At 51.7% G+C, this 139,157-nt stretch overlaps 7 protein-coding genes and 2 long non-coding RNA genes across 12 annotated transcripts; 5 read left to right on the top strand and 4 right to left on the bottom strand.

Annotated features, from left to right (window-relative positions):
* Positions 1 to 22,223: 22,223 nt before the first annotated feature.
* Positions 22,224 to 31,255, top strand: CCDC86 (coiled-coil domain containing 86). Its single transcript, XM_003122668.5, has 4 exons — positions 22,224 to 23,017; positions 28,239 to 28,368; positions 30,148 to 30,222; positions 30,417 to 31,255. Exons 1-4 carry the CDS (start codon positions 22,248 to 22,250, stop codon positions 30,534 to 30,536), a joined length of 1,095 nt encoding a protein of 364 aa, XP_003122716.1. The 5' UTR covers positions 22,224 to 22,247; the 3' UTR covers positions 30,537 to 31,255.
* PTGDR2 (prostaglandin D2 receptor 2) lies at positions 31,115 to 36,333 on the bottom strand. 2 transcript variants are annotated; one of them, XM_003122669.5, is made up of 2 exons: positions 36,225 to 36,333; positions 31,115 to 34,073 (listed from the first exon to the last, which is right to left on the bottom strand). In XM_003122669.5, the coding sequence occupies exon 2, from the start codon at positions 34,063 to 34,065 to the stop codon at positions 32,848 to 32,850; it is 1,218 nt and encodes a 405-aa protein (XP_003122717.1). In that variant the 5' UTR covers positions 34,066 to 34,073; positions 36,225 to 36,333; the 3' UTR covers positions 31,115 to 32,847. The 2 variants fall into 2 exon arrangements, with proteins under 2 accessions (XP_003122717.1, XP_020938623.1); XM_021082964.2 differs by lacking the exon at positions 36,225 to 36,333 and adding an exon at positions 34,645 to 34,763.
* On the top strand, positions 34,991 to 53,339 carry ZP1 (zona pellucida glycoprotein 1). The gene is given in 9 exon segments (XM_085010293.1): positions 34,991 to 35,102; positions 47,986 to 48,066; positions 48,069 to 48,142; positions 49,105 to 49,172; positions 50,618 to 50,679; positions 51,353 to 51,559; positions 51,622 to 51,749; positions 53,164 to 53,242; positions 53,245 to 53,339. Coding segments are annotated over 9 exon segments (906 nt in total).
* A 14,254-nt stretch (positions 53,340 to 67,593) lies between these two features.
* Positions 67,594 to 76,130, bottom strand: PRPF19 (pre-mRNA processing factor 19). Its single transcript, NM_001128457.1, is given in 16 exon segments — positions 67,594 to 67,735; positions 68,423 to 68,528; positions 68,689 to 68,859; positions 69,162 to 69,247; positions 69,486 to 69,555; positions 69,764 to 69,919; positions 71,156 to 71,265; positions 71,424 to 71,499; positions 71,797 to 71,871; positions 71,999 to 72,040; positions 72,846 to 72,908; positions 73,014 to 73,087; positions 73,170 to 73,311; positions 74,039 to 74,115; positions 74,273 to 74,422; positions 76,096 to 76,130. Coding segments are annotated over 16 exon segments (1,515 nt in total). The 5' UTR covers positions 76,115 to 76,130; the 3' UTR covers positions 67,594 to 67,637.
* Positions 76,131 to 76,554: 424 nt separating this feature from the next.
* LOC146405091 (uncharacterized) lies at positions 76,555 to 84,219 on the top strand. Its single transcript, XR_014836583.1, has 3 exons — positions 76,555 to 77,516; positions 79,741 to 79,930; positions 83,786 to 84,219. It is a non-coding gene; the product is annotated as an uncharacterized LOC146405091 (long non-coding RNA).
* Positions 82,597 to 90,772, bottom strand: LOC110259253 (uncharacterized). Its single transcript, XR_002341475.2, has 3 exons — positions 90,696 to 90,772; positions 89,079 to 89,144; positions 82,597 to 83,818 (listed from the first exon to the last, which is right to left on the bottom strand). It is a non-coding gene; the product is annotated as an uncharacterized LOC110259253 (long non-coding RNA).
* A 106-nt stretch (positions 90,773 to 90,878) lies between these two features.
* On the top strand, positions 90,879 to 99,305 carry TMEM109 (transmembrane protein 109). Its single transcript, XM_003122670.6, has 4 exons — positions 90,879 to 90,971; positions 95,719 to 95,963; positions 97,126 to 97,228; positions 97,656 to 99,305. Exons 2-4 carry the CDS (start codon positions 95,727 to 95,729, stop codon positions 98,045 to 98,047), a joined length of 732 nt encoding a protein of 243 aa, XP_003122718.1. The 5' UTR covers positions 90,879 to 90,971; positions 95,719 to 95,726; the 3' UTR covers positions 98,048 to 99,305.
* A 979-nt stretch (positions 99,306 to 100,284) lies between these two features.
* TMEM132A (transmembrane protein 132A) lies at positions 100,285 to 113,985 on the top strand. Of its 3 annotated transcripts, none has more exons than XM_085010043.1 (11): positions 100,285 to 100,599; positions 103,412 to 103,626; positions 103,888 to 104,106; positions 105,147 to 105,478; positions 107,131 to 107,280; positions 108,555 to 108,750; positions 108,835 to 108,978; positions 110,552 to 110,754; positions 111,450 to 111,726; positions 112,094 to 112,285; positions 112,695 to 113,985. In XM_085010043.1, exons 1-11 carry the CDS (start codon positions 100,500 to 100,502, stop codon positions 113,736 to 113,738), a joined length of 3,072 nt encoding a protein of 1,023 aa, XP_084866169.1. In that variant the 5' UTR covers positions 100,285 to 100,499; the 3' UTR covers positions 113,739 to 113,985. The 3 variants fall into 3 exon arrangements, with proteins under 3 accessions (XP_084866169.1, XP_005660897.3, XP_084866170.1); XM_005660840.4 differs by having other exon boundaries at positions 108,552 to 108,750; XM_085010044.1 differs by lacking the exon at positions 100,285 to 100,599 and adding an exon at positions 102,546 to 102,975 and having other exon boundaries at positions 108,552 to 108,750.
* Positions 113,899 to 127,917, bottom strand: SLC15A3 (solute carrier family 15 member 3). Its single transcript, XM_003122678.7, has 8 exons — positions 127,113 to 127,917; positions 123,403 to 123,692; positions 120,819 to 120,966; positions 118,980 to 119,090; positions 118,093 to 118,261; positions 115,809 to 115,967; positions 114,865 to 115,020; positions 113,899 to 114,203 (listed from the first exon to the last, which is right to left on the bottom strand). The coding sequence occupies exons 1-8, from the start codon at positions 127,665 to 127,667 to the stop codon at positions 114,070 to 114,072; spliced, it is 1,722 nt and encodes a 573-aa protein (XP_003122726.3). The 5' UTR covers positions 127,668 to 127,917; the 3' UTR covers positions 113,899 to 114,069.
* Between the last annotated feature and the right edge of the window lie 11,240 nt (positions 127,918 to 139,157).

Raw genomic sequence — 139,157 nt, 5'->3', positions numbered from 1 at the left:
GTGTGGAGGGAAGTTTCAGCTGCCTTCTGGGTCCCCTTGATGTTCCTTTTCTGATGTCCCACGCCTGTGCGTGGCTTGCCCCACGGAGTCTGAGTGGGTCTTGGTCGTGGTAAGTTCAACAAATGTGAGCAGGGCTACCTTTCAGGCATCAGTGTCAGCCTCGCAGCTGAGCCAGACATATGATCCCAGATCCTCTGCTCTGAACCCGTTTCCAAAGTGGGGGTCACTTAACCTTGGCCAGCGAGCTGTAAAGGAAGAGCGGGGAGAGCCTGGGAGAAGCTGTCCCCACTGAGTGACACTCAGAGAGGCAGCGTGTCAAGGGCAAGGCCACAGTGCTGTTCCCGGGATCAGAGACACCTAGGAGGATGCTGGTCCCACCTGGGGGTGAATGAGCACAAACTCTGGGCAGTCAGCCTAAGTGGAGTCAACTGATGTTTGAGAAAGAGGGGTTGAAACAAGCAGAAAGCTTGGAGATGTGGTGCTGAGAGGGTGAGGACCACAGGTGTGGGCACAGATGAGCCCAGGTGCCAGCTCGGCGACCTGGGGTAAATGATGCTGCTGTGCCTCACTCCTGTCTGAATCCCAGTGTTGAGGGCATCTGCCTGTCAGCTTCTCAGCTAAATGATTCTACGCTCAGAGTGGGCTGAGCATCCTCGGAGCCTGACACCTTAGGGGTCACCAACATTACTAATTAATAATATCTCCTGGAGTTCCCATCGTGGCTCAGTGGATAGAGAACCCAACTAGCATCCATGAGGACATGGGTTCGATCCCTGGCCTTGCTCAGAAGGTTAAGGATCCGGCGTTGCCATGAGCTGTGGTGTAGGTCACAGATGTGGCTCAGATCTGGTATGGCCATGGCTCTGGGGTAGGCCAGCAGCTACAGCCCTGACTGGACCCCTAGCCTGGGAACCTCCGTAAGCCACAGGTGTGGTCCTAAAAAGACAAAAAGACCCAAAATAATAATAATAATAATATCTCGGGAGTTCCTGTTTTGGCTCAGTGGGTTACGAACTGGTCTAGTGTCCATGGGGACGCAGGTTCAATCCCTGGCCTCACTCAGTGGGTTAAGCATCTGGAGTTGCCATGAGCTGTGGTAGGTCGCAGAGTGCTCGGATCCCGCGTTGTTGTGGCTGTGGTGTAGGTCGGCAGCTACAGCTCTGATTCTACCCCTAGCCTGGGAACTTCCATATGCCTCAGGTGTGGCCCTAAAAAGCAGGAAATAAAAATCTCTTGAAGGAGGATTAGGCCAGATGTCTGAGACGGTCGTGACCCAAGGTTTCTGGGGTTGTGCAGATCCATGGTACCCCTCTGGGGGTGGTGATGTTGGTTCTGCCCCTTGTTGGCTGGGTGAGCTTGGCCAGGCCTCGTGCTCCCCGGACCTGTGTCCTTCATTGCCAAGGGAGGAGGTGAATGCAGAGTTGGTCTGAGATCCCTTTGGGCAGAGATGCCCGGATTTGCTCAGCCATTTAAGTCCTCGGGAGGCAGACCCCTTCTGGGACCACTGCAGTTTTAGCTCACCCCTACCCCCACCCCACAGGGCCTGCAGGTAATAATCGGCTTGCTGCACATCAGCTGCGGGGCTGTCCTGGCTGCTGTCCCAAACCTGGCAGAGTTTGTCACCACTTACTGGTACCCACTGACTGGTGGAGCGCTGGTGAGTACCCTGGGGGCCACGCCCAGTGGAGACCTAAAGACAGGCTTCCCATGGAGCTGGGGAGGGCTACAGGGACCTGGGGACTCTGCTCCCTTCCCGGACTCTTGGGGGAGAATTTGAAATGTCTATGAAATGGGGGTGAAGTTTCAAGATGTCAAGGCATCCTGAGTTCCAGGGGAAGATTTCAGGTGTTTCCACCTCCACTGCACACAGGCTGGGAGTGGAGGGGAGTGGTGGAAGAGAGCCCCCGCCCAATAGGTTTAGCCCAGGGAAGAAGAAAGTTTGGAGGTGGGGGCCACGCAGGTCAAGAATCACAGGCCCCAGGACTTGGCATCAGAGACTTGATTTCTAGACCCAAATCGATCACGTACAAGCCCCGTGATTTGGGCCCATTGTTTCCCTGTCTCAGCCTAAGTTTCTCCATCTTCCCACTAAGAGACTGGTCCCTTGCTCCTGAAAGCATGGTCATGGACCAGCAGCGTGGCCATCCCCTGGGAACTCTCTAGACTGGCAGAATCTCAGCCCTACCCCAGGATCAGTCAGCGTTGCAACAAGTGCCCCAGGCTCCCTGTGAGCTCCAAAAGTTTGAGAAGTACTGGATCCAGTACCTATAAGCGTCTTTAGTGAATCCTGCCCCACCTGGCTCGGCCGAGTCCCGTGGGAGGCCCTGTGCCCTTCTCTGTTGCCTCAAGTCCACATTGTGACGCGCCGTAGAGGCCCACCCTTGGGGTCCGTCCACTTTCCAGCACAGGGGTTTCCCGGGGAGGTGGAACTGTCCCAGGTTCTCAGAGTAAATGCTGCCTCTCTGTGTAGTTCTTCATTGCAGGAGCTGCCACCCTTTCCAGGGTGAGTTTCTCAGCTATCACCTCGGCCTCCAGGCACGGCTGGTCCTGGAATACCTGATAGGAAAGTGGATCCTGGTGGGAGCCTTTCTACAGGATGGTGGGAAGGGTAAGGGGTGGGCGTTTGCCCTCTAACCGGGGTCTGAATCTCTGACTACCCTCCCCCTGCCCCTCGTGGGAGCCTCCCGCAGCCATGGGGCTTGTGTGAACATTCTCGTCCTCCGTTCCTTCAGTCCAACCTAAACCTTTCCACGGCCGTCGAGTTGCCCCGTCAGGACAGGGTGACTGCAGACATCACGGTGTTCATCTTGCTGGGGGCATCCTGGGCGAGAGCTCCAGAGGAAATGCATTCTGTTCCGAGCAACACCAGCCAGAGCCCTGATTTTGAATCTAGGGACCTAGGATGCTGTGTTCATTTCTTAAGGCTGGCAGAACACATTAGCACACCCTGGGGGCGGGGGGAAGCTTAAAACAACAGAAGCTGAATCTCACAATTCTATTTAGAAGCCCCAAATCCAGGTGTTGGCAGGATCGTGTTCTCTCTGGGGCTCCGGGGAGGATCCCTCTTTGCCTCTTCCGAGAAATCTCCGTGGCTGCCAGCCATCCTTGGCTCTCCTTGGCTTATAGCCTCGTCACTTCCACTTCTACATCTACGGCCACAGGCATTCCTCCTGTGTTTCCTCCTGTCTAATAAAGGACACTAGTCCTAGGGTGTGGCCCTAAAAAGAAATTTTTTTTTTTTTTGCTATTTCTTTGGGCCGCTCCCGCGGCATGTGGAGGTACCCAGGCTAGGGGTTGAATCGGAGCTGTAGCCACTGGCCTACGCCAGAGCCACAGCAACGCAGGATCCGAGCCACGTCTGCAAACTACACCACAGCTCACGGCAACGCCGGATCGTTAACCCACTGAGCAAGGGCAGGGACCGAACCCGCAACCTCATGGTTCCTAGTCGGATTCGTTAACCACTGCGCCACGACGGGAACTCCTTTTTTTTTTTTTTTTTTTTTTTTTTTTTTTTTTGTCTTTTTGCTATTTCTTTGGGCCGCTCCCGCGGCAAGAAATTTTTTAGAAAGACACACGAGTCCTATTGGATTAAGGTCCCATACTTAATCCAATCTGCTGTGACCTCATCTTAAGCTGATTACATCTGCAAAGACCTTATTTGCAAATAGGTCTTATTTACAGGTGCCAGGGGTTAGGACGTCAACATGTATTTTGAGAAAACACAATTCAACCCCCAACGGAGGGCAATCAGCTTTTATACAGATGCCAAGTCTAGTGTGTTGCAAGGATTGATTCGTGTTGTCCGCATGGACACAGGAGGAAAAGGTGGTCACAGGCGTCCTGCCTGTGCCCCTGGCTACAGGGCCGTGGTCTGGCTGTTCAGGCTGACTTGGCTTCCATGGGCAGCAGCAGCAGCTCTGGGCAGCCGTGGTCCACAGGATACAGAGGTCAGAGCAGAGACAGCTTCCTCACCTCCACTCATTGGTTCCAAGTCCCCCAGAGCAGGTCTACGCTTCTTCCTGGATCCAGAGCCTGTGAAGAAGCCTGTGAGTCCTGGCACATGGGGCCAGCCCCCTCCCCTGCTGGCTGGGTAGTAACGTGTGCTCTAGTCTCGTTGGCAGATGAGGGTCAGTGCAGGGCTGAACCTGGCCAGCTGGCTGTGTGCTGGCCTTGGGATGTGCACCCTTTTCATGGAGCTGGCTGCCAGCAGCAGGTATGCCCAGGTGAGTGTCTGTGGCCCAAAAGGTAGAGAAGGTAAAGGGGCCAGAGAACCAGCACCTGCCCCTCTGGGAGGGCACCATTTAATCCTGGGAGCAACTCCAAGAAAGTGTCTTATCCCCCATTTATGGAGGTGGATGCTGGGAAATAGGACTGAATTGCTTTGTCATTTACTCAAGGTCACATACCTGCAGAGTCCCTCAGACTGGACCCACCCCCAGGTCTGTCTGCTCAGGCTCTTTCTTAACCCCTCCACTGGATTTCCTGCCTTGATGGACACAAAGAACATTTGCCTGGAGGGGGTGGGATGACATCCTGAGCCTATCTTCTCCTGATTGGGGTCCAGGTAGATCTATGGGGTCACTCCCACGGCCCCCCGGATGTGGAAAGAATGGGGGTGGGATCGCTGGGTGGAGGCGTTCGGTCTGCTTGGTCCCAGGAAACACCAGGAAGGGACCCATCCTGACTACCACTGTCGGTCTGACACCCCACACAGCTGCAGGAGGGGGAAACGCACCATCCACAGCTGCCCTGTCCTGACCCCCTCAGCAGCCTCACTGCCCGTGATTCCAGATGGTCCCCCACAGCCTGGGTCCCTGGACAGAGCCAGGACTCGCCTTCCTGCCCAGGACGTGAAACATCCCTGAATCTTCTCCCAGCCCCACCCGCGGTCTCCTGACCAATAGAGGACAAGCCGCCCTCGTGGCATCTCTGGGGCCTCATTGTTTCCACCCTCCCCGTCTCTCTCCTCGTCCCTTCCTTCTCCTTCCCCTCTAGCTCCACAGGTTCAAGTCCCTGACACCCTCCATCTCTCTGACTCTGGTCCCCTTTCTTTCTCCCCTTTCACATCCAGGACTCTCTTGCTGTCTCAGCCTCCTCACCCCCACCCACAGCTCAACTTTCCCTTGAATGTCACCACAACCCACTGCTAAGTACACTTGACCCTCTTCTGTATTTCTTTTTTTGTCTTTTTTTTTTTTTTTTTTTTTTTTTTTTTTTTTTTTTTTTTAGGACCACACCGGCAGCACACGAAAGTTCCTGGGCTAGGATCAAATTGGAGCCGCAGCTCCTGGCCTACACCACAACCACAGCAACGCCAGATCCAAGCCACATCTGTGACCTATGCCGAAGCTTGTGGCATGCCGGATCATTAACCCACTAACCCACTGAACCTGCATCCTCACAGACACTAGTCAGGTTCTTAACCCACTGAACCACCACGGGACCTCCCTGTGTATTTTCTTACTTGATCTTTCTGTACTTGCTGTGAGAAGTCAGGCTAGTTGAGGGGCTGGTGGCATGGGATTTGAAACTGGACAGCCGTGTCTGAATTCAGCTTTCACTTACCAACTGTGGGGCTTTAGACAACTGCCTTAATTTTTCTGAACCATGGTTTCATCCTCTGCGAAGTGAGGCTCGAAGCAGTAGCTCCCTAATAGAGCGATGGGGATATAAATGAGCCCATCACAGGTGCTCAATGGATGACGGATGGCACGCCCCTCCTTGAAAACCTCTCTGCCTTTATCCTTTCGGGTACCAGTTTTCTGCCCAGCATGTGGTGTGTGGCACATGCTTTCCTGGTTAGATTCGCCCCCCAGGACTGGGGTGGCCTTTCCCACGCTGAGTGGGGGTACAGTAGGCTTCCTGCTGCTGGCTTTCCAGGTGCTCTGGAAGAGTCTTTCGGTGCTGCTGCTGCTCTTCTCCATCCTGGAGCTGGGCATCGCTTCCACGTGCACCTTCCAAGGCTTCCAGGCCACCTTCTGCTACACCTGGCTGGTGAGTGGGTTAGCAGATCCCTATAGAACAGGACAGGTGCACCCTTGCACTGTCCCCAGGTCCCAGAGGGGGAAGGTGAAGGGAGCAGGGACAGTAGAGCTGGGGGGCTATGGTGGGGGATGGAAGTCCTGCCCTCAGTGTGCAGTGGCTGTGGCAAGCCCCACAGGATCTATGCTGGGGGGCTTGTGTGCAGTGGCCGTTGGTGAGCCCCACTGCCCATAAGGTGGGAGTTGCTGCTCTGAGGACTCCATGAGAACAGGGCAGGGGGCTGGGGAAGAAGACGTTGACAAAAGTTTAAAGCTTAAAGCTTAGTGCCCAGGTAAAACCCTGTGAGGCAAGACTTGGGTTGCGGCTGTGGAAGCCCCAAGGTCAAGAGCAGAGGGCAGATGCTTGCAGCTTAGTGTGTGCTGTGGGGGCTGGTCCCAGCAGCTCCTCTTGGCCAGGGGCTTCTACCAGCCCATCCCCCTGACCCTGGTGACAGGCCTGGGGTGGGCAAGGAAGGCACTGTGAACCCCACATCACAGGTGAGAGAGGTCACAGAGAATCAAGGTGACCCAGCTGAGGTGACAGCTAGCCCAGAATCCAGGCGTGACTCCTGGACACTCGTCTTCCCAGGGAGTCCTCTAGTGATAGGAAGGAGTCAGCACGAAGCACACAGTCGGGGGGCTCAGGCCGCCACTGCCCGGACTGGCAAAGGGAGACAAGAAAGTAGGGTGATGATGTGAAAGGATCATGGGTGGCATGGGTTTCTGGGCAAATTAAAGAGGGATAGCCTGGCTCTTTCTTCCTCTCTGACTCCAGTACTTGAACCCAGCTGAGGATGTGCCCATGGCTACAGCGGCCCCTCGTGAAAGCCCATCACAGCAGGTGCAGCAGCCCCCAGCCACCGTCTGAGCCCCGAGGACCCAAGGTTCCTGGGAATTAAGCTCAACCTGGCCTCCAAGGCCTCTTCTCCAGCGCCTGCCTCTCCAAGGCTCTGCTGTCTCCCCAACCTGACTCTGTAGGGTCGGCCCTCCCTTCATCATGTCCAGCTTCCTAGATCACTACTGCACACTCTTTACACACACACACACCCCACACTCACTATCATGGGGACAGAGACCCACTCTTGGTATCTTGGAAATATCCCCCAACATTTCTGCATTGTTACCAATAAAAGGTTGAGGTTAAACTTGCATCACATCTGTCTGGATGTTGCAACTAGAGCTGCATGTCTTTTCTGTGTGTCTGGGGACCCTGAGCCTGTCATGTCCACATGTGTAGACAGAAAAGCAGGCAGGAATATCCACCTGTTTCTCATTTAATGATGCAAATTTGTTCCTGAAGACCCCACTGCTCAGTGAAAAGCCATTAAATAAAAACATTTTCCTGAACACAAGCAGGATCATTAGGATACATTCCACTCCCAACCAAGGAACCCAGGCAACTCTTAGAAACACATCCAATGAAGTCAAGTCATTGGAAAAATATCCAATGAAGTCAAGTCAAGGTAGTGAGCAATCTGAAGGTAAACACACTTAGAAAAGCGCTTCGTGGAGTTCCCGTCACGGCTCAGTGGTTAACAAACCCGACTAGTATCCATGAGGATGAGGGTTCGATCCCTGGCCTTGCTTAGTGGGTTGAGGATCTGGTATTGCCGTGAGCTGTGGTGTAGGTCGCAGACACAGCTCGGATCCCATGTGGCTGTGGCTGTCGCTGTGGTGCAGGCCAGCAGCTGTAGCTCTGATTCAACCCCTAGGCTGGGAATTACCATATGCCAAGGGTGTGGCCCTAAAAAGACAAAAGACAAAAAAAAAAAAAAAAGAAAGAAAGAAAAGAAAGAAAGAAAAAAGAAAAGTGCTTCCATATGCCCACCTAAGGAAGGAAAGAGTCACAGGTGAATGGTGCATGCAGAGGGGGTGGCAGGAGGTTCTCTCCATCATCTTTACTCATTTTCCAGATTTGGAGTGCTCAGGGAGAGGCTTCAAGCTACCCTAAAGGTTATATAGCACAGAGAGAAGCCTTTAAAGCAGAACCAAGTCTCAACTGTCAAGCTGTTGGAAACATCTGAAGCTGTACATGTGTAAGGGAAGCCTTAGAATTCTAAGGTAAGGTAAGGAAAGCCTTGGAATTCTTCTTGGAAGAGCATTTCTCTCTTGACTGACATGCCTCAATCTCCTCTGAAATAAGAGGGAGCTGAGCTAGGTGGCCTCAAAGCGTTCTTCCAACATGGGCACTACATTCGTTCATTCATTCGTTCAGTCAGTCAACAAACATAACCCAAGTGAGCACCAGGACCCCAAAAGTCTGGCTCAGGAAGCACGGAGGAACAGGCAAGGACTTTACTGTAGATTTTAAGGGGATGCCCCAGGATTTCACCCAGCCTGCCATACAGAAAGCATCCCAGGGTCCTTCTGGGGATGTTGTCCCCCTCTCCCCAATGTGACACACTCACAGCAGCCACCAAAATTCCCATATCTCATCCACTCAGCTCTTATCTCCATGAGGCTGTCTTTGTTCCCTTCCTCATCTTCACCTGTATTAAGGTTCTCCAGAGAAACAGCCAACAGACTGTGTGTGTGTGCATATAGATAGATTGAGGTTATTTTCAGGAGTTGGTTCCTGTGATGCAGGGAGCCTAAAATCTGATGGGTTTGACCAGTAGGCTGGAGACACTGGGAAGAGCTGCAGTTCTGGCCCAACAGCAGTCAGCTGGCAAGATGCCTTCTTATTCCACGGAAGTCTGTCTTTGCTCTATTTGGGCCTTCAACTGATTGGGCGAGGCTCACCCATGTCAAGGAGGGCAATCTGCTTTACTCAAAGTCACAGATTTAAATGTTAATCTCTCTACCAAAACAACTTCAAAGAAGCAACCAGAACAATGTTTGACCAACTATCTGAGCACTGTAGTCCAGCAAGTTGACATGCAAAATTAGAGCACCCACTTATCCCAGGCTAAGCCATCCTACCTCCCATGATGCTACACACCACTTTCCACAGAAGCTGGTGTGGAGAGAACTCCCAGGCGGTAAAATCCGTGTTCTCAGACAGATTTTCTTGGGAGGAATCTTTGTGGAGCAAGTGATTATCTTCTCTGTGCCCAAAACTATGACAATCTGAAAGGCAGACTTTTCTTTTTCTTTTTCTTTTTCTTTTTTTTTTAAAGCCACACACACAGCATATAGAAGTTTCCAGGCTAGGAGTCAAATTGGAGCTGCAGCTGCCAGCCTACACCACAGCCACAGCAATGTGAAATGCAGGCTGCATCTGGAATTTACACCACAGCTCATAGCAACGCCAGATCCTGAACCCACTGAGCAAGGTCCAGGAATCAAAACTACATCCTCATGGATACTAGATGGATCTATTTCTGCGGCACCACAACAAGAACTCCTCAGACATTTCTTTAAATCTGTGGCTTTCAAACTTGAACATGCCTCAGAATCATCTGGAGGGATTGTTAAAACGGTTTAATTTAGCAGGACAGAGGTAGGACCTGATAATTTACATGTCTAAAAAGTTCCCAGGTAATGCAGATGCTACTGGTCCAGGGACCAAACTTAAAGAACCATTGATTTAAATCAGCAAATTGTCTATTAGATTCTAAGGACTGGGTTTTACATATGTTACATCTTTTGATACAATAACCCTGTACAAATGTGTCTGTGCAAACCAGCTGCTGGACCATTGGTACCAAACCTCACAGAGGCTCCCAGAATAGCCTTGAATACAAGAGAACATTCTCCCATCATTCTAGAGATCTTTTTACACCTCCTCTGCAGAACGAAATCCCTAAGAAGAAGCATTCCATGGCAGTCCTCCATCCCACCAGGGCTGTCATGTGGGGCAGCAGTGGTTATGCCCTGCGCAACTCCAGGTGGCATCATGTCCATAAACAAATAACATAAACAGCATCCCCTGGAGTTGAACCATTCCACCCCAACCCCTGAGAGCCCTGTGAGCAAATCTGAACCACTAGCAATTGCTGCAGGAAACTCCCTGGAAAGCACAAGTGGCTTAGTGGAAGGGGAGGGTTAAAACTTGGGGAGGAGGTAGAAGCAGTGATTTGGTGACTGGGAGGGGATAACAAAGCCTCACTCCTCAGGGGGTAATCCTCACGTTACCTCTGAGGCTCAAGAGGCTGCGGGGGTAAGGATGAACCCCTTTTCCTACAAAGCCAAGCAACTCCCTGAGAAGGATAATAACAACAACAGATCCTGCCTCCCTGAACATTCACTGTGCCTGGCACGGTGCTGAGTACATTTCAACATTTAACATCATAGACATCCAAGGACGTTAAGTACTGCTTTTCCCATTTCACCCTTTTGGAAATGAAGGCGACACGATTTGCCCAAGTACTCCCAGTTTACTAATTCAGTTCACACCTGGCTGCCCCAGAGGCTGTTGGGGCTCTTTCCCAGCCTTGTGTCCTCCTGGGTCACCATCTCTTTTCCAGCCTACATCTGTGAACATAGGGCTGCCCAGGGCACTCACGTGTCATTTTCGGTGGTGATGCTCGCGATGCTCTAAACTGCCATTGATCAGACCCTTCTGGTGAGCCGGACAGTCTGCAGGGCCCACTGCGAACATTACCTCCAATCCTGACTTTGTCCCCACAAGTTTGTTTATTGCATCAAACTACACAGATGAAGAAACTGATCCACAGAAGATAATGCAACATGGTGGCTCAGAGCCCAAGCCCAGGGACCAGTCTTTCCAAGTGTGACTCCTGCCCTTCTCTCCCCTAGCTCTGTGACCTTGAGCAAGTTGCTTAACCTCTCTGGTCCTCCATTTCCTCATCTATAATATGGGATAAGGATAGTTCCCCCTCATAGGGTGTGAGAAGGGCTATATGAGTTGATATATGTACTATAGTGCTACCTTAGAATAATGACTGCTTCTCGAAAGCCCAAGTCCTCCCATTGGTAAATAGTATAAAAGTGATTCCAAAGGATTTAAGACTGACTGTGAAATGGCAAGAGCCAGACATCTTACCCTGGAGGAGAAACGTACTACTGATCTGCTGACAGACATTCAGAAGAGCGTCACTTCTTGGTACCCACCTCTGTCACCTGATAGCATATTGCAGAATGCACACTCAGTACCTGGGAGGCACCAAAATAGAGTGACCCTATGTCACTGGCACAGATCTAGCTTGCACCTGTTGTCCTGGTGTCCTCGCTAGACAAAAGCTCTCACCTAGATGACAAATTATCAGGTCACTGCAGACCCTAGGAAAGTCACTCTCTGCAGATAGCCCTAGAGACACATGACAAGAGGCCACCAGGTGGTGGTGTGGCTTTGAGTACTGAACTTGGGCACAACTGCTGAACTTGCCAGTCCTAATGGGGTCCATCCCACAAAGGTATTTATTTACAGCATGGAATAGAATTGGTGGAGGAGGGAGCATTCAGGAAAGTCACAGGAGGAAGACACCAAGCTATTGTCTTCCTGGGCTCTTCCACAGACACCCACCCCTCCAGTTGGGTCCTCTGGGCGGTTCTAAAATTATTCCCCATGTATTATTAGTCTTATCTCACCAACAGGACTACGCAGCCTGGCAGAAATCATCCTCCCTCCAGGGCAAAGCACAAACACTTGGGTTCCCCAGGCTAGGTTAAAACTTTGGCACCCTTTGAATTAGTAATCTTTCAATATTTATTTAATGTTAACTTAGGATGGGAAGAAATCACTTTTCCATTAGCAAAAGTTGTAACCCTCTTTCTTTGTGTTGAAAATGGAGCTATACCACACTCACCAACTAGAACTCTAGTTATTTGGAATGGTCTTTCTTTTTCTGATTCTTTTCCCATTCAAACCGGAGAGGTGACATGCTGGAGGATCTTAACACATTTCTCTCCACAGTTTTTGTTTGTAATTAATTAGATTTTTTTTAATGGCCACACCCAGAGCATATAGAAGTTCCCAGGCCAGGGACTGAATCTGAGCCGCAGCTGCAGAAATGCCAGATCCTTTAAGCTACTGCCCTGGGCCAAGGATCGAACCCATGCCTCTCCAGCAGCCCAAGCCACTGAAGGTGGATTCTTAACCCACTGCACTACAGCAGGAACTCCCCAAACAGCTTTTGAAGAGAGATTTTAAAGGCTTGCATGTGCTTTCTTGGTAAACGGCCCTTTGCTGTGCATTATTTGGTTTCAGAATCTGGGCTGTCCAGGAATGCTCACTCCAGAGGCTGTCAGCTGGCTGGTCTCAGGGTCCGAAAGTCCAACACACGCAGCATCTTGAGAAGTTTTTCTTCCTCCTGAAGATACTTAGGTAATTATCTACTCAAGGGTATTTGGGCAAAAAAGACACTACCTTCCTTTCCACCAGATTTACAGGAAACCCAAGTGAATGGAAGCAGATCTTTGATGAATCCCTGTGGTATTTCACTGCTCCTCTGAGTCAGCTGGGAAAGCTACCCACCTGGCCAGTCTCTCAATCCTCCTGGACCTGCCTCCTCCAGGAAGCCCTCCTAGGCATTCCCTCACTCCCTGGAGCTTCAGCAGGTGAAACCCTGTTGGTTTTACCACTGGGCCTGACTCGCCTTGCTGGGCTGGCAGTCTCACCTCTCTAGCTGGACTCAACATAGCTGGAGGACAGCATCATCATCACACACCTATTTGTGGTCCCCGTGACACTCAGCACACACCAGGCCACAAAGAAAGATTGCCTGAATCTATTCCTATTTGAAGAATCATCCTAAATCCCTTTAGAGAATATCCAGGAACAAATTCCTTGAAAAAATTACTTCGCATAGACCTGAAATCCCCCAACTGTTCATCACCCATTTAATAATTTTTTTTCTCTTTCTTTCAAGAAAAGGTTGGGACTCTTGACTATGAGCTATCAATGCCTAATTGTTTTAACTACTCCCTATTATACTCGTCTCTTCTCTATTCTAATCTCTACTGTGACTCTCCAGAAATTCCCACCACAATGTGAGGTGGCCGTTTCCAAAAAAATAATTTTATAGTATCATAATAACTACAACCTGGTAATGTGAACAAAATTTTCTTGAGAAATCATCCAAAAGTGTACCCACCTGATGTTTCATCTTCATTCACTCATCCATACAATATTTATTTATTTATTTATTTATTTATTTATTTATTTTGCTTTTTAGGGCTGCATCTACAGCATATGGAAGTTCCCAGGCTAGGGATCTAATCAGAGCTGCAGCCCCCAGCCTACATCACAGCTACAGCAATGCAGGATCCAAGCCTCATCTGTGACCTACACCACAGCTCATGGCAACACCGGATCCTTAACCCACTAAGCGAGGCCAGGGACTGGACCCGAATCTTCATGGATACTAGCTGGGTTGATTACCACTGAGCAATGAAGGAAACTCCCAATAATTATTTCTTGAGCAACTTGCTAAATACCAAGTACAAGTCTGGGCTCTAAGAATATAGTAACATACAAAACAGGGGAAAAAAAAGTCCTGTCCATAGGGAACTGACAGTCTAGTCAGTGGGGAATCAACAGTAAACAAGTCAGCAAGTAAAATATATTCATATATTGTGACTAAAGAACAAGGAAAGGCTTGCCATCCAAGATACCTCTAATGGAGTCATGGGCTAAGATTGGGCATCATCCTTGCCAACCATATCTGCCCCAGGAGAAGGTGCAAATAAGCCCACAGGACTTTGTCCCTTGAGATAGACTCCTGCTAATGAGAAAATACCTTCTGTTCCAGTTAGTACTGCTGTGTAACAAACATCCCCAAAATGTAGTGATGTAAAACAACCATTGCATTATGTTCCTAGATCCTGTGGCAGAGAACTTAGACATGACCTAGTGGGGAGAGTTGTTCCTGCCCTGTGATATCTGGGACCTCTGCTGGGAAGACTCTAAGTTGGCAGTGACCTGACTGGTGGAGACTAGAATCACCTGGTAGTTTCTTTTCTCATGCCTGTCAGATGATGTAGGTTGTCAGCTGGGACCTCAGCAAGGCTATCAGCGGGAACACCTTCACCAGACTCTCCACATGGAATGATTTGGGCTTCCTCACAGCATGGCGACCAAGTTCCAAGACTGAGCATCCCATAAAAGCCAGGCAGAAGCACATGGCATTCTCATGATCTAGCCTCAGAAGTCACACAGCAACAGTTCTGCCATACTGTCTGGACCAGACAATCACCAAAGATCTATCCAGGTTCAGAAAGTAGGTGGTAGTACAGATACCATTACTCAAGGGAAAGTGTATCAGGGTCACATTGGACGAAGAGCATATGGATGGCAGATACTGTTGCAGCCAACTTTAGAAAAGGCAATCTCTTACACCCTCTGTGTCTAATTTCAAAAGAAATGAAGAAAAGAAAAGAAAAGAAAAGAAAAGAAAAGAAAAGAAGAGAAGAGAAGAGAAGAGAAGAGAAGAGAAGAGAAGAGAAAAGAAAAGAAAAGAAAAGAAAAGAAAAAAGAAAAGAAAAGAAAAGTGGGGTATCTAGATCTAGCCAGTCATCTCACAAGGAGACAGCTAAAACCACTGAAGCAGAGAGTGATAATATCTGAGTGTGGCATAATATTTTATGATGATTAGAAAATGAAAGAGCAGCAGAAAAACTCTTCAATTGATCAGCCCTGCTCTGTATAGAAGTCTTACAATTTCTTTTTCTTTTTTCTTTTGTTTGTCTTTTTAGGGCTACACTCAAAGCAAATGGAAGTTCCCAGGCTAGGGGTCGAATCTGAGCTGCAGCTGCCAGTCTATACCACAGCCACAGCTACACGGGGTCTGAGCTGCATCTGCAACCAACAGCAGAGCTCATGGCAACACTGGGTCCTTAACCACTGCGCGAGGAGGCCAGAGATTGAACACGTGTCCTCATGGATACTAGCTGGGTTCATTTTTACCACTGAGACACGACGGGAACTCCACAGTTTCTTAATGACCTGAAATTTCTGCTTTGGGGTTGATTTTTGAAGAATAAAAAATTAGGCCTAAGCTAAAGAAAGGATTTTCTCTCTTTTTTAAATTTTTTTATTTAGGTCAAGGGCCTAAAATACAGAGGCAGAGAGGTGGAAGGGAGGCACACACCTTTGAAGGCAGAGCGGATTCTGGATTCAAACCCTCCCTCTCCCTCTTCCAGCTACCTGTCCCTGGACACGTTTCTTCACCACTAACAACCAGGGCAGGAGGATTAACTGCCTCGTGAGTTTGCCTGAGATAAAGTAATACCTGCAAACACCCTCCATGCTTGGCTGCCAACCTGGATAGAATCTCGATCACTTAAACTGCCAGTGGATGGAGTTCCCACTGTGGCTCAGTGCGTCATGAACCTGACTAGTATTCATGAGGATACAGTGTGTCATGAACCTGACTAGTATTCATGAGGATACAGGTTCGATCTCTCAGTGGGTTAAGGATCCGGAGTTGCCATGAGCTGTGGTGTAGGTCTCAGACACGCCTCGGATCCCACATTGCTGTGGCTATGGCTGTGGCTGTAGCGTAGGCCGGCAGCAGCAGCTTCAATTCGACCCCTAGCCTCGGAACTTCCATATGCCGCAGGTGCAGCCCTAAAAAGAAAAAAAAAATTAAAAATAAACTGCCAGTGGAATTGGTATATTTTGTGGCTTTTCTAATCCACAGCCATAAAATGTCTTCTCATCAATATTGCTATAGTTTTGTCCTTAAAATTCACCCTAACTGATATGCTTTTAAATCTGTAAGCATATGAAGGAGACTCTGGGGAGGGGGTTATCTGTTTATTTCTTTAACAGTCCTTCGGGAGAGTAAGCCTGGGGGTGAGGTCCAGAAGGATGAGCATAGCTGATCCACTGGGGTCTGGCAGCATGAGGTTCTGGATGCACTGTCAGAATAGAGAAGCAAGACTATTGACTAAGGGGAAACCTCAACTCACCAGCTCAGTTGGATATGGTTTTTGTCCACCGCTAGGGTGTGTAGAAGTGGAGAGAGAGAGAAGAGTTTGCCCTGCCACGGGGCCAGCAGCTCCACATCCTCAAACCAGGGACCTAGTTGGTTTGTGCTTCAGAAAAGGGCCTCACAATCTGCTCCTTGGTCACCAAGGCAAAGTATCCAGAGGTTGCCATGGAGACGAGGCTGCCATATTGGATGGGGGCAATAACCCCCGCTGGAGCAGATATGGCAACTGAGAAGGGGGCAGAGCTGCTGAGAAACCAGATATTGGAGGAAATAAGAGGAGAGGGATAAACGAGCAGAGAGGAAGGGAGGGGAAGTGACTCACTGTGAAACTGTGCACTTATTCTGGTCTTAGGAATGGAGTGACGTGTAGGGGGGTGGGGGTGCCTCTCTGTCAAGCTCACCCTCCATCCATAAGGATGAAGCCCTCTGCTGTCACCTGTGGACATGTGTCCAGGGTCTGTAGCTCTGTCCTCTAAATCCAGCCCCATGAATCTGAGATGGGCTCACAGCCAGGAGCCAGCGGCCAGATTTTGAGTTGAGAAGTTGTGAGTTCAGGTCCTGCCATTCAACCGTCATGTGACTTTCAGCAAGGCACGGGACCTCTCTGTGATGCTGTTTCCTCACCTGTAAATAGAGAACATGATTCCTGCTCCACCCTCCCCAAAGAGGAGTTATGAGATTCCAGTGTTTAATGTCTGTGCCCCAAGACAACATTAAGTACCATTGCGGCGAGGACCACAACTGCCCTGTTCCCTGCCATACTCCTAGTGCCTCTCAGAGTAAACATTCGATCACTACTTGGTGAAATAGCAAAAAGTAGGATGATGGGGGACTTGGCCCCCGCCCAGTCCAGGAAGGTGAGGCAGGAAATCTCTCCCTCCCTCCTGCAGGACTCAGCTCCTCCACGTGTGATCCATGCACCTGCAGCAGCATCATGTCTGGGGTTGGGGCCCAGATATCTGGGTTTTAACACATCTTCCATGTGAATCTGATGCTCACACAAGTTTGAGAAACGATGCTATTGGACACATTGGGGTGAGAGTGAGATGGGGTATGAGCTGCCAGGCCCCCCTTCTCAGGGTATCTTCCCCCCACTTGGCACAGGTCCTCATTCCCCCACCCATCCCACCCTTCCTGGGCCTTTTCAGGGCAGAGGAACAGGCTGTGGAAGCTGGCAGGGGTGGGGGGTGGAGGATAGGGGAGGGGAGGTCTTGTCACCCTGGCACGTCCACCCCTTCCTGTTTCAGCAAAACCTGTAGATGCTGCGAGGGGAGCAGGAGATAAGCTTTGCAAAGAGGTCCGGTCCCAATCCAGTCAGCATCTCTGCACCCTGGCAACACCCTGTTGGGGGCTGGCGGGGGCAGTTGGGTGGCCACTCCTGCCCATCCTTGCCCCTGGGCCCTCTACTGAGGCCTCTGCCCCCTCCTCTTGAAGCTCTGAAACTCCCTGTGAGCTGTCAGGAACACACAGGAAAGACAAACCTCTGAGATAAGAGCCCACAGTAAGAACCGATATGATAAGCCCACTCTCGCTGCAGGTTCTCAGCAGGGCCAGATCTGAGGTACCCACAGCAGCTGTTCACACACGCAAAGGAGGAGGGGACATCGCAGGGGACTGAAAGAAGGGCACTGGGTCTCCAGAGAGGTCAAGGCAAGTTGCAGCAAGGCCAAGTAACAAATCCCAGACTTGTCCAAAAGACCCATCAGCTTGAGCCCAGGATCTGCGGATCAGCAGTGGGAACCAGACAGAGGGTTTCAATTGGCGGCTCACCTGGCCATACTGATAGGAGCCATGGAGGAAGGAGGTGACAAATTCACATGGCTCTCTGTTGGGTAGTCAACCCTGGGTGCCTGAGGGAGCTCTGGACACCACATTCTGGAAGGTTGTAGACTACTCATGTCTTTCCCAAATGTTTAGTGTGTTGTCATGGGAGAGAGAGCTGGGGGAGCAGGAGGCTGCCAATTCAGGGGAAGCTGTAAGAGCGTTGTGTTCAAATACTTGAGACCTCTGAGTGGAAAAGAATGCTGCCTGGAACCACGTAACCCATGAAAGGGCAGGCACGGGCAGGCCAAGCCCAAAGGCACCTCTGCCTCATCTGGGTCCTGCCCTCGCTCCAGCCACACTCAGTGATGTCCCAGCCACCAGATCCACCCTCCCAGATGGAAGATGTCCTTACGCATCCTCAGCCTGGTCTCTGGATCCTGAGCGGGTAGATGTGAGTGAGCCTTGGGTTTAGAGTCCAGAAGCCCCAAGGTCCAGCCCTGCTCTTGCACCTGCACCCTCTCCATGGGTCGTCCTCCATGGGTCGTCCTGTCCCAAATCACAGCTTCTCCCACTCTTGGATTTCCTTATGGGTAAAACAAGGGGCGGGGGGAGGCATTCCGCCCTATAATCACCCTCCTGCACCTACGCCCCAGGGGACTAAATGGGCATCCAGGGGAGGCCCGGCACGTAGCAAGTGCTTCGTGAATGCGGCTGGTGACTGCCAGGTCCCACTCCCCTGCCATCTTTTGGTGCAGAGCAGAGGAACCTAAGAGATAGAGGCCCCTGACATCTCCAACCTGGCGTGTCAAACCCTCTCGGCCACAGCACCTGCGGCTGGGCAGAGGATCAGTGGCTCAGAGAAGAACACCTGATGCATATCTTCTGTCATCTAGGTGCACAGTTTCCTTCAGTCAGCAGATCTCAGTTACAAAATGAGCCGGGTTCTGCGGTTTCAGCACATTCTCGGCCGCGCATGCGCACACAGAGCCTCAGCTCGTGGGGCGCCCCAGACCAGGATCAGTGTGAGCGAGGGCCACGGAAGGGGCACTTGCAAGACAACGAAGCTTGCCAGCTCTGGAACTGTAGCCTCACTCCTCGATGGATAGCTGGGTGACATTAAGCCTGCACCTATGCCTCTCTGTGCGTCGGCTCCCTTACCTGGATAACAGCGAAATTTACTCTTAAGAGATGTGGTTGGAGTTGCCGTCGTGGCGCAGTTGTTAACGAATCCGACTAGGAACCATGAGGTTGCGGGTTCGATCCCTGGCCTTGCTCAGTGGGTTAACGATCCAGCGTTGCCATGAGCTGTGGTGTAGGTTGCAGACGCAGCTCGGATCCTGCGTTGCTCTGGCTCTGGTGTAGGCTGGCAGCTACAGCTCCGATTAGACCGCTAGCCTGGGAACCTCCATATGCCTCAGGAGCAGCCCAAGAAATGGCAAAAAGACAAAAAAAAAAAAAAAAAGAGAGAGATAGAGAGATGTGGCTCTGCCGTCAGATGTCTACACGTGGATCCCACCGCCATTGTTTATCTGCTGTGTGACCTTTACAAGTGTCTCAGTCGCTTTACCAGGGGAAATGGGAGTAATAATGACAGCACCTGCCTTCCAGGATGGCTGTGAGGATAACACGGGTTTGTACACACAGAGCACTTGAAAGAACGCCTGGCTACTGCTCCTCTCCGTGTTTTTGGCTGGGTTCTTCCACAGCCAACTCTGAGACAAGGATTGAAGTGCCAATGGTCTATTCAGAAAATGACCCCAGCAAGCACCTACAAGGGAGTGGGAACCTGAGAGGAGGACAGAGAAGAAGCCAACAGAGAATGAATGAATGACCAGGTTGCCTTCCTAGACAAAGGGGGCTCGATCCTGCTGGGGGTGCCTCTGGGGGAGGGGGAAGACTGTACAAGCCCACCACCCACCCCCTCCCCGCCTCCAGCAGCAGCACCCCCGCCCCCACGGGAGGCTGGGATGTTTGCAGTAGACAGCCAAGGGGCAACAAGGAACAAAGTCCCAACAGCGCCAAGCTTTTCTGAAAAATTCAGGAGTCTCCCCTGAACCCTTGCCCACTATTAATAATGACAATGACACACTGAGCCTGGGTGGAAGTGAGGGTTCTGGACCAGAGTTCCTGGCATCCATGGATTAGGGCTCTCCTCACCTGATCTGGAGGATGTTGGTAGAGCAGCCCCTGCTCTCACACCACGTGGCAGGGACCCGAGATCACTCTCTGGAGGTTTTTTGGTTGGTTTTTTTTTTTTTTTTTTTTCCTTCATGGCTGCACCTTGGCACATGGAAGTTCCTGGGCCAAGGTTCAAAACCGAGCGATGGCTGCATCCTGCCCCACAGCCACGGCAACACCAGATCTGAGCTACATCTGTAAGCTGTGCCACAGCTTGCTGGATCCTTAACGCACTGAGTGAGGCCAGGGATGGAACCCACGTCCTCACAAAGACAATGTTAGGTCCTTAACCCACTGAGCCACAACAGGAACTCCACCCTCTGAAGTATTTTATTTTTATTTCATTTTATTTTTTGCTTTTTCAGGGCCATACCTGAGGCATATGGAAGTTCCCAGGCTAGGGGTCCAATTGGAGCTACAGCTGCCAAGCCTATACGACAGCCACAGCAATGCCAGATCCAAGCCTCATCTGCATCCTACACCACAGCTCACAGCACTGGCAGATCCTTAACCCACTGAGCTGAGGCCAGGGGTCAAACCCGCATCCTCATGGATACTAGTCAGATTCATTTCTGCTACACCACAATGGGAACTCCCTTTGAAGTATTTTAAGCAGAACCAAGATACAATCCAATTGGCATCTGAGAGTGGTCCCTCCAGCTGAGGCTGGGAGCTCAGGAAGTGAGGACAGCTGAGGGGACCTGGGGCAGGGTGGGGCAGTGCAGTGGCATGTAATCTCCTCCACAGCCCTGGTAACGCCTGCCCGGTGTGGTTTGGCATAGCCTCCAGGCTGGGGCAGGGAATTAGGGAACTGAGAATTGAGGGTTGGAAGACATGGGTGAGGAAGCGTTTGAGCTGCTTCTGCAGTGGGGACCTGCACCGCTGTGCTGGGGCACCGAGACATAGCCTCCTTGCAGAGGCTTCTTTGGTCCAGGAGCAAGGGGCATGAGGGCACTGAGCCTGTGGGTGGAGCCCCTGAAAGTGGCCCGGAAGGGAGGGACTGACACGGGATTACAGCACAGGGATGCAACTTTCTGACAACAGGGAAGGGTAGTGGAGTAGCAGAGCCAGCGCCTAACCCTTAAGTACCCTTGGGATTTCAAAACGCTAGATTCATCAAGATATGTTGTGGATGCCGTGTGGCACCAGCCAAGGGGTGAGAGGTCTTAAAGGATCCTCAATCCACTTTTCCATCCTCCAGGAACCTTGCCTATGTTTTCCTCCTCCTCATCTCCTCTTGATCAGCAGTCAAGTCACCTTGCACCCCATCTGACAGTTGGAAGAGTGACTCGGCAGGTGGGAGCTGAGCTCAGTGCTGAGGGCCCTGGCTGTCTGCCTGGCCTTCCTCCTCTGCCCCCTGAGCACCTCTGGACAACTTCCCAGGCCCACGCATAACCCCTCAGCTGAAGAAACAATAGTGTCTAAAAGAAGCTGCTGGGACAGCGGAACCAGGACCCTGGGATGCCTAAGCGCCATCCCCAGGAAGTTCCAAAAATACACTAGGGAAGAGCTGGGGTACATTTGGGCAACTGCCAAGATGTTCTTCCTAAGAAAGGCGTCTGCTCTGAGTGACTCAAAGCCCCCAACTGGGTGTCACGCAAAGGAGGGAGGAGACAAGTTCACATACTAGGGCAAGGACCGCTGTCTTGGCTGAAATAAAACCCAGAGACAATCCGACCTCTGTTTCTAGAACTAGGGCAGAAGGGGTACCAGAAAAGGTGTGCAGAGGGGCTGAGGGCCTGGGCATGCCGCAGATGGTGCATTTTACCCATACTCCAACTTCATGCAGAAAGCTGAAAATGTTGCAAAGGAGAGCCATCGATTTTACATTTAGGCATAGGATGGGAGAAGAGAAAGCAAGGATTACTTTTAACACTGGGCTTAAGAAATTTCCCACCTTCAGGATCTGCCAAGTAGCATTCACCCTGGCAGTCAGGATGCTTTGGCAGGATCATTTTATATACACTAAACTAGTGTAAAAGCACCCGTGTTACAAATGAGAGAACTGAGGCACAAACTGGGTAGGACCCCTAACTGCAGAGGAGTTACTGGCAGTTTTCACCCAGCCTTGCCTACGAGCTCCCTGGATCTTTTCCCAATCCTCTTCTCTCCCGAAAACAGGACCCCTTTTCCTTCCTCCACCGGCACACTCTTTTTCCCCGGAGACTGGGTTCGCAGGAATGACAAACCCCGATCTGAAGCTGACATTCCTTCATCAATCGCGTGTAAACGTGCCAAAACGCTTTGCGCATGCGCCTAGTAAACCCAGGCCCCGCCCGCCCCGGACTCCTCTGTACCCGCCTATCTGCCCATCACCAACATGGCCTCCGCAGCAACAGCCCCTCCTGCCCTACACAGACGTGGCGTCTCCTGACGTCATAGGACGGCGCCGGGAGTCCCAGAAGCTGCACGTGGGCTTGGATTTAGAAACTCTGGCGGTGCCATGGATACACCTCTCAGGCGCAGTCGGCGGCTGGAAGGACTAAAGCCTGAATCCCCCGAGAACCCCACCCCAGTTTTGCAGGCGAGACGGGCCCTTGTGGAGCTCGAGTCGCACCCAGAAGAAGCGAGGGAGCCCGGGTCTCCTCGGAATGTGCAGCCACCAGGTTTGGGGTCCCCCAGACGTCAGTCAGAGACAGCTCCAGTTTCACCCAGTCTACAGGAAGGGGCAGGCTTGGGGTCCTCCCAGAGACAGCCAGAGCCGGGCCCAGGGTCCCCCCAGCGTCAGCGAGATCCGGGTCTGGAGTCTTCCCAAAGGCAGCCGGAATCGAGTCCTGAAACCCCAGGACTTCAGTCAAAGCCAAATGGGGAGTCACCAAAGTTCTCCCAGGACCAAGAAGCGGATTCGGAGTTGGCCGGGAGTAAGGCGGAGCAGACTCCGGAGTCTCCCCAACATCAGCTGCAGTTGGGCCCAGGGTCACTAGAGCCTTACCCCGGTCAGCAAGCGCCGGATCTGGAGCCCTCGCAGCCACTACAGGAGCTGCCACTGCAGGAGCTGCCACTCCAGTCACCCGGTTCCCCACAGGATCAGAACGAGCCAAGCAAGCCAGCTCCATCCAGGGAAAGGGGGAGAGACGTCCTCGGGCCAAAGAAGCGAGAAAGTTCTTCAGTCCAGGCCCCAGCGTCCAAAAAGCAGAAGAAAGAGGAGGTTCCTGTTATCCCGAAGGGGAAGCCCAAGTCTGGGCGAGTGTGGAAGGACCGCTCAAAGAAGAGGTGAAGTAGGCGACACGTGGGCGGGCATGGGGTTCTGTGTGGTGCTTGGGCCTGGGCACAACCTGGGGATAGCCCCCTGGGTTGGAGAGCGCTCACAAAAGTGGGGGTGTCACACAAACAGGTAATTATAATCAGAATGTGGTAAGATGCACCGGGATGTTGGGGAGGAATGCCCTCAGTGGACCTCTTCTCATCTGTGTGTTCATTCAACACACATTTACCCTCGACTCTGCCCTCTCTAATAAGGAGGCAGAAGCAAGTAAAACAGTATTTACCATTATGTTACATTTTTTTGCCTTTTTAATAAAAGGCATTACCAAGTACTGACAATATAGAAAGCTGCTAAGCCCTCTAGTAAGGATTGGTTAGGGGAAGGGCCTTTCAAATGGTAGAAGCATGCATCTTGGCTTTTTTTTCTTTTTTCTTTTTTTTTGGCTTCACTTGCCTGCAGCTTTCGGCAGCTCCCAGGCCAGGGATCAAACCCGGGCCACAGCAGCAACTTAAGCCGCTGTGGTGACAATGCCAAATCCCTAACCCACTGCCCCACAAGGAAAACTCCTGCATCTTGACATTTAATCTGCACATCAGCCCCATGAAGCTGTTAGGATTATCCTCGTTGTACATACGAGGGCACCAAGGCTCAAGGAGGCTGCATGAGTGGTAGAGGCAGAAGCCGAGCACAGATTGGATTCCAGAGTCCGTGCATGGAAGCCCTTTACCTGTGCTCTGTAGATCTGCTGTGCATTGGATTACAACCTTCTAAAGGGTAGGCATGACATTTTGTCTTGTCTTGCTTGTCTTTCTCTGTGGCAGACAGCAGGTGCCTGATTAAATGCTTGTTGAGTGAAGGAATGAAGAGGCTCAGCTGAAGAGGGAAGTGAGGAGAGGAGAGGTGGGATCCAGTTCACATTTTTAGGTAGTGGGAACCACTGGGCAGTCAGGAATTCATGGCCAGAAGGGACCATCAGGGAAGGCAGTGATTTTAAGGAAGAAGCAGACATTTCCCAAGAGTTGACTGTGTGTCAAGCTTTGGGCTAGGCCTTTTGCAGATGCTATGTTGTTGAACCCCTGAAACCCAAGGCAGGTATAATCCCTCCCCCACCTCCTCCCCCATTAAACGGAGAAGAAACTGAAATTGAGGGAATAATTTGCTACAAGACCCCAATCAGAGACTTCGAAGCTAGACTCTAGACTGTTGGACTTAGAAACGTGGATGGTGGCATGGCCCCTCCGCCTTGGTCCCAGCAGGTCCCAGAGAACAGTGAGGCCACTGATGGCCATGCAGATCCAGATGAAGGGGTTGGCTCAGTGGAAAGAGGGTGATGAGCAAGTTGAGTGTGGGACCCTGGGCCTTGGTACTCGGAGGGGGCGGGGAAGTTGAGCTCTCTGAGCAAAAGGGGGCTGCACCCATGCACAGGCCAGAAGAGAGGGTCGGCAGAAGACCCCAAGCAGCGAGAGAAAGAGGCTATTTTGTCCCAGATCCCACCGTGAGCTGAAACCCTTCCCGACTTCCTTCTTCCCTTGGAATTGCGCTGCCATCCTCTGCCATCACTGAGAACCTCCCCCACCGCCCTTCCCGCCATGTCCCCCGCTGTAGGTGATGCTCCCTCCCAGCTCAGGGCCTTTGCACATGCTGTTCCTTCTGTTGCAAGGCTTTTCCCCTGACTAGTCCCTGCCCATCTTTCAGGGATCAGCTTAAATAGCAAATTTAAATATTAAATATCCCCCTGGGAAAAGCCCTCTTACCCTGGGAAAAGCCCTCTTCGTCCAGCCCAAGCAGGGTTCAGTCCTCAAGCTGTGTTATCATGGGGTGGAACTTCTCTTTTGTGACACCCCCCCATTTGCAGAAATGCCTGTTTACGTGTGTGGTTCTTATTGGCTGCCAGCTTCCCTGTAGACCAGAGAGTGGGGTTTCTCTGCTATGGTGAGATTTCCCTGGCCCAGCACACGGCAGGCACTGAGCTGAACAAGTTGATAAGTAAGAACAGAAAGTAGTTCGTTCTTGGAGTTCCTATTGTGGCTCAGTGGTTGACGAATCCGACTAGCATCCATGAAGGCGTGGGTTGGATCCCTGGCCTCACTCATTGGGTTAAGGATCTGGCGTTGCCCTGAGCTGTGGTGTAGGTTGCAGATGCAGGTCAGACCCCGCGTTGCTGTGGCTGTGGCATAGGCCGGCGGCTACACCTCTGATTCCACCCCTAGCCTGGGAACCTCCATGTGCCACCAGCACAGCCCCAAAAGACAAAAAAAGACCAAAAAAAGAAAGAAAGAAAGTAGTTTATTCATTCAACCAACTTATATGGCCTTTGAGCAAGGATCTGGGGGTCAACATGGCTGTAAACAAAACACTCCAGTTGTGAGAAACAGGTAACCAACATGTCATAAGAATGTCCATCGTAAGGACCGTACAAGAAAATGAACCACGGTGGGGACTGGACAAGAGCAGGGGGTGCAGGGCGTTGTCACAGTGACCAGAGATGGCCTCGCAGCCACAGGGACATGCGTAAAGGCCTGGGTGAAGACCTTGGGAGACAGCATCCAGGCAGAGGGACAGAAGGTCCGGAGGCCTTGTCACTGGGCACGGGGAGAGCAGTGGGAGGTGCAGGAGGTCAGCGGGGTCTCGGCGCCAGGTCCCGTGGGCCCTTGCAGGGACCTGCATGCGCAGCGAAGCTGCGGGAGGTGTTGAACCGCAGAATCATGATCTTACATCGAAAGGACTGGCCTGGCCCGTTGAGAACAGACCATAGGAGGGCTGAGGGGAGAGCAGGGAGACCAGTAAGGAAGCTGCTGCAGTAGAATTAAATTCTAAAGACGCTGTGCCAGGCCTGTGGGTATGGGCCCGAGGGGCCGTCAAGTGGACGTTTGGGATCCTTGAGGAAGCAGCGGGTGGGCGTGTGAGCCCTCGAGGCAGCCCCTGCTGTGGGAGGTGTCCCAGCAAAGGCCCATATGGAGGGAGGGAGGCAGTGCGGCTGGGAAGGCCCACCTCCTGTGCCCAGGCTTCCCTGGGTGCAACGCCTCCCATCTCTGAAGGGTGGATTTACTGGGCCCCTTCTGTATGCAGAGCCCTGTGCTAGTGCATCTCCAACTCTGAGCCAGTCCTCCCAGTACCCTTTGCAGTGAGACCGGTTCTTGTCTCCATGTGACACAGGAAGGTGCTGAGACAGGCTGCACTGCCCAAGGTCACATGGGCACAAAGTGGTGGTGGCTTCAGGCCTGGGAGGGAGCCCGCCTGCCTTCAGTCTCTAGGCGAAAGCAGTGCTCTGATGCCGCACTGCCCCAATACCTTAGCCACCAGCCACTTGTGGCTAACTACATTTAAACTGATTAAAATTAGGAGTTCCCGCTGTGGCACAGTGGGTTAAGAACTTGACTGCGGCAGCTCAGGTTGTTGCAGAGGTGCAGGTTGGATCCCGGGCCCAGCACAGTGGGTTGAGGATGCAGCGTTCCACAGCCGTGGCTTAGGTTGCAACTGAGGCTCAGATTCAGTCCCTGGCCTGGGAACTTCCATATGCCGAGGGTGCAGCCATCAAATTTAAAAGAAGGAAAATATGAAATAAATCAATTAAAGTTAAAAATTCCCTTCCTTGGTCACCAGCCACATTTCAAATGCCCAGCACCAGTGTGACTTGAGGCTGCCTTATTGGACAGTAGATAAAGGGCATTTCCACATTCCAGAAAATTTTGCCTGGCAACACTGCTCGGGAAGATACAGCATTGTGTCCTGCCTGTGGCTCTGTGTGTGTCCTGGTCCCCGCTGCCTCGTCCCTTTGGGGTTCTTGAGCCCCAGTCTGGGATGCCCAGCTGTAAAGCCAGGGAGAAAGGCAGCCCCGCCCTTCTGTGCTTAGGAGGCCAGGTCTTCAGCAGCGGGCCCTTGGGGGAGGGGGGAAGAGCCGTGGGGGGTGTGCTGGGGTCAGGCAGGCAGAACTGGGGGTTGGGGGTGAGGAGCCTTCCCCAGGGGCAGGAGCGGGCTCTGCCCGGTACCCACCGCAGCCCTCAGGGGCTGACCTGCTGTGGCAGTTTGGGGCACCATATATTGGATGTGCATAAACAGGAGCCCTTTTGAAAGTCAAGAAATTGATGAGGGCGGCAGAAAGGCCACCACGAGAGGATCTGCTGAGGAGGAAGGAAGGCCTGTAGGACCCCCAAGCAGGCTTCAGATTGTTCGAGGAGAAGGTGCTTACAGGGAGGGGGAGCATGGTTTCATGACCCCCAGACCCTCATCGCCAGCCTCAGCAGCGCTCAGCATTTTCCTGGTCCAGCTTGCTCTGGCTCCTCGACATTTTTTCCTTCTCCCTGGAGTATTTCACAGCACGTCCTGGATAACGACATAGGTGCTGGCAGTGTGCATTCGGACAGAGGCAGTCTCGCCTCTCCTGTGACCATGTCACCATCACTCTTTTAAAAATCAAATCAAGACTATCCCTAGTGCTGGCTCCATTGTCACACTCCCCCACTGGAGAGAGAGGTTCTGAGTCACTCCTGGGAACAGGGACCTTTCACGCTGTTCTGAAATAGACCAGGAGCCCAGGTAGGGAGTGAGCCCCTTCCGGAGGCGATCACGCCCAGGCCCGCTGTGCTTGACCAGAGCAGCAGAGCTTGGTGGCAGACCTGTGTGGCCTGGACTCTGGTCAGAGCCCTGGCTGCTGCTCAGGAACTAAGTGGCCTTGGGTAACCACTTAACCTCTCTGAGCCCTGGTTTGTTCCTCTGTAAAATGGAGAGACTAGGAGTTCTCATTGTGGCTCAGGTTAAGGACCCAATGTTGTCTCTGAGGTTGTGGGTTTGATCCCTGGCCTCACTAGTGGGTTAAGGATCCGCATTGCTGCAAGCTGCCAGGCGTAGGTCACACATGTGGCTTGATCCAGTGTTGTCATGGCTTTGGCACAGGCCTCAGCTGCCGCTCTGATTCAACCCCTAGCCTGGGAATTTACATATGCAGTGCATCCATTAAAAAAAAATAATAAGTAAAATAAAATGAAGAGAATGAGAGTGCCCACCTCAGATGTATAACCAGGGCTTAAGAAATGGCAGCAAGCATGATCGGGGCCCTTTCCTGTCCCAAGTTTCTGCAGATCCTGAGGGTCGACTGCCCAGCGAGCAGGCAGGTAGGGAGGTGACTCTGACTGGGGTTTCTGGTGAAGCAGATCCAGAGCCTTGAGCTGGGAGGAGGGAGGGCACAGGTGCGCCCCAGGGACTCCACGAGTGGCCCGCTCCCCTATCCAGGTTCTCCCAAATGGTCCAGGACAAGCCCCTGCGCACATCTTGGCAGAGAAAGATGAAGGAGCGGCAGGAGAGGAAGCTGACCAAGGACTTCGCCCGGCACCTGGAGGAGGAGAAGGAGCGTCGCCGGCAGGTAAGGGGCCAGCCAGGTGGGGCTGGAGCGGGGGGTGGGGGGGGAGTGGGGTTGCTGAGCAGGGAGCCTGGCCGGAAGCAAAAGTATGATCTAGTACTGCAGGGTAGGGAAGCCAGGGGAACAGCCCGCTGAGCCCAGGATTTATAAGAGGCCCAGGATGAAGCCCCCAGGGGCCCTCGCTGGTGATGGGAATGTTCAGTGAGATGGGGGTGGGGGCCCTGCCCCCGGGACCTGCTCGGGTGGGCAAGGTTTACGGACTGGAGGTTTGTGGCTGCCATTCCCCAAGCCACAGCTGCCACCCTCAGCAAAGGAGGCAGCCTGCCCTGCCCTCTGGTTCTCCCCGTGACGCTCATCCCAGGGCCTCAGATGCCCCATTAGGGGCTCACACGCATCCTCTCTAGGCTGCGGGAAGCCCCAGCAGACAGCGCATAGGGAGAGCCAGGTGGTGGCGAGGGTCACCGGAAGCAGAGTTATCAGTGTCACTTGCCTCGTGGTCCCGGGGGTACAGGAGGGGTCAAACCCCTCACCCCCCAGCCAGTGCTCACCTGTCTGCTGTTTTAAGTCACCCCAGCATAGCCTGTGGCCAAGGCTCTGCAGATGATATGGCTGCCACCATGTGCTGCAGCCTTATCTCACTTCCCGTGTGGCCCTAGCTCCCTCTTGGGCAAGACAGAGCCCTGTCACCATCCCCTTCAGAGGTGCCCCTACCCAGCCCCCAGCCCAGACCTTCCCCTGCCTCTGGGAGCTGAAGCGTCACTTCTCCTTTCTCCCCACGGCCCCAAGCCACCCCTTCTACCCTGAGTTGCCGAAGCCAAGAGAGGCCCCTGACCACGCAGCAGCCTTGGGTCCAGCGTCCGTGCCCTGGCCTCACCAGGGACGGCAGGCAGCGTAGCCAGTGGGCACGGGGCTTCCCATTCCCGAGTAAGACTCCAGGCCTCTGTCATCTAGAATCAAGTATTTCTAGCAGACGGGGTCCTATGCCAAGTCCCGTACAGATAATCCATTTGTTTATTCCTAAAATGGTCTTATGCAATCATCTTCCCTTTAAATGGGGGTTGAGGAGTTCCAGTCGTGGCTCGGATCCCGTGTTGCTGTGGCTCTGGCATAGGCCGGTGGCTACAGCTCCGATTCAACCCCTAGCCTGGGAACCGCCATATGCCGCGGGAGTGGCCCAAGAAATGGCAAAAAGACAAAAATAAATAAATAAATAAATAGGGGTTGAGGCAGCGCTTAAACAACATGGCCACGGTCACCCATTTGGGAAGCAGCAGAGTCAGGATTCAGACCGGGGCCCGGTAGTCCCAGAGCCTCTTCTGGGCCACCTCACCCTTCCCAGCCCTGCACAGGATAAACCTCAGGAGCCGGGCCTTCGCCCTTGCCCTTGCATTCTAGGGGCATGTGGGAGGGGGCCAGGGGGAGACTCGGAGGGTGGGAACGAGGGGAAGGGCCGGCCATCCCTTCTCCCCTGGCAGTTGATGAGGGGGTGGCACAGGGACCCCTATCTCCACAGACCTGGGTTTCCAGCCAGGGCACCACTCACGTCTTACCCCCACCCCCACCCGAGTCCCAACTAAGCCCCTGTCCCCAGCTGCCGGACCAGGTGCCCACCTTCTCAGGGGGAGTCAGGAAGTGCCCATCACAGTGGGCCTCTGGGCTGGTCCCAGGGGTACAGGGATCGGTCCTTGCTGGCCCTCCACCCCACAGCACCAGGAACAGCTCTGTCAATGATGCTGTCAGCTCTCACTCCCAGACCCAAACCCCCTTCCTCTGTGTGTCCAGGAGAAGAAGCAGCGCCGTGCCGAGAACCTGAAACGCCGCCTGGAGAACGAGCGGAAGGCAGAGGTCGTCCAAGTGGTGAGTGTGGCCCTGCCTTGGGGGCGAGGCAGGCACAGCCTGGCTGGATCTCCTGCTCCAGACCCACCAGCATCCTCGCCTCATGGCCCCCCATTCGTGCTGCAGTCCGACCCTGTGGGTGGCCTCTCTTCCCTAGGGAACAGGGCAGGCAGAGACCCCGGCCACACTAATCCCCTCCCCTCAACCTCCCCCAGATCCGAAACCCCGCCAAGCTCAAGCGGGCGAAGAAGAAGCAGCTGCGCTCCATTGAGAAGCGGGACACGCTGGCCCAGCTGCAGAAGCAGCCACCACAGCGGCCGGCAGCCAAGATCTGAGCTCAGGCCTTCTGTGGCCGACCCCGGAGTCACACACATCACCCCTCGGGCCACTACCACATGCCTCTGCTGGCCCTGCACTCCAACTCTGTGTAGAGGCCCCACCCGAGACGGGGCTCTGAGCCTTCAAAGGCTCCCAGGCAGATCTTTGTGGGACAGTTGCCCAGAGGGAGGCTGGGACCTGGCAGAGACTGGGGGAGGGAAGAGTCAGCTCCTCCTCCCCTCCCCAAGTGCCTTCAAACCGAGAAGAGTAATTCTGGTTCCTCAGCTCAGGATGCTGGTGACTGGAGCGTGACTCCCCAAAATGTGTATGTTCTATCTCAAGGTCCTGGGTCCAACCCAGGCCTGGAGGCCGCAAGTCCAGAATCCAGCTCCCTCCACACCTTCCCAAAGGCTGCTTTGGTCCTGCTGTACGCTACTCACCCCGTCACCCAGCAGACCAAATCCAGCCCTGCCCCACTCTTCAACACGTGAGGTTAAGATGGGGCGGTTCCATGGGGCAGGGTCTCTCTGTAGCTCCCCCTTTCCTGTACCAGACTGCAGAAGTCCCAAAGATCTGATTAACTCACCATCCAGCCTACAGCAGAAATATTTATTGAACGTCTGCTGTATAGACACGATTCTGGGTACCGAGGGATACAGACAGAAGTCCCTGCCCTCATGGAGCTTTTATTCTGACAGAGAAAACCTAGTAAACAAATAAAATATATTGTGTGTTAGATGGTGTCAGGCACTGAGTGAAGCCGGGTAGGGGGTCATGGGCATGGTCAAGGGGGGGCTGTCCATTTAGTCAGCTGGCCATCAGCTGCTCCGCTTGCCAGGCACTTGCTATGGGCAGCGCCTGCCTGGCACTGGGAGTAAGCACTGGGAGCCCTGGACCGAGATCCCAAGGGAATTTCTCCACCCAGCTCTCCCACTAACATTTCATCCACCAAATGTGTACCGGCGCCAACTCTGCATCAGGCCCTGGGAAGCAGAGCTAAACAGACGTGGGACTGTGGACATGGGGGCAGCAGGTTACCCTCACTCTTACAGATTGAGGGTTAGAGCTGCCCAGCTCCTGTGTGCTCAGGAGGTGGGTGCTGCACAGATCCAGGGATGACGGAAGTGGTGGGAGGGGGGCCCATCCTATGGAACTCCAGGCTGGCACGTGCGTCAGATTAGCCAGGAGACATCACGGGCTTTGGTCTCAGAGGCTGCCAGGCACATAGAAGCACTGAAGACCTTCAGTAAAAAAGCCCTTTGGACTTTGTTTAGCCCAGGTTTCCCAAGCATCTGACCACAGCACCGCTTGCTTTTTCCCTGTCTTAACAGTGCTGGGTCAGATGGGTGGTGGTGAGTTCCCAGACAGCTGCTGTCTTAAAGACCTTGGGTAATAGTATTTGAACAGGGAACGCTTCGTGGTTAGTACCTTGGGCAGGTTCCCTAACCTCCCTGCACCTCAGTTTGCACCTTTTGTAAAAAAGCGAGGCTAATGAACCTGCCTTCCAGATTATTGTGGGATAAAGTCTAGCGCAGTAAAGGCCAAGCGAAGAGGTCAGAACAGAACAGTGCTGCCCAAATCTTTCCTCTCACTTCATACTCCAAAAATCCACCACTGGTTTACTTTAAAAATCCACCCCAAGGAGGAGTTCCCATTGTGGCACAGCGGAAACAAATCTGGTTAGTATCCAGGAGGATGGGGTTTCAATTCCTGGCCTTGCTCAGTGGGTTAAGGATCCAGTGTTGCCCTGAGCTGTGGTGTAGGTCACAGACACAGCTTGGATCCTGTGCGGCTGTGGCTGTGGTGTAGGCCCGCAGCTACAGCTCTGATTCCACCCCTAGCCTGGGAACTTGCATATGCAGTAGGAGTGTCCTTAAAAAGCGAGAAAAAAAAAAAAAAATCCACCCTACCCATCATCTGCTAAAACTGAGCCCCAGGGAGATACATCCTGTGCACCCCAGTTTGAGAAGTCTTAGGACTTTAACCCCTTGTTCCTACCAGTAGTCCAGGCACGGGAGTCCTGACATAGTCTCCTATTGTAAGAAATGCAGAATCAGCACCCACGGCCCCGCCCAATCAGACAGGGTCCCTGGGTGACCCCCTCACAATAAAGTTTGAGAAGTACTGCCCTAACTCATTTTGTTTCTGGAAAAAAAAAAAATGTACTGAGTCACTTGGGACACTTTAAAATACAGATTCCTGGGCCCTGGTCTTCAGCTACATTTTCCTGGGGCCCTCGGGAAGCTGCTTCGGGCAAGGTCGCTCTCTGCTGCTGCCTCCCCCGAGACTGGCTCGAGCGGAGCCGGGCGATTCCGGGCCCCGCGCCCCCTACCCCGAGGTGGTGCTCAGCGCCCGGTTCAGGGGGCCCCGCTCCTCCTGGGATCGGGCCCGGTCCCTCCGCGGGGGCGCTGCACGGCTGCCTCCCAGCCAGCGGAACAAGCGCGCGGGCACGTGCTGGGGCAGGAGGCGGCTGCCCAGCGAGGAGGAGGCGGAGGAGGCGTCGGTGGAGGAGGCGCGACGGCGGCGGCGGCTGCTGCCCCCGCCACCCAGCTCGCTGTCGTCCACCAGCACGCTCTCCAGCACGCTGCGCAGCGAGCGCCGCAGCTTGCGCAGCACGTCAGGGCAGGTGAGCACGTAGAGCAGCGGGTTGACCACGCTGTTGATGAAGGCCAGGCTGGTGACAAAGGGCAGCCCGCGCCACACGAGCGGCCGCAGCTCGGGGTTCGAGTGCGAGCGCGCCTCCAGCACGCTGAACACGTGGTAGGGCCCCCAGCAGAGCGCAAAGGCAGCCACCACGGCCGCCACCAGGCGCACGAAGCGGCCGGACCGTCGGCGGCCGCGTTGGCGCAGCTGCGCGCTCACGGCCACGTGGCTCGAGGCGATGATGGCCAGCGGCACGGCGAAGGCCAGCAGGAACTTGCTGACGGCCAGGGCCATCTGGCGCGAGTTGCACGTGGCGTCGAGGTCGGGCCCGGGGTTCAGGAGCAGCACGTTGTAGTAGCACATGATGCGCCCGTCCAGGCGCTTGATGGTGTCCCGGAACACGAAGTAGGGCACGGTGTTGAGCACCGCCAGCGCCCAGAGCACCAGGCAGACCTTGTGGGCCGCGGCCACCGTGCGGTGGTTCTGCGCCCACACGGGCCGCACCACCTGCAGGCAGCGGTCCAGGCTGATGGCACTGAGCAGGAAGCCGCTGGCGAACATGTTGAGGAAGAAGATGGAGGAGTGCAGCTTGCAGAAGGTGGTGCCCAGCTCCCACGAGTGGCCCACGGCCAGGAAGTAGGTGAAGAAGGGCAGGGAGGCCGTGGCCAGCAGGTCAGACAGCGCCAGGTGCAGCACCCAGGTGGTGACCACGGTCTGGCGCATGCGGCAGCCCACCACGAAGAGGATAAGTCCGTTCTCCACCAGGCCCAGCAGCGAGGCCAGCCCGTGCAGCACCACCGACGCGTGGTCGATGTAGCGGATGCTGGAGTTGCTGTGGCTTTGCAGGCGGCTCATCTGCTCGAGGATGGGACAGAGCGGCTTCATCGTGACATTGGCCAACATGGTGGGCTCTGCGGAGGAGGGAAAAAGGCCTGAGGTGGGCGGTGCAGGACAACAGGGGACCCTGGCTGGGAGATGGGACTCTGACCCATGAGTGTTAGAGGTGAGGCCCCTGGGGAGCAGTGAAGTTGAGGGAGGGCAGCAAGGTGGGCTAAGAGCCCAGCTCCCCCAGGGGCTCAGCTGTGCAGCCTTGGGCCAGCCACTTAACCTTCCAGAGCCTGTTTCCTCCTGCAACACAGGAACTAAGTCATTGAGTTGTGGGGAGAATTAAATGAGTTATGTATAAGCATTTCAGACAGAGCCGGCCATGCAATAAGCATTAAGTAAGCAAACACTACATCCGTGGCATTGTGATTATTTTAAGCAGATGGCCTAAGACCACTTGGAGAAGTAGGAACCAAGGTCAGGCTCTCCAGGACTTCTTTTCCCAGTCCCCAGAGCACTGGAGCCTTGAGTGGGGCTCCAGTCAAGGGCAGGAGGGTCCAGCTGGGGTGGGGGGTGGGACTGGAAGGCAGGGTCTGTGCCTTTAAGGGATGCACCCCCCCACCACCCCAACCCACCCATAGCACCCCCAAGTCTTGCCTCTCTGCAGATCCTCTGTGTGGCCCTTCACTTCCACAGTGGTGGCTGGTTGGGTGTGTTGACTGCAAACAGTGGAACCAGCCCCCCTTCACTAGTTCAAGAGGAAATAAGATAAGAGCACAGAAAGAGCTGGAGGGAGGAACTACCAGATTTGGGCTCTGGAGGCCCAGTAAGGCCAAAAGACCTCTTCCCTGCCCGGGGCAGCCACAACCGCTCTGCCAGCCCCAGGAAACCCAGCCCTGTTCATTCATTTGTTCACTCACTCTCACAATCATTCAACAGCCATTTATTGAGCAACTACTCAGCTGAGTACTGGGGAAGCCAGCCTCCAGCCAGACGTGCAGCCATGCCAGACGTGTGCACCCACAGCCTCATCAGGAACCCTCGACCATCCGACGTGGAGCCCGTGGAGATCAGTGAGGGCAGAGGAGGTCGGGGTGGGAGGATGTCTGCAGGAGGTAGGGGACTGACGAGTGGCAGGGGTTGGGAACTCAGATTGTCCTGGGTCCCTCCTGCCACACCAGGGCTGGTGTTCTCTAGCCCGTGGCCCTAGAAGAAAGGTGTTCCTCCATCCCATTTTGCAGATGATGAAACTGAGACTCAAGTGTTTGAATCACTTGCTTAAAGCCACCCCCAAAGTACGGGCATGTGGAGGAGTGGTCCTCTCTCTTCTACCTCTGCTTTTAGCAAGAAATGATAGAGAAAGAAGCGAAGGAAAGTGGAGGAGGAGGGGGAGATGGTTTTCAGTATTCACTTTTCCAGGGGAGGCACGTGGCCAGGGTGAGAAAAGCCGTAACCTTCTCCAGGGACCAAAGTCCTTTGTAGGGTGAGCTATTGTCCCTGTGGCTGCCTGAGAACACTCGTATTTTCTAAGCTTTGGAACTTGCAGGGCAATTACACTCACAATGACCCCGTGAGACCTCAGTTTCCAAAAGATACAACAGAGGTTCAGAGAAGCACAGCAACTTGCCCAGGGTCCCTCAGCTGCCGTGGGGGAGTGGGAACTCTATACCCAGAAGATGGACCCATGCCGGTCCCTCTTGTGCTGAAACGTTCCCTTTAGCCCAGCCTAAGTCCCGTGGGGGTGCTCACAGAGCACACTCTGCTGTATCCTGGGGATACACCCAGACTGACCGGATGGAGTCTGGCCCCCAGCCTCCCAAGATTCCCAGGGAGGCCAGGAGTGAGCGTCCTGTTTGGGCAGGGGGCTGGGGGCTGGGGGCAGAGAACGCAAGCTTCTGGTATCAGAGACCTGGATTTGAATCCCAGCTTCTGGACTTCCCGGCTGGAGGAATTTGGGTCAGTTACCTTAAGACGCGTGTGCCCCTCAGACCCAGATTGCTCATGAGCCTGGAGAGAGAAGCTTGAATGGTTTGCCGCTGTGCTTGGCATCTGGTTATTACCTAAGAAAATCTAATCCTCTCTTCCTCGCAGCAGTAAGTCTCCTCCAGTCTTTGGTCAACCCGACTCTGTGCCATCCTAGCTGATTACAGCCCTCCCCCCTCATAAAATGGTGCTTCCTCTCGTGGGTCCAGAGAGGGCACTGAGGCTGCCCAGCCCCTGGGCCACCGCCTCCTTACCTGGGCACAGAGGGAGCGCAGGATTCCAGCCCCGGAGGTAGTCAGCTCCTGGCAGCAGAGGCAGGCAGAGGCAGGGGAGTGAGGCTTAGGGAGGAAATAACTGTCAGCCCCAGAGTGAGTGTGTGTGTGTATTTAGGGGCGGGGACAGCTGGAGAGTGAGTTGTCACACTGGTATTCAAGTAACATCCATCCCCACTGATGGGGACTGGACATAATTGCTGGCAGCCCGCCTCACTCTCTCCCTTCACAAAGGAGATTTTGCAAAAGCCCGAGGTCAAGTGTAAGTGCGCATGGGGAAATAGGTGAGGGCCAGAAAGTGTGAACCCGAGCGTGCACGGGAGGTGCTCTTGAGAGTGAGGAGGGCGCCTATCCACTGTCTGTCCCCTGTCCTGGGCTGCCCTCCCCTGATTCCACCATCCTCAGGAAAGAAACTCCTGCAGCTCCTCTAAGCTTCCCTGGGCAGCTCAGCAGCTGCCTGTGAGGGGCCCCGAGACTCTATGGTCGGAAAGGCAGGGTGAGGCCGTGGTGAGAGCACAGGCCTGGCTGTCTTTGCTGCCCACAGCCCTAGCCAGGACACCTCCCCCTGCCAGCCCCTGTTTGACCATCTGCGACCAGAGCATCTCCTGTCATCTCCCAGGCTGATTCAGGCATCCTCATTCACAGAGTACCCAGCATGCAGGATGTGCTCAGAAAAATCAGGTTTCTTCCCTCCCGGGGCAAAACAGATATAGGCTGTGGGGCAAGGGAAATACAACTTTTATTTTAAAAGACCTGAGGAGTTCCCATTGTAGCTCTGTGGGTTAAGAACCTGATTAGTATCCATGAGGATGCGGGTTTGATCCCTGGCCTCGCTCAGTGGGTTAAGGATCCAGCGTTGCCACAAGCTGCAGCGTAGGTTGAAGATGTGGCTTGGATCCAGCATTGCTGTGGCTGTGGTGCGGGCCGGCAGCTGCAGCTCCTCTGGTTCGACCCCCTAGCCTGGGAACCTCTGTAAGCTGCAGGTGCAGTCCTAAAAAGAAAAAAAATTAAAAAGGGCCGGTTTCTGGGCCCATGCATGAGATGACTGAACTGTGTTCACTTACACTGAACTGTTACCTAACTCTTCAAGCCTCTTTGTTGACCAAGCTTCCTGCGGTCAAGGACCTATTCTTCAACCTCAGGGTTGGAGAGATACTCAAACATGATAAGAGCTCAGTACCCCCAAATCAGGGCAAGGACACCCCATAGGATTGATATGACAAAACTCTCCCAATTTTGGTATAGGCTTAATACAGGACCTTGGCGCGTGATAAATTTGCTGAGAGCCTGTGATGCTGCATGAAGAATGTGTTGGGGAAACTTTCTCACTGTTGTCCAGGATGGCAGGTGAGTAGGAGCCTTGAGCACTAGGAAAACGTCCCCTTTCCTCTTAGTGACATGGGGCTCCGTCTTCTAGAGCCAAGTGCCTGCAGCCCTCCCTAGCTGGGTGTTTCTACTCCACTTTGGGGAAATTACCTTCATCCCCACCCACACCCCACCTGCTGAGCCAGGGACATCCTCTGAGGCCACACAGGCAGTGGAGTGTGGCAGGTGACCTTGGGCAAGTCAGTTTACAGCAGTAAAATAGGAATTTATTTTATTTTATTTTGCTTTTTAGGGCCACTCCTGCGGCATATTGAGGTTCCCAGGCTAGGGGTCTAATTGGAGCTATAGCTGCCAGCCAACACCACAACTATGGCAAAGCAGGATCCGAGCTGCGTCTGAGAACTGCACCACAGCTCACGGCAACACCAGATCCTTAACCTGCTGAGCAAGGCCAGGGATCAAACCTTCAACCTCATGGTTCCTAGTCGGATTTATTTCCACTGCGCCACAATGGGAACTCCAAAATAGGAATTTTTTTAAAGGTACTCTCCCTGCACAGCCCCAAAGCAGTGTGAAACTGCTCTTTGGGCTTAGAGACTCCCCCCTTCCCGCCTATAGACACATCTGAACTCTAGGGCATCAGGCTTGGGGCGAATCCCAGCCCTCTGCCTGGATCTCTATCCTCCCTCACCCCCTCCACTGGGTACCCTTGTGCAGTGAACAACCCACACAACCTCTCATGGCAGCCCTGCTAAAACTCTTACTCCTCTGACCCTTGCCCCAACTCTGGTTTCCAATCCTGTAGTCACTGTGGTGACCTGTCATCTTCCAGTCCTCCCTAAGGACAATTTATGAAAAGTTAAAACCAACAAAGGAAGTCCTTCAGATGAGCAGGGCCCTAGGGCACTACTGGGGCGGGGGGAGGGGGGAAGGGGGCAGTGCACCGCGTGGGGTATGGAGTTCCCCAGCCAGGGATCAGATCAACCTAAGCTGCAGCTGCTGCAATGCTGGATCCTTAACCCATTGATGGTGCCAGGCCAGAGATGGAACTTGCATCCTATTGCTCCCAAGATGCGGCTGGTCCCATTTCACCGCAGTGGGAACCTCCCTGGGGCATCTTCTAAGCAAGGAGGCAAGGCTGTTTGTTCCTGCGGGGACCTCGGCTGCCCTCCCATAGTGGACACTGGCCTCCGCGTGTCTGAGGAACTCGGTGTCCGAGTGGAGGGTGCCAGGCCGGGAACCAGCGGTGGGGGTGGAGGAGGATGTGCTTCCTGGATTTCAGGAACCGAGAGCACCAGATGTCAGCATTGGGCAGGGGACCCCTAGCTGACAGCAGAGGACGGGCGCCTGAGATGGAGAAGATGCAGCTAGAGAACCTTGTGGAGGCCTCTTTCTGCACTTGAATGTGCAGCCGAACCTTCTGGAGGGAGGGTTCCCCCCCTAAAGTGTCTGATCCAGCAGGTACACGCCTGGGCATTTGCATTCCTGTCAGGTTCCCTGAGGGATTGTAGCTGAAACCTGACCTCTGTCCACTGGCACCAATTAAGTCTCGGAGCCAGGGCTTGGGGTGACGCAGAAAGAACAGCTTTATTGCTTTGCCGGGCAAAGGGGGCTACAGCAGACTAACACCCTCCAAACTGTGTCCTCCCTTGAGAGGGGATCACAAGGGGTTTTATAGGTTTAGCTGGAAAATAAACAAAAACAAACAAAGCAGGGCTCTTGAGAAGGATTAGGGTGCCTGCATTCTTCTCCTTCCATAGATCACTGCAAAGTCATTGAGGCTAGAATCGGGTGGTCCGGTGATGGTTTCTTATGGTCTTTGGGGTTATCACACCTTGACCTTCTCTCTGCTGTGAAGATGGCTCACAAAATGAAGAGGGGTATGAGGGAGTGTTTCAGAGATAAGAAAACTCTAACTAGAAAGTGATCACTAGCTTAAAAAAAAAAAAAGCAATTCATTATAGGATAAGCAGAAAACGTTCAGGGAACTTTGATGCAAAATGGATCATTAAAAATCCAGCTACACCTGTGCTCCAGTGCCACTCAGGCCTTATCAGAAAGGAGAGGAAATCAAAAGTAAAAAACATTTGACCAACAAACAAAAAGGCATATAGCACCTCCAACAGGATTGGGACCTAGATACTCCATCCATGCCCCAATTTCTTTTTTTTTTTTTTTTTTTTTTTTTTGGCATTTCTTGGGCCGCTTCCGCGGCATATGGAAGTTCCCAGGCTAGGGGTCGAATCGGAGCTGTAGCCACGGGCCTACGCCAGAGCCACAGCAACGCAGGATCCGAGCCGTGTCTGCAACCTACACCACAGCTCATGGCAACGCCAGATCGTTAACCCACTGAGCAAGGGCAGGGACCGAACCCGCAACCTCATGGTTCCTAGTCGGATTCGTTAACCACTGCGCCACGACGGGAACTCCATGCCCCAATTTTTATAACAAAGTAGGTGAAGGAAGGTTTGAAACCAGAAATTGCTAAAGCTACAGGAAGCCTGTCCCACATGAAACCAGATCTGGACTTCACCAGGGGAAGGACATGCCCCCAGGGTTGAGGTGATTCTAGCAGGTTCTGTGGCCTGTTCTCAGCTTGAATGTAAACATGGCGTATCTAGCTGTGAGACTGAGGAAAACACAGCCAAATCCATAAGTCAGCTTTATTACTCTGGAAAAATGAAGAAGCACATGCGGAAACGTGGCATTTCCAGGGTTGGCTAAATAACCTAAGCTACCTCCCTGTCTTTCTCTTTGTTGCTGTCATTTAAAATGTTCACAATTGTCATGGGATGCCATTATCACAAATGTTGGTACAAGCACCAATCAGATGTAAGATTCACAGGTAGCAATGGGAATCCTCCACCTTCTACAATTTAGGAACTTAAAAAGATTCACTGAAGCTTCTAATTGCAGAGATCCTGAAATGATTTTGGTCTTTCAAAAATATTAACAACGACAAAAACAATGTCAGGCAACTTGAAAATGAAATGCTTATTAAATTCTGTGGTCTCTGAAAAGAAAAAAAAAAAAGCAATTCAGCAATGGAGAAAAGATTTGTGCAAAGCCATTTAGAGGAAGTTAGTGGACCAAGGCAGGGCAGGAACATCCTGGAGACTGTTTTAACTAATTTTTAGCTGCAGCAGTGTTTCGTAATCATTAACTCTGGAGTCAGCCTTTTGAGACTGAGCGGAGGCCTGCGAAAGGAAAAGCCTTTTACTTCAAAACACAGGGACACAGAGGCTTGTACATGGTTGCAGGATGCTGAGGCTGCTGGTTCTGCTGGAGAACTTGGGGTCCTTGAGTCTGGGGCAGCCAGAGCAGAGAGCAGCTGCTAGGTCCCAGTAGCACTGGTTGGGGGTCGGAGGGGCTTGTCCAGTGACACCCTTCCCCCTCCGGGACCTGGAGAAGAACACAGCCACCTCCAGGGCCCAGCCCCTAGCCCCTGAATCACAGCCTTCTGCATGGCTTGGAACGTGATGTCAGAGCCAGAAAGAGCCAAAGCCGTCCATCTCCGCATCAAGCCCACTTGCTGCCCCGAGGAGACCAATCTGAGCCTAACAGAGCTCTGTCAGGGCCCTGCCGCCCGTGGGGGCTGTCCAGACCCCCAAAGCAGCCTTCAAGTCCTCCCAGGTCCATTGCACCGTCCATCCCAGCTACCCCACCCCCTCTGCCCATCTCTGGGCCCTTGCACATGCTGTCGCTACTGCCTGGAATGCCTTTCCCCTCCCCTACTCATCCTGCAGGGCCCCTTTCTGAGCTCATCTGTGTCTCTGCATGCCCAAGAGGTTGCTCACAGCATAGAATGTATTTAACAGTCAAGGAAATGGGCCGCTATCCCCCCCCACCCCACCCAGCTGGGCTTTCTCCCTCCGGCCCTACCTTAGTAAACGGGCTTTCATGTTCTTTTCTGGTCTCTGTAAAGAAGTCAATCAAACAGGAAGTGAGATTCACGACAGGAAGCAGGTGACGCCTACCCTGGAAGCCTCCAGCCCCCCTACTCAGAAGGCCCTGGAGCTGGCCACACACAGCAGCAGGACAGGACTCCACATGGCACCTTGTCGGAGGTGTGGGTCGAGCTCCCTGATGCCACCGTCACACACAGCTAGAAGCTTAACCCATCACATGACCAGTAAGCCCCCCAGTGATCTGGCAGTTCCCCTGACTCTACCTTCTCTGCTTCTCCCTAATCACATCCTATCATCAGTCAGCATTTATCACCACCTCCCACACCCTGTGCATATACCAGACTTGATTCTGTGCCCTTGCTTATATTGTTTGCTCCCTGTGCTAGAATACCTTTTTTTTTTTTAGGGCCACATATGGATGTTCCCAGGCTAGGGGTCTAATCGGAGCTGCAGCTACCAGCCTACACCATAGCCACAGCAGTATGGGATCCAAGCCGCTTCTGCAACTTATATACCACAGCTCATGGCAACACCGGCTCCTTAACCCCCTGAGCGAGGCCAGGGATCGAACCCACATCCTAATGGATACTAGTTGGGTTTGTTAACTACTGAGCCACAATGGGAACTCCCTAGAGTACCTCTTTGTGAACTCCTATTCATCCTTCAAAACCCCAGACAGAGGTCACCTCCCCAGGAAGCCTTTGCTGATCCTCTCAGATGGGCTCTATCTCCCACATCTCTGCCTCATTTTATATACTGCACCTTTGCCCTCCTGGGCACCTTTCACTCAGCTGCTTGCCACCCTCGCTGCAAACAACTGGAGAACAGAGAAAGTTCCTACTTATCGTCTCATCACCAAAGCCAAGCAGAGTGCCTGACGTGGGAGGGGTCTCAAAGAACGTTTGCCGAACAGAATGAATCTCCAGTTTTGGAGATGAGACCGGAAAGGGGCCCCGCATTCCTCACGGTGACCCATCTGGATTCATTATTACTCATGTCCAGATGCGCAATGTGGCCTGAATCTCTTTTCACCTGCAGGGGGTACAACCTTAGGGACTAGTAACTTCCTGTTATTCTTAACTGATAACTTTCTGAGACCCATGTACCTACATACATACATAATACATACGTACATATATATATGTGTGTGTGTATTTATCATATTCACTTCCTAGGGCTGCCAAAACAAAGAACCATAAACTTGATGGCTTAAAACAATGGAATGTTATTCTTTCACAGTTCTGGAGGCCAGAAGTCTGAAACCTGAGTCTTAGCAGGACTGTACTCCCCCTGAAGGCTCCAGGGGAGGGTCCCCCCACTTCCTCTGCCAGCTCCGCATCTCTGCAGGCTCCGCCCCCTCTGCCCATGGCTCTCTCCTCCTGCAGTATTTCTCTCTCATAAGGACACTTGCCTTTGAGTTTAGGCCCCACCCAGATAACCCAGGATGCTCTCATTTTGCCATCTTAACTCAATTTCATCTGCAAAGCCCTCTTTCCCCCACAAGCTTTACATTCAGTTTCTGGGGCTTTTGATGTGGACACATCTTTGGAGGGGTCGCCCCTCGACCTGTTTCAGATAGTAACAGCTACCTTCACAGAGTGCCTCCCGTACACCAGGCACGGGGCTAAGCACTTTCTGTGTATTCGCTAGGGTAATTCTCACAACCACCCTCTGAGTCTGAGGTAGGGGCTGTTAGCGTCCTCACTCCCCGAGGAGAAAACAGACAGGGTGAGTGACTCAGTGGTGACCCCATCTCCATGGACACATAGCATCAGATCCTACAAGACTGTCTCCTCCCCCCACTTCAGACACCAATCACAAGTCCAGGTGTCACCTGTCCTTCTGACCCAGGAGCTATCAGTCTGAGGTTCCAAAGACTCCCCTCCTTGGGCTCAGTGAATCTGTTAAATCTATGCACAGAACTCAGAGGGAAGTGTTACTTCAGGAACAGCCCCATGGAAGAGATGCACAGGATAGGGTGTGTGGGAGGGGTGCAGAGCCCACGTGCGCACTCTCTCTCTCCCTCTTTTTAATGTCTTTTCTTTTTTTGCTTTTTAGGGCCGCGCCTGCTGCATATGGAAGTTCCCAGACTAGGTGTCAATTCAGAGCTGCAGCTGCGGGTCTACACCACAGCCACACCAGACATGAGCTGCATCTGTAACCTACACCATAGCTCACAGCAATGCTGGATCCTTAACCCAGTGAGCGAGGCCAGGGATCGAACCCGCATCCTCATGGAAACTAGTCAGGTTTGTAACTCACTGCGCCACAATGGGACCCCCCCCCACATGCTCCTTGCCACGACACTCTCCCCACCTCTCGACCTGTTCACTCAAGAAGCTCTGAACCCCATCCTTTTGGGTTTTTATGGAGGCTTCATTACCCAGGCACAACTGATTGATTGGGTCATTGGCCAGTGGTGATTGGACTCAATCTCCAGCCTCCCTCCCCACCCAAAATGTGGGGAAGGGGGATGTATGACTCAAAGTTCCAACTTTCTGACCTCATAATTAGCCCCCTTGGCAACCAGCCCCCCCTCCCTAGGTGTCCTCTAGAAGTAACCTCATCCGTACAACAAAAGATACTTTTTAAAATTTTTCTCTCCTTACAGGCAACTCCAAGGGTTTTAGAACTCTGCCAGGAAGGACACAAAGACCTCACATATACTTCTTTTTTGCCACCCCCACGGCATGCAGAATTTCCTGGGCCAGAGATCAAAACCTGTGCCCCAGCAGCAACACACGCCATAGCAGTGACAGTGCCAGATCCTTAACCCACTGTGCCACCAGGGTACTCTGCAAGGATGTATTTCTTATCATCAATCACAGGGGTATAGTTCCCCTCGGTCTTGTTGTTCCAGCCTAGAAGATTCTCTTCCTCCACTGAAGCCCTCCCTCTATCCCTGGCTTTTATAAGCAGAAGAGAGGGGGAAGAGAGCTAACACTGAATTCTTGGCACCCCAGCCAAGTGGACCTTATTCTTAATCCCAAGTTCCAGATTCAGAATCTGAAGTCCAATGTTTAAACATAAAAAGAACCAAGTTTAAAAAATGTAACAAAGAGGAGTTCTCGTCGTGGCAACTAGGAACCATGAGGTTGCGGGTTCGATCCCTGGCCTTGCTCAGTGGGTTAAGGATTCAGCGTTGCCGTGAGCTGGGGTGTAGGTCACAGGCGTGGCTTGGATCTGGCATTGCTGTGGCTGGTGTAGGCTGGCAGCTACAGCTCCGATTCAACCCCTAGCCTGGGAACCTCCATATGCCTCAGGAGCAGCCCTAGAAAAGGCAAAAAAAAAGACACACACACACACAAAAAAAAAAAAAAAGAAAGAAAAGAAATTCGGACCCACAGGGATGGGTTAGGGATGTGTGGGCACATGTGAGGACAGAGCAAGAAGAAGGCGGCGTCTGCAATTCAAGGGAGAGGCCTCAGAAGAAACCAGACTTGCCGACACCTGGATCTTGGACTTCCAACCTCCCAAACTTTGAAAAAATACATTCCTATTTTATTTATTTATTTATTTATTGCTTTTTAGGGCAGCATCCTCGGCATATGGAGATTCCCAGGCTAGCGGTGTGATCCGCGCTCTAGCTGCCATCCTATACCACAGCCACAGCAATGCGGAATCCCAACCACATCTGTGACCTGCACCACAGCTCACGGCAACGCTGGAACCTTAACCCACTGAGCAAGGCCAGGGATCGAACCCGCATCCTCACAGATACTTGTCAGATTCATTACTGCTGAGCCGGGATGGGAATTCCCATTCCTATTTTTTAAGTCACCCAGTCTATGGTATTTTGTGGGGGCAGGTTTAGCAAACCTGCACACACCCCAGAAAGCATGATCTGCATCTAAAGAGCAGGAAACACCCGACAAACCCAAATGAGGGCCAGTCTGCAAAATAACTGGCCTGTGTGCCTCCAAAATGTCCACAGTCTGAAAGACAAAGACAGAGGGACTTGCCCAGAAAGCTGATTCTGAACTTGGACTGGATCCTGGTCTGGGAACAAACCTTTCTCCTTTGCTGTACAAACCAGCAGGAGGACAATTGGTGACCTAAATAAAGGTTGTAGATTAGACAGTTGTGACATACCGATGTTGATTTCCTGACTTTGATCTTTTGATTGTGGTTACTTGTTTTTTAAGAAATACACATTGCAGTGTTTAGGGGCGATCGGTCACATCTGCAAAAGCTCTCTCATGGTTCATGGAAGAAAGTGCGTGCGTGCATGGGTGCACATGTGTTTGTGTGCGTGTGTGTGTGCTCCAGCATGTGTGTATGTGTGTGCACCCGTGCTTGTGTGAATGTGCATAAAAAGAGAGCACTAAAACGAATGTAAACAAAGTTAACTGTGTTCGAGGAATCTGGGGGCAAGGTCTATGGAACTTCTTTTCAGTATGTCTGGAATTATTTGAAAATAAAAAGTATGAAACCATTGTCCCGCAGGAAGAATTCACCTCACCAGCCCCTTCCCCCTCCAGCCACATCTCCTGCCCCTCCCTGCCCAGCTCTTCCCTCTCCTGCAACCCAGCCAGCTTGAGGTCCCCTTTCCCCATCTCTCTATGCCTTACCCTGCCCCCGCTAAATTCCCTCTGCCTCAACACAATGCCCACTACAGCACTCCCTCTGCCATGGGCTCCTCTGCTGCTGCTCAGGCACCCTTCCCCCTCCCACCCAGAAACACCCCCACCAACACCTCCGCCTCTGGATTTGCAGCCTCCACCTGTTGCGCTCCCCGGGCCCTGAAACCACCAAGCTTAAGTTCACCTTTGTCAGGTGTTCAATCTTTAGCACAAACGACTTATCACCCCCAGTGGTCTCCATCTGGCTTTGAGGTAAATGTTATCAACCCCAATTCACGAATGAGAAACCCAAGCCAGAAAGTGGTGGGGGTTGAATGCGAACCAGATGCTAGCGACCAAGCCACACGCCCTCCCTGCTGCTCTGAGTTAAAATGAACACAGGTGGACCCACAGTGGCCAAGCTGGACTCTGCCAGGCCCTGCACTAAGTCTCCAGCAGAGGACAGAGTCAGACCTTTCTGGGAGGATGTGGGGGGATGGATGCAAGGCCTTGGGAGCATGCAGGGCCCATGGGAAGCACTGCAAACTGTGCCCCAGACTTGTTCTCATTAATAGACTTTATTTCTTTTCTTTCTTTTTTTTTTTTTTTTTTTTGTCTTTTTGCCATTTCTTGGGCCGCTCCCACGGCGTATGGAGGGTCCCAGGCTAGGGGTCTAATCAGAGCTGTAGCCACCAGCCTACACCAGAGCCACAGCAATGCGGGATCCAAGCCGCGTCTGTGACCTACACCACAGCTCACGGCAATGCCAGATCCTTAACCCACTGAGCAAGGGCAGGGATCGAACCTGCAACCTCATGGTTCCTAGTCGGATTCGTTAACCACTGCGCCATGACAGGAACTCCAATAGACTTTATTTCTTAGAACTGCCCTAGATTTACAGAAAAGCTGAGCAGGTGCACAGAGAGTTCCAATATGCCCTACACATGGTTCCCCTGTAACTAACATGTCACATTAGGATGCTTACATGTATTAGAATTAATGAGCCAGTGGTAACACATTGTATAAGTGAAGTCCATTTTCTCAGCTCTTACCACCCGGCCCTCCTTCTGTTCCAGGATCCCAGCCACATTACTTAGTTGTCCGTTCTTGTTGTTTGTTACCATAGCTGGGGTCATGCTCATGGCCTTAGACCTCAGGGGAGCTCTAGCAGATGCTGCTGGCCCGTTGATTCCCCTGTCACTCCCACTGCAGGCTCCCAGGGCCCGGACAATGTCACTATGGGCTGGTTCTGAGGCTCTGCTTGAGGATCAGGAAGCAAACTAACCCGGCCTGCTGCTCACCCACTGTCCCCTGGCTCAACTCTGTCAGGAGGCCCTGCAGAGCCAGTGGGCAGAGACGGGGTGATGAGGGATTTGGGAGACTGGCACGGGGTGGCGGGGGGAGCCTGAGGCCCAAGGCTGTCTCCCGGCCAGGAACCAGTCCCACAGCCTACCTGCAGTCTCACATTTCCTACAAAGCTCCTTCTTCCCCTCCTTCCAGCCAGAATCAGCAGCCGAGCCAGCAGAAAGCCAGGAAGTGGAGTTCCTGTTGCGGCTCAGCAGATGAAGAACCTCATCTGTGGCAAACCTGACCACACCTGGACCTGACACTACCCACTGCATTCTCACTTCCTGCCCCGCAGCCTTGTCCCCTCCACCCCACCCACGCCAGAGCGCAGCTTAACCCTCCAGCCCCTGCCTCACTGGCCCTGGACCCATCCACCCTGCCCTGGTTCCAGCCCAGCAGGGCATCTTAGAACACGGAGGGGGCTGACAAGCCAGGTTTCATAGGTACGAAGGCCTCTGTGCACACTCTGTCAGGGACCTTCTGGAGGAACGGGTGGCCCGACAAACCTTTCCTGGGCTCTACGAGGTCCCTTCCTTTCGTTTCCCTGGAAGTCTGTGCCCACTGGGCTCCTTCTCACGTCCTTGTCCCTCTTGTCCCCAGCCCTAGGTGCCCCCTCTGACCTGGGAACTGTACCAGGAGGCCTTTGGGCACATGTCCTGCAGAGTGAGAGGGAAGCTTGTCAGCTGGTTGCTGCCGAAACACCAGAGAGGGTCCCTGCTCCTATGGCAACGCAGGTGCCACTTCCACATGCAGCGAGGTAGGGGTGCCCTGAATGCTGAAGCAATGAGGGCTTCTTCCCACACCTGCCCCACTGAGAAGACCACTCTACACCCCGATCCTCAGAGAGCCTGGCCCACATCATGGGTCCCAGACGAGACCTTTAGATGTGGTGGCCACCCGTCCCACCTTGCCTGATAGCAGTTGGTTTGGCTGACTGTGTTCCCCTACCTGTGAGTCTAGAACATCCCTGTGTAGGTGACAAAGGGTGACCCTAATTTAGGGGGTATTTCACCCGTCTGTTCCCTGCACAGGAAAGCCTGGTCTGCGAAGGCTTTGCTGGAGTGACCACCACATGAGTTGGGAGTGAGGGAACCCAGGCGCCCCTCCCAGGCTGACCCTCAAGTGCTGATGGTCACGCAGCCCCCCCCCCATGTCTATGATGGACCCCAAGGCCCTGATCCGACTTTTTTTTTTTTTTTAGGGTTGCACCTGCGGCATATGGAAGTTCCAGGGCTTAGGGGTAGAATGCGATCTGTAGCTGCCAGCGTACGCCACAGCCACAGCAACATGGGGACTGAGCCTGTCTGCGACCTACACCACAGCTCATGGCAATGCCATCATTAACCCACTGAGAGAGGCCAGGGATCGAAGCCGCATCCTCATGGGTATTAGTCAGGTTTGTTACTGCTGAGCTATGATGGGAACTCCCTGATTGGCCTCTTTGACCTGCCTTCATCCCAGTAACCATCCAGGCCTCACGAACAGTCCCTTTGTCCTGGCAGTGTCCCAAGAAATGGCCTTCGTGTGGCAGATTACGCTGGCCAGTGTCCACCTGGCCTGCACACCCAACCCCCCGAGCTGCTCCCACCCATGAGACGGGGTCCTCCGTGGTCTCCACGTCCTTCTCACCTGCTGTGACACCACGGTCCAGGTAGAATGGGGACCACAGGCCCAAGACTGGCCCCTGGGAGGGCCTCACCCAGCTGTCTTGTCCTCCAGGTGGACGGCAACCAGCCCATCCAGGAGAACCAGCTGGTGTCTGGCATTGGCACTGAGTTGGGTCACAGGTTCCATCAAGCGGGACAGCACCTCTAGGGAGGGGATGCGGGATTGGCTGTGAAGGGAACACAGATGCGCTTAGAACAGGTTCATATCCAAGCTCTGCTGTCACCCGCTGTGTGACCTCAGGTGAGCTCTCCACAGCCTTCCCAGGCCCCTCCCAGGTAAGGTGAGCATTAAGCCGGGGCTGCGCATGCCTGGCAGGCAGAAGCCACAGCAGCGCCCCGAGAGGGTTCCTCAGGAGCACTCACTATTCTTCGTCCCTCCAAGAACAAAGCTTAGAAACGGAGCATCGAGAACTAAGCTGAAAGCGTCCCTTCCAGGCCCCAGGGAGAAGCCGAGGCTGTGACTGGCCGCTACCACCTCTTGATCTCAGAGCTTCTGAAGCCACAGAAGAGGCAGAAGGTACCTGGGGCTGGGCGTTCCCATTGTGGTGCAGCGGAAACGAATTTGACTAGTATCCATGAGGATGTGGGTTCAATCCCTGCCCTCACGCAGTGGGTTGGGGATCCAGCATTGCTGTGAGTTGCAGTGTAGGTCACAGACATGGCTTAGATCCTGTGTTGCTGTGGCTGTGGTGTGGGCCAGTGACGGCAGCTCTGATTTGACCCCTAGCCTGGGAACTCCCATATGCCGTGTGTATGGCTTAAAAAGCAAAAAAGAAAAAAGATACCCAGGGCTAAGCTCTGAGAGTGTGATGGGAGACAAGCGAGAGGGAACCTCTCATTGAAAGGGGCCACCAGGACCTACTGACTGGGGTAGAAAAAACCATTCAGGGGCCCTTGGGAGGCCAGAGAGTTCCCCCCGAGAGCACCTGTACCTGTCACACCTGCCTTTGAACTCCAGGGGCTGGACACAAACCACAGCCTGTCTGCCCTGTCAGATAGAGCTGCTAGGGCAACCACGGGTTGTAGAAATTCTGCGCTGGGCACTGAGTGGGTGCCCAGGCATCTTTTTCCCCACCATTTGCCATGAGGGTTGGCATGGGCTGCTGGCATCAGGATTCAAATGTCTTTTGCTTTAAAATGCTAAGTATTCCCAGGGGCTCCATGCAGGGGTGGGGGCGGGGGGGACACATCTGTCACGTTTGGACACTGGGAGTTAAGAGCTATGGCAGCTGGCCAGAATTCATCAGAGCTGCCAGGGATTCCCAGAGGAAGGGAGATTTAAGAGAAAAGAGCTGTCACCCATCAGGAATAAGCAGAGGGCTCCTCGGAGGTCCAAGTGGAATCACTTGTACATATTGACACTTTGTTTGTGCCTGCGCTGTCTCCATCTGCAGGACGTCTTCCCCAAGGGCACCCAGCCCAGGCTCGAACCCAGGGCTCTGTCTCAAGTAGAGGTAAACCTAGAGCGCTTAGGAGCCCAGGGTAGAACTGGGTATGTGGGTGGGGGGGTCAGCTACTCCTGAAGAACACCTCTGGGTATGGGCGGGGTCTCTGGGTATGTGCAGTGCTACGTGGGCCATCCTGGGACGCTGGACCCAGTGGCCGATCAGCCCCACCTGCGAGGATGGTGATGACCCGGGGGCACGATCTTGTGACCTCACTTGATCCTTCCTCCAGCCTTTAGAGGGATGGGTCAGTGCCACTTCACAAATGAAGAAATGGAGGCTTAGGTTAAAGGGCCAGTAAATGCTAATAAGGTTCAAACCCGGGTCTGTCAGAGGACAGAGCTCCCAGAATGGGGTGACGTCTGTCAGCTCCACAGGGGCTCCGTTGCCTCCATCTAGAAGATGAGCTGGCACGGCAGCCAGGCTCCAGCTGTCCCGGGAAGACAAGCCGAAGTGGGCAGAAGATGGGGCAACGGTGTGCATTACCCAGGTGATGGCAGGTGCCGTCCATCCGCCCTGCTGGGTCATGCGTGCCCTGTTTGTTGCATCCACACAGCTGGTACTTGGTTTATCAGGATGCGCTGATTCCGTGTCTTCTGCATCCTCTCCGACTTGGACTTCAGGCTTCACATCCTCCGTGTCTTCAACGCCAGCGACGTCCTCCCTCTCCAGACACCCATCATCCTCCCTCCCCAATCCAGGGGCTGTAACCCAGTCCATTCCCCCCCTCCGCCCCGCCGGCTCCAGCTGCGGATGGACATGGGACAAGGGTACAGTGTCCCTGTGTTTTTCTCTACCCTCCCCCCCTTCCCAGACACACAGCCCTCTGAGGTCCACGAGCCCCTCTCCCTGCAGACGAGGCTATTGGCTCCTACCACAGGGAGGGGGACCACGCCATCGTGAGGCTCTTCTGAGAGTCTCAGCCCGTGGAGGTCTGACTCCTGCAGAGGACAGACCCCGGTCTGGTCCTGGTGCTGCGCTGGCGCTGGACCACTCCCCGTGCCAACCCCTTCCAGCGGCCTCAGTGGTCCATCCTACCCTGTGGGTTGCGGTGGTGAGGGAGTGCCTGCTCCCTCTGCCTCCCTCTCTTCCTGGGCGTCTCTCCTTCCCAGGGGTTCTTTCAGTGACAACTCAGGACCCGAATAGTGGCTGTAGGAGGGCAGGGCTGCCCTTCCAGTCCCCCTATTGGCACTTCACTGCTGCCACCTTCACCCCCGTGGACCCTGGCTCCCAGAGGGCCCTCAGGGGACCAGTAAGAAGCCCCTGTTCCTTGCCCTGCTCCCCATCTTCTAAATGGGGATAAGCTGGCCACTGAATTCCTCCAGCCCCCTGCAAACTAACGGATAAATGTCCCCAGACAGGGCCTGACCTTCCTGAGCCCAGAGGGGACTTGCAAACCATTCCAGAGGGAGGAAAGGACATGCCGACCCGCAAGGCAATCAACTCTGGTCTGAGCCGGGCCTGGTGGTCCCGCGTGGCCTTGACTCTGACCTCAGATATGACGTGTTCAGCATTAATTCTGCTTTGAACTTGTGTAACTTAACTTCTTCAGAAGGTAAAAGTGGATACACTTAGGGTATATTTAAGTTTTTCTACACAATCTACAAATGATACCATAGGCCACATCCTACTGTTTAACTTTTGTTCTACTGAGGAATATACATCTTTCACGTTAATATGTTCAAATCTCTCTCTCTCTCTCTCTCTCTCTCTCTCTCTCTCTCTCTCTCTCTATATATATATATATATATATATATACTGTTGTTGTTGTTGTTTGTTTTTTGGGGCCACACCTGAGGCATATGGAGGTTCCCAGGCTAGGGGTTGAATCAGAGCTGCAGCTGCTGACCTATACCACAGCCATGGCAATGCAGGATCCAAGCTGCGTCTGCCACCTACACCGCAGGTTGTGCCAACGCCTTAACCCACTAAGTGAGGCCAGGGATCGAACGCACATCCTTATGGATACTATAACCTGCTGAGCCACAATGGGAACTCCCAGATCCCTATTTTAAATGGCTGCCAGGGTTACATCAGGTGCAGACAGATGGCACGGATCAGCACCTGGCAGGTAGCTTCTCAGCTCCGCTATGTTCCTCTTCCTGAGCCAAGAGACACAAACCTGTGGGACTGAGCCAGCTGGGCGCTGGTTTGGGTCAGTTCCTCCTTCATCGCCTTCTTTGGGGAGCTGCCCATGGCCCTGTGTTTCTGGAAGCAGTGGTACCCAGCCCCCTCCCCAATCCTGCCCCCAGTCTTTGGTCATTGAGGGCCAAGAAGAGAGGGTGCCAGACACCTGCTCTCCTGCTGCTGAGCCAACACCTTGTCCTCTGAATCCCTCTCCAGGCAGCAAAGGGAGGAAGCCGGCCCTCCCAGGGGAACTCTGCAGTCAGGGGCTGGGGCTCTACTGGGTGCAGTGGTTCCCACTGGATCCTCTAAAGCAGACGTGAGCCTTCCAGAAGGAGGAAGGCACAGACTCCAAATTGGGAAGTGCCACGTATGGCTCAGTACCTCCGGGGACAGGGCTGGTCAACATGCCCAGACCTCCCCTGCCTGCCTGTGGACAACAGTGGACCTGGCCTGGGTCCTGGACCCCAGGCTCTGCCTCAGGGCTTCCTGCCTGTGACTCCAGGGTAGGGGACAGGGTAGGGGGTGTTCTTCATTTGCAGGCCTGTTCTTGGCTCCTTGTCGCAAGGGGAGCGGGATGGCAGAAATCCCCAGGTCACCACAATGACACTGCCAGGCCCAGAAGACAGGGAGTCCTCCAGGGCCAGTGGGCTTTGAGGATTCCCCCAGACAGAAGCCTACACAGTCCCCTCAGGCCTTGGCCCCCCAGGGTTGCTGACTGATGGGGAAGCTCCAGTCAGAGTGAGGGCAGGAGATGGTGTAACTGCAGTCATTGGAGAACTAAGCAAAGCCAGCCACGGCTCACCTCATCTGCTTCAACTCTGCCGGGGGTGGGAGTTTCCGCCGTGGCTCAGTGGTAATGAACCCAACTAGTATCCATAAGGACACAGGTTCGATACCCGGCTCTATCAGTGAGCTAAGAGCAGCAGCTTAGAGCAAGAGAACTACAAGGGAGAGGCCTTGGGTTGGAGCTCCTGGTGGAGGGAAGGGATGTGAAGGATGGCAGGGCTAGGCAAGGAAGCCCCAACTCTCTCCTCCACTCCATCCACCCCTCCTTTTTTTGGTCTTTTTAGTGCTGCACCTGTGGCATGTGGAAGTTCCCAGGCTAGGGTTTCAATCGGAGCTGCAGCTGCCGGCCTACGCCACAGCCACAGCAATTCAGGATCTGAGCTGCATCTGTGACCTACACCACAGCTCACAGCAATGCCAGATCCTTAACCCACTGAGCGAGACCTGTGATGGTCTGAGGGGTTGGCACCTTCATGGGCCTGGGCCAGGCTGAGCCCAGAAGCTCCAGGAAGGCAACAGAGGGTGAACAGACCCAACAGACCCTTGTTTCAAGCCTAGTGAAGGCAGGTGTGGAAAAGCTGCTTGTGATGACTGGACAGAATCATTCTTGTCTTAGACACTTGCTGCGTAGTCAGCTCTGTCCTGTCAGGATTGTGGCCTCAATTACAGCACCAGGTAGAGTCCAGGGCCTCCCAGGCCTGAATCTGAGAGACAGCCTCTCCCCAAGGAAAGGCAGCATGCCAGGCAGAGAAAACAGAACAAGAGAACAAGAGATGGAGGAGTTCCCGTCATGGCTCAGTGGTTAATGAATCCGACTAGGAACCACGAGGTTGCGGGTTCGATCCCTGGCCTTGCTCAGTGTCTAAAGGATCCGGCATTGCTGTGAGTTGTGGTGTAGGTTACAGACACGGCTCGGATCCCACGTTGCTGTGGCTGTAGCGTAGGCTGGCGGCAACAGCTCCGATTGGACCCCTAGCCTGGGAACCTCCGTATGCCACGTGAATGGTCCTAGAAATAGTAAAAAGACGGGGAAAAAAAAAAAAAAGGTAGAGGGAGTTCAGACCATGAGCTTCAGAGAGCAGCGATAGCTGGGAATTGGGAAGCCAGCAAGGCTAATGGCCTGTGAAGGCCTGAGTCACAGAGATCGGAGTTCTGACCCAAAGCTCAGCTGCCATCATGGATGAGGGAACCCAGAGTTCCTGGGGCCAAATGAACCAAATCTGAAGGAGCTCCTCCCAGCCCCTCTGAGCCTCCCGGCCTCCCACAAAGGATGCTGGCTGCTTCTCCCATCGCCAGCCCCCTTCCCCCTCCCTCAGCCCCCAGGTCCACACAGAGGTTGTCAGCACAGGCTGAAAGGCAGCTTGTTGGCCCTGATGCCACAGTAGCCATGGTTGCCAGCAGGTCAGTACCAGCGCTGGCTGTGCTGCTGACCATCAGCTCATGTATGGCGTGGACTTTCGCCTGACTCATCAGCCTGGAAAGTCTTTGCTGACATGTAGAGCTTCTAGAGTGGGAAAGGTAGGGCTGGGTACCGAACCCAGCCTGGGTGGCATGTATGGGTCAGCCTCTGGCAGACGGAGAGAAGAATCAGGTGGGGAAGTACGCTTGGCTTCAGGCACCTCTCTGGCCTTTGGTGGGCATGTAGGGCATGCGTTTAGAGAGCTGGCACAAGGGGAACTGCAGGCTAGAGTCAGACCCGTGACTTTGATGCTATGCGGGTGTTTTCTAGGCATGACCTACTCCATGGTTTCTGTCTTCAGGATCCTGGTCACATGGGAGCCAGGCTGTTATAACCTCGGCTCTGCCTCTAGCTGTGTGATGTTGATGTATTGAACTCTCCTGGAGACCACTGAAGAGCTGAACTCTGGGAGTTCCCATCATGGCGCAGTGGTTAACGAATCCGACTAGGAACCACGAGGTTGTGGGTTCGGTCCCTGCCCTTGCTCAGTGGGTTAACGGTCCAGCGTTGCCGTGAGCTGTGGTGTAGGTTGCAGACGTGGCTCAGATCCCACGTTGCTGTGGCTCTGGTGTAGGCCGGTGGCTACAGCTCCAATTCGACCCCTAGCCTGGGAACCTCCATATGCCTCGGGAGCGGCCCAAGAAATGACAAAAAGACAAAAAAAAAAAAAGAGCTGAACTCTGCAGAAGGCAAATATCTGTGGACGCAGCCTTCTAAGTACAGGGTCTCCTTCAAAGACAAGATAAGGGGCTAATGCATTAACCATGTTATTCTATAAACAGCTGCATTAAAGTCCTGTGTACGCCCCTTTGATATCACTGAGAAGATAACCTCGTCATTGCCTATGCCTGTTCTTGCCCACTAATCTTGTCACCTTCCTTAATAAAAGTCACCTAGGTGCCTTTGTTCTGTGGAACAGAGTGCCTCCTGGTCCCCCACTTTCCAGGCGTAGAAGAGTCTTGTGTGTTTCATTGTACCACGCTGTCCTTCTTCCAGGATGCCCCATTTCCCTGCAGCTCTGGATGCAGCAGAGTGGCGCCCAATGCGGGGCTGGAGGAGAAGGTCTGCCACGAGCAGGAAAAAGTGAAACTACAGACGGCAGACATGGTAGGTAGCCTTGCCCTTGACGGAGTCGCGACCGTGAATAGGCAAGTAGAAACTTTAAACCACGATAACAATGGGGCGGAATCAATCACAGGAAACGAAACGTTATATTCGATTGTTTAAATGTACGCTGAGACAGTCAGAGGCTCGGGTAATAGAATCTGAGATAAAGGAATTGTTAGAAGCCTTGATTCAATATAACCCTTGGTTTCCAGACGTGGAAAGTTGGGATCTCGTGGAACAAAGTTTAAACCACGCCCGTCAGCCTGGGGCCTCTCTTCCTGTTTCTGTTTTTTCTAAATGAGGACTGGTAAGACATGTTCTAGAACGCTTGCAGGAGCATAAAGAAAAACCTATGCCTTCTGCTCCCCCGCCCAGACTGATCCCTTTCTTGATGAGAGTTTAAATAAGCCTTTAGCTGTGGAGGCAACACTGACTCCCCTTCAATCAGCCCTAAAATCTGCTCATCTAGAAGACTGGACCTTTTTAGCATGCCCTGTAATTATGGTCCCCAATCCTCCAGTCCCAGGACAAAATATCCATACACATAACCCTTTTGATTTTAAGGCTCTTAAAGCTCTTCAGGAAATTGTACTACAGAATGAAGCTTACAGCTCCCTTTGCTATGAATGTGCTGGAAAGCAAGGGGACACTTCAGCTTCCCCCAGGGGATTGACATATGGCAGCCAGAGCCTAGATGGTGGAGACTATTCAATTTGGAAGTCTAGTCTTTCAGATTTTTGTCAGGAACAGGCTCACTTAAATCAAAGCAACAATGTTCCAATTACTTTTGAAATGTTAGTTGGGACGGGCCCTTTTCTTGACTTAGCAAAGCAACTGACTTATGATCCTCAGGCATAATGGAATACTCCTATTTTTACTATCCCCCCAAAATCAGGTAAATGGAGGCTGTTGCATTATTTCAGAAAAATTAATAAAACAACGTACACTATGAGAGCCTTATAAACCTATGACTTGCCTTCTCCTACTGCAATTCCCTTAGACTGGGCTTTAATTGTTACAGATTTAAAGGATTGTATTTCACCATACCTTATCCCCTCAAGATAAATGTAGATTTGCTTTCTCTGTTCCTGCATTAAATAATAAAGCACCTATGAAATGATATCAGTGGAAAGTGTTGCCGCAGGGCATGAAAACAGCCCTACCATGTGCCAAGAATTTGTGGATCAAGCCTTAGCGCCTGTTAGACTTAAATACCCTGAGGCATATATTATTCACTACATGGATGATATTCTCTTCTCTGATCCAAAAGACCAACACGTTTTTAACATCTTGCTAGATACCAAAGTATGTCTTAATAAAAGGGGGCTTATTACAGCCCCAGATAAAATTCAAAAAACCCCTCCATTTCAACATTTAGCAACTTCGATAAAAGTCTGTACTATTCGGCCACAGAAAAAATGCAAATTTTCAAGGACCAATTGAATACATTAAATGATTTTCAAAAATTATTGGGAGATATTAATTGGCTATGACCTTATTTAGAAATTACTACAAATCAATTAACTCATCTTTTTAAAACACTGAAGGGCGAACCTGACCTTACCTCCCCACATACCTTGTCTCCTGCAGCCCTCAAAGAATTACAGCTGGTTTATGAAAAAATAAATGAGGCACAGTTGCAACATACTGATTATGATAATCTTATTTATCCTGATATGTTGCCTTCCATCAATTCACCTAGAGCAGCCCTAGTTCAGGAAATGCCACAGTTTGGCACTGTCAAATGGATCCATCTTTCTAGTCAAGAAGTAAAAACAGCAACACTTTCTGTGGATCTTAGAGCCAAAACTATTATCCAAGGCAGACTCATCCTAAACAATTGATCAGAGCAGATCCAAATGTTATACATGCCCCTCTAGACAAATTTATGAGAGAAACTTTCTTCCAAACCTCATGGCCACGCAGACTGCTTTAGCTGGATATGGAGGGGAACTTGATAATCATGCACCCCAAAATAATCTTATAACTTTCCTACAAGAGACCTCTTTTGTATTCCCAGAAGTCACCAGATCACAGCCTATTGCCAAAGCTCTTATTTTACAGACGGATCTTCAAATGGTGAAGCTGGTTTCTGAGGTCCAAATATTATTAAAATTATACAAACCTCTTACACTTCTGCTCAAAAAGCAGAACCAGTGGCTTGTTCAACAAGTTTTAAAAATAGTCTTGTATCCTTGTAATATTGTTTCAGATTCTCAAAATGTGGTACAATTAGTACAAAAACATGGAAAGAACTAAATGATGAAGGGTTATTTCAACTGTTTTTTTTTTGCCCACAACAAATTATTAGACAGAAGACATCACTATTTTTTTTTTGTCTTTTTGCCTTTTTTCTGGCCTACAGCAGAGACACAGCAACACAGGATCTGAGACGCGTCTGCGACCTACACCACAGCTCACGGCAACACCAGAGCCTTAACCCACTGAGCAAGGCCAGGGATTGAACCCACAACCCCGTGGTTCCTAGTTGGACTGAGCCACGACGGGAACTCCGACGTCACTATTTTTTATGACTCATATACATTCTCATACTTCTATACCAGGTCCTTTACATGATGGAAATCAAAAGGTAAACTGGCTTATAACTTTTTTTTTGTCTTTTAGGACTGCACCCGGGGAGGTTCCTATGCCCAGGAACCTCCCCTGGGCATATGGAGGTTCCCAGGCTTGGAGTCTAATTGGAGCTACAGCTGCCGGCCTACACCAGAGCCACAGTAACGTGGGATCTGAGCCGCATCTGTGACCTACACCACAGCTCATGGCAACGCCGGATACTTAATCCACTGAGCGAGGCCAGGGATCGAACCCGTTTCTAGTTGGATTCGTTTCTGCTGTGCCCCAAGGGGAACTCCTATAACTTCTATTTTTGAAACTGCTCTTGCTTCACGTGTACTTCTCCACCAACCCGCGGCAATGCGGCGTAGACAGTTTAGTCTGTCTTGCATGGTTGCCCAAGATATTATTAAATCCTGTCCATCGCGTCAAAGCTTAGCCCAGGTGTCTACCAGTGACAGAGTCGATCCCGGAGGACTAAAAAGTAATCAACTATGGCAAATGAATATTACTCACGTTAATGGTTTCGGTCGCTTCAAGTCTGTTCGTGTTATGGTTGACACATATTCCTCTGTTCACTTTTGGACATGTCCAAAACCATTGTTTGGGAGTTCCCGTCGTTTCACAGCGGTTAACGAATCCGACTAGGAACCATGAGGTTGTGGGTTCGATCCCTGCCCTTGCTCAGTGGATTAACGATCCGGCGTTGCCATGAGCTGTGGTGTAGGTTGCAGACGCGGCTCAGATCCCGCGTTGCTGTGTCTCTGGCGTAGGCCGGCGGCTACAGCTCTGATTCGACCCCTAGCCTGGGAACCTTCATATGCCTCAGGAGCGGCCCAAGAAATGGCAAAAAGGCAAAAAAACAAAAAACAAAACAAAAAAAACCCCATTGTTTGGAAGCTTTTGCTGTTTGGGTCTTCCACAAGGTATTAAAACTGATAATGGTTCTGCTTATGCTAGTAAGGCTTTTGCTGAATTTTGTTAAATTGGGTATTTTACATGTCCCTGGCATCCCTTATAATCCTCAGGAATAAACTACAGTAGAACGTGCACATGACAAATTGAAACTCCAACTTAAAAAACAAAAGGGGGAACAAGAAGGCTCCTCCCCCACACGATTATTAAGACAAACTTTGCTTACTTTAGATTTTTTCCCCTATAATGAACAAGGAATAAATCCCACAGAACGTCAGCGTATTCCTGGTACCTCCCTGTTAGTATACTGGAAAACACCTGAGGAAAATATATGGCAAGGCCCTAATCTTTTAATAACTTGGGGAAGAGGGTATGCTTGTGTCTTTCCAGAAACAGTGGCTACACCTTTTTGGATTCCTGGCAGGTGTGTGAAAGAGTGGCATGAAGGAAGGCCATGTGACACGCAACTTCCAACGAGTGACACTGGGAGGCTGGGGTCAACGTAATGCTACATTAGATATTTTGGCTTTACAAAAGGACACGCCATTCTTGCAGTCCATTTTATAAGCCAGGCTTCCCCGACAGACGAAAACTACAAAAATTAGAACAGGGCCCACACATTCCACTCCTGGTCTTTCTTGACATGGCCTTTAAGGTCTCAGGGAAGAGGCGTGTTTTACAGCTGTACCTTATTCATGGCTGAAACTTCGCAATGGGAAATATGAGGTCTTTATTTTGCTTGTTTGTGTGTGTCTTTGTGTGTGCTGTGTATGTATGGCGTTGCCAAAATTAATTCATAAAAGAGCTCTCCTTAATTGGCTTAAAGGAAATTAAGCGCTTACATAAATTCTCAAAAAACATACGGTAAACTCATTTTTGGTTCATGTGAACTGGAAAATAGTATTTCATATTCATCATTAGATGTTAATATTAATGTTTGTTGATCTAATTAATACAGACATGTCTTTAGAGTGATCAATATAATACCTTTTTTTTTTGTCTTTTTACCTTTTTTGGGGCCGCTCCTGCGGCATATGGAGGTTCCCAGGCTGGGGGTCAAATCGGAGCTGTAGCCACCGGCCTATGCCAGAGCCACAGCAACTTGGGATCCGAGCCATGTCTGCAACATGCACCACAGCTCATGGCAACACCAGATCCTTAACCCACTGAGCAAGGTCAGGGATCGAACCCACAACCTCATGGTTCCTAGTCGGATTCGTTAACCAATGAGCCACGACGGGAACCCCAGTATAATACCTATTGTACCTAGGTTTGATTAAAGTCAAATGAGCTACTGAGACTTCAGTAAACCAGAGACCCTAAAGTCATTTAAGACTATTAATGGGTATTAATGGTTCAGTGCCATCCTGAGATGTTCTGTATAAGAAAACTCATGCTTTTAGAAATTACTAAAGACAGTCCATGGTTGCTTCAGAAAAGTAGGAAAAGTAAGCGAGCGCAAAACTTGAATTTGGATTTGGTCTCTCTCTGTTAAAAGAAGGTTTTCTTAAAAGGCTGCTTTTGATAACCGATTCTGTGAATTTCTTTGCCTTTAATTTGTATTTGCTTTGGAAATCCTTTGCTACTTTGGTGGTGATGCTCTGGTGAAAACGCAAGTGTTTCCTGTAAGCACGCTCATCATTTTGATGGGTAATTTTGACAAGCCATACTTCAGTTGTATATAGATTTCTGTTGACACAACTGTGTCAGAAGGGTCTGTTTATCGAAACTAATGCCCAAAATATGTAAACGATGAAGGGCCTTGAAGTGAGTGCTAAGTTCCCTGTACTTTCCCTGGAGGGAAGCCATCTAAGCAGTGACTTTCTTGGATACCAAAATCTAGTCCAAATTTGCCCAATTTCAGACTTCTGCCCTCCCCTGAAGCCACCTCCTAATATGAGAAGGCATCGGAGCCTGGAGAACAGTTGAGTCAGATCTGATGAGGATGATAACAGCTTTTTTGACCTGTGGCAGGAAGCCGAGCTGTTCGGTGGCCCATCAGGTTTGCCCTCTTCCTGCCTTTGGAGAGAGCCAGGGACTGGGGCTGGGGCTGGGGCTTTGGCGGCAGCTGGCTGGGACCCAAGGGGATCCCCTCTTTCTCCCTCTACCCCGGTCTCCTTCATCTTTACACCGAGATCGCGGCCCTTGGCCATAAATAAAAAAGGAGCCTACTTCGCAGCCTGTGTCTTCTTTGGCTTACGTAAGACTCATCTCTGTAAAGCGTGATCCCAGGCCCCGATATTTCTGTAAGGGTATTTTATGTAAAAACTGCCATTCTGTCCCAGCAGTAGGAAGACTATGTACCCAGATCCACTTTCGAAGGAAAAGAAGTAAAATGCCAGATTATTTACATGTGTATTTTTAAAATGTTTAAATCATTGCTAAACTAATATTAAAAAAGAAGAAGAAAAAGAAAGGAAAAAAAAAAAAAAAAAAAGCATGCACAGAGGCCAAAAATAAAATAAGAGCAAAGACTCTGGGAAGCGAAACCTGCTTCTATTCTGGGGATTTCTGCAGAAGCCTGGAGGTCTTGCTGTTCTGCTTTGATGAACACAGGGGACTGCACTTGGGCCCAGAGGGTGCCAGAGGTGAGGGGCCTAGACGGAGGCCTCCTATCCAAGCTGGGACTTGGAGGGCTTCATCCTCAGGCCAGAATGAAGGAGGAAGAAACCCACTGCACAGAAGGGGGAAGCAAAGGATCTTGCAGACTTTGATCTTGGTGCTGGCTGGCTGGATGGAAAAAAACAAAAAATCTCCCCTGAGAATTAAGATTACAATTCCCTCTTCTCTGGTCTGATTACTTAGTCTAGGGCAGGGGTGAGGACTCTCAAAAAGCTATATCTGGAAAAAAAGGAAAAAAAAAAAAACCATCAAGGGCTGAATTTAAAGTCATCCCAGAATGATGATTAAAGAGGTCCCTGGGCTCAGACAGACACAAATGCAAATTCAGAGAGAGAAAAAAAAAAAAAAAAGTGATTTCAGCCAAAGTCTCAAAGAATTCTCCAAGTCACAAATAAAACAAGCATTTCACAAACCAAAAATCACAGGACACCATAAAAAAGAGTGAAAAGACAAGGCTCCAACTGGGAAGATAGTTGCAACACACTGATAAGGGATTACTATCATTCATGTGTATATATACAAAAGCTGCTAGATAAAATAATAGAAAAAGACAACCCAAATAGGAAAACAGCTAAAGGCACAGACAGGCATTTTACCAAAGATAAACTCAAATGGCCTTTAAGTGGATAAAAATGGTGTTCAACCTCATTAGTAATCATGGATGTGAAAATAAACTGTAAGACGCTATTATGTAACTCTCAGCTCTGCAAAAAATCTTAGATCAGAGAATAATAAAGAAAAAAAGAAAAGAAAAAAGAAAAGGGAGTTCCTATCGTGGCTCAGAGGAAGTGAATCTGGCTAGTATCCATGAGGATGTGGGTTTGATCCCTGGCTTTCCTCAGTGGGTTAAGGATCCAGGGTTGCCACAAGCTGTAGTGTAGGTCACAGACGTAGCTTGGATCCTGTGCTGCTGTGGCTGTGACATAGGCCAGGGGCTACAGCTCTGGTTTGACCCCTAGCCTGGAAACCTCCATATGCCACAGATGTGGCCCTAAAAACAAAACACAGAATATTAATGGTTGGCGAGGGGCTGGGGACAGGCACCCCCATCCGCTGCTAATCAGAGTATAAACTGGTCCAATCAGGATGAAAAATAATGTCACTACCTATAATAATATCTACAAAATAAATCCTCTTCTAGGTTAATATTCTAGGAAAAACTCTTGCACCAGACTATTCACAGAAACATTGTTTATAATTGCAAAAAAAACAAAACAAAAAACGCCCATATGCCATTACCAACAATCGGACGCAAGCACAGTGTGGGGTATTCCTACAATGGGCTTCTACAGTGATGGAGAAGGGTTAGCCAGTCTGTCCATTGCAGGCTGGCTTCCCAGAAGAGTTGCCCTCTTACAGGGCTCTAGCCACTGCCGAATGCCTAAGGCGCTGATGGTCCTGCTGTCCGCTAGCCCCATCAAACAGCTGCAGTGGGACCGTGGACCATAGCTCCACGGTTTTATCAGGGGAAAGAGCTGTGTCAGACCTAACTTTTACAACACAGGTGTGGAGCCTCAAGGGCCACCAGGACCCCAGCAGTGTCACCAGATGCCTGGGCCAACAAAGGCAGGGGAAAAGCAGCCAGCGATGGGATGCATCCCCTGCTCTCTGCCATGCTGGGAGAGTTGAGTAGCTCACCTACTCAACAGCCCTGTGCGGGAGGCACCATTAACTCAGTTTTTCAGATGCAGAAACGGAGACACAAAGACTTAAGTCATCAAGAGCTGCCACACTGGGAGTCAAACCTGGGCTTCTGATCCCAGAGCCCACACCTAACCAACCACAGCCCTACCCTCCTGTCGGTGGAATGGGGAGAGCTGTGCTCAGCTGTGGTGCTCAGAGCGCCGTCCTGGTGCCCATGTTCCTGGGGAGACTAGTGTAACTACAGTGCCCCCAGGTGGCTGCCTTGGTCAGTGCGCTAAGGCCCAGCAACCTGCAACAGTGGAGGGAAATGAGTGGGTTTGGGGGACCCGGTCCTCAGGCACAGATAAACCTGGCCAGGCAGGAATTGTCAAAGGACTCAAGTTCACACAGGATGCAATAAGCATTAATTACAAAAATTCATGAGCCTAATGATAAGGGCCGAGAAAAGGTGAGCCCTTTAGAAGCTACCGAGACCCACTTCCAAATCTGGAGATGTGGCAGGCATGGCAGCTCCCCATTCCGTCTGGCTCCATCTGTCTGGCCCTCAGCAGCAGTGAGACCTGAGGTGAATGGGGGAATGACAACACTGGGGGCACAGCCCTGCCGCCAAGATGAAAACCTAGTTAAGAGAAACCAATGCATCAGCGCCCCCAGCTGGAGACATGAACCCCAGGCTGAGTGAGGTGACTCCCCTGGCAGGGCAGGGATCCCAGGGAGAGCAAACTGTGGCAGCAGAAGAAAAAGCAGCCGCAGCGGCAATTAAGCATGTATGTAAACTACAAACATCATTTGTTACATGCGTCGCCGTCTGAAGCATTGCTCACCAACCAGCCCTACAACATCCTCAATCTGTACACTACCCCCAGCTTATGAAGACACCGGGATAGAGAACTTACATGATCTGCTCAAGGCCCCACACTGCTAAGTGCCAGAGCTGGGATGCAAAGCCCGGAGTCCAAGAGCACCCTGGATGGCAGAGGCACAAAGCCCCATGGCAGCGCAGGGAGCTGCTGAGCTGCTGGACAGCTAAAGACAAGGCTGTTTCAAGCACAAAATGAGAACATGCTCATACAGAGTCCAGCACACAGCCCTGTCAATGAGGGCGGACGGAGGGTAGGAGAGGGAGGAAAGCATTTCCCAGCCTTAGGACTCACAACACAGGCTTCACACAATCGGGGTGACCTGGCTGCCCTTCCTAATCACATCCTTAACTATTCTGGAAATGAAGGCAGACCTTAAAAATGCATATCAGTATCTATCCAGAAACGATTAGCTGGTTTGGGGCTGTGCTAGCCGAGGTCCAGCTCAGCCGCAGGATGCCCCCCCACCCCCGCCCACCCAAGTCCTTAGCCACCTCCACCTTGAATGATGCTGCTCCACCCCCTGCAAACAGCAGCGGAGAGCTGTATGGGTCCTCCTGTCACACGTAAGCGTCCCTTCTCGTTCTGAAGCTCGTCCTACCTTGGAACCTCAGAATGGGTCTTTTCTTCTTTTCCCTTTTTTTTTTTTTTTTTTTTTTTTGCTTTTTAGCGCCACACCCAAGGCAAATGGAAGTTCCCAGGTTAGGGGTCAAATCAGAACTGTAACTGCAACCTATACCACAGGTCATGGCAACGCTGGATCCTTAACTCACTGAGTGAGGCGAGGGTTTGAACCCACATCCTCATGGATACTAGTTAGGTAAGTAGTTGAAGATACATAAATCTAACATAGTCACACATTGAGCTATACCCTCAAACTGATAATTTTTGTGGTTTGAGTGTTTTGAGTCTTCGAAACACTCTTATCACCCAACTCTTGGGAAGTTACCTGTGAGAACTAAGCTAAGCCGGCCCGAAGCTGGCTGCTTGAAGATGCTCACGGCAGCACTATTTATGCACAGCTTCCACTTTGGTATCTTTTCCAAAAGGCGAGTTCCCTGGACAACAGGGGTTACAGATACACACCCACATAAAGGCTTTACTTGGCAAATATTCATGAGAAAACTGCGTCTGAGTTAGACGATTTCTTCACTGCAAGAGTTTTCAAAGGTTTTACAAGCTGAGGCATTCTGACCCTCCTAGGGAACCGCGGACACCCAAGCTGACCACACAACACTGACCCAGCAAAACACACGTGGAGGGTTCTGTGATGTCGACAGTGGCTGCTATGCTTTGACTCCAGCCCCCACGCTACCGAGGGAATACCCCATTTCTTGGCTCCCCTCCCTGACACAATTCTTTTTTTTTTTTTTTTTTTTTTCTTTTTTGGCCACCCTGAGGCATATGGAGTTCCTAGGCGCAGGATGAGATCAAAGCTGAAGTTGTGACCTACATGGCAGCTGTGGCAATGACAGACCCTTTAACCCACCATGCTGGACCAGGGATCGAACCTTCCCCCTAGTGCTGCAAAGACGCCACTGATCCCACTGCACCACAGCAGGAACTCTTCCTGGCACAATTCTTTATGTATGACCACTGCCTCCCACTTTCTCCCCTCATATTCTCATGACACTCAACTGGGACACTCTTCTCAGGGGGGACTGAGGAGCTCCGGGGGCCACACTCAGGGGCCTCACACCCAGCCACACCTTCCCCAGCTACATACACACCTTGATCCTTCCAACCCTAGAAACTTCCCACCTTGCCTGACTCCTCCTCCGTGAGGCTTCAGCTTAATTATCATCCACGGGCCTTTCCCAACCATCCAACACGGCCACACTGAGCAGCCGACTTTAATGCCCTCACCAAATGGGGCATTTGCTGCCATCTGGTCTGCTTATTATTTGCTGGCTATCTCCCCTGGGACCAGTTCCACTTCACACCTTCAAATGCGAGGGCTCTATAGAAACCTTTCTGACTCAAGCCAGTTTGGGACAGGTTTTCCGTCACCTCTGAAGGAAGGAGCAAGGGACCTCTCCTGACGTGCTAGCAGTTCCTGAGCATCTGCCCCTCCCTTCCAGGCTCAGGGGGAAGCCAACCCCACAAGGCAAGTGACAGGACACCCTGTAAAACACCAGGTCTGGGAGTTCCCGTCGTGGCGCAGTGGTTAATGAATCCGACTAGGAACCATGAGGTTGTGGGTTCGGTCCCTGCCCTCGCTCAGTGGGTTAACGATCTGGCGTTGCGGTGAGCTGTGGTGTAGGTTGCAGACGCAGCTCGGGTCCTGCATTGCTGTGGCTCTGGTGTAGGCCGGTGGCTACAGCTCCGATTCAACCCCTAGCCTGAGAACCTCCATATGCCGCGGGAGCGGCCCAAGAAATAGCAACAACAACAACAAAAAAGACAAAAACAAAAAAACAAAAAAACACCAGGTCTAAGCCTGCATAGAGAGGGAAGAGTCATTTTGGCAGGTGGCTTGTAGATTTCTTGCTTTCCTTTTTATTTCTGTTATGCAATTTAAAACTTAGAAACGATGGGCATTCTGGTGGCCAGGTCCGACTTGGGTTCCTCTCCACTATAGACACACACAGGAAGTGGACTCTGTTTATTGTTTTCTTTTTTTAATGAAACTAGATCACTGCTTACAAAACCCTGCCTGAGCCCTCCGCCCAGCCCTTCACAGTTCCCTTGGCTCAGCCTCTCCCCGATGCGCAGGAAGGGAAATGAGGTGGCTGTGGAACGGCCACCAACTCCAACTCCATGGACGCCACGAGGGGAGAGGCCCTGGGCGCCGACCCTGAGCCCTCAGAGGTGACAGTCCTGCCTCCCACGGCCGACCCACTGGGCCCGGAGGCTGCACAGATAACGGTGGTCCACGCCGCCCTGGCTCTCAGGCCACCACCCAGACCAGAGTGAAATGATGTGAATGTCCCGTCCCAGACGCCCCCCTCCCCCCAGTAGTCTCTTCTCCCCCACCCCCCGCCCCCACCCCTAACTCTACCCCACTACTGAGACGAGGCCCAGCTCCGGTCAGGAGGAACGGGGCCTACAGGCTGTAGAACTTGAGGCTCCTGTCCATGCCTGTTGAAGCAATGAACTTGGCGTGGTGCCCGAAGGCCACCCCTGTGGTCACGCCGCTATGCTCTGCGAAAAGAGACAAGAGACAACAGTGAGGCGGCTTTTCCCAGCACCGACCCCTGACGACACGCCCCGGCCCACCCAGTGCTCTGTGTCAGCCAGTCACCGTCATCCAATTCAAGTTTTACTTTCTGGGTTCTTTTTTCCAACTTTTTTTGTTGTTGTTGTCTTTTTAGGGCTACACCCGCAGTATATGGAGGTTCCCAGGCGAGGGGTCTAATCGGAGCTATAGCTGCCAGCCTATGCCACAGCCACAGCAACACCAGATCCAAGCCAAGTCTTTGACCTACACCATAGCTCATGGCAACGCCAGATCTGAAACCCACTGAGTGAGGCCAGGGATTGAACCCGCAACCTCATGGTTCCTAGTCGGATTCGTTTCCACTGCGCCATGATGGGAACTCCATTTTCCAACTATTTCTGATCCCCAGCTGGTTGAGCCTGTGGAGGACTATTACGTACTCTTACCATCCTCCAGAGGTTAAGTAACCAGCCCAATGTCACAGCATTTAGAGCCAAGCAGTCTGACTCTGCGAGGTTTTCCTGGCCCCTAACCTCTACTGCCCAGGCAGTGATTAAGAGCTACCTTGGCAAGTTCATGCTACCCTAGACATTCCTAACCAGTGCAGCGTCCCCCGTTCTCCTCTGGGCCAGGGCACTCAGAGACCTCAGGATCCCAGGGCTGGCCTCTACCTGTAAAGTGAAGAATCTCCGTCCACTGTTTGCAGATGTAGATCTGGACATCTGTGCCCCCCAGGGCCAGGTAAGTTCCACTCTGGTCAAAGATGAGGGACTTCACCTGTCAGAATCAGGAGAGGTCACATGAGGGGGGCAGAACTATGGGTAACTGGGATAAACAGAGGCAGCTTAGAGTAATTCAGTGAATCAATGATGACAAATGAGGAGCGGCAACCAAGAGAGCTGGCGCTGGGAAGGGGAGGGAAGGGGGGCAGGAGCACCTCAAAGTTGTTATCCAGCTGCAACGTCTTGAAGTTCTTCAGTTTGCGCAGATCCCAGAGCTTGACAGAGGAGTCGTCGGCCGCCGTGGCCAGGTAGTAGCCATTCTCGGAGAAGGCAATGCTGGTGATGGGGCCCGAGTGGCCAGGGAAGTTGGCCACGTTGGTTCGCTCCTATCAGTTGGAGGGCAGGGAATAAAACGTCACCCGCTGGTCACAAGGGAGAAGATAAGCCTCACCAAACTCCACGTCTGGGATGACCTCTTCTGTCCCTCAGGGAAGGACAACCCGGAGGACGAGCAGGGGTGGACGGCCCAGCCCAGGGCCCCCAGACCACACGTACCGTGTCACACACACAGCCACTGCCTCGCCACTCTCGGGACACCCCCAGGGCCAGGTGCCATAAGCACGTCATCACAACCCACAGTCACGAGAGCTCCAACCCTGGGCCACAGACGGAGGCTGCCAGGTCCTACCTTCAAGTCCCAGATCTTGATCTGAGAGTCCATGGTGCCTGTTCCGAAAATGAGTCCATCCGGGTGGAACTGCGCACACGTGAGAGCTGTGGAGAGGGGAGGGGGACGCAGGGTCAGAGCCCACCGGGAAGGCCAGGCGCAGCAAAGGCAGCAAAGGCAGGCTCCTTGCTCCTCCCGCTGCTCACCGTGCCAGCACCACGCCCACCACTCCGCCGGCTCTGCGGTTAAGTGTATGTTTAGAACAAATGAGCAAACAACTTTATGAAACGTATAAATAAATGACACGTGGCAAAGGAAGACCCCAGTGCCTTGGGGGCAACTCACAGCAGCCAGAGGTCTCGTCGGTCACCTTGGTGAGCACGCGTCCTGTCTGGATGTCAGAGAAGGCCCAGTACTGAAAAGAGAGACAACGGAGCTGGTGAGACGTGAGGTCCCCAGGGCTGGCGGGCCCTCAGGAAGGCAGGGACCCTGGCAAGGCCGGCCCCCTCAGCAGAGAACCTTCTCCTCGGGGCTCTGGGGAACCACAGGGGCGGGTATGGTGTTCCCTCCTCCCAGGATGTTGGGGACAGGAGACCGCTTCAGGGCCCTGCCTGGGACCACACCTGGTCATCAGAGGAGCTCAGGAGATAGTCCCCAGTGGCGTGGAGGCTGAGGCCTGTCACAGCGCTCTCATGGGCCCGAACAACCTGTACACAGGAGGCGTTCGGAACCGACCAAATCCTGATAGTGGCGTCTGGGGAGGCGGAAAACACCAATTCCTAAAGGGAAAGCAAAGAGGCAGATCATCAGAGAGAGGAGATGGCCTCCAACCATCTTACGAAAGGAGGCTGGGAGTGGCCACAGCCTGGCCCCGGCACCACCCACTCACCCAGTGATGCCTAAATGCTACTAGAATGGGAAATTCAACAGCGCTTGGCCAAGCGGAGGAGGCCCCACCACCTAGCGGTAAAAAGACAACTGCCCCAGAGGCAAGAAGGACAAACCACACACCCTATTTCCAGGACGAGGGACAGAAAGGCAGCTAGGCAACTGAGAAACTGAATTTTTAATTTGTGTTTATTTAAGAGCCACATGGCCACTATCTGGAGTGGCACAGGTATGAACAGAACCAGGCCTGGAAGGGGCTGCAAGGGCATGTGCCAGTGCACCTACACTTAAGGGTTTCGGGGGCAAGTTAATCCTCAAGAAAACTGGGGACAAGAGAGAACTAGTCATTGTTACCAACCAATAATTCTGGTTAGTTAGAACGTTAAAAAACTGTAAGATTAAACCAACTACCATCTTTCAACAATGCAACCGTATCAGAGAAATAACCTATTCACACACCCACTGGTCAGGAAAGCAGTGCTTCCATTTGAACATATTTTGTTCTACGAAAAATTCAATGTTATTCTTAAAGGTACAGAGAAAAGCCCGACTCTCTGGGAAGCACTGACCCAGACATCATCTGACAGCGAGACTCAAACTGTCCGAGACTTAAAAACTCAAATCCCACAGTCATTCATCTGGTCTAACTGTGCTGCCTGTACCCTCTAAACCAGAGGCTCTCCATCTGTTTTCAAGGGTCAACATCAACTCTGCACCTCCGCCCTAAAGGACCATGGGAATATAGGCCATTTGTCCTCCTCAGACACGCAAGGCAAGATCCTGTGGAGCTCTGTTTTCTGTAGTTTGTGTTACAAACACTGTGGGGTGTTTTCCCCTTTCCCTAACATAATCCACTGCAATGAATATGCTTTCCAGGCTATATATGTTCTCCCCTGCCTTGAAGGCCACTGGCTCAGGAGGTCCAACAGAGTAAAGGGCAACCCCATGACCCCAAACCCAGCCCTAACGGCCAGTATCCGTGAGTCACCCTCTTCCTCAGGCCCACGTCTCCCCACCAAGGTCTCCCCACCAAGTAGGCGGCAAGGAGTGGGGGCCTGGTTCTGGGCCCCCAAACGGCTGAAACAGGGCTCAGGAATGGGGGCTAAGGGTGCCAGGAGACTTCTTACCTGGGAAGGGTGAAAGACCACGCTGGTGACCTTCTTGGTATGGCCTTTGAGGGTGGCCAGGATTTGCTCAGAACTCTTGTCGAAGACGACGACATTTTTATCCGCTCCACCTGGAAAGGACCAAAATGAAATCCCAGGTGGAGTCAGACCCACCCAGGTCCCTCTGCTGAAGAAGGTACTTTTGTCCCAGGGCCCACGCAGGGAACGGGAGCATGCACTTTGCCTGCTTCCCGCCCCGCTTGGGCCACGGGGCCAGGCCTGCTCTCACCAGTGAGGATCTTGTTGGTGTCGGAGGGGCAGAGGTCCAGGGCGAGGATCCCGGGAATGCTGGCACTGTGCAAGCCCTGCGCAGAGAGAGCCACATCACAGCCGGTCACGGCCCAATCAAGGCAGGCCACGAAGCCACACAACGGCCCCCAGCCCCCAGCCCCGGGAAACAAGAGGGACTTCTGTTCCCCATCCACTGCGCCTGGCTTCCTGCCTGAGAGCAGGAACTCCCTCACTGACTACTGCGGAAGCCAGAGCTGGGCAGGAAGAGAAGCCCTGACGACTCAGCCGCCAAGGCTCCCTACTGGCTCACCCCACCCCAGGAACAGCTTGGGAGGGCCCCGTCTCCAAGTCGGTGGGCACCTGGCACTTACCACGTGGGATGCCACCTGCCGGTATTTGCTGAGCTCTTCTGGCTTCACCAGCTCCTCAGGCACAGTCTTCCCTCTCTGAGAAAAAGAGAAGGCCCCCCAAGAAAAGCAGCAGTTAGCAGCAGGACTCGGCCATCCCCTTCCTCCTGAGGGACCGCCCACCTCCTCCAGGCCAACTCTGGCCCCTGGCCCTGGGGGGACTCACCTTCTTACGCTCCGTGGTTAGCACAGTGGCCTTGTCTTGAAGCTGGGGGGGAGAGGGGAGGAACAGGCTCAGTGTGTGCCCATCTCACCTATGCTTTCACCACCAAGAACTCACTATCGGCTACGTTCTGTGGTGAAGGCTTCCGTGCATTTTCTCTTTCTAATTGCACTCCAACCTTATGAGGTGGGTGCTGCCGACCTTACTTCACGGAGGAGGAAAATGAGCCTCCGAGAAGTGAAGCCATTTGCCTGAGGCCACGGAAGCGACAAACCCGCACCACTACGATGAGAGCCAAGATGCGTGCTGATAATCTGAACATCGTGGGCATGACACAAACTACCATACTAAAGAGGATCCCATGGGTGTGATGGAGCAGGGGGCTTGGCATCGGGCCAGCTCTGCCTGCTGCGAGCCATGCCTTTGACTCCTGAGTCTCAGAGCCTTTACAGATGCTTCATCTGTAAAATGAAAATGATAAACCCTGTCCTGTCTCCCTCAGAGGAAAAAACATGAAAACATGTAAAATGTTTTAATATCGGGAAAGAACCATAATAAGGACACTGCGTTGTACTTAAAAGTAATTAAAATCTTTAAAATTCCCACAGGTCGACAAAGTAGGTACCACATCCTCACTTTAGATACAAGGGAAATTAGACACAGGATTGGTGAGGTCAGCCCCGGGGTCATAAAGCTGAGCAGTGGTGACATCACATCACAAAGCCAGGCAGTCCGGCCCATGACTGAACCGCTCGACTTCATCAACTTCAATTCCAAAGGGATGGGACTTGGCACTTGCAGCAGACAGAGAGCAGGGAGGGCCTCCCCACCCAGGGAGAGCCCGACATACCTTCTGAATAATCTCGGGGGTCATTCCCACCAGCTCGCCCAAGTCCATGGGCTCGCCCGCACCCTGGCGAGAAGAAAGGTCAAGGTGAGTGGAGCTCAGGAAGACTCTGGCAGAAGGGGGAGCCACCACCCACAAACGAGCTGCTGGCAGGGCTGGGGGGACACTCACCACGACACTTGGCTGGGAGCTTGGCACAGCCTGGGGCACGATGAGGCCGGCCTGAGGTTTCAGGGTAGCCAGAGCTGAGAGAGAAGACAGCGTTAGAAACGGGCTATTATAACCCAGGCCATCCCGGACTGGGGGGCTGGTGGGGAGAGGCTCTACCTTCTCGGGCAGCAGTGACTTCCTTGGTGAGACGGGCAATGACACGGCAGGCAGCATCATGCTGGTACAGCGCGTGGGACAGCTCTTGGCGGGTGGTCTGCAGCTGCTGGCGCAGGGTGAAGCTGTGGAGCATGACTGCGTCCTGGGGACGAGACACCACAGTGAGGGGCGGGGAGCAGCATGAACGCCTGCATAAGAGTCGGCGCTGGATAAGAGGACGCTGCCTCCTACCTCACGGCCTGGGCCAGGATCAGTGACCCAAGCAGCATCCAAGCAACCTTGAGGGCACGGGCAGACACTCCTGAGCTCCCACCCATGCCCAGACTGGGCACACAGACAGGAGTGGGAGCCAGCTCTTTCCCATCCCATCTGCACTAATCACCGCAATTCTCGGACATCATGCTGTTACCTCCCCAAAGGCAGTGACAACGCCACTTCTGCGATTTAGTGACCGCCCTCGTTGTGTCAGGCATGGCGCCAGACTGCTCAAGACTTATTCATTCTTCATATTGCAAGGCACCTACTATGTGCCAGGCACTGCCCTCGATGATGGGGCTCTAGCAGGAGTCACACGAGTCCCTGACATCAGGAAGTTTATACTCTCTTATCCCAATTCTCCCAAAACCCAGAGAGACAGGCACCAATCCTGTCACATGGTCAAGAAAATCAGGGCTCAGATGTGATACGAGCAACCCCAAGGCGAGTGTGCAAGGGAGCAACATGTGGAACCCAGATCTGTGTGACGTCAACAAGCAGGCTGCTCCTCTGCTCCCTCCCTAGCTCGAAACAGAACACAAGGCTCCAGCCCTCCCACCCCGACGCCCAGTCCATCAGGCGGGGAAGATACCGACTCTCTTCCAGGGACTCACCCACTCATCCTGCAAGGCTTTCAGAATGGCTGGGATGCTGGTGGCTGAGGGAGGCTTGGGCCGGATTGGGTGAGCAACTGTCAAGAGAGGGCAAGTGGGTGTGAAAACCCGTGGCCGGCCAGCCTGCCCCTCCCCCATGCTTCCCCTTCAGCCTGCGTTCACAGACCACCACCTCCTCCCCCTCCCCAGGCTCTGAGCTAAGATGGCCCTGGACTGTGGCCAGTCAGCAGGCACCTTTGATGTCAATGAGCTGCTCCTCGGACAGAGGCTGGTTGTTGATGGGATCTGTGCCATTCTCTGCAATATACTTCTCAATGAGCCGGCGCTCGTAGACATGATTAGAGACAGGGGACACGCATGGGTGCTCTGGCACTTCATTGGAGACTGTGGAGAAAAGGCAGGCAGTGAGCCTGGGCTGTGGGAAGGGACCTTGGGCCAAAGGGATGCTTCACCTACTACCAGCCTCCAGAGGCCTACACTCAACCGATGAGAATCAACCAGAACACCAAGAGCCAGTTCTGGTCTGTACCCAGAACGCTTTCCAGCCTTCTAACTAGCTGCTCCATCAGCCTCCTGACAGTCAAATAATCAACAAATAGTTACTACACAACGACTAAATGCTAGGTACCTAGAGAGCAGTCAATAATCTCTGCCCGTCTCATTTCTGAACAAAGATGCTTAGGTACCCATTACACTGCAGAACAGGGAGACACACACAAACCTCACTTAAACCTCAGGCTAAAGCCTAGATGGATTCTCAAAGAGATGTGACAAGTGCTATAATAAGAGAAAGCATTTACGTGGTGTTTACTAGGTGCCAAGCACAGCCTGTAAACACTTCCCATTGCTTAAATCATCCCCACAACAACCCCCAACTGAGGTATCATTTACACCCTTGAGGATAGAGATTATAGCTGGCTTCCGACTTCCAGGACAAGGCAGATGCCCAGCAGGCGCTCAGTAAACATCTAAGAGATGAGCCAAAGAGAGGAAGGATGGAGCTTCCTTAAGGGCTTCCTTAAGATTGAAACAATGAATGTGAAAATACTTGGCACACTATAATTTCTTTAAGGTGTACCTTTCCTTTATCTAGTCACATTTCCCTTCCCCCTTTCTTTCCTTTTTTTTTCTTTTGGATTTATGGAAAGGTTCTGAGAGGAGTAAAGGGCCTGAGAGTTAGGAAGCAAAGAAAGAAAAGGATGAGAGACTAATAACCCAATAACAATGAGTACAAAATATCACAATAAAATACCGAAAGGAAAGACAGGTCAAGGCATTTGAAAAAAGCACAGATTCATGGTCAGGGAGAACCTGACTCCATCACCCAGCTCTACCACTTACTAGCTGTACTGTTTTACAAAAGCCACATTCTGCTTCAGCCTTACATCCTTATCTGTAAAACAGGATCTTTATTTCTGCTCTGGAGAAATGAGAACATTACAAGATCACAGTCTTGCAAACGAGCTGTAAATCAACAGAGGCTTTATAAAAGTGCGCTGTTTTCAGCAGTCCGTAAAGGGTGAGGCTGGAAGCCAGGTCCCTGGCTCCCAGCCCTGTCACAGCCTGTAACTCACTGTCCGACCTTTGCAAATTGCAGAAGCTCTGCCTACCCGAGCAGGGCCTCAGACAACATCCAGTGCCAAGGCCCTCATTTTGCAGATGGGGAAACTGAGGCCCGCATCCTTGCGCCACATCACAAAGCCAATCTGAGGCGGATCCTGCACGAGCCCTCGCATTTCCTAATTTCTACAGCAGAGCTGTTTCCCCTGCACCAGCTCCTCTCTATCCAGGCCTCTGTTCAACTGCGCAAACAAGGTGGGTGGCCTCGGCGCTGCCTGCGACAATACACTTGAGGCGTTATGTAAACTGTGAAGCGTTGCGCAAATGCACCCCACGCTTGAGGAGGAGGACCCCCGGGGCTGACAGGCCGCCGCCCTGCCCCCCCGGGAGCCGCGTTTTCACCTCCACCCCCGCCCCGGCGCCGCAGAGGCCCGCAGATCCTCCCACTCGGCTCTGTGGCCTCCTGCGCCCAGCGATCGGCCACAGGCGATACTCACTAGAGCAGATCAGGGACATGTTGCCGTAGCTGCGCTCCGAGACTCCTCACACCTGGCTTCGGAATCAGCTTCTGAGCCCGCGGGGCCCACTTCCGGTTCCCCGCTGCTTCCGGGACGCTCCGCGGCAAGCGGGGAGCGACCCCGCTGGACGATGCTCCCGCAACGTTTCACGTGGGACAGCGGCTGGTCGCGCGCCTCAGCCTCCAGCTTTTAACGGAAACTGTCCTTTCCCAGAATGCAACCGGGCAGGAAAGGGCGCGCCAGGAAGTACTCGGCTATTTCCGGGCCCGCTCGGCTCCTTTCGTAAAGCTTTCTTGGGGTTGGGGGAAAGGAGAGCCGAAACTACATTTCCCGTGATGCAGTGGGAGTTTTAATCCAATCAACTCAGTAATTTTTTAAACCAATCAGCTCAGAAACTTTAAACCAATCGACTCTTTTGAGACCGGAGCGGGAAGGGGGGGCCTTGGGATCGTAGTCTTGCAAACACTGTTGCGAGCGAGAATTACCCCGCTTCTCAAAACGCATCTTCCTGGGGTCCGCTGAAGAGAGCGTTTTCCATGGCTGCTCCCACGTGATTCTTGACAAGTGTTTCTCGGAGTACCCTTTGAAAGGTCCAAGGAAGAAGGCGCGGATGCTGATAGGTGAAAAAACTTTTCTGATGGCTGGGTTCTCCGCTAGACTGTAAATTCCGTGATGGCAGGAACCACAGTTGTTCTGGTTATTGTTGTTTCTAAGAGGCTGACACAGTACCTGAAATATAGCAGGACTGTCACAACTATTGTTGGTTGAATGCCAGGCATTTTAAGTACTCAGATGTGGTAGGAAATAAAATGGATCCATTTATACATGCACCCCAATGTTCACTGCAGCACTATTCACAATAGCCAAGACTTGGAAACAACCTAAGTGTCTATCAACAGATAAGTGGATTAAGAAGATGTGGTACATATATACAGTGGAATACTACTCAGCCATAATGAAGAACAAAATAATGCCACTTGCTGCAACAGAGATGTAACTAGAGATGATCATACTAAGAAAGAGAAAGACAAATACCACGTAATAACACATGTGGAACCTAAAATATGGCACAAGTGAACCTATATGCAAAACAGACCCACGGACAAGAACAGACTGGTAGTTGCCGAGGGAGAAGGATGGACTGGGAGCTTGGATGTAGTAGATGCAAACTACTATATTTAGAATAGTTGGACTGGAGTTCCTGTTGTGGCTCAATGGGTTAAGAACCCAACATGGTGTCCATGAGGATATGGGTCCATGGCCTCCCTCGGTGGGTTAAGGATCCAGTGCAAGCTTCAGTGTAGGTCAAAGGTGTGGCTCAGATCCTGTGTTGCTGTGGTGCAGGCTGGCAGCTGCAGCTCCAATTCAACTCCTAGCCCAGGAACTTCCATATGCCAAAGGTATGGCCATAACAAGAAAAAAAATCAGAGCTAGAATAGATTGACAAGGTCCTACTGCATAGCACAGGGAACTATATCCAATCTCCTGGGATAAACCATAACGGAATTTTTTGAGAAAAAAGTACATATATATATAACTAAATCACTTTGCACATAATAAATCAACTGTACTTTAATATTAAAATATAAAATAAAATGGATCTGTTTAGGAAGGGCGTTATACTAGAAGTGGTTAGCTTTGATTGGGTAAACAGCAGAACAGCTGATCAGCTATGGAGTGATAGCCACATTTCCAGAAGATTCCTCTGGAAGATATTTACTGTGTGGGTTAGAGAGGTGACAGACTGGAAGGAGAGAGACCCAATAATTCATTCACTGAACAAATCTTTATTGAGGACCCACTCTGTGCCAGTTAGGTACCATACTTGGCATTGAGCAAAACCAGACGTGTCCCTATGCTGGGGAGCTTATGGATGTGACAGAAGAATGGAGGAAGGGGGGGGGTCCCTTCCAAGACTTTTGAGTTTCCAAAGCCAGTGCCTTAGAGAATAGAAGGGATTTAGGGAGTTCTCTTGTGGTGCAGAGGGTTAAAGATCCAGACTTGTCACTGGAGCAGCTTGGGTCCCTGCTGTGGAGCAGGTTTGATCCCTGGCCCAAGAAATTCCATGGGCCTTGGATGCAGCCAAAAAAAAAAAAAAAAAAAAAAAAAAGAAGAAGAGGAAGGAGGAGAAGAAGAGGAAGAAGGGGAAGACAGAGGAAGGGAAAGAAAGGATTCAGGGCAATTGATTTTGGAGTAAATATGACAGGCAAGCACTAGCACTTGATCTCAAGTTCCTCCCCACTCACCCCCAACCTTGGTCTTCCCACAAAGGAAATGAAGATTATCTAAGGATAGGAAGGAAGAGTAAAAGGGGAAGGGCTATGTACAGAGCTGCCAGTGGGTCCTTGAGACGAGAACTCTATACCCTGATCCCTCAGGCCAAGGCTGCTTCTCGGGAAGCAAGGGGACACATTGGTCAGTAACTCAGAAGCTCCATATCACAGGTAGATGTAGTTGCAACCTGTGTGGACAACTGACAGAGGATTAAGCAGGATAATGCAGCTCAAATAACTAAGAGGATTAGATGAATTCTCCCCCTCTACCCTTTGGCCCAATGTTATTTTCCAAAAGCTGTGTACAACCTGGAAAACCAGGGTGGGAAGAACCCTGAACTGTCTGAGAGTGTTTCTGTCACTCAGATGGAAGAGAGAGTTGAAAAGAAATTAACTTGTCATGGGGGGGGGGGGCGGGGGTATGCTTCTTGGCCAGGAAGGACCATGCATAAAGTGAGATTGGTAGTCCTACTAGTTGGAAGTGATCTCACAAGCAAATGTGAAGTTGCAACTGTTAGAAGATGGGTCCCAGGATGCTACTAGAGTCTGTTCTGGAGGAAAGAGACACTTAGCCAAGGCAGGAAGGGATGAGGGTCCAGAGGAAGATGGATGTGTCTGAGAAAGAAAAAAACAACTTGACATGGGGACAAAGTGGTTGTTAATCCTGTGCAGTCTGTGTGAAACAAAGAGTGTCACTCACCATCCAGTCCTTCAAGAATTAAGTCATTAGCTACTACAGTCGCTGTCCTGAAGCACACCCTGAAAGGAATTCAGGATGATGAGCAGGATAAGGCACTCTTTGCTTTGGAAAAATGGGCAAAACTGGCCCTTAGATGGTTAGATATAACAGGAAAAGTTTTTTATGTATCCCAATTCTTGCGTCTTCCTATATTTAGAAAGACACTAAAAATCATGAACTGAAATATCTGTTCCTTGTGACTACCAGTAATCTTCTGCTGAGATGTAGCCTGGATTGTCCATACTTCTTAGCCAAAATCACAGATACACTGCTCTCTCCCCTACCTCTTTGGAGCAGTTCCTTAGCACTATCCAGAGCCTGTCTCCTGAGCTATAGTCCCCAGTAGCACAATGCATAACATCAACTCACAGCTCTTATGTTGTGCCCCCCCCCTTTTTTTCACGTTTTCAGTTGACAGTTTTGGTGACCATGAAGGGACTCAGAGCTGACTTCTCTCCTTTGCCTGAACTCTAGGATGATCCAGCAAGGACCCCCTGTGCCCATCACAACCTTGGCATATCTAGATGACTTTAGGTGAATTTCTCCTGGTCTTGGATCTCTTATCTTGGTTGACAATCCTGAGGTTTTTTGTTTTTTGTGTTTTTTTTGCAGGGTTGTTAAACTTGGAATGAGGAATGGGTTATCCTTGAATTTAGGTCCAAGAGGTGCCTATATTCCCCAGATGAGAGACACTGGGAAGCCTTTGTTCAACTGAAAGACAGTGAGGAGGTCTGGACTGGGTGATTAGCTAAGAAGCTGACCTGACGTCTTCTCTCAAATCAGTTTCATCAACTTTAACAAGGTTTGTCCAAACGAAGGTGAAGATACCATATGAGAGCTTTTGGCTCCAAAGATAAGGGACAAAGCTCCTCCTGCTGGTTTCAGCTTTCTCAGGCAACTGAGAAATTTATTTATTTATTTATTTATTTATTTATTTTTTGTCTTTTGTCTTTGTTGTTGTTGTTGCTATTTCTTGGGCCCCTCCCGAGGCATATGGAGGTTCCCAGGCTAGGGGTTGAATCGGAGCTGTAGCCACCGGCCTACGCCAGAGCCACAGCAACACGGGATCCGAGCCGCGTCTGCAACCTACACCACAGCTCACGGCAACACCGGATCGTTAACCCACTGAGCAAGGCCAGGGACCGAACCCGCAACCTCATGGTTCCTAGTCAGATTCGTTAACCATTGCACCACGACGGGAACTCTGCAACTGAGAAATTTAAAGGACCAGTGGAGGTAAGCCTGCATTCTGTGCAGTAATCCCACAGGGAAACCCGCTCATTAAAAAGTCGCTTATCCAAGGATGCCCACATAAGGATGGACCATTCAGTGCTCAGAGCACTAGAGGGAGAAATCAAGACACGTAAAAGCGCTGACATGACTCTAAGGTGACACCCAGAGGAATTGGGCTCACAAACAGCACACGTGTCCCCACCCACTTTTCAAAGTGATTTTATCCCAACAATCCAACTTCATTTGTATTTTTTTTTTTTTTTGGAAGAGGAGATTGTTTTGTTTTTTGGCCATACCCACAGCATGCAGAATTCCCTGGGCCAGAGGTTGAACCCCAAGGCACAGCAGTGACAATACAAAATCCTTAACCACTGGGTCACCAGGGTACTCCTCCCAACAAACCAACTTTAAAATGGGGAATAGAGAGTTCTCTGGTGGCACAGCAGATTAAGGATCCGGCATTGTCACTGCTGTGGATCAGGTCTCTCCTGTGGTGTGGGTGCAGTCCCTGGCCCTGGAACTTCCTAATGCCTTGGGCACAGACAAAAAATAAAATAAAGTAAAATAAAATAAAATAAAATAAAATAAAATAAAATAGGAGCTAGAGCTTCCCCAAAAGAAGAAAAGAGGTGCATCAAACAGCCAACCTCTACCTAACACCCTGGCCAGGTTTGCATATGTACAGAACTTACACTTGCAAGGACTTAATTGGGAACCAAGGGAAACCCCACCCTGAAATGGTCAAGATGGTGTTGACATTCCAAAACGGATTTTGCCTAGAGAAATTGGTTTGCTAACATAGCTTTTCAAAATTGTGAACCTAAGGTAACAAAATTCTTCTAGAAGGAGAGCTTACATTTCACTCCCGGTGTCTTTAAGATACACATGTTCCACCAGGGCTCTCAGGAACTCTTACCTAGACCACCCCTAATTCTTGAGACTGAGGGGGATGGGGAAAGGGAGAGAGAACTTTTATTTATTTTTATTTATTTAGTTAGTTAGTTTTGCTTTTTAGGACTGCACCCGTGGCATATAGAGGTTCCCAGGCTAGGGGTCGAATCGGAGCTGTAGCTGCCAGCCTCTGCCAGAGCCACAGCAATGCCAGATCTGAACAACGTCTGCGACCTACACCATAGCTCAGAGCAACACCGAATCCTTAACCCACTGAGCGAGGCCAGGGATTGAACGCGAAACCTCATGGTTCCTAGTCAGATTCGTTTCTGCTGAGCCACAATGGGAACTCCGAGAGAGAACTTTTTAAACTCAAGCAAATAAATTTATTCTGTATTCATAAACAAATGAGTTTTAAGTTGTAATATATGACTAAGTTTTAAAAGAAAGCTATGAGACCCCTGGTTGTGTGTCTATATGTCTGTGTGTATGTTATAGATATGTTTCTACCTCCAGGTGGTATTGGCAAAATTAATTTGTAAATGAGCTCTATTTCATTGGACTAAAGCAAAAGAAGCATGTATATAATTTCTCAGAAACATGAAAGAAAGTGACCCAAATGGATTTCAGGTTCACATGATCTGAGAAATACTCAGTGTTAATCTAACCTTTGATATTAAATTAGTTTGTTTGTTGGTTTAGTTAAGACTGAGGTGTCTTTAGAGTAGTCAACATTTTTATTATATATAGGTTTCCTAAAAATCAAATAAGATCTTATTAGTTCTATTACAAAATTTGTCAGCAATAACTTGCTGTAAGATTTTTACAAGTAAATTCAATGTAAATGTGATAATTGTGGGGTTTGTTTCTTTGTTTGTTTTTTTAATGGCTGCACTTGCAGCATATGGAAGTTCCCAGGCTAGGGGTCAAATCGGAGGAGTTGTAGCCGCTGGCCTCCACCACAGCCACAGCAACACAGGATCCTTAACCCACTAAACAAGGCCAGGGATCAAACCTGAATCCTGATGGATATTAGCCCAGTTCGTAGCCCATTGAGCCACTGTGGGAACTCCCAATAATTGTTCTTATTTGAACTTTTTTTTTTTGCCACCCCCCAACATATGGAATTCCTAGGCCAGGGATCAAATCTGAGCCAGAGCTGTGACCTACACTGCAGCTGCCACAATGCTAGATCCCTAACCCACTGCACCTGGGCCAGGGATTGAACCTGCCTCTGCAGAGACCCTCTTGATCCCATTGCACCACGGTGGCAACTCCTTCAAGTAAACTCTTTAGGAACAATTGTGTTTTACGGTATGTCCTCTTAAAAATAGATTCTCCAGATTTTTTGTAACTTGAAATTTTATTTTTTTTTATTTTTGGTAAGTTGAAATTTTAGAGTTTTGCTAAGTTGAATGATGGAAGTTTACTGACTATATAGATCAGTTACAAATAAAATAAGATTGAAACATTAACATAGGCTTCCTTTTACAGAGAAACTAACAATATTTTAGACTGTTAATATGTTTGGTGCCACACTGGGACATTTTCTTGTCAGAAAGCACATGTTTTTAGAAATTATAGAGTTAATAAGTTTGCCATTCTACAGAATGCTAATTGAGACAGTTCATAATTACTTACTTCTTAGCTTCGACTAGAAATTAAGATTTTTAAAGGTTAAGCTTCTAATTAAAATATATAATCAAAACTACTAAAAATTAATAAGGAAAATATTTGTATGCAAAGGAAAAAAAAAGGTATAAGGAATAGAAATGAATTTTGCTAAGGGAAAAGAAAGTAATTTTGTCCTAAAAAGAGACGAGAGAGAGAAGGAAAAGAGGAATCATGGGAGGAAATCTGAAGGTAAAAAAGAAAGTTACAGAAAATTATAGAAAAGAAACTCTAGGAGATTTGATCAGGACTGGCTAAGATTGAAATGAATTTGATTGAATGAGTTTTAATATTAAAAATAATAAATATCGAAGTACATGTGTCTTTGTGAGTCATGGTTTTCTCTGGAAAGATGCCCAGGAGTGAGATTGCTGGATCAAATGGTAGTTCTATGTTTAGTTTTTTGAGGAATCTCCATACTGTTTTCCAGAGTGGTTGGACCAATTTACAATCCCACCAACAGTGTAATAGGGTTCCTTTTTCTCCACACCCTCTCCAGCACTTACTGTTTGTAGACTTTTTGATGATGGCCATTCTGGCTGGTGTAAGGTGGTACCTCAGAATGGTTTTGATTTGCATCTCTCTAATAATGAGTGATGTTGAACATCTTTTCATGTGTTTTTTGTCCATCTGTATGTCTTCTTTGGAGAACTGTTTAGATCTTCTGCCTATTTTTTGATAGGGTTGTTTGTTTTTTTTGGTATGGAGCTACAGAAGGTGTTTATAAATTTTGGAGATGAATCCCTTGTCAGTTGATTCACTTGCAAAGATTTTTTCCCATTCTGTGGGTTGTCTTTTCGTTTTGCTTAGGGTTTCCTTTGCTGTGCAGAAACTTTGAAGTTTGTTCCAATGTTCATTGCAGCACTATTTGCAATAGCCAAAACATGGAGACAACCTAAACGTCCATCAACAGAGGAGTGGATCAAGAAGATGTGGTACATATACACAATGGAATATTACTCAGCCATTAAAAAGAACGAAATACCAGCATTTTTAGCAACATGGATGGATGTAGAAATTATCATGGTAAGTGAAGTCAGCCATACAATGAGACACCAACATCAAATGCTTTCACTGACATGTGGAATCCGAAAAGAGGACAGACTGAACTTCTTTGCAGAACAGATGCTGACTCACAGACATTGAAAAATTTATGGTCTCCGGAGGAGACAGTTTGAGGGGTGGGGGGATGTGCTTGGGCTGTGGGATGGAAATCCTGTGAAATCAGATTGTTATGATCATTATACAACTACAGATGTGATAAATTTATTTGAATAATTAAAAAAAGAAAAAAAATATTAAAAATAAGCTGGAACAAAGTTAGAAGTTGGTTTTCTCTCTCTGCTAAGAGAGACAAAGTTTTCTTGGAATATTGATCTGCTTTTGACAACAGATTCTTTAAAAGTTTAAAAGTTTTTTACATTTTAAGCAATCTGTTGTAGGAGTTCCTGTCATGGTGCAGTGGAAACTAGTCCGACTAGGAACCATGAGGTGGCGGGTTCGATCCCTGGCCTTGCTCAGCAGGTTAAGGATCCAGCATTGCTGTGAGCTGTGGTGTAGGTCACAGACACAGCTTGGATCCCAAGTTGCTGTGGCTCTGGCGTAGGCTGGCAGCTACAGCTCCGACTGGACCTCTAGCCTGGGAACCTCCATATGCCACGGGTGTGGCCCTAAAAAAAAAAAAAAAAAAAAAAGACAAAACCCCCCTACAATCTGTTGTAACTTTTTGTGTTTGCCTTTGAAATCTTCTATTGTCACTTGGTTAAATGAATAAATCTCGTTTCATAGTGACCTTTGATCCCATTTGACCAAGTGTTTTAAAAATCTTTTGATATTTTTGACAAACGTCCTCAAATCAAATTCTAAACAAAGTTCTTTTCACTTCTAACTAACTTTGGGATGCTTCAGAGGGCCACTAAAACGTCTCAAAGAAAGACGGTAAACTAATGACGCTTGTTTGGTGTGTTACATTACATGGGAAACACTGTCATCCTCCTTAGGTTATATTGTAAGGGTAACCGTTAGTAACATAAATGTTCTATTTTTAAAAAATATATATATATTTTTATCTTTTTAGGGTTGCACTCACAGCATATTGAAGTTTTCAGCCTAAGGGTCAAATCAGAGCTGCAGCTGCTGGCCTTTGCCACAGCCACAGAAACCCAGATCCAAGCTGCGTCTATGACCTACACCTCAGCTCAGGGCAATGCCAGATCCCTAACCCACTGAGCAAGGCCAGGGATCGAACCCACAGCCTCATGGATACCAGTTGGGTTCATTACTACTGAGCCACAATAGGAACTCCCTTTTTTTTTTTTTTTTTTTAGGGCCACATTTGTAGCATATGGAAGTTCCCGGGGATGGGGTTGAATTGCAGCTGCAGCTTCTGGCCTATGCCACAGCCACAGCAACACCCGATCCAAGCCACATCCTTGACCTACACTGCAGCTTCTGGCAATGCCAGATCCTTTAACCCACTGAGCAAGGCCAGGGATCAAACCCACATCCTCATGGATACTAGTCAGATTCTTAACCTGCTGAGCCACAATGAGAACTCCAAATGTTGTAGAAACTATATGAAATTCTAAAAGTTGAATGTGTCCTGATATAATGTTACCTGTCATAATTCTAATTATTATTTCAATATTGAATGTCACGAACATAAATTTGAGAATTTCATTGCCTTTTAAAGTCTTTTGTCATTTATAGGGTATTATTGTTTTGCTCTGGCATTTGCAAAAATGCTTCATCCTCAAGAAGAGTCATAGAAACACAGGTTTCCGATAACATTCAGATATACTGTTGAATTGGGTAAGAAATTAAATCATTCTGGAAAACCTGACGGCTTCATAAAAGAAGGAGTGCATCAGAATCAACAAGTATGGCTCTGGAGTTGCCACTGAGGCACTGTGGGATTGATGGCGTCTCTGCAGTGGCAGGGACGTGGGTTTGATCCCCAGCTGGGCCAGTGGGTTAAGGATCCCATGTTGCTGCACCTGCTGTGTCGGATTTGATCCCAGGCCTGGGAACGCCATATGCTGCAGGGTGGTCAAAACAAAACAAAACAAAACAAAAACAAAAACAAATATGGCTCTTTGAAATATTACTGGCTTTTAATCTCTGTCTCCCAGATATAAGGAAACCTTCCCCCTTAAGCTAACTGTGACTCACAGTTTGGTAAATTATACCTTTCTGAGCAGAACTGAAATATTTTTCCTTTCTCTTTACCTATTCCCTCCAGAATTTGGAAACTCTGAGTGACTATTCCTATTTTCATGGCAATATAGTTATTTGCATAATTTCAATAAGAATCTGTTTTCCTGATAACAGCATGCAATTGGACACATTAGTTATACTGTCAAGGCTTTGACTGGAATGTCATATTTGAGAGAGACATACATAGACTCAGATATGGCTGGATAGCTTTAAGGAACTAAGATTGACTTTATGGAGCCATAAACCCTTTGAAAAAACAGTCCAGTACCTTGCATATAGGGTTCCTGGCAGCCTTATCACGTCAATGAAGAAGGCCACTTCCTGGAGTTCCTGTCATGGGGCTCTGTGGTAACAAACCCAACTAGTAACTATGAGGACGTGGGTTCGATCCCTGGCCTTGCTCAGTGGGTAAAGGATCTGGAGTTGCCATGAGCTGTGGTGTGGGTCACAGACAAGGCATGAGCTGTGGTGTATATTGCAGATGAGCTTGGATCTGGTGTTACTATGGCTCTGGTGTAGGCCGGCAGCTACAGCTCCAATTCAACTCCTAGCCTGGGAACTTCCACATGCCACAGATGCAGCCCTAAAAGGACCAAAAAAAAAAAAGAAAAAAAAGAAAATAAAGCCACTTCCTGGCAGATGCAAGAACCTCAAGTCTTTTGGACCTCAAGAAGAGAGTAATTCACCCAAATTTATTGCTATTTTCTTTTTCTTTTCTTTTCTTTTGCTTTTTCAGGCCTTACCTGTGGCATATGGAGGTTCTCAGCATAGGGTTAGAACCAGAGCTACAGCTGCTGGCCTGCACCACAGTCACAGCAACGTGGGATCCGAGCCACATCTGCAACCTACACCACAACTCAAGGCAAAGCCGGATCCTTAACCCAATTTATAGTTATTTCAAACAGAATCTGACAACAAGTCTTTGGCATGGCTGTCCTGGCCTGGAGAGGCCTTTAAAAGTGCAATCTGAGAATCCTTATGGAAAGTTCCAGCAAAGCCAATTTAAAAGAGTGTATATGCTCAATTATGCTCATGTAAATAACCAGGCCAAGTTTGTTGAAACTGGACTTATTTTGCAAACAAATTAGTCTCACCTTGGCTCTATTTGGTAGAGATGAGGGTGGTTTCAGAGAGAAGAACTATGTTTCAGTAATACACATTTGTGGCTATTAAGTTCTAGTGCCATTAACTGTCTTTGAATTTTGGTATTTATGCTGCCTGACATCCACTTCCTAGTTGGCTCCTTTTTCTTATGCTGCATTATTGTAAGGTTTAGTTGAATTATTATTTTTTCTTTGTTGGCCATCCCATGGCATAAGGAGCTCCTGGGCCAGGGATCATATCTGAGCCAGAGCTGCAACCTATGCTGAAGCTGCAGCAACGTCGGATCCTTAACCTACTGAGCGAGGCCAGGGATCAAACCCACATCCTCACAGACTCTATGTCGGATTTTTAACCTGCTGAGCCACAGCGGGAACTCCTATGTCCAGTACTTCCAGTTTACCTTGGTGGATTTCTCCACCTTGGGGCTCTGATTGGATGGCCCTTGGGAAATTTATTCTAGAAGAAAAAAGTTACAGTTCTGTTCAGGCCACTATGGATATTACTAGGTGGGACTCCCTCACTTGGCCAAACATTTATACCTGCTCTGGAGTTCCCTTGTGGTGCAGCAGGTTAAGGATTTGGCCTTGTCACTGCAGCAGCTCGGGTTGCTGCTGTGGCACAGGTTTGATCCGTGGCCAGGGAACTTTCACATGCTGTGGGCACAGACCAAAAAAAAAAAAAAAGAAAAAGAAAAAGAAAGAAAAAAAAAGAAAAAAAAATTATACCTGCTCTAACTCTGGCTATAAATACGAATTTTCTTTAAAGGTTACTCAAGCTCAATCAGAACAATGAGCTAAATTTCAGTCAAAAACCCTAACCTCCTGTTTATTGGGAGAGATTTCCCTCAGTTATGGGATGGATTTATATGGTTAATACCAGGCTACAGTCATTTAAGTTTAAAGCCCCCATTGTTTGGGGAACTGGTAAATTATACTAATGATGATGAGCTTAATAACACTAGGAAATTGGGCTGAGTGCCCATAAAATAATGCCAACATATCATTACCCTTAAAGATAGCTATTGGTATAGAACAGACAGAGTCCGATGACCAGCGATATACTGGGCCACTCCTAATGGAACTTGGTGTAAATTGTTACCTGAGACTTTATTAATGCTACTAGCTATACTAGTTGTATTCTGCCTATTCTATAAGATTGTTGTTTCTTTTATTACCCAATGTGTAACTGAGCCTCTCACAAAAATAATGATGACTAAGTAACTTGAAACAGTTGACGAAATATACAGTTCTGTATAAGATTAGAATGATTGTAATAAAAAATTAAAATAAAAAAGTTCCTGTTGTGGCTCAGTGGTAATGAACTTGGCTAGTATCCATGAGGACGAGGGTTTGATCCCCGGCCTCGCTCAGTGTGTTAAGGATCTGGCATTGCCACAAGCTGCAGTGTAGGTCGCAGACGTAGCTCAGATCTGGTGTTGCTGTGGCTGTGGCATAGGCTGGCAGCTGCAGCTCTGATTCAACCCCTAGCCTGGGAACCTCCATATGTGTGTGACTTAAAAAAGACCAAAAATATTTTTTTTAAATGACTGTAATAGTGCAATTACAGATATGGGAAATTTCCCAAGGGCCGTCCAATCAGATATTTCCTGGACCATAACAGACTAGTAAGACAGGTGGTACAGAGACTCTAATGGCTACTATTAACAGGGCCTAGTCCAGTAATAGCACACTGAGTGGCATATCAACAAAATCCTCTCCTGACCCAGGAATAAGCCTTATTGACACCGTGGGACAAATTGATTATGAAATGCTTCCCAATCCTTGGTCAAACTTATGGCCACAAGGGGGCACTCTAAAACAGTGAATGTCACTCACCATCCAGTTCCACAAGTCTCCAAGGTTAGGTCATTACTTATTGCTGTTGCTGACCTACAGTGGCCCCTGTAAGGAATTCAGGGTGAAGAACAGGATGAACCACTTTTGCTTTGGGAAAACAGGCAAAACAGGTCCTTAGTTAGATAAAGCAGGAAAAAAAATTTATGAACCCCAATTCTTGCATCTTCCCATACTTAGAAAAGCACTAAAGTCATTAACTTTGATACCTGTGCCTCATGAGTAGCAGTAACCTTCTACTGAGATGTAGGCTGGATTGTCCATACTCCTTAGCCAAAATCACGAACATACTGGCCTCTCCCCCAGCTTCTCTGGAGCAGTTCCTCAGAGCTATGGGAGAGGCCGTGTCCCAGGCTATAGTCTTCAGTAAGACCCTGAAAAATACTCAACTCACTGCTCTTATGTTGTGTGTTTTTCTTTCAGACAATTTTCTGGGAAGAAGGCAGAATTAGAAAGATGATTCAGAGAGGGACAGAAAAAAAAGTTCTGCCTTAAGAGTGTTGGGTTTCAGGAACTATTTTAACATCAAAGGGGAGCTTCTATGGCAGCCAAAAGTGATAAAAGCATTTGAACAGCAATTTAGGTTTTTTCTTTTTTTTTTTTTTCAGCATTCACTCTTTTTCATTAAATCTCCACACCTACTGTGCAGTGAAAAGGTATTTTTAAGACCTTCTAGTACTTTATACAGTCAAAAAACAAAATTCAACTGACTAAGTTTCAAAGATCGAATTGGCTATAAAAGATTCATGAATCAGGCAACATACCATCTCTCCAAAGGGCAACAGTTAGGGAAAGGTTTTTAAAGGCCAGGATATGGATGCCATCAACAGAAAAAAAAAAAAAAAAAAAAAAAAAAAAAAAGATTATCTTAGGCACAGGTAACCTAACTATGGGGAACAGAAAGGGTCTACATGGCAGGTTATCATCATCTTGGGGACTGGCCCCAGGTGACAGATTACCTCATTGGTGCTGACCAAAAACTTTCTGACTGGTTAAGACAACTTCTGGGGGAGGTTGAAACTTAGGTTAGGTATTAAGTCCCGATTTGGGGGGCTTGTCTTAGTATAGGTAACACCATTTGGAGTCTAGGTTTCCTTTTTCACAACAGTAAAATTGAAAAAAGGAGACCCAGATAGATGAAACGACCTAGGCAGCCTGTTTCATCTCTCTGGCAAAGGAAAACCTCATTCCAAATCCTCGTGATTCCCCATCATGACGCTGCCTTTTGGATAGACATGGGGTTTGGGAGTTGGTTCCTTTCCTTCTCTAAAATTGAGGGAACACCTGGAAGTCATCCGCAGAGTTAGGGTGTGGAAATGGTCTCAGAGGGAGCGGATGCATTTTCCTCAGTTGTGCTCTTCTTACAGCTCCTCTAACACCCTGTCCCTTTGTGCCTTTTTTAGCGCGAAAAGTTTCTCAAAAGACCGGGTGCTTTCAAGTGCCTCTTCCTTAGAACTACATTTCCCACAATGCGGCAGGCGACTCCATGTGCTGGAGAACTACATTGCCCGAAATGCCAAGGGGGGTTTGGGGGCGGATAAACTTCCACTCCTAATTCAAAGAGCCAGTTTACCCACTCTATCGCCCAGATATACTCACTTCTTTCCCCTTTCCCGCCAGGGACTTCCGTTCCCAGGTCAAACTTCCGACCCCATTCTTCTCTGGGTGGAAATGCTTGGGAAAAAACGTAATCAGAGGGTAGGGCGCATGCGCTGACCTGCACCAGATTGATCCCGGGAGGGAGGCTGCCCTGTCCCCGGGCTCATCCCGCCTTGCGCGTGCGCAGACGATAAACCAACGCCCCAGGATTGAGGCGCGGGTTTAGTGGCGCGTTTTAGTGAAGTCGCACGTGAAGGACAGCGTGGCCGGAGCCGGGTGAGTGCGAGCCGAGACTGGCGCTCGGGGGGCTGCACGCGGGACGGGGAAGCGGCGGCAGCTACAAGCGGGACTACGGCTTAGCCGCGAGGCCTGGAGAGCACTAGTGGGGAGGGGTCCGACGTCGCTCCGCGGGGAAACAAACTGGGGACCCGGATCCTTGTTGCTATGCAACAGGGGGCGTCGTTACTAGGTAACAAGAGAGGCACGCCTTTCCGGGGAGAAGAGCGTTCCGACCGCTGCTTGGAGAAGGTCCGGCCGATGCTAGGTGGCTGTCAGGCTAGAGGTCGAGGCTAGAGTTGAGCCCCTCGCCCCCTACTCCCGCTCACGGTCCAGCCTACCGCAGCCTCGGTCGGAACCTTTTGGGGTACCTCGAACCTCCCGGCCGCTCCGCGTCCCTTCCCGGCGACGCCACCCGGCAGGCTTGGCAGGGAACACACTGTTCGAAATAGCACATGCATGCCACTGACACCCTGTCTTGGGGAGGCTGGGCCCTGGGGAGGGCGCCGCGCGCCTGGGAACCTGCCCCTTTGCCCGTCGCCCTGCCCCCAAACAGTTGCTGGGCAGCAGCTGTCAGGGGTTTAGCGGGGGCTGCCCCCACCTGCCAGGACGCTGACTTCATTCTCCTCTGTGGCAGCTTCGCCCGATCTAAGAGCTTCCTTTCCACGCAGCTGTGCTTTTCGGGTGGCCGCTACATATTTGGATTAACTTTAAAATAGTCTCCTCTCCGCACCTCTCCATGGCTTTCCATTGCTACTCTCTCTAGCCGCTTCTTGGCCGGCTTCTAGTACTCATTTAACAAGCATTTATTAATCACTGTTCTGTGCTAGGCGCCGGGGATTCCAAGACAAGTTAGCTGTCAAGTCTGCCGGGAGATGCTCAAAGTCTAATGGGGGAGGCAGTCATAGAAACTGCTAAATTATGCTACTAGGCAGTAAATGGTATATTGACAGTTTGTGTACTGCAATATTCCTATGTTTACCATTTACGAAGTTCTTGCAGAAACATTTAACTCCTTGCAATCACTCTTAACTTTGCTGGTCCCCATTTTACATTCGCAGAGACTGAAACTCTGATAGGTTAAATACTAGGCATCAGGTAGTGGCTTCTAGTGGGTGGCAGAATTGAGCCTGGGACAGAACGAAGTCTAGAGTCCTTAGCTTTGCCCACAGTAGACTTTTCTCTGTGCTTGGATCATCTGTGACAGCCATCTCAGAAATTTCTGAGGAGCTCTAAAAACAAAAGGCTGAGCCCGCCTCTGAGAGAGTCTGAGTAAGGAAACCTGCAGTCGAGGGGGGAAGAGAAGACACCCTGCTTGAAGAGGCTCAGATCCTTCTGATGGGCCACCAGAGTGGAGACCCCCTGCTTCATGGGGGGAGATCCAGCAACGTTGGGGACATCAGATCCAGCAGAGGGGCACTAAGTCAGCTGCCCCTTCTGCCACGTAGTGATTCATAGTGCAAAAGGAAGCTAACGGAGGAAGGAGCCTGCCGGGTGTGTGGACTGCCCCACCCTGCCCTTTTAGTAAACCACAGCTAAACATATAGTGCCTTCTCACGACCATAGTTAAGTGAGGTTGGTTCCTCCACTCTGCCAGGGTCTCCTGGCCCTGCCTGAGCCGTTTGGCAGCTATCTGAACAAAACTGCAAAACAGCAGGTCTAGTCCCAGTTTTGTGCTATCCTCAAACCTCTTGGTGCAGAACCATGACATGTAAGCCCAGCAGGTGGGTCCTCTTCTCGTGGTTGGTCTCCTCGTGGGAGTCCTCTCACTTGGAGATTGTCGACTTGGGGGCAGAATTCCAAGTACCTGGAGGGGAGAGACTGTATCTTACTGAGGCAGTGTGGGGGTGTGGAAAGGGCAAAAGGCAAGGTTTAGATCCTCAGTTCTGGAGTCAAGTCCCAGTCCTGCTATGTGAACTTCAACACATCCCTTGATCTCTCAAAGCCAGAGTTTTCAGGGTAAAATGGGGAGAGTAGTGGTATCTTATAAGATTGCTGTAATGGTAGTGGGTTAGACTCATGCTGAAGGGAAAAAAAAAAAAAGGAATCCTGTTAAAACAATTTGAAGAAACAGAACAGCCAGTGATTACTCTTATCTGCAAAGCACACACTCCCAAATTGTCTTAGATTTGGTTTCCAGTGCACTTCAGAAGGTCGGCTGGCAGGGCAATGCCGGCCTCACCTCAGAGAATTTATTTCAAGGTCCCCAGCTCCCCTAGACTGGAGGAAATGGGGCCACCTGAAAGCCGAGGCTGGCACAGAATGCAGGAGGCTGCCATGGGGGAGCAGCTCACGTCACCCTGACCTTCTAGAAAGAAGGAGACGACATCTGATCCCTCCTGGTGGAGGTCCTTGGATGTAGAACCCAACCCAAGATAGCAACCTTGCTCTTTAAGTCCCAGTGTGGTTGTGACCCAGATAGACTGACCTGTGCCTTCCTCATCTCCGACCCCTGGCTGGCAGGAACCATCTGGTTCTTGATTTGTGCCAGAGTAGAAGGCTTCCCAGCCTAAGGTCGTTCCATATGAACTGCATGTTTTGCAGCCCCCCTTGAGCCTACCGGTCTCAGGAGAGACTTAGAGCAGCTCTTTCTGGGTTGGAAAGAGCCCGAATGTGGTATTTTTATAGCCCCTTCTTGGATTCTCCTCCTTCCCACTGGCAAGAATGGGAATACCTTCTTTTCCCTTCCCTCCATCCTCATGGCTCCAGATTTCTGGTCGACGCCCTAAGTGCCCCAGTAACTAAGTGCCCTGGCGGCTCCTACCTGCGGGGCATGGCTCAGCCTCTGCTCATCAGGTCTGAATCACGGAAACTCCTTAGAGCTGCAGGTTCATTTCTGAGTCTGGAAGACCACAGAGGATTTGCTGGTGCCATCTGACTTTTCTCAAGCATGGTGGCAAATAGAAGCTGGAACCGAAAACATTTTTCTTGGCTGAATCCACACGTACTTCAATGAGTTGGTACTTGTTGGGTCTTAACTTGCCGACAGCATCAGGTTACAGACAGATCAGAGCACACAACACAAAGTCGCTAAGTGAATTGTCACTAATAATTCCAGGAGTGGATTGGTGGATGGCAAGCCTGTTTTTTCAGCTCATGAATAATCTATTGTATGACTTTCCGAATCACTTCTGAGACTTAAGTTGGAGAGGGTACAGCACAGTGGTGTGTGCGAGGGGTCTGAGGTCAGACGCCTGGGTTCAAATCCTGGCTCTCCCACTTACTCCTTATCCTTCCTCTGTTTCTTCAGCAAAATCGGGGGTGGGGGGGTTGTTGTGAGGACTCCATAAGATAGGTGGCACGTGGTTAACTTCCTTAATAATAATCTTAAAACTTGTGCTTTAACTCCTTGCCTGCATTGGGGGCTGGAGATTTGAGGTCATTCTGTGTCCATGGGTCTCAGCTTTGCACAGCAGAATCCTGCGGGGAGGGGGCTTGCAGATCTAAGCCCAGGCCACACCCAGATGGTAACATCAGGACCTCCGAGAGACATCAGTACTTTGTGAAGCTTTCCTGCAATTCCAATGAGCAACGACAGTTGAGAGCCACTGTATTACCTTCACTGCCAACAAACATGCAATTTTGAATGCAGAAGCCTGGGTTCGAAGCTAGCCTTTCTTCTTGCCCAGTGACCTTGGGCAAATGCTCGTTTCCTAAGTCTCAGCTTCTTCTCCTCTGTACCCATGGTGGTAGAAGGATAAGACCCACCTCAGGATGGCCCTGCAGAGCAAATGACCTAAGTGCAGTGCATTCTTATCTGAGCGTGTCCCTGAGCCTTTTTCTTTATGTCATTGTACAGTGGTAATCCTATCTGTGTGCTGTTTTTTAAGTTATTGTTACTATTTTTTGTCTTTTTATGGCCACACCTGCAGCATATGGAATTTCCCAGGCTGAGGTCGAATCAGAGCTGCAACTGCCAGCCTACACCACAGACACGGCAGTGAGATCTGAGTGGCATCTGTAACCTGTGTTACAGCTTGTGGCAATGCCAGACCTTTAACGCACTGAGGGAGTCCAGGGATGAAACTTCACAGATTTCTTAACCTCTGAGCCGTAACTCCCATTTTTTTTTTTTTTTAATATCAGCTTTATCTTAAGTAGATTATAACCTCCTTTGGGACAAAGCCTTATATGCTCTTATAATTCTTTTTCTTTTTTTCTTTTTTGCCTAAAGCACCTGAGACACAAGGGCAGTCCTTCAGGGTTTTTTGTTTTGTCTTTTGTCTTTTGTCTTTTCAGGGCTGCACCCGCGGCATATGGAGGTTTCCAGACTAGGGGTCTAATGGGAGCTGTTGCCACCGCCAGCCTATGCCAGAGCCACAGCAACGAGGGATCCCAGCTGCGTCTGCAACCTACACCACAGCTCATGGCAACGCTGGATCCTTAACCCACTGAGCCAGGCCAGGGATTGAACCCACAACCTCATGGTTACTCGTCGGGTTCGTTAACCACTGAGCCCCGACGGGAGCACCCAGGTTTTTAGAACTGGAATAAGCCTTAGAGCCCTCTTCTCAACTACTTGAAGGTATTGGCTAATCCTCGCAGATTCATTAATATGCAAGTGGTGAAGAACGTGAAAGAGGAACCCATGAATCAGACGTTTGTGCCCAACTGAAGTCGAAAGTCCCAGTTCTGCGTTTCTCAGCTCTCGGGGAGGGGTGCTGGGGGGTGCTGGGGAGCGCCGTGCCTGCGTTTCTCTGCCACGTGGGGCCCTACGCTCACTCACCCTGCGCGTCTCTCCCGGCAGACCCAGCCATGGCAGGCGCAGGCAGCAGTTCGCCACCGGGCACGCATCTGTTCAAAGTCATCCTGATGGTCCTCTTGGCCCTCGTCCTCCTCCACTCGGTGTCATGCCAGTCCCATCGCGACTTTGTGTCACCAGGCCAGCAGAAGAAGGAGGCCCCAGTTGACCTCTTGAGCCAGATCGGACGATCTGTGCGGGGAACATTGGATGCCTGGATTGGGCCAGAAACCACGCACCTGGTTTCCGAGGTAAGGCCAGTGTTCCCTGCTGTGACTACAGGTGTTCAGGACAAGGGAGGGGACTTGTCCAGGGCTACCCGTCCTGGCTCTACTTCCTCTGTGCGTCATAACCCCGGGTGCAGAAAGCCCCCAATTCCAGTGAATGAAGCCGGGCAGTCCCTGCCTTTTGCACTCCTGCTTGTTTCATTCCTACCCCAGGGCCTTGGGCTCCGCCCCCGTCTTTCCCCTATTCCTGGCTTTTCTTGCCAGAAAGGCTGGGAATTGAGCCATCGTTATCAACCTATGTCACAGCTGATGGTAGTGTCTGACCTTGGTTGACATCTGACCTAGTCTTCAACTGGCAAAACGTCAAAAGCCCCAAGTCCATTCTTTCACCTTAGAGGTGGGGGTGGGGATGACTCAGGGACTTAAGGCAGGGCTGGCTCTTTTACCTAATGGCATCCCAAGCATGTTGTCACATACTTTTGATGGGTTTACTAAATGGCTGAAATGATCATTTATAAAACGCATCATATAGAAGAGCTGATTGACTCCTTTTTCACTGAAACATCCTCGCCCTTGACAGGTGTAACTTCACACACCTTCATTATTCCCTGGGAGGCTAGGAGGACCCCAATTTTGCAGGGTGACTACCCCGGGGATTTGATGAGTACCCCCCATGTCCACTTTCACCCACTACTGCCACCAACGTATTTCAGCAGATCACTTGAATTAGGAGTTCCTTTTATGGCTCAGTGGTTAACGAACCCAACCAGGATCCATGAGGACCCGGGTTCGATCCCTGGCTTCGCTCAGGGGGTTAAGGATCCGGCATTGCTATGAGCTGTAGGGTGGGTCACTGCAGACACGGCTCGGATCCCATGTGGCTGTGGCTGTGGCGTAGGCTGGCGGCTGCAGCTCCCATTCAACCCTTAGCCTGGGAACCTCCATATGCTGCCCTAAAAGGCAAAAAAAGAAAAAAAAAAAAATCACTTGAATTAGGGTCCCCTGTCCTGGCTTCTAGTTCAGGAAGGAGGAATGGCCTGCAGCCCATCACTGTACACTGGAAAGTGGCTGTGGAAGGGAGGCCGAGAAGCAGAGGGGAGACGTTTGCAGGCAGTGGTGGTGAGGCCCGGAGGAGAAGAGTTACGGCTTCAGTTACAGCTCATCTCTTGCCCTGCTCTTCCCACAGACCTTGGCTCAGGTGATGTGGGCCATCTCATCGGCCATCTCTGTGGCCTTCTTCGCTCTGTCTGGAATCGCTGCACAGCTGCTGAACGCCTTGGGGCTAGAAGGTGGGTAGCAGAGAACTGGTTAGGCCAGCTGGAGCTCAGCCTCCCACTTCCTGTTCATGGGAGTTTATCTGTTCAGGGCCTAGACGTTTCCCCAGCTGTGGGACCCCTCCCAGGCCTCCCCAGAGGCCAGCATAAAGGCAAGGTGCTAACTGCCATGTTGCTGCTAAGCCATGGCATCTCCTCTGTCACCCACAGCCCAGAGAATCACTCCCATTTCATAGATGCAGCAGGCTCAACCAAGAGTGGGACTCTGTCCACAGCCAGCTGGAACCAGAGTTGAGATTTAAACTCGGGTCTCTGTGGCTCCATGGGAAAGGATTTTTCCTTGGCAGAAGAGTTTAGCTCCTCCCCCTTTTTTTGGTTCTTGACCTCCCCCTCCCCACAGCATCTCCAGGTTGACTGATTCTGTGACTCTCTCCCCTTCCAGGAGATCACCTCACCCAGGGCCTGAAGCTCAGCCCTGGCCAGGTCCAGACCTTCCTGCTCTGGGGAGCCGGGGCCCTGGTTGCCTACTGGCTGTTGTCCCTGCTCCTCGGCCTGGTCTTGGCCTTGCTGGGGCGGATCCTGTGGGGCCTGAAGCTTGTCCTCTTCCTGGCCGCCTTCGTGGCGCTGGTGAGGTCAGTGCCCGACCCTTCCACCCGGGCACTGCTCCTCCTGGCCCTGCTGACCCTCTACGCCTTGCTGAGCCGGCTCACTGGCACTCGGGCCTCGGGGGCCCAGCTGGAGGCCAAGGTGCGGGGGCTGGAGCGCCAGGTGGAGGAGCTGCGCTGGCGGCAGAGGCGCGCAGCCAAGGGGCCCCGCAGCGTGGAGGAGGAGTGACAGGAACGCTGCCAGAGGACGCCGCCTTCGTCCTACCAAAGAGCTGAGTTGCTTCTGGGACGCACAGCCCTCCTTCCAGCCCCCTGCCCCTTTCTTGCCCTGTCTCTGAATCGCCAGCACCTTTTTCTTGGCACCAGATCCCATGGCTGAGAGAGGCAGGCCGAACCCCGATGGGCCTCAGGGGCCCTGTCTCCCAAGGGTCTCTGCCTGGGGTTGGTTCTTAACCCTTTCTCTGTCCCCAGCCTGTCTGAGCCAGGGCAGGTTGGGGGGCCTCCCGCCAGCTTCCGCGTCTGCCCCGGGCCAACGTCACTGCCCACGGCCTCCGGGGCCTCAGCACCACCTTGCCTTTCTCCCAGTGCTCTTGCTGTCCTGTCCTTCTCTAGCTCCGCCTTTGCCAAGTCCCCGGCCTCCTGCCTCATGGGCAGTCTTCTCCCAGCCCTGCCCTCCAGCCAGACCACAGTCTCTGCAGGCATGCTCCCCTCTCCTCCATTGCCCGAGTGGGTAAGAGGCAGGGTGCGGGGGCCTGAGGGGAAGGGAAGGGGGGGGAGTCCCCACACTGGATCGGGGCGGGACTACGCTGAGTCTGTTACAAGTGCCTTAATCCGAGCCAGCAGGGCCTCTGCTTGCCCGCTGCTGCCCTACTGTAGGTAGGAAACTGCCCTGTGGCTGCTCTATGTCAAGAGGAAAGGGATTCCTCTCAGACTTTTGGTTCCCCTTCAGTCAAAGCCAAAGATGACCGGCTGCCTCGTAGGCTTGTGCCTGCAAGTAGGACCCGGCAGTGGCCATCAGATCCCCTGTGGGGATTTCACAGACCCCCGAAGGAGGAAGGAGGGCTCGGCTTGACCACACAATTCCAGGCGGCTCTCCTTCGTCTCTCTCCATCGCTGCTACCAAGGAGTTGCTGAGCAGCGGCCTGGGAGGAGGAGCACAGAGCAGACGGCGGCGGCGGCGGCGGCGGCGGCGGCAGCGGCGGCGGCGGCGGCAGCAGCGGCGATGTGCCTCCCTCCCCTTTTCCTTCTCGCGCTCCTCCTTGGGAGCAGAGGCAGCCTGCCGCCTGAGCCCGCCCCACCAGAGCCCGGGTGGAAGTGGGTGGCCTCCTCTGCCAGGCCCAGCACATGATGTGAAGAGGAAAGAAATGCCCAGTTCTTACTGTTGAGGTTGGATGTGGAATCACAGCTGCAGTGATATATATTTTTATCAGCGCTTGGTTGGTTTTAAATAAAGTGCACGCTATTTTATTATCTCGTTCCAGATAAAATGTATTTGCTCATTTCGATTGCTCCCTGTCCAGCTAAACCCATTTCTGTAGAGCTGCTCAGCTTTCACTACTTCTCCCTGCAGGTACCAGGTAGCTTGAAGCTGGGAGAAAGGGAGGGAGCACAAAAGAAGGCTGGTACCAGGTACCCTTCCCTGCCCGAGTGTGAGGAATGAGGAGGGTCTGCTCCCATTACGAGGCTTCCAGGAACTGACCAGCTCTGTTGGAATAGGGTGCCTGTGGGGGAGGGGGAGGAAGGGACCCCCCTGCGCCCCTGTGTGTAGGAGCAGCAAAGGCTGGCTCCCAGCCAAAGACTTGCCTGTCCTTCCAGCTTCCCCACGGGACAGGAGTTTCTGCATCCTGGTTCTCAATCCAGCCCGTAGATTGGATCAGTCATGTTTTGCAGAGGGGCCCAGGTGTGGTTTTTTCCCTTTTTAAGCTGTCCAGGAAAGGCTAATGTGTAGCCAGGTGCCCGGCTCTGGATCTTTCCCAATACTGCCTGGCGGGCAAGGCTGTGCCAGGAGACCAGACCTGGGAAGCAGGCCTTCCATGGGGGCAGAGAGCAGCCCTCACCCTTTCTAGGCTCACAGGCTTCTCCCAGGGATGGGGCTGGGCAGAAACTAGAGTGCTTCCTCTGTCAGGGCTGACCCAGGCAGCTGTCACCTGACCCTGTGCCTCCCCGCCCCCATTTCTTCCTTTTTCCATCCCGAGCCCAGCTCCTTAGGTCCCTGGATTCTGGTTCAGGTGTCAGATGCCTTTATAGGTGAGCTGCTGGTGGGGTGGGGGTGAGGCAGAGAAGATGGCTTTTTCCTCCTCGGTCAGGAGCTTCCCAGAGGAAGCAAACCGAATGCACCCGTGTCCCTTTAGGCAGAGACAAGTCGGTGCCCCGCTGTTTAGTCCCCAAGGATGTGGCCTTCTGCCCGACCTCTAGCACGGGGTTCAGGATCCGTAGGGCACTAGGACCCGACGGGGCGGAGGGGCTGCCCGTTTGCCGCGTTCGCTCGCTCCCTCCCACCCTCCTGCTCCAGCTCCTGCTCCTGCTCCCGCTCCATTGTCTGGGAACTGCAGCCACGGGGCGGGCTGACCGGCGGACCGGCGGGCGGCGGAACGGACCCAGTCGGCCGGGTCGGGCCGGGAGATGCCGGGCGGACAGCGGCCACCTGAGCCGCCCGCCTAGTCCCCGCCTCCGTGGGAAGGATGTGCGCCAGGATGGCCGGGCGCGCGGCAGCGGCTCCCCGGGGGCCCTGCGGCCCCTGGCTCTGCCTCCTGGTGGCCCTCGCCCTGGACGTCGTGAGAGGTCAGCGGGAGGGGAGGGGCGGGGCGGGGCGAGGGGCCGCTGGGCCCCGGCTGAGGCCAGGCGCGAGGGATACCGGGGAGCCGGGAGCCTGCGAGTTTTCAGATGAAACCCAGAGCGGGGTCTCCCCGCATCGTGCCCTGAGGGTTGGCGAGGTCTCAGCCCCGGTTCTCGCCCACAGCCACGCGTCTCTGTTGCTTCCCTCACTTGCCTAACCCGGCAACTCCTTCCTGACCCAAGACCCGGGATCAGCCGGGTCCCGGAGCTCTCCCAGCCATCCTCCCACCCGCGTGGGGTCCCCCTCTCCTTCCGCGAGCTTTCCCTCCAGCCGGGACGCCTAACCTGGCTGCCCCCTGCCCCGCACGCACCAAATTCCTATCTGCCATCCTGAGCGCTGTAGCTCTGTGGCTCCTAGCTTCTTCCCTCCAACCATCATCCCAGCCCCCACAGAAGGGGAGCAGTCCCTTTGCCCAGGACTTGTGAGATCCGCCTCCCCTGCCCCCAGGGAGCTCTCTGACCTTGGAGGCTCCAGGGATTGCCCCATCCGTGCCTTCCTGAGTACTTATGGGGATCACTGGAGGAAGGCGCAGGAGTACCCGGAGCTGGGAGTCAGACTGCCCTTGGCATGGGCTGAGGATGCTTAGGTGGGTGACGCCACCGAGAGTGGGGACAGTGAGGCATTCTCTACCCCCCTTGTTCCCACAAGAGGGCTGAGCTCTGGGTATGGGAGTCCGTGGGAGTCAGGCGGCACAGCATCTTGTAATTATCCAGGCAATGGAGCAGGAGGAGGACCAGAAGCCAGGGTCTGCCCCCAGGGAGCCACGGTCCCTCACCTGTTACACTTGGGGGCTGGTAGAGCTTCTCAGCCACAAGCTCCTCGGTGGGGAGGGTCTTGGAGGAGGTTGAAACCATCAAGGCCCCCAGCCCAGCAGTGGGTCTGAGAGCGAGCTGGCTCTAAGGCTGCTTTTAGCCACCTGCTCCCCTCCCCAGGGGACCCAGCAGGAGCCCTAATAACCCTTTACACAGAGAGATCAGGAAAGCCTGGTCTCATCCATTATGCAGCAGCCCTAACCCCTCCTCCAGACAGTGCTCCACAGTTTACAAAGCCCTCCCCATCCATGGTGTCACCAAATGCTCGGGGTCACTAAATGCTCATCCCACAGGTGAGGAAACTGAGGCTCCAAGATGTTAAATGACGGAGCCAAGCTTCATCGAGGCAGAATTAGGACATAAACGCAGGTCTCCAGGCTCCCAGAACATCCTCTCCAGGGATGGGGATAACGGGATGCATAAGACAAGGCTGGACACACAGAAGATAACTAACTACTTTAGAGGAGGCAAGCAGGGGTGCAAAAGACTGAGGGGACTGGTGGGAGGGCAAGCCATCAAGGAGGGCTTCCTTAAAAAGGAGGCGACATTCCCTCTTTGGCCCTGAAGGAGGAAGGTGCCACCCAGCAGAAGAGGGGAGACCCACAGTCTAGTGAAGCCTACAGGGGGCATGATGGACAGCAGGGTCCTGTAGTGGTTGGTGCCTGGGCTCTGACTCCCAGCTCCACCGCGTTCCTGCTGTGGGACCCCAGGCAAGTGCTTGAAGTTCTCAGCTTCATTTTCTACAACCAGAAAACAGGATTAATAGTAATAGAATCTAGCTCTCAGAGCTATTACAAAACCCAGAAGAGTTAATGCAAGTGTTTAAAATAGTAGCCTAGGAGTTCCCGTCATGGCTCAGCGGTTAATGAACCCGACTAGCATCCGTGAGGACGCGGGTTCGATCCCTGGCCTCGCTCAGTGGGTTAAGGATCTGGCGTTGCCGTGGGCTGGGGTGTAGGTCACAGACTCTCGGCTCGGATCCCGCGTTGCTGTGGCTGTGGTGTAGGCCAGTGGCTACAGCTCCGATTCGAACCCTAACCTGGGAACTAACATATGCCATGGATAGCCCTAAAAAGACAAAAACACAAATAAATGAATAAAATAGTAGCCTGTGTATTTATGTTAGTGATTGTTAATGTTGTGATTATTAGGGCTAATTAATAGTCTGTTGGTACAAACTCTATATGGTCTTAGGGTCCTTTGCCCTTCTGATGGTGGACCTCTTTGACTCTCTGCCTCCCTCCCCCAACCTAGACTTGCACTCCAATAACCCCGGGTGGGGTGGGGTAGAAGGAAGCAAGTTTGGGAAACCAGTGCGAGGTTGCCATGGTGATGATGCCCCGTGGGAGGGAGGGTGGATGCCCAAAATGTCTGGCCGAGGACCAGGGGCAGAGAAGGGGTCTCTACTTATACAGACCTCACCCTGTCACCATCCTTTACCACTTAGACCCTGTCTGGGGAGAGCCGTACTCCACAAAGGCTTTGACGTCAGAGGCAGGTTGGAAGAGGGCAGGAATAGGGGAGGAGGGGATCCTGAGAAGGTTCTGCTAGAGGGAGGGAGGCCTGGGTCTGTGGAAGGCGGAAGAATGCATGACTCAGAAGCTGGCAGTCAGTCCTGGATGTAGTTTCAAATCCTGGCCTCAGTTACCTCATCAGTGAAATGGGGCAACTCCTCCCACATCCTGGAAGGAGGGGATATTTATCACCCTTTTCTCCCTCCATTGCCACCACTGCTATGCCGCAGGACAAAGTTAAATTCAGCTCCTGCCCACTAACTATCTCTACCCCTTCTCTCTCTTACTTGGCCTCACCCGAGGCTGGAAGTTCCCAGGCCAGGGATCAAACCTGCGTCACAGCAGCGACCCAAACTGCAGTAGTGACAATGCCAGGTCCTTAACCCGCTGAGCCACCAGGGAACTCCTAAAACCCCCTTCATCCTCTTCAGTGGACTGTGACCAGGACTCCCTGGACCCAGTCTACCTGCCTGCAGCCCTGGAGCTCCTGGATGCCCCCGAGCACTTCCGTGTGCAGCAAGTGGGCCAATACCCACCTGCCAACTCCTCTCTGAGCTCCCGATCTGAGACCTTTCTGCTCCTGCAGCCCTGGCCCAGGGCCCAGCCACTTCTCCGGGCTTCCTACCCACCCTTCGCCACTCAGCAGGTAAGGAGGGGCTGCCAGAGTCTCCTGGGCTAACGGGACACAGGCTGAGGTCTGCTGTCGGGGGAGGCGGGGGTCTCTCAGGGCCCTTCCCCAGCCCTTGCTTTGCTCCCCGTTTTCCAGAGGGGGAAAAGGAGGCCCATAAAGGCCCTCTCCTGCCAGCCTGGAATTGGAAGCCTGGCACCCTGTCTTCCCAGAGCTTGCTTCTCCCCAGCAACTGCTTTATCGAGCACCCGCACCCGCCCAATCCCCTTCTTCCTCCAGGTGGTCCCTCCTCGGGTCATTGAACCACACCGACGGCCAGTCCCATGGGATGTGCGGGCCGTGTCAGTGGAAGCAGCCGTGACTCCAGCAGAACCCCACGCCCGCGTCCTCTTCCACTTCAAAGGGCAGGATTGGCCGCCGGGGCCTGGCAGCCTACCTTGTGCCCGACTCCATGCCACACACCCCGCAGGCACTGCTCACCGAGCCTGCCGATTCCAGGTGAGTGGGAGGGCGTCCCCTGGGATGGCCCTGCTGCTGTGCCAGCCAGAAGATGGTCTCAGAGTACGCAAGAGAGGTCTCACCACTCCTGGGAAGTTTTGGGGGGGGGGTCACGGACTGTCTGACTGCATTCCTGCTCTGCTAGCTCTCATGGAGCCCTGTGATATGGTTATTTAGGGCCCGTTAAAGAGTTCAGTCCAATGTACATGACTTTGAGCAAGTAACTTAAGCTCCCTGAGACTCAGTTTTCTCATCAGTAAAATGGGATAATGACAATTCTCACCTCACGTGAGGTTGCCATAAAGAATAATTGAGATGGAGTTCCCTTGGTGGCTCAGCGGAAATGAATCTACTAGTATCCATGAGGACACAGGTTCGATCCCTGGCCTTGCTCAGTGGGTTAAGGATCTGGGTTGCTGTGAGATGCACTGTAGGTTGCAGACATGGCTTGGATCTGGCGTTGCTGTGGCTGTGGCATAGGCCAGCAGCTAGAGCTCCGATTCGACCTTTAGCCTGGGAACCTCCGTATGCCACAGGTGCGGCCCGAAAAAGCAAACAAAACAAAACAAAACAAAACAAAACAAAACAAAACACCTGAGATGGATGCAAGAATAGCTTTTAGCACAATCCCTGGCACAACAGCAGTCCATCAGCAAGTGTCTATAATATGTTAGTCTTCCTTTGATTATTGCAATTTCCACTCTTGGGATCTGGCACAAGAATCCCCTGGAGAGAAGGGTTCTGCGGGCTTTGGGCTTCTGAGATGCCTGAGTTGTCATCAGGGTGGTCCTGGAGCATGACGGGGGAGGCATTGGGCTCACTTTGGAATGAGGCTGTTCCCAAAGGTAAACGATTGGCCAGTGAATGTGTGCTAAGACCCAGTCACATCGCCAGTTGGCTGTGTCACCTGGGATGCGTCTCTGGCCCATGCTGGCCCTGCTTTCATGAACTGCCCCCCCCAGTGCTAGGGTTCCTGCCCTGGCTGCTAGGACTCCCTTCCCCCAGCAAGCCAACCTTGGATGGTCCCTGTGTCCTTGCAGCCATCCCTGGGTGCCTGCGTGGTGGAGCTGGAGTTCCCCTCACACTGGTTCTCCCAGGGCTCGGCCACACGAGCCGAGCTGGCCTACACACTGGAGCCGGCAGCCGAGGGCCCTGGGGGCTGTGACCCTGGCAGGGAGGAAGACCCCCAGGAGCAGGCCCTCCCCGTGGGCAGTGTGGAGCTGCGCCCAGCAGATCCCCCACAGTACCAAGAGGTGCCCCTGGATGAGGCAGTGACACTCCGGGTGCCCGACGTGCCCGTGAGGCCTGGCCAGCTCTTCAGTGCCACCCTCCTGCTTCGGCACAACTTCACAGCCAGCGTCCTGACCCTGAGGTGAGCATCGGGCCCCTGGGAGTGGGTCAGAGGCAGGGATCTGCTTGAAGACTGGGCAAGGGTCTCCGCCTCCTGGAGTCCTTGCTAGCATCCTTGACCTCCGCAGAACATAGGCCCAACAACCCCTGTCCAGGCCAAGTGTTGGGATTGCCCTGGCAGCCGGCAGGCCCCGGCGATTGGGTGCAGCCCTGAACTTGGAATCAGAAGTAGGAAGCTCCCGGGAGTTCCCGTCATGGCGCAGTGGTTAACGAATCCGACTAAGAACCATGAGGTTGCGGGTTCGGTCCCTGCCCTTGCTCAGTGGGTTAACGATCCGGCGTTGCCGTGAGCTGTGGTGTAGGTTGCAGACGCGGCTCGGATCCCGCGTTACTGTGGCTCTGGCGTAGGCCGGTGGCTACAGCTCCGATTCAACCCCTAGCCTGGGAACCTCCATATGCCGCGGGAGTGGCCCAAGAAATAGCAACAATAACAACAACAACAACAAAAACAAAAAGACAAAAAAGACAAAAAAAAAAAAAAAAGAAGTAGGAAGCTCCCTACCCTCTAGCACTTAATTGAGAGTCCTTTGTCGTGGGACTGACGTTGCTCACAGGACAGCCACGGCTCCAGGGAGGAGGAACAACGGGAGAGGCTTAGAAACCGGAAAGTGCAGTGCCTGGGGGTGGTTAATGTTCTGATGCCCTGGGAGAGGTATTTGCCCCAGTTTCATTCATCTGTATCTTCTGCTTGCCACCGTCACCACAGGTCCCTAGCCTTTGGACAGAGCTGGTCCTTCCCTTCGTCAAGGCCCTCCTTTTCAAGTCCCTTTCTGCAGGAAGTCCCCCCTCCCTGAACAGCCCCCTACCCCAACCTTACTGCCAAAGATTTGAAGAGTGTGCCTTGCCTATCCCATAACTGGGTCTGTATGTGTCCTGTCCCTGTGTCTCTAAGGGACTTGTCCCATCTCCTGCTGCTCACACCCTTCTATGCTCACTCGCATCATCATCAGATCTTTCCTAGACACTTAAACATGCCAAGCCCTGTGTCTCCACTCTGGAGCTTCAGAGATGAGTAAGACCCAGTCCCCCTCTGGCATGAAGGGCCCCCTGGTGGCAGGGAAGAGGGCTGGATGGGCACAGACCGGCTTATATACGAAGAGCTGCGGGGGCTCGGTGTAGGGGGTGGAGGAAGGGGAGATTCATCCTGCCACAGGGAAAGCTTTCTGAAGGGAATGGTATCTGAGTTGCTGGAGACTTGAAGAATGAGCAGGTGCAGAAAGGAAGGCCAGACCAGGCTGATGGCACAGGTTGAGCCAAGGCTTAGAGGCACAAAGGGCATAGTTGTCGTGTACTTTGGGTGTCGCTGAAGCTAAGAGTGAGTGCCTGGAGAGATGTCAGGGCCGAAGAAGGAACTGGACCAGACCCTGGAGAGCCTTGAATGCCACGCTAAGACTTGACCTTGTGGGCAGCGGGGAGTCATAAGAGATCTTTGAGTGAGGGACAGCTGTGTGGCACGACCTGCATTGAGATGGGGGTCCTTCTGGGTCGGAAGATGGTGAGGAGGAGATTCAGACCAGAGCCCCCTTGCCTTCCTCTCCCAACCCAGCCCACACTTCAGCAACCTGCTCCCCCACCCCCGCCCCTGACAAACTGGATCCGTGTCTGCTCCCCCAGGATCAAGGTGAAGAAGGGGCTGCATGTGACAGCTGCCCGCCTGGCCCAGCCCACCCTCTGGACTGCCAAGATGGACCGCTTCAAGGGCTCCAAGCACCATACCACCCTCATCACTTGCCACCGGGCCAGCCCCGCGGGGCCAGACTCCAGGTGGGTACTTGCCTTCCCTGAGGGGCAGAGCAGGGCAGGGTGGTCCTGGAGTGCTAGGGGGCCCGAGGGGAGGGGGCTGCCACGCTGCCTCCATATTCCCACGTAGGCAGGCACAAGAGCAGACTCCTTCAAGGAGGCAGCACAAAGCAGATATAGCTTTCGTTCATTCAGCTACCATTTATCTGTCCCCAGGCATGTGCCAGGGACAGTCACTCTGATTCCAGGTGATGGCAACCTATTCTGGCCACCTGGTCACAGACCTCACAGCCACTACCCCACGTCCCACCAACAAATAAGTCCCTTTTTCTGGGCCATTAATATTCCCCCCAAAGCCCAATTGCAGTTTTTGTTTGTTTGTTGCTTTTTAGGGCTGTACATGCGGCATATGGAGGTTCCCAGGCTAGGGGTTGAATCGGAGCGGCAGCTGCCAGCCTACACCACAGCCACAGCAATGCCAGATCCGAGACATGTCTGTGACATACACCCCAGCTCATGGCAAGGCTGGATCCTTCATCCACTAAGCGAGGCCAGGGATCTAACCTGCGTCCCCCTGGATACCAATCAGGTTCATTACCACTGAGCCACAACGGGAACTCCCCAGTTGCCATTCTTAACACTTATGAACTCTTCTTATTCATGCTCTGAGTCTCAGTCAAGGCTGTGGGCTTGGTAGCCTCTGTTTGAATCCTGCGTCTGACACTTAAGGCATAAATACCTTAGGCGAGCCAGTTAACTTGCAGCAGAGCTTGTTTCCTCGTGAAATGGGGTTAATGATGCATCCCTTAGGGTTTGTGAAAATAAGATACCACATGACAAGCATCTAAGCCAGTTCCTAGCACACAGTAGGTGCTTCATCAAAGGAGGCCGTGAGGTTATGTATTATTCAGGGAGTTGAGAACCAGTTCTGGAGCTTGGAAAGGAATCTTCCTCCTTGGCAGAAATTGACATCAGTGCTTTATGTCACCCTGATGGCTCTGGAAGGCAGACGTCCCAGTGGAGGGGGCCTTGGAGGGGACGGTCAAATGACTGTGTGGATCTCGCAGAGGCGAAGAGCAATGAGAACTTGGGCTCTGAAGCCAGGATGCTTGGGTTTAGTCCCAGCCCTGCCACTTTTCACTGTGTGACCTTGGGTGTGTTATATAACCTCCATACCTCAGTTTCCTCATCTGTACAATGGGGATAGTCCTAAGACCCTACCTCCTGAATACAGGAAGTGCTCGTAACAGTGCCGGGCCACTAGCAAGCACTCAGATTCTCTCTCTTCTGGCCAGCAGCCCCCTGGAACTGTCCGAGTTCCTGTGGGTGGACTTTTTGGTGGAGAATGGCACTAGCGGGGGTGTGGCGGTCACTCGCCCTGTCACATGGCAGCTGGAGTACCCAGGCCAGGCCCCCGAAGCAGAGAAGGACAAAATGGTGTGGGAGATCCTGGTGTCGGAGCGGGATATAAGAGCCCTCATCCCACTGGCCAAGGTAAGGGGTCCCCAGGTCTTCCCAGCCAGGCTGGGGGCCAAGTGAGGTGAGGAGCTTGGGGCTGAGCTCCTGCTGCACCCCTAGGCCGAAGAGCTGGTGAACACAGCGCCCTTGACTGGAGTGCCACGTCGCATCCCCGTGCGCCTTGTCACTGTGGACAGCGGCGGAGCTCTGGTGGAAGTGACAGAGCACATTGGCTGTGAGTCTGCCAACACACAGGTCCTGCAGGTGAGTGGCACATTTGCATTCGTGCGTGCGTGATGCACACACAACCTTCCTCCTTCCTGTCCCCGAGAGGACAGCTTCTTGGCTGCACCCGCAGCATGTGGAAACTCCTGGGCCAGGCATTGAACTCGCGCCATAGCAGCATCCTGAGCCACTGCAGTGACTGTGCCTAATCCTTAACCTACTGCGCCACAAGAGAACTCCAAGACCAGCTTCTTCTTGACACTAGTAACCTCACAAGGGGAACCACAGCTTTTGTTCCTACTGCTTCTCTTCAGAGTCAAGTGGAAGCTGTGTAACCCCCTAGCCCCCAACTCAGGCACTTTCAAGTTTATTATTGCATTGGCGAATCAACTGGTGTGGGAGAGTTAAGAGCATGTACTTTGGGGTGGGAAAGTGTTCATTTGAAACCCATCTTTGTTATCAGCTGGCTGTGTGATTGTAGACAAGTCTCTTACCCTCTCTGAGCCTCAGTTTCCTAAGCTTTAAAATGGGAATTTACTTTAGGGGTGTTGTAAGAATTAAAAGCACTCTAAAACAGTATCCAGCAGAGAACAGGAGCTGAAACAATGGTGGCCACCGCTGTTATAACAACAATACAATAGTTATAGAATGATAAAAAATAATGGCATCTGTAATCATTGGAGCCTTGTAATGACCCATGAGATTAAAAAAGTGGAGGAGGGGGCAGGGAAATTTTCCCCATTTTGAAGTTCTAAAAGGGGAAGCCTGGAGCCTGCATTTCCTAAATCCTAGCTGCCTGAGTGGAGGTGTCTTTTGCAAACAATGTCTACACTTGGTCTCTGTATAAGTGGTTCCTACCTGAGGGTTCTCCGTGGGTAGGTCTGCCTTGCCCCCAGTCTCTGCCTACCCACTTGTAGCTGGTAGCTCCAGCCCCAAAGCCAGAGGCCATCACTAATGAGGAACCAGAGTTGGGGATCCAAACTCTTTTCTGCCAGGAGAAAGATTTTGTTGTATGCAGACAGCCAGTTTCCCCAGCAGAACTCAGGGAAGGGTGGGTTTCTCCCAGCGGGAGTGGATCTTGGCGGCACGGGGAAATATATATATATGTGTGTGTATATATATGTGTGTGTGTATATATATATGTATATATATGTGTGTATATATGTGTGTTTGTGTATATATATATATATATATATATATATATATATATATTTTTTTTTTTTTTGGCTTTTTAGGATATCTGTGGCATATGGAAGTTCCCAGGCTAGGGGTCAAATTGGAGCTGTAGCCGCCAGGCTATGCCACAGCCATAGCAATGTGGGACTAGAGCGGCGTCTGTGACCTACACCACAGCTCACGGCTTCTCTGGATCCTTAACCCACTGAGCGAGGCCAGGGATCGAACCTGTGTCCTCATGGGTACTAGTCAGATTCGTTTCTGCTGAGCCACGAGGGGAACTCTGCGGAAATATTCTTAATCGAAGGACATGCATTACAGTAAAATACAGAATGATTTCAGTTCTATCTCCTTATGGCATGGGGCCAGAGCTGCCCTCAGGTCCACATCTGTCTGCCCTGGCTATGCCCACCCCCTGCCCTCTCCCCTCTCCCAGGTGTCCGAGGCCTGTGACGCTGTGTTTGTGGCTGGCCAGGAGAGCCGGGGCGCTCGGGGAGTGCGGGTGGATTTCTGGTGGCGCCGGCTGCGGGCTGCGCTGCGGCTGACTGTGTGGGCCCCGCTGCTGCCCCTGCGCATCGAGCTGACTGACACCACCCTCGAGCAGGTCCGAGGCTGGAGGGTACCCGGCCCAGCGGAAGGGTGAGTGGAGCCCTGGGGAAGCTGGCTGGCCTTGGCGAAGTCGTTGTGGGACTGAGAGAGGGTGCAGGGAACACAAGCCACAAGCCCCAGCTGGGGTCTGAAAAACTGCCCCGTTGCCTGCGGTTCCTTTCACCGATGCCTGCCTGGCACCCAGCCTCTGAGCACTGTTGGTGATTGCTGCCCTGCATTCCCCTCCTTCCCTGCCTCATTTCTCCGTACTACCTATCACTTTCGAATAGACCACATGATCCTCCAAGGCGGTGGTTTTGTCTGTTCACTGCTGTGTCCTCAAAGCCTAACATGGTAGCCAGCTCAGTAAATATTGAGGGGATCCTACCAGAGCCCATGGGTGAGGTGGCCTCAGGCCTCCGAATTCCGGACTCCCTGACCTCGCAGAGAGGGAGGCCTCGCGTTCTGCCAAAGTGTATCCTCGCCTCCAGCATAACCAGAGTTCCAATTAGGAGCCAGAGGCGGGCAAGAGCGGCCTGATGGATGGGCACAGGCACCAATCAGGAACGGGATTGGGCCGCGGAGCCCTGCAGGTGGAAGGGCCTGACCACAGAGGTGTGGTTGTGGGCGGAGCTTGAAGTACGTGCGCCCTAGGGGAGGCAGGCATCTCCTGTGGGCGGGGCCCAGGGCCGGCGGAGGGCGGAGCCCGCGTTGAAGCCCCGCCCCTGGGCCGCCCTTCACCCCAGGGCGCAGGAGCCTGAGGCGATCGGGGCGGACGAAGCCGAGCGCCGCGCTCGCAGTTGCCGCCTGCAGTACCAGCGCGCCGGCGTGCGCTTTCTTGTTCCCTTCGCGGCCCACCCGCTGGACGGCGGCCGCCGCCTCACCCACCTGCTGGGCCCTGACTGGCTGCTGGACGTGTCCCACCTCGTGGCGCCGCACGCCCGCGTGCAGGACCCGCGCGTAGCTTCGCTGGAGGGAGGCCGCGTTCTGGTGGGCCGGGAGCCTGGTGTCACCTCCATCGAGGTGAGCAGAAGCCCTGAAAAGGTTGTAAATGACCCCCAGAATGTTCACGTGTCAAGTGTGAAGAGTGTTGGAAGGGCGGTATGAGCCCAGTGGGGGACTGGGTGAGAATAGGGCAGCCCGTGAAATGGGGGAAGTCCACAAAGTATGAAGGGCGGGAGTGGGCTATGTCGGAGGGGGGCAGGTCTTGAGAGGAGGAAACTCTCCAAGGTGTGGGTCCAGGTATGTGGGTGGGGTGCAAAGGGTGGGAAAGGAGTCTGAACAGATGCTGGGAGCACAGACCAGTTCCCTTTGTAGGGATGCTGGGTTCTCAGGGGGAGGGGCTGTCTGCATATGTGGCCGCCTACTTCCAGCTCCATCTCACCCTCAGGTGCGCTCCCCGCTGTCTGACTCCATCCTGGGGGAGCAGGCGCTGGCAGTGACAGATGACAAGGTCTCCGTGCTGGAGTTGCGGGTGCAGCCAGTGATGGGCATCTCACTGGCCCTGAGCCGGGGTACTGCCCACCCTGGGGAGGTCACAGCCACGAGTTGGGCAGTGTCAGCCTTTCCGGCCCCAAAGCAGGTGACAGCTGGGGGCCAGGGGCATAAAGTCAACGTCTCCAGCTGGGGGCTGGTAACTGGGAGATGGGCGGTACCTCCACCCTTCACCTTAGGGTTTTCAGAATGAGGACTGACTCCCTGTAAGGTAGTGAGCTCTCTGCGGCTGGAGGTGATCAAGCAGTGGCTGGCTGGAGTGTGGCAGTGGGAGGTTGTTAGATGGCTCTGAGAACCCTCCCAATGACTCAGACCCGGGGCTGAGTGGCAGACAGGTGATTGACGCATGTCCCCTCTCTCCCTGTGTTTGTCCCTCTGCTTGTGTCTGTTTTCTCTCTGGTCTCTTCCTCCTCCGTGTGGCCTCTCTCTGTGGGAGTGGTCTGTGTGCATGCGTGCGTGCCCTCGCATGTCTCTGCCCGTGTCTGTGTGCCCCACAGGAGGTGGCCCTTTCGCTATGGCTGTCCTTTTCTGACCACACCCTGGCCCCCGCTGAGCTCTACGACCACCGTGACCTGGGACTGTCCGTCTCAGCCGAGGAGCCCGGTGCCGTGCTGCCAGCCGAGGAGCAGGGTGCCCATTTTGGGGTGGTGGTGAGTGGGGCAGGCGCTGAGGGGCTGCCCTTGCACGTGGCTCTGCACCCACCTGAGCCCTGCCGCCGGGGCCGCCACCGTGTGCCCCTGGCCTCTGGCACCGCCTGGCTAGGGCTGCCCCCTGCTCCCACCCCGGCCCCTGCCCTCCCTTCCAGCCCATCTCGGAGCTCACCAGCCCCGGAGGCCAGCATGGGTGGCGAACGACGGTGGGCAGGCAGTGTCGGGGGCGGCGGGGATGTGAGGAGTAAGTTTGAGCGGGCAGAGGAGGAGGTGGGGAAGGAGGAGGCAGAAACTAGGGAGGAGGAGGAAGAGGAGGAGATGGTCCCCGCCCCTCAGCGGGTCACCGACCTAGAACTGGGCATGTACGCCCTGCTGGGCATCTTCTGTCTGGCCATCCTCATCTTCCTGGTCAATGGCGTGGTCTTCGTGCTGCGCTACCAGCGCAAGGAGCCTCCCGACAGTGCCGCCGACCCCGCCTCCCCCCAGCCCCACAACTGGGTCTGGCTGGGCACTGACCAGGAGGAACTGAGCCGCCAGCTGGACCGCCAGTCTCCTGGCTTGCCCAAGGGGGAGGGGGGCTGCCCCTGCGAGAGTGGGGGAGGAGGGGAGGCCCTGACCCTGGCCCAGGCCCAGGCCCCTGCAGAGGGCACCCCCAGCTCCTCAAGCACTTTGACCAGGAAGGAAGCTGGGGGGCGGCGGAGGCGTGTGGAGTTTGTGACGTTTGCGCCAGCACCCCCAGCCCAGCTGCCCGAGGAGCCCGTGGGGGCCCCTGCGGTGCAGTCCATCCTGGTGGCGGGCGAGGAGGACATCCGCTGGGTGTGCGAGGACATGGGACTGAAGGACCCTGAGGAGCTGCGCAGCTACATGGAAAGGATCCGGGGCAGCTCCTGACCCTCCCCCTGGCCTGGCGCTGTGGGCCGCTGTTGGCCTCCAGCCTGGGGCAGCCTCCTGCTCATCCTCTGGTGCTTGTGAATCCGAGTCCCCTGCCTGGTCCCTCACAAGGACTCCCACCCAGGCCCCCCTCTGCCCTGCCCTTTGCCATGGACCATGGTCGCGAGGAAGGGCTCATGTGGCCCTTATTTGTGAGAACCATTTCATCCTAATGCTGGGTACAGAATAAACTGAGAAGGAAACCTCAGCTGTGATTGCCGCTGTCTGAGTTGGGGGGTGGAGAGAGGCAAGGGGGCGGAGGTGGGGCTGTTTAGCCACTGTCCCTCCTGGGTCAGCTTTGGGAGGCTGGGCCCTGGGTCACCTTCTCATAGCGCCCAGCGATGCCGATGAACAGGATGGCCGCGGCAGCCTGAATGCCAGCCAGCAGGAAGAAGTAGAGGTCTAGCCGGCATTTGTTGATGTTCCCTGGGGAAAAGGAGGGGTTGTTATTTGGGCCAGGGCAGGGCTCCCCTGAGACTGGCAGCTGAAGCCCCAGTGAGCAGTGGGCAGGCTCTGAAAACAGCAGGCAGATGGCTCTGTAGCATCTGGATGTCTCCAGTAGCGTCTACAATGCCCTGTTAGCTGTGTGTTCTTTCGGGTGCTTAAAACGTAAGTACCACCGAGAAAGGTGACCCTTCAGCCAAAATGGCAGAGTTCCAGAAGCAAGAAGGACTTTTGTTGGTGTGCTTAGTTCACTTTTTTCCCTTTTATGCCCACCCCGCGGTATATGGAGTTCCTGGGCCAGGGCTCAGATCAGAGCCCTGGTTGCAACCTAAGCCACGGCTGTGGCAATGCTGGATCCTTAACCCACTGTGCCTGGCTGGGGATCGAACCTGTGTCAAATGCTCCTAAGATGCCGCTGATCCCGTTGTGCCACAGCAAGAACTCCCCTGATTCCTTTTTGACAGTGAGCATAAAGGAGGCCCAAGGAGGGGAGGCCAGGCTGTGGGCAATGGGCCCAGTTTGCTCCAGAACCCCAGTCCCCAGAGCCTAGCATGCCATTTCCTTCTGCCTGGGGTCAAAGCCACCCCCTTTCCAAGCCTCCCTCCACCTCATGTCCCATTCCCAGGGAGGCCCCTCTACTCACCGAAATCCTCAGGGCAGTGCAGCCAGCCTCCTGGCAGTGACAATAGTGCCACCAGGCCGGAGCCCAAAAGTGAGCCCACCCCGGATAGGCAGAAGAAGATGCCCATCATGGCGCCCTGCATGGAGCGCGGGGCCTCTGAGTATGCAAACTCCAGGCCTGCAGAGAAGGAGGAAGGATGACCCAAGGGACCGGTGGAGGAGCAGAGAATGGGCTCAGACCCCAGCCCGAAGGGTCACAGCCCTCACCCTACCCCTGCCAGCCCTCCCTCGGGGCTTCCCCTGGATAACTGCTATGACCCCCATGTACCAGCAACCCCTTGCCTCTGCCCTGCTCATCCCCCCTGTCTGAACATCTTCACTCAGATTCTCCCCCACTGCTCTTCCTCCTGGAGCTCCCATTTCAGGGATGGCAGCACAGAGCCAGGCCTGGTTTCACCCTCTCTCTCCCCTACCCCTTCTCCCCACCTTCAGCATCATCACCAGATCCTTGGGATTCCACCTCAGAAACCTCCCAACATCTGCTCCCTTCTCTCTTTCCTCTGCCCTGGGCCACATGAATGAAGGGAAGACAGAGAGGGTCTCCTCTGCCCAGGGGCCTTGGAGAGGATGGCATTTAGCTGGGGACTTGAAGGGGAAATGGGAGTTCCCTTCCAATCTGAGGCAGAGGAAACAGCAATTGCAAAGACACAGAGGGTGGGGGACATGGCACCAAGGGGACTGTGGGGGAAGTTGGTCTAGGAGCTGTCTTGTTCACTGCCAAATCTCAGTGCCTGGCACAGACCAGTGCGGACAAGCCCCCATTGAGCGAATGCAGCCCCATTCAGAAAACCGTGCCTTCCTCCATGCAGACAAGTTCCAGAAGCTGTGCCATGAGACCTCTGACTTCAAGGCACCATCAGGCAGAGCCCATCACCAGTGTGCGAACAGGGAAGGGGTCCGGGGTACCTGGGATGCTGGCAAAAATCTCACTGATCCCGATGAGCAGGTACTGAGGGGTCTGCCACCAGATGGACAGTGGTGCTGCATAGTACTTGTTCTGTCCGATCTTCTGGGACACCGTCTGGTTGTGACCAATGTACTCTAAACGCTCCATCTCCAGGACTCCTGGTAGGGGAGAGGGGTCACCACAGTCAGGCCCACTGTAGGCAGCTTAGCCCATGACAGAGCTTGGCATGTAATGGGTGTTCATTAAGTAGCCAGTGATTGACTAGGCAGCAGGTAAGGAAAAGAATACAGGCCTTCCAATTCTTCCCTTTTTGCTTTGGCTGCTGGGAAGCTCAGACCTCGTTTTTGCACTCAAAAACAATAACAGCTCTCATTAAATTGAGAGCTTTTGATGGGCTAAGCATTTAATATGCAAGAGCAAATGAGAAGAAGTGTAGGTTAAGCAACCAGCCCCAAGTTACACAACTGGTAAGTAGTTAGGACTGGATTTGGGCCCCAGCATGTCTTGTTTCAAAGCTGGTCTCATTTCCATGATATCACATGACTCCTCTGCTGGAGCATCAAGTGTTACAGTAGGCTTTCTAACCTGGCTTCCAAGTTTATTTTCTTTTCCTTCATTGCCTAGGACACAGCTGTGCTCTAGTTGAATGAATACTGGATGTGGAATTAGGTGATTTGGGTTCCAGTTCTGGCTACCTGTGTGACCTTGGGCCAATCACTTAATTTCTCTGGGACCCAGTGACCATATTGCAAGAAGTAGGAATAAAAAAATCCCAGGATTATTATAAGGACAAAATAGGACAAAATGCATTAAAACACCTAGCTGAAAAAGAATCTAGTTTAGATTCTTTTTTTTTTTTTTTGTCTTTTTGCCTTTTCTAGGGCTGCTCGCATGGCATATGGAGGTTCCCAGGCTAGGGGTCAAATCGGAGCTGCAGCCACCGGCCTACGCCAGAGCCACAGCAACATGGGATCCGAGCCATGTCTGCAACCTATAGCACAGCTCACGGCAACACTGGATCCTTAACCCGCTGAGCACGGCCAGGAATCGAACCCGCAACCTCATGGTTCCTAGTCAGATTCGTGAACCACTGTGCCACGACGGGAACTCCTAGTTTAGATTCTTGATTTTCATCCTTGCAACATGATACTGTTTATTGAGCTTTTTTTGGTGGGGGGGCAGTTGGCTTTTGTTTTGTTTTTTTGCCTGCAGCCATGGCATGTGGAAGTCCCCCCCGGGGCCAGGGATCAAACCCACACCACAGCAGTGACCCAAACCACTGCAGTGGCAATACCAATCCATAACCCACCTAGCCACACGGGAACTCCTTTATTAAGCTTTAATTCCTCTGGCGCCAACTTGTGATCCAGGCACGGTGCCGAGTATTTTACCACCTTCATCTTGTTTAATCCTCACAATACTCCTGCTAGACCACATTCCGTGAGGTAGAGCCTGGGCCCTGCACAGGGTCTGAATGAATTACTCCCCAATTTAAAGATGAAACTCAGAGACTCTAAGTAACTTAAGGATCATGAAGTCACAAAGTGAAAGGGGCTGAGGTTTGTGCAGTGGTCATGCAAGGATTCTTTACAAGAGCCCTTTCTTTTTTTTCAGGGTGGGGGACAGTGGGCTGCATTCATGGCATGTGGAAATTCCAGGCAAGGAGTCAAATCGGAGCTGCAGGTGTCAGGCTATGCCACAGCTCATGGCAACACCGGATCCTTAACCCACTGAGCAGGGCCAAGGATCAAACGCTCATCCTCATGGATACTAGTCGGGTTCATTACCACTGAGCCACAATGGGAACTCCCCAGAACTCTTTCTTATAAGTGGTTTCAAATCCCTTTGAAGTGGAAGAAGGAAGATAATAAATAATAAATACTTTTTATGAAAAAGTCCCTAAACCACTAAGTGGCCGTGTGTCTTTGGAAAATGCATTTCAACACATTTATTGAACGCCCACATGCATCTTTCATAGCAGTGAGTAAAATAAGAAAAAAAAAAATCCCCTGCCTTCAGGGATCTTACATCCCACTAGGGAAAATCATTTTTTCCTCTCTCGGCCCGAGTTTCCTTATCTGTCAAAATGAGGTAAGGCTGGAATTAAGGAGGAGGATCTCTTTCAGCTCATGATTTCTGCAAATCCAAGACTGGCACCCACGGGTGGGGGGTGTACTTGGCCCAGGCCCAGGGCTTCAGCATCAACCCACGATAGAACTTGCCTATGCCGAGCCCCAGACAAGGCCAGCCCCCTTCCCAAGACCCTTCACTCAGGCCACATACCTGCTACAATGACAGACATGAAACCAAAGAACATCCCCAGTGCCATCTTCTGCAGAGTCGAGGGAAGCAGCTTGCACCGCAGCAGTAAAGGGTCCAGCAGGTGGTCCTTCACAGGCACTAGAATCAGCAAAACCACGACGTTGGCCAGAAGGAGCCAGGCTTCTGGGATCTGGGCAGGAAAGAACCAAGAGAGGCAGGCTAGCAGAGCAGGAGTTCTGGGCTGGAGTCAAAAGATCTGGACTCCACCCAGTCTGTCCCTGGGTCACCCAGAGTCAGTCCATTCCCCTCTCCAGAATGCACACTCCTCAGTTGTGTAACCAGGGGACAGATTAGAGTGGGATGGCAAATAGTTTCCTCTCACTTCTATCGACTGGTAGTGGCTGCCCGGAACTTCCATGGACTCAGCAGTAAAGAATGCCATGATTGATTAGTGATGTCTGCCATGGGAACGGAAAGGAGGTCTTGTGGCAAATGTGTCATTTACCTGCCAGCTCTGAAGATCTTTGATTTTAAGAGTCTCTGAAATGCCAAAGAACTGGTTGGGAAAGTCCTGGTGAACGGCAGAGGTCCAGACATCCAGGGGTCCCAGAGAGGGAGGCAGAGAGGGAGGGAGGGAGGCAGAGTTGAGGAGGGACCTGTGTATGCCTGACCTGAGAGCCTAGTGCCAAGTGGGCAGGGAGGCCTGCTTCAGAACTGCAGTGGATGGGAGCTGCCCTGAAATCTTTCAAGGAGCTGAGTTTTGCTACGGGATGTCTGGGCCTCCAGGTGCGTTTCCTGTGTCCTCAGCCCTGCCACTCCACTGGGGGGCAGGCGTGTGGCAGCAGCTTCGTTTCCTCCTTTTCTCAGAGGAAGCCCACAGCCTAACCTGGCGCGGGGGTGTCTCTCACCTTGTAGCTGCCACACTGAGCATTCAGAGCCACAGAGCTGTTGCCAGGGCAGTCTGGGAAGATGTTGGGGATCTGGAGGTGAAGACCTTGCAGGACGTACGTGGACTGCATCTGCCAAGGGACACGGAGATGAGGCTGGAACCAAGCCCACCAGCTGCCTTGCCTCCACTTCATGATGCTCCCAGCTCCACGGCAGGCATTCCTTTGCAGGCACACAGGGTGGGGGGCCGCTGTCCCCTCTCCCAGCCTCAGGGGAAAGTGACCTTCCCACCCTCCTCCCTCCTCGGGAGCTCCCTTTGCTCCACTCCCAGGCCTGAGGACCGTGCGTGCAGCTTTATTCCAGAGCCTGGGCCCAGCTGGTCTGGCTCAGATTCGTGTCTCCAGGGCCAGCTGGGCGCAGAGTAGGCATGGATAAATGTTTGTTGACATTGGGATGATAATGACAGGGCTGTCCCCACGGGGAGCTCTCATTTGACACTGAGGCCAAGCTGTACCCCACAGGTTGACACATCTGGGGACTGCATAGTCACTGATCACCAGCATGGACCTGGACACAGCCGCAGGTGCAGGCTCCTGCCCCCGCCCCCACCACACCACACATCATCACCAATGCCACCATTACTCTGTTAGTTGCTATAAGGGCTGATGATGAATCCCAAAGCAGGGCCCAGGGCAGGGGAGGGCAATTGGGTTGCTCACGGCAGCAGCTGTTTCCCAACTGGAATGGAAGGATGTCAGTATTCTAACAACTGGTATGACTGGGGGTCAGCCATGGGCACATGATCTGGCCCACCTCCACCCTGTTCCATCACGGACAACCTCTGCCTCTGTGCCACCCTCAAGCAGCAGGCTGGCCCTGAGTAACCCCCATCTTCTGCAACCTGAAACAGGGCTCCTACAAAGGGGGTGTGGGAGGCAACGACCTTGTAGTATGGGAATTAGAGGCTGGGGCTAGGCTGCTGCCCCCCCCACACACAGCCCCCCACACTTACGCCTCAGTGATCTTCCCCTGGGGATCGGGGTCAGGGGAGCAGTGGTTCTCAACCTAGACTGAGTTTATCACCCCAGAAACCTCCCCAGCAATGCTCTTTCAGTGGTCTGGGGTGGGACCTGGGAATCTGTATATATTTTTGAGGGCATGTTAGGGCTGAACCTGTGGCATATGGAAGTTCACAGGCCAGGGGTCGAATCGGAGCTGCAGCTGCCGGCCAATACCATAGCCACAGCAACGCCAGAATCTAAGTGGCGTCTGTGACCTACACTGTAGCTCATGGCAGCCGGATCTTTAATCCACTAAGCAAGGCCAGGGATTGAACCTGCGTCCTCATCGATACCAGTCGGGATCAATATCACTGAGCCACAATGGGAACCCCTAGGAATATTTATTTTTTAAAAGCTCCGCAGATTCTGAGGCATAGCCAGGGTGGGGAGCCGCTGTTGCAAAGCATTTGAGGCACTGAGCTTGCTCCAAACTTGCTGTGGGGCCTTGGGCAACTAACACACCTTCTCTGGGCCTCCATGGCCAAACTGAAGAATCTGAAAGCTGCAGTGCTGTTAAGGCCTCCAGTCTAAGGGGGAAACTGAGGCTGGGAGAGAGGAGGGGTGACATATTCAGTCACTGGACCTCAGCCCCATCTCCAGAGCTTCGCATGCCCAGCCACCCAAGGGGAGAAACTATTGGGACAGCTTTGCGCCAGGCCCCACCCCAGCGGCTCAGGGGGCAGCTGTTCCCTTTATAAGCCCCTCCCCTTCTTCATGCCCTGCCCCCTTTCTGTGCACCTTAGGCATCTATGGTGAGAAATGAGACTAGTGAGGGGCCAGGGGAGCAGGGGTGCTGACCTGAAAGTATACCATCCAGTAGGGCACCAAGGTCACCATGACGGGCAAGATTTTCACCAGCACCTGGAAGTTGGCCACGTCCTCTTGGGGGGAAGGGCCAGGCTGGTGAGACCTCTGGTCAGGCAGCAGCTGGGCATCTGGAGGGTCTCTGAGGGGCCACAGAGGCAGCAGATTAAACGGCAGCTATCGTTGTCACCACCACCACCACCACGGCCACCATCTCACCTCCATCATCATCCCCTACTTTAATCCCAGTCCCCTATCACCACCACCATCTCTAAAACCACCGCTCTGGTCTCCTTCACTCCCCCATTAGCATCACGTTTGCCATCCCTGCCATCATCACCAATGCCAGCATCCCTACCATCACCAGGAGTCAGGGGATCCCTGTCACCAGAGCCATCCTCTCCATGAGTTTTCATTACCATCGCTATTATATTTCCAGTGCTGGCACTGGCCCTGTCAATCTATCACTAGCATCTCTGTAGCAAAGGTGGTGTCAACACATATTTCACCCTAGAGCTGTGGTCTCTTGGGTCCCGGGGGAAGTAAGACCGGGGGCTGTGGTGAGCAAAGTCTTGGGGGACTTTTTGGCTTGTGGTGTCAAGTAGCCATGGGAACCAGGGAAGCCCCAGCCCACGCCTGACTCAGAGAAAGAGGCTGTCACAATTTAAGAAGGCCAGGTCCCCCCAGTGCGGTTTCTAAGTTCAGCCTCCTCAACAGGCAACACGATAGCCCTCTCCATGCAGAACAAGGAATAGCGACCTATGGGTGGAGGGAGCATTATTAGGAGACAGGCAAGATCAACCTTGACCTTGTGCCCTTTGCCCTTTGTCCTGAGAGGCTTCTATTCCCTTCTTGCCCCAAAGCCTTGCCTCATCCTTTGAGATTCCAAAAGGGATGATACCAGTGTGGTTTCTTCTAGAGACAGCCACCATCGGCTTCCCCCGGCTCCAGTTTGTGCTGCTGCTGCTTCTCCACAAACAGGTGGAGTTTCTCTGCCCTGCCCTTGAATCTGGGCTGGCCTATGACTGTGCTGCCCAGCAGACTGAAGAAGGAATGAGACTCTGGGATTCCAAACCTCCAAAAGGCCTTAAAGCAACAAGTAGCTTCCACTTCCTGCCTTTTGGCACATTTTCACTTGGAGTTCCTGCTGTGAGGAAGTGGGTTAAGAATCTGACTACAGTGGCTCAGGTTGCGGCACAGGTGCAGGTTCAATCCCCAGCCCGGGAACTTCCATATGACATGGGTGCAGCCTTTAAAAAAAAAAAAATCCATCTTGGAAGGCTCCCTCCTCTGCCCTCCCCCCCACCAGACATGTTGCTGGGAGCAACCCTAGCCACCTGGGGGCAAGGCCACACGAGCCCTCATTGACAGCTAACATCGACTGCCAGCGAGGGAGGGACCCATCTTGGATATTCTAGCCCTTTCAAGTCCCCAAATGCTGGCAGCCCCCAGTGATAGTGCCAGAAGCAGAGTTGCCCAGATGATCCCAGTTACCCACAGGATTTTGAGAGGCCAAAACAGATGGGTGCTTAAGCCCCTAAGTTCTAAGGTGGTTTGTTAGGCAGCAACGGATTAAAACAAAACCCTACAGCAATGCAGCAGGTTGGAGGGAAGCACATCCTATGTGTTCTCCATCTACCTGGATCCTAGTGCTCCAGCTAGGGCCAAGGTCTGGAGATGGGTTTGCTTAGCATAAGGAGTCGATTAACAAGAAAGAGAGGAACAAAAGGAAGCCACTGTGCACTGCCTCCCTTGGATGCCAGCCAATGGCAAAGAGCTGGTTTGGCCAACTTCTTAGACTTTCTTTTTTTTTTGTCTTTTCTAGGGCTGCTCCTGCAGCATATGGAGGAGCTGTAGCTGCCAGCCTACGCCAGAACCACCGCAATGTAGGATCTGAGCTGCGTCTGCAACCTATATCACCGCTCACAGCAACGCCGGATTCTTAACCCACTGAGCAAGGCCAGGGATCGAACCCGAAACCTCATGGTTCCTAGTCGGACTCATGAACCACTGCGCCACGACGGGAACGCCATTCTCAGACTTTCTTATACTTAACATCAAGGCAGTGTAGAACCTTCACTGGTGCCATCATCTCCATAATCACCACCTCTACTGCCGCTGTCATCACCGTTCCCAGCATTTGTCCTCATTGTCGCTGATACCACCACCACCTTTATCTTATCACCACCGTCACTGTCAAAACCATTAACGTCCTCGTCCTTTCTGTAGTTAAGCCACTGCCCATACCACCGCCACCCCCTTGACCTCCACGGCCATCCTCAGTCATAGTGGGCAGCCCACTGGACAGATGGTCATCATAAAGGGCTCCCCTGAAGAGGATTCAGCACGTCTTTGTTTGACACCTCATTTGTTTATTTATTTTTTGGTCACGCCTACAGCGTATGGAAATTCCCAGGCCAGGGATGGAACCCGAGCCACAGCCGTGACAACACTGAATCCTTAACCCCTAGGCCACCAGGGAACTCCCAGAACATCTTTACACTGGACCGTGCCTTCCCCAAAGAGCCCCAGTGCTTCTCCAGGCTGGTGGCTTCTTCACCCAGATGCCCCTCGTTACCTGGCAGAGCGTCTGTGCCACAGCCGGGGACAGCAGTTTTGGAGAGCAAGCTTGAGCATGGAGGACACTTGGCTGCCTGTGGGGGGCTTGGTGATGAAGCTGGGAGTGGCAAAGAGGAAGATGAAGAAGGCCAGCCCGGCACAGCCCACGATGATGCCGTCGCCCCACCGGAAGTTGATGTTCTGTTGGATAAAGGCCACTACCAGCAGCGACAGCACAGCACCCACATTGATGCTCCAGTAAAACCAGTTGAAGAAGCGGCGGCTGGCATGGCGACCAAGATCCATCACCTGCCAAGCAGGGGTGAGAGTGAGAGCCAAAGAGGTGTGGGGGCAGCCTGACATGACATACTCTCTGTGTCTCTATCCCCCGTCCCACAGAGACACTTCTTGGGTCAGTGGTTGGGCCTTCTGGCACTTTCCTAATTCTGATCACTAAATAGATGCTCAATAATATTTGTTGAATAAGCCAATGAACCCTTCTGTTGGGAGTCAACTTGCTAATGATCAGGACATCTTGGCACAGCTGTTTCTTCATGCTCTTGACACACGCTGCTTTTTTTTATTGTCACTAAGTAATGCACACAACAGATGTCTCGGATGCCATTTTGTTCATTTCTAGCTGATGTATCCCTTTGTCTCTGAGTAGTCTTACGGTATGCATCACCTTCATCAGCAGAAAAGAAGCCAGTAAAGATCTCAGGTCTCTTCCACATGATTAAATGTGATTGTGTATGTTACTGAAAGAATAGTTAGAAGTTTAATTGAGAATTTCCTCTACAGTTTGGAGACACAAATGGCATTTTCTATTGTGCTCCCACCCCCACCTGCCTCCCAGTTAAACAAAGTTGGCATAATTTGGAAGAACAAAAGTGGTTCTGGACACAGCTCAAAGAGGGGGTTCTGGCCTAGTTAAAAAAAAAAAAATGCAGGCCCCCCAGCAAGGGCAGAAGGGCTGACAACCTTTACCCAGGATTTGGATCAATCTGCAACAGCCAGGCCCCAGGCCCCCTTCCGGTCTGCTGGCTTGGATGAACTGAACTGGCTGCCTGTACCTCTCTTAGACTCTGGTCCTAGATTCCGACTCAGGCAGGGCCCAGGCAGCTGCACTTTGACAGAGCAGTGAGGTCTGGAGGTCACTTCTCTGGATAAATGACTCTGTATCCCATCACCCTGACTCCTCAAATTGCAGACTCCATGGCTTTCCTTCCACCCAGAGGTACATTAGCTAGGAAGATTTGCGTCACACTTTAATTTCTGTAGTTGCGTTGAGAAAAGGTAAGGAGGTATTTTGTTCCTTTTCCAAATGGAAAGTTAGATGCGTTTAAAACTGCATCCCCTTGGAGATTGAGAGGGGTCCTCTTGGTGATGGGGAGGGAGGGACTGTCCTCTTACTGCGAATCCTTGCTGTAGACGCTCAGGCAGAAAATTGAATAAGTCCCAATAGGAGCAGCCACTCCATTTATTAATTGGATGTAAATGAATATGACAACTGCAACTTTAAGGGGACGAGCAGGCCGTCCATTCAGGATATAAATGAATTCTCCCAAAATGAGCAGGCACTTTGTCGAGAATGATGGACGCCCCTTTCTGAAATCAGTAAGTGTGTAAAACACTCAGTTCCTGGGTAGAGCTGTCTGCCAGATGGTGCCAATTCCTCCCACCCACGTGTTCCCCCCCCATCTGACTGCCCTCCCTGAATTCTGCGGCAGCCTCCTCATTGCTCTGGTGTGCCCACACTTGTAACCCCCGTCCACTCTCTACACTGTAGCCAGAGCTTTTTTATTTTTTATTTTTATTTTTTGCTGTGCTCGTGACATGCGGCAGTTCCCAGGCCAGGCATCGAACCTATGCAGCAGTGATCTGTGCCACAGCAGTGACCACACCAGATCCTTAACTGCTAGGCCACCAGGAAACTCCCAGGGCCATTTTTAAAGAATTCAAATCCAATGATGTCCATCTCTGCTGCAAATCATTTGAATGTTTCCGAACTGTTCTAAGGATCAGGCCCTAGAACAGCCTTCTAGCTTGGCCCAGCCCCAGCCAAGGTCCATGCTCAGAAAATGGGAGAATGCATGGGGGCCATTGTCACCGTTGATGCCACCAGAGGCTCTGCCTAGGGACTTAGCCTCTGAGAGACGAATTCTGCCACCATAATGAGCAGGGGGACGGAGATGGGAGGCAATAGGTGGCTGAGGCCCTCTGGAAGTCAGTGGGGTCAAGGTCACAGATTAAAGGTGCCTGGGGATGGGGCGGGATGTCTGTGAAAGAGCAGAATTAAGGGAAGATGAGCGATTCCCAATGGCAGATATTGGGAGGTCTCCTGGTCTGAAGGAAAGTCAGTGGTGGCTGAGAAAGGGACAGGGCTATCCTGGGGATAGTGAGTCCCCCATCGTCAAAGGAATCCAAACAGGATGAATGAGTAACTCCTTGGCAAGGGCACTGGAGATTGTGCTGGATGCCGGACTGAGGATGCTAGCTGGATGCAAAGATTCTTTAAAAAAAAAAAAAAAAAGTCCCCTTTCTGATTGTAATACACTCAGTTAAAGAACATTTAAAAACACAATTAGGGGAAAAGTGCAACTAGTCCCGTGGCCTGATCACATGACTATTACAATTTTTCCAGTTCCCCTCTTTCACTGACACCTGGTCTTTTCACACGGCTGTAATCATATTCTGCAGGGGATTCTGCACTGCTTTTGCTCATTAACGCTGTATGTGTTTTTTTAAAAAATCATGTTACATTTTTTTAAATTACTGCCTAATATCCCACTGAGCAGAGCTATCAAAATACAGCCATGTGGTTAGGTATTTACTCATTCATTTAGTAAACTATTTATTGAATTTCTTCTAGGTGCTGTGCTCTGTCCAAAGGGGATAGAGAAAGACCTAGAAGCTAAAGTGTTGGCTCAAGTGCCCCTGGCTGGTGAGTGGCAGAGCTGAGATCTGCATAAATCAGCCTGACTCAGCCTCTGGCACAGCTGGCAGGAAGAGGCTTGCTCCCACCCTCGCTCTCAGATCCCTATAACATACGAGATGGGGCTCATGGTGGGGCCTGAGGTCCAGCTACCCTTACCCTGCTCTTTGACCTGCTCTCTATGAGGCCTGACGAATGGCCTGAAACTTTAGTGCCCTCATCTGTAAAATGGACATAATATAATTACCTACCTCTTAGGTAGTTCAGAGGATGAAAAGGGCTAAAAAGTGGCACACAGCTAAAGAAGGCCAATTTTGGTAATCACTATTGTTGCCATTCTTTTTTTTTTTTTTTTTTTTTTGCTTTTTATGGCCGCATCTGCGGCACATGTAAGTTCCCAGGCTAGGGGTCCAATCGGAGCTGCAGCAGCGGGCCTACACCACAGCCACAGCAACTGCCAGATCGGCTATCCCTGTGACCTATGCCACAACTCAGGGCAATGCCAGATCCTTAATGCACTGAGTGAGGCCAGGGACCAAACCCAGAACCTCAGTGGGGTTCTTAACCCGCTGAGCCACAACGGGAATATTTTTGCCATTCTTATTGTCGTTAGTGAACACACGCACACAGACACCCCATCTTCTTTCAAATAGGGAAACTGGGCCCTGAGAGGGGAAGTGGTTTATAGGAGGTCACGCTGACAGCCAAACCCTCCTGACTCCCGGGTCCCCATGGCTTGCCCTCTGCCCTCCTCTGGCTTCCCGCTCTGGGCGGGCCCTCCCGCCACCACTCACCTGGTCGGCACCGAAAGAAGTGAGGTTGCTCCTGACTGAGCTGGCGGCCAGGGCGAGGAGCAGCAGCACCGCGTAGAGGGTGGGCGCGCAGTAGGGGGTGGGCGAGGTGTGCTGGCAGCCGGGCGAGGGGCAGGAGGGCCCCAGCGGCAAGGCGGGCATCTCTCCGCAGAAGGAGCTGCGGCCGTCGGGGAAGGTGGTGGCGGCCAGCAGGCCGGTGGCGGTCAGATAGAGGAACAGGCTGAGTGTGATGGCGCGGTGGCGGCCCAGGTACACGTCGGCCAGCCAGCCGCCGACGGGCGCAAGCACGTAGGAGGCGCCCAGGAAGACGAGCGCGGCCCGGGATGCCTGCTCGCCCGCCCAGTAGAACTCGCTGTTCAGATAGAGCACGAGGTTGCCCGCGACGCCGAAGAAGGCGGCGCGCTCCAGCATCTCCACCAGCAACACGGCGGCTGCCGCCGCCTGCCACCCCCGTCGGGGTCCCCGCGGCCTGCGCGCCAGCAGCGGCCGGCGCTCCCCGGACTGGCGGGGCTCCCCCGGGGCGCCCAGCCGGGGCATCCTGGGCCCCCGCTGTGCTTCTGGGACCCTCACTCCCAAGACTTCCGCCCTCCCCCCTAAACTGGACGCCCTCCTTTCTCACACCGTTTGGTCCCCCTTCTTCTCCCTTTCTCCCTCTGCTCCCCGGTGCCCTCTCCCTGTCTTCCTCACCCCCTCGGGCCTGGGTTGCTACCCAGATTCTACCTCCCGCTCCCTAAATCTCGCCTTTCTTCTCTCCTCTCCTCCCACCCCTAACTCTTCCTCCTAAACCCCGTCCTCACGCCCCCCCCCCCATCCTTCCTCTGTCCACTTCTCTGCCCTCCCCCTCCTTTCCTGTGGGTTTCCCCGGTTAGTTGATCGCCTTTTCTTAATCGTTGTCTCCTTCCCTGGTGACACCTGGCTGGCACTCCGGGGAGAAGGGTCCTCCCGCAGGGTGCTCCCTAGGCTCGCCCTGGCCCCGCTGTCTCTTCCACCTCCTGCTCATCCGCGGACTGCCTCCCCCGCCGCCCCTCCCGGATCCTCTCTCTCCAGGCTCGGCTTCTGTCCAGCTCTCTGCTTCTTGAGAAACTCTGGGTGCTTCTAGCTTCCCCTTTTACTGCTTCTGTGGGCCGGGGCTGGGTCACATGGTGCGGTGGGGTGTGGAACAAAAGCCTGGGTCGCAGAGTCCCTGCCAGCCCCGCTTTCCAAAAACCTCCCTTTGTTCCCTGCCTACTTCCCTCACTCCCCTCTCTGCCTGTCTTCCGGAGGCTGGAGGGACGCTTTCCATCTTTCACTTTCATTTCCCCCTGGCATCCCGCTTTCCCTGCATCCTCTTGCAGTCATAATCCAAAGCTAGAATGTTAGAAGGGAAAGGCCACAGGCATCCTTAGGTCCTACTCGCCCACTTGGTGGATGCAGAGTCTGAGGCCCAGTGGAGGGGCCCGGAGGCTAGGGCACTGGTTCATGGTAGCTGAACTAGGAGGGAACCACTGCCTGGGCTCCTGAGTGACAGAGGAAGCTCTTGGATGCAATTCAGATTGTGCAAATGCTGTTGAGAGGAAGGAAGTGGGGGCACCTTTAAGAAGCTTGTGGCGCCATAGGGCACCCACAAGTGAGTCGTCGAGATTGAGAGAGACTGACCTCAGATGAAATCAAAATCAGGCCTCAGCCCTCCCCTTCTCAGAGCCCTTCCACACACTTGGATTAAAAGCCAGCCTGGGAGTTCCCCTCGTGACTGAGTGGTAATGAACCCGGCTAGTATCCATGAGGACTTGGGTTCAATCCCTGGCCTCGCTGTGTGGGTTTCGTATCCAGCATTGCCCCAAGCTGTGGTATAGGCTGCAGATGTGACTCGGACCCCGAGTTGCCATGCCTGTGGTATAGGCTGGCAGCTGCAGCTCCGAGTCTACCCTTAGCCTGGCAACTTCCATATGCCCCCAGGTGGGGCCTTAAAAGGATTGGGACAAAAAAAAAAAAAAAAAAAAGGAAGAGAAAAGGCCAGCCTTCACCCTGACCTAAAAGCCCCACAGGATCTGGCCCCTGGCCTCTTCCAACATCACACAGCCCCATGTCCAGTCAAGTTCAGCCATAACAACCATCTTTAGGTTTCCCACCTGTGCCAAGGCCCTTCCTGCCTCAGGGCCTTGGTCTCTGCGGTTATTTCTGCCAGAACTGCTTTTCTTCCAGATCTTTGCATGACTGGCCTCTTCTCTCTATGTAGGTCTTGGCTGGAATGTCTCCTCTTGGCAGGAACCTTCCCCAATCATCCTGTCTAAGTAGTTGCCTACCGGATTTTCAGCACCCTCTGTCACATTGTCCTGTTTTAATGTCTTTGGAGCATGTTAGACTCGTTCAATGACTAGTTTTCTCTTTCAGTAGAATAGAAGTTCCATTGAATCAAGGACCTTGTTGAACTAACTTCCTTTCTTCCTTTCTTCTTCCCTCCCTCCCTTCCTCCCTTCCCTCCTTCCTTCCTTCCTTCCCTCCTTCCTTCCTTTCTTCTTTTCTGTCTTTTTTTGGTGGCATCCACAACATATGGAGGTTCCCAGGCTAAGGGTCAAATCAGAGCTGTAGCTGCCAGCCACAGCCACAGCCACAGCCACAGCCACAGCCACAGCCACAGCAATGTGGGATCTGAGCTGCGTCTGTGGCGCCTACACCACATCTTATGGTAATGCTGGATCCTTAACCCACTGAGGAGGCCAGGGATCGAACCTGTATCCTCGTGGATACCCGTTGGGTTCATTACCACTGAACCACTCTGGAAATTCCCACTAATCTTTTTATTGTCTCCATAGTTTTGCCTTTTCCAGAATGTCACATAGTTGGAGTTCTATAGTATGTAGCTTTTTGAAATTGGCTTCTTTCATTAGGAATATGCATTCAAGGTGCCTCCATGCCTTTTTGTGGCTTGAGAGCTCATTTGTTTTCGGTGCTAAATTGTATTCCATCGTCTGATGGACCACAGTTTATTTATCCATTCATCTGCTGAAGGACATCTTGGATGTTTCCAAGTTTGGGCAATTATGAATAAAGCTTCTAGAACATTGTGTGCAGGTTTTTGTGTAGGTGTACCTTTTCTCTCTCTCTCTATCTCTCTCTCTCTTTTTTTTTTTTTTTGGCCACACTCGCAGTCTGTGGAAGTTCCTGGGCCAAGGATTGAACCCACAACACAGCAGTGACAACACCAGATCCTTAACTGCTAAGTCACCAGGGAACTCCCTGGATATACATTTTCAACGTCTTTGGATAAATATCAAGGAGCATGACTGCTGGATCATATGTTCAGCTTTTCCAGCACTATCTGTTGAAGAAGCTTGTCTAACTTTTCCCTTTTTTAACCTAATGACTGCCTGTGCTTGGCAAGTAGTAGGTGCTCAATTAATACTAGTTGAGTATGTAAATGGAAAGAGTGTCCCAGGCCAAGGTTTGTAAGAACAGCCTCAGGAAGGCTAAAAGCTAAAATAAATGGAGTCTTGCAAAAGCTGTAGATATCACCCAAATCTGGCCTGCTAAACTTTCCTATCAGGTAAGAAGCCAAGTCGTGATGGAGAGGACAAGCCCATTCAGGGGTACAGGTAATGCGGGCGATGGAGAAAAAGCAGTGCTCTCCACCCTGGGTTCTGTTTCAGCCACTCCGGTCAAGGACAAGTGCTCTGGATGAGGTGGGCAGAGATGGGAAGACGGGAGTCTCCCAGTCTCTCCCAGGTGCTCTGACCAAGCTGTGCCCACCTCTCCTTGGAGGAACCTCAGCATCACCAGAGTGTGCTGACAAAGCACATGTCCCTTTTCAGACTCAGCTCTGTCCTCTCTTCGCAAGGTCACTAGGGTGGAAGATGTGACAAATGCCATCCCAGAGGGCTGAGCCTTGCAAATGAGAATACCGACCTACCACCAGGGACTTTCAGGGGGTGGGGGATGAAAGGAAGGTCCTGAAAACAGCGTGGCCAGCAGAGCAAAGCCAGGAGAGGAAAGCATCAAAGAAAAGTGCAGTTTCTTCCTTGCTGTCAGTCTCCATCCCCGAGGGGTGTGGGGACCAGGAACTAGAGTGGGGAGACTGGGGAAAGTCCCTGAGACCTGCTTAGCTGAGTAGGGGCAATTTGCCTCTCGCGGACAGCGGAAGTAGCATTCTGAAGATGGGTGACTACCACTGAGGCACGTGTTTACATCCACGACCCGTGTAAAGGGCTGGAGAGCAGGATTTCAGACCGAGGAGATCCAGAGTCAGTGGCCCATGACTATGATCCAGACACATGTGGTTTGGCCCACATAGCATTTGGTTCTGGGATGTGACGTTTTTGTTCTTTTTTTTTTTTTAACTGAAAAAAAAAAGTTTAAATTTAGGTCCCTAAAACCTCAGACATGTTCACATGAAAATCAGGATTTCTGCTCAACATCACTAATTTGGAGACATGCAGATCAAAACTGCAATAAGGTACCACCTCATACCAGTCAGAATGGCCTTATTAATAAGTCTACAAATAACAAATGCTGGAGAGAGTGTGGAGAAAAGGGAACCCTCCTACACTGTTGGTGGGAATGTAAATTGGTAAAATTACTATGGAAAACAGTATGGAGGTTCTTCAGAAAACTAAATATAGAACTACCGTATGACCCAGCAATCCCACTCCTGGGCATATACCTGGACAAAACTACAATTCAACAAGACACATGCACCCTATGTTCATAGCAGCACTATTCGCAATAGCCAAGACATGGAAACAACCTAAATGTCCATCGACAGATGAATGGATTAAGAAGATGTGGTACATACATGCAATGGAATACTACTCAGCCATAAAAAGAATCTAATAATGCCATTTGCAGCAACATCGATGCAACGAGAGATTCTCACACTAAGTGAAGTGAAGTCAGAAAGAGAAAGACAAAGACCATATGATATCACTTGTATATGAAACCTAAATTGTGGCACCAAGGAACCTATCTACAGAACCGAAACAGAGTCACGACATGAAGAACAGACTTGTGGTTGCCAAGGGGGATGGGGAGGGAGTGGGAGGGACTGGGAGTTTGGGTTTAGAATGGATGAGTAATGGGGTCCTATTGGACAGTAAGGGAACTATATCCAGTCTCGGGATAGAACATGATGGAAGAGAGTATAAGAAAAAAATGTAAGTGTGTATATATATAATTTGCTGTACAGCAGAAATTGATACAACATTGTAAATCAACTATACTTTAATAAAAAATTAAAAAAAGAAACCCAGGACTTCTGGGTGCTCTTGAAATTGGGGAGAGTCTGGCAACTCTGGGCCCACATGGAGCCAAGTGGTGGCCGCCTCTCCCCCCACCTCCCCCACAGTGTCTAGTGTGGCGATGCACGAAGTGTCCCTGCAGATTCCCCCCTTGGAGGCTGGTGAAGGAGCTTTTCACCTAAGCATCGAGCTGCAGCTGCTGGTGGACATGAGAAAGGCAGGGACGGCCCTGGCCTGCAAGCTGGGGATGGCTGGTGGCAGTGGCTTCTCCCAGGACTTCCTGACAGTCCTCTGCCAGGTGAGAGACACCAGGTTGTAGGAGTCTCTTCTTGGAATCCCAGACCCATCTAGAAAGGCCCAGGATGATGTGGCTTAGTGCTAGTAGGACAAAAAAAAAAAAAAAGAGCCTTGGTGGTCATGTTCGACTCTAGGCTGATCAGGCCCAATATGGAGAGTAGGCTTCAGTGGGTACCACTTTTCAAAATTCACTGGGCAGTGATCAGGAAGGGGGAATGGCCTTGAAATCCTGCCCGTGGGAAAGACAATTGGGCAGCTCCTCCTGGTTGTCAAATCTCCATAAGGCTGCTCCTCTGAGAGGACTTCTCTGTCACCCTCGGAGCTTAGGAGAAGAGCTAGGATATTCAAGATGCTGGTTTTCAATTTTGAGCATCCTTCCCAGCAGTTCTCAAAGTGAGGTCCAGGGAACACTAATGGGTCCCTAACACCCTTCCAGGGATCGATGAGGTCAAAACTATTTTCGTAAAAGTTTGGAGACAGAAGTTCCTTAGTGGCTCAGCAGGTTAAGAATCCAACTTAGCATCCATGATGATGTGGGTTCGATCCCAGTACTTGCTCTGTGGGTTAAGGATCCGGCATTGCTGCAAGCTTCAGCATAAGTCACAGATGTGGCTCAGATCTGGTGTGGCTGTGGCTGTGGCTGTGGCCAGCTGCTACAGCTCAAATTTAACCCCTAGCCTGGGAACTTCCATATGCCACAGGTGCGGCCCTAAAAAGAGAAAAATTTTAAAAAGTGTGGATTCGTAATTTGCCTGGTACAAAAGCAATGATAGGAAAAACTACTGGTGTCTTAGCATGAACAAAAACAGGGGCATTAAATTCTACTAGTAGAATCCTTCTTCTTCTTCTTCTTCTTTTTTTTTTTAATGGCTGTACCCACACCATATGGACATTCCCTGGGCCAGGGATTGAATCCAAGCCACAGTTGAGATCCCAGATCCTTTAACCCACTGCTCTGGGCTGGGGATCAAACCCACAGTTCTGCAGCGACCCGAGCCACTGCTGTCGGATTTTTAATCCACTCCTACTGGTAGAATTCTTGAATTCTTCACCCCCATGCACTCAGAGTAAAAATAGAAAAAAAATTTTTTTTGCTAGTTTCACTTAAGAACATCCTTAAGCAAGCAGTCGAAATCATTACTATTGAATCACAATTTTTGCCTACACAGATTTTTAATATTCTGTGTGGCAAAATGAAGAGTGAGCATAAAACACTTCTGCTGAATATTGCAGTACAGTGGTTGGCTCCAGGAAGAGCAATTGTGCGATTGTCTTTGATTTGCCATCTGAACTAGTTGATTTTTTTTTTCCTTCATGGAACATCAACTTTACTTGAAACTATGCTTATTCTGACTTAAGGATTTGGCAGAGAGTTTTTTGAAAATCAATGAAGCGAGCGTGCCACTTCAAAGAAAATAACCGATAATATTTGTTGCCAGTGATGACATTGGAGCTTTTCAGGGAAAATTGGAATTTTAGGAACTAGTCTTTGCCACAGTGATCTTGACAGCCTCCCAATACTTAGTTTCCTGATGGGATCAGAGATGATATTAATGAATGTGATTTTTTTTTTACATTGCATAATATGTCAACATCTGGAATATCTATATAACTCTATGAATTAGTATGTTCCAGAAGGACCAGGGCATGTTATTTCAAAATCATGCATGGATAAAAGATCCATTCAAAGTGCAAGACAGACCAATGGATTTTAGTTTAACTGTGCCTTAATGTTCACTAATGTTATTTTGGATCCCATATTGCATCTAACCTTTAGAAACTATCACTTGTCAAGTTTTGTAGGAGAAGACTAAAATTACCTTAAAAGGCTATTAAAATCCTCCTTCTTCTTCCAACTGCGTATCACGAGGCCAGATTTTTTCCCATATACTTCATCCAAAACAATATCTCGCAGCAGATTGAATGAAGAAGAGATAGGAGAATCCAAGGGTTTGTGATAAAGTCAGATATTAGAGACATTTTTAAGCATGTAATGCAGTGCTACCCTTCCCAATAACTGGGGGGAGGTAGCATATATGTATCAAGTTTTCATGAAAAGCTTTATTTATGTTGACATGCAATGAAATTATTGTCGTTATTTTTAAATGAATTATATAATTATTTTAAATTCTCAGTTTAATTTCTATCATGGTAAATATGGATAGCTATAATTCACATAAACAACGGTTCCTGGGGGTCCTTGATAATTTTTCTTCCTTCCTTTCTTTCTTCTTCCTTTCTTTCTTTCTTGGTTCTTTTGTCTTCCCTTCCTCCCTTCCTCTTCTTTTTTCTTTTCAGGGCCACACCCACGGCATATGGAAGTTCTTAGGCTAGGGGTCAAATCGGAAATGCAGCTTCCAGCCCACAGCAATGCCAGATCCGAGCCTCATCGGCAACTTATACCACAGCTCACGGCAATGCTGGATCCTTATCTCACAGAGTGAGGCCAGGGATCAAACCTGCGTCCTGATGGATACTAGTCGGATTCATTTTTGCTGTGCCACCACGGGAACTCCTCTTGATAGTTTCTAAGAATGTGAAGAGGGCTTGCGGCCAAAAAGGTTGAGAGCTGCTGCCCTATTTGTGCTGAAAGATGGGAGGTAAACCCCACAAAGATTTAGGTGGCTGCCCTATTGAGGAAGATTGGGGGGCAGTCCAAACGTCTGGGGTGTGCTGGGACCCCTTCCGGGGTAAAGAATAAGCTTTTTTACACCTTACATCCCCTACCACTAAGTACATGGTGGGGCTGCTTGGACTTTGGAATGTATGTCATTTTTGAGGATTCTGTACTGACTATTTAACCCATTCTGAGTGGGACTCAGAGTAAGAGAAGAGAAGGTGCTTGCAGCAGGTCCAAGCAGAGTGCAAACCACTGTGCCCTCCTGGCCATAAGACTCACGTAGTTTAATCGGAGCCAGAGACACCAAGATGGCTAAGGATGCTGTGTGGCATCTCTGGAAGGCTCTAAAGGAGGAGATTTTGCAGGGAGTTTCTGTCGTGGCTCAGCATGTTAAAAACCCCACTGGTATCCATGAGAAGGCAGGTCTGATCCCTGGCCTCACTCAGTGAGTTAAGGGTCCAGAGTTGCTGAAAGCTTTGGGGTAGGTCACAGATGGGGCTTAGATCCCGTGTTACTGTGGCTGTGGCGTAGGCTGGCAGCTGCAGCTCTGATTCGACCCCAAACCTGGGAACATCCATATGCTGCAGTGTGGCCCTTAAAAAGAAAAGGATTTGCAGCACAAGCCTTTAGGGTCCTGGAGCAACTCTACAACCCCTGCCACATAGTGCCACTTGTCGTTTGAAAGTCATCTCCTGGCAAGCTCCTGGGCCCTGGCAGAGACTGTGCCTGAGGATAAGTCCTGATCTGGTTATGATCATACACACCAGGTTGTAAGATCCAGGAAGAGGGTAGCAGCGACTCACCGTACAGCTTCAGGCCCAAATAGGTCCCGAAGGTGCATATAAGTCATATAAAGCAAAGGTCCCCAGCTCTGTTGTTTCCATGTTTCTCTTTTAACTCACACCTCTGACCACAAGGGAGACATTCCTGTTGGAGGAAGGAAACCTCAGGCCTGGTTCCCAAATGGCACCGCATGATAGGTTGTTACTAATTAGAAATGGACAGAAGGAGTTCCCATTGTGGCTCGGCCGTAACAAACCCAACGAGTACCCATAAGGACGCGGGTTGGATCCCTGGCCTCCCTCAGTGGGTTAAGGATCCAGTGTTGCCATGAGCTGCTGTGTAGGTCACACACTCGGCTTGGATCTGGCGTGGCTGTGGCTGTGGCATAGGCCTGCAGCTCCAATTTGACCCCCAGCCTAGGAACTTTCATATGCTGTGGGTGTGGCCCTAAAAGGACAAAAGAAAAAAAAATGGACAGAAGCTGCACTACAGCCTCACTTAGAGGTGATTCTAAAGGACGATGAGGAAGGCAAGTGCTCCCAGCGGGCTGAGATGCGAGAGTACCACGGCCCGTGAAAGGAAAAGTGGCTGGAGGATATACATGGACTCCTGGGCGGCAACCTGGCAGGAGCAAGCCTGGAAAATCAGAGACAAGGATGCTGGAGGTAGAGGCATGGGGACGGGTCTCCGGAAGTGGGCACACAGCCTGCAGAGCTTTGTCTTCGGTTAATACCTTGCAGAGAAGGTGTACACAGGGAGACTTCCAACAATCAAGGGGGCCTGGTGGCTTTTCCTGTGACGGTTTCCAGGGTCTTTCCTTTGGCCACACCGGTGCCAGTGCAGTGGGTGGCAGGAATGGAGGGGACCCATGCGGTGGACATTTCTGAGAACCACTCATGAACCTGAGATTGAACCCTCGTTGCACATAGTGTGGCCAACTCAACGGTGCATCCTTCCACTGACGTTCCTCCTTTTCCTCTTTCACGCCTTCTCGTTCCCCTCTCCCTGGGATCAGATGCCCAAATAACCTACCTGCAAGCAAGGCTCTATTTGGGGGGTGGGGGCAGGCTTAGATACTACTCTGTCTAAAATTGTCACCCCTTCCTGGCACTCCTAACCTCCCTTCCTCAGTGCTATGCATTTCCTCCATATAATCTACTCATTCATTTTGTTTACTGTCTATTACAAGACTTAACCACTAAAAGGTGAACTTTATAAAAACAAAAAAAAAGGCTTTATTAAAAAAAAATGGGGGGGGTCTGTTTTATTCATTGCTGAATCCCCAGTACCTAGAACACCTGAAGAAGTTGTTTGAATGAGTGACTAAGTGATGAGGGTTGATGTACGTACATTTAGGGGCTGAATATTTGGACTGTGGTAGAAAACGCTGGACCTCAGGAGAGGCAAAGGTTGACTGTGGCTCGTTTGAGGATTGTGGTCAGGATAGAGGCATCTCAGGACTCAAGACTGAGGAGTGGGCTTGACTTGGGCTGGAAGCAGGGCTTGTCCAGAGTGCAGAGTCCCCTAGAGCCAGAGGCTTTCCTGGCAGAGGTGCCCTGTTTCAGCCAGTCTTTGCCGTTGTCTAGGTGAGGACTCCCCCTCCCCCAGCTAGGCTGAATTGCCTTTGTTTAGAGCTCAGGCTCTTGGGTTAGACAGACCTGAGTTCAAAGCCTGGCCCTACCACATCTCAGCTGTGAGATCTTGAGCAAACAACCTCCCTAACTTCTGTTTCCTTATCTGCAAGGCTGTGTTAAGGATGGTGCCCATTTAGTTGGGTTGTTGTGAGAAGTGAGGGAGGGAAAGCCCATGTAGAGCATTTAGCACAATAGGAAGCGCTCACTAAGTATCAATCAGCATTATTATTATTATCATTTTGACCACGCCTATGGCATATGGAAGTTCCAGGGCCAGGGATGGAACCCATGCCACAGCAAGGACCCACGCCACTGCTGTGACAACACCAGATCCTTAACCCACTGAGCCACAGGGGAACTCCAGCATCAGCATTAGACTATCCCCTATGTTGCTTCACCAGGAGTGCAGTTCCAGGACCTCCCTTCCTTCCGGTCAGGAGAAAGATACAGCGTGGACAAAAAATGCCTGAGTTGTCCACAGGAGGCAAAGAAACACAAGGTGTTCTTGCAAACTGAATTCAAAAAGTCCTGGCTCCAAGAGTTATAAAAATGAACACTTAGATTTGGGGACCCAGCTGGGTACACCTTCCAGCTTCCTGTTCAGGGCTCCTTGTCCATGAAATATGGGCTGTTTCAGATGTATCATATCAGTTCCCCAAGATGCTTCCACCATGCCATCCTGCCTCTACTTACCCTGTGTGCTCTGCCAGGAGCACCCCTCTCACCAGCCTATACCTGCCTCTAACTGCTGGAACCTACCCATCCTTCTGTTTGTGCTGCCTTTCTTATTTCATTTCTTTTCCCTTCCTTTTTTGGTTTTATAGGAGGCGTTCTCCACTAATTGCTCTGCTAAGTTAACATACACAATTAATTTAGCAAAGTCAGAAGCTAGTTAAAATTTTGTGCTTCTGCAAATAATAGACCTTTTAAATTCTAATCATTACTTACCAAATCATTTGTTATAATTTCCTGGTTCTTTATCTTTAAAAACAAATTTGGAGTTCCCATTGTGGTGCAGCGGAAGCAAATCTGACTAGTATCCATGAGCAAGTGTGTGTGATCCATGGCCTTGCTCAGTGGGTCAAGGATCTGGAGTTGCCATGAGCTGTAGTGTAGTTTGCAGTTGAGGCTTGGATCCTGAGTTGCTGTGGCTGTGGTATAGGCTGGCAACTGCAGCTCCGATCCTACTTCTAGTCTGGGAACTTCCATATGCCATGGGTGCGGCCCTAAAAAGCAAAAAATTAAATTAAATTAAACAAAAAAAAATAAAATTTTTGTTATAGTTGATTTACAAAGTTCTGTCTATTTCTGCTGTACAGCCAAGTTCCTGGTTCTTTATCTTTTTTTTCCCTAACCCAACTAATTAGACATTCTTGCAATTGTTTTATACCACCAGTGCTTATTTAATTTATCTCCATATTCACATATTCCTTGGATCTCTATTCCTACTTGAATCTTATACTTTCTTTCTAGGGTTGTTTTT

This window comes from Sus scrofa, chromosome 2 (genome assembly GCF_054392235.1).
Source record: "Sus scrofa isolate SSC_HxYL_T2T_F1_AM1 chromosome 2, Sscrofa_HxYL_maternal_Yorkshire_Landrace_v2.0, whole genome shotgun sequence".
Taxonomy (NCBI): Eukaryota; Metazoa; Chordata; class Mammalia; order Artiodactyla; family Suidae; genus Sus; species Sus scrofa.
The sequence above is the reverse complement of the archived record's forward strand: the minus strand, read 5'-3'. Positions and strand labels throughout refer to the sequence as shown.

Excerpts from the sequence above, each read along its gene's own strand:
- CCDC86 (XM_003122668.5), top strand. The coding sequence starts at position 22,248 with ATGGATACACCTCTCAGGCGCAGTCGGCGGCTGGAAGGACTAAAGCCT. Across the intron at positions 28,369-30,147 it reads AGAAGGAGCGTCGCCGGCAG|GAGAAGAAGCAGCGCCGTGC; the intron begins GTAAGGGGCCAG and ends CTGTGTGTCCAG. Across the intron at positions 30,223-30,416 it reads AGGCAGAGGTCGTCCAAGTG|ATCCGAAACCCCGCCAAGCT; the intron begins GTGAGTGTGGCC and ends AACCTCCCCCAG.
- PTGDR2 (XM_003122669.5), bottom strand. The coding sequence starts at position 34,065 with ATGTTGGCCAATGTCACGATGAAGCCGCTCTGTCCCATCCTCGAGCAG.
- TMEM109 (XM_003122670.6), top strand. The coding sequence starts at position 95,727 with ATGGCAGGCGCAGGCAGCAGTTCGCCACCGGGCACGCATCTGTTCAAA. Across the intron at positions 95,964-97,125 it reads CCACGCACCTGGTTTCCGAG|ACCTTGGCTCAGGTGATGTG; the intron begins GTAAGGCCAGTG and ends CTCTTCCCACAG. Across the intron at positions 97,229-97,655 it reads GAACGCCTTGGGGCTAGAAG|GAGATCACCTCACCCAGGGC; the intron begins GTGGGTAGCAGA and ends CTCCCCTTCCAG.
- TMEM132A (XM_085010044.1), top strand. The coding sequence starts at position 102,651 with ATGGTCTTAGGGTCCTTTGCCCTTCTGATGGTGGACCTCTTTGACTCT. Across the intron at positions 102,976-103,411 it reads CAGAGGCAGGTTGGAAGAGG|TGGACTGTGACCAGGACTCC; the intron begins GCAGGAATAGGG and ends CATCCTCTTCAG. Across the intron at positions 103,627-103,887 it reads CACCCTTCGCCACTCAGCAG|GTGGTCCCTCCTCGGGTCAT; the intron begins GTAAGGAGGGGC and ends TTCTTCCTCCAG.
- SLC15A3 (XM_003122678.7), bottom strand. The coding sequence starts at position 127,667 with ATGCCCCGGCTGGGCGCCCCGGGGGAGCCCCGCCAGTCCGGGGAGCGC. Across the intron at positions 118,262-118,979 it reads CTCAGTGTGGCAGCTACAAG|ATCCCAGAAGCCTGGCTCCT; the intron begins GTGAGAGACACC and ends TTTCCTGCCCAG. Across the intron at positions 114,204-114,864 it reads GCACTGCCCTGAGGATTTCG|GGAACATCAACAAATGCCGG; the intron begins GTGAGTAGAGGG and ends CCTTTTCCCCAG.